The sequence below is a fragment of the Centropristis striata genome, chromosome 16 (assembly GCF_030273125.1).
Source record: "Centropristis striata isolate RG_2023a ecotype Rhode Island chromosome 16, C.striata_1.0, whole genome shotgun sequence".
Classification (NCBI taxonomy): Eukaryota; Metazoa; Chordata; class Actinopteri; order Perciformes; family Serranidae; genus Centropristis; species Centropristis striata.
Genome location: NC_081532.1, coordinates 16220798 through 16357052, shown reverse-complemented (window position 1 = coordinate 16357052; position 136255 = coordinate 16220798). Strand labels below are relative to the sequence as shown.

Genomic DNA, 136255 nt, shown 5'->3' with positions numbered 1-136255 from the left:
TGAAGAGGGCTTAAACATACATATTAAAAAAGTTTGAATGACAGTTAACTCCTTAGTTATGAGCAAATTGTGAATATCATAATGTAATTTGAGGACATTTTCTCCAAAACTGCATATTAAAGGGCCTTTAAAGTTTACATTGTCATTATCAGGGTCATCCTAAACAAGACTCCATTGAAATATTTTTAGTTTAACACTGAGATTTTTTCAATGTGTTACAGTGTCAAGATGACTTCTCCTGTATATAACAGCATTAATAGACGTGCATCAAATGCATTTGACTTCAGTGTTTCACTATGTACTGCTGTTGCGCAATGCTGCTCTGTCTTTTGGCAGTACTACATTTTTTGTCAAAAATTAGTGTGAGAGAGAGAGTTTAAAGTGTCAATAGCATGAGTCTTACATTTAAGTTGGGGTACCTGGCTACAAACAGCTGCCAGATCATGCCAATGACAACTGTGAGAATGAATCAAAGCTGTGAAGTTTTGGCCTGTAAACAAAGTGTTTCTTAAATTAGCAACCCTACCAGTAGCAGGAGAACAAAACCTCTTATCTAAATGATAGCTGTGGTTTGGTTAGCTTTAGGCAATAGAACTACTTGGTAAGGTTTGGGAAAAGATCATGGTTGGGATTGAGATAAGTATTTTTGTACAAACAACCTATGTAGTCATATAATATATGAAATATGGAAACAATCAAAAATCAGTGCAGCTTTAAGATTAATTTAATTAATTTAAACTAAAAAGTCGGCATTCAGGAGCTTTTCTACAATGGAGTTGACTTAAGGAAGTTAACTTGCTCAGCATGCAGTGGTCTTCGTCTTCATCAATAAAATAGAGACAGCGGATCTGCCTGTGTTGCTTGGGTGACTTCATATCCTATCATATTGATTTTTTGAGACAAATCTCTTGTCAGGGGCCATTTACATGAAAATCACTGAGTGCCTTTATTGAAACTGGCAGAGGGAGGGTTTGTGTTGCATCAGGTTGTTTGTGAAACGTGTTCATGTTGTCATAATGAAAGAGAGCGAGCGACTTCAGAATAAGCTCCGGCTAAGCCAATTAGCAAACGGAGGATGCAGTACGTCAAAGATTAACCAGCTTACCCGACAGTTCGGCTCTAAGTTCATAAAGCTGCAACAGTTTCCTCACACTACAGTTGCTGTTGCGTAGGGTTTTCTTGTGAGGAAGCTGTGGGAAGTCACAGCTAATATTGCTCCATATTACCAGCACTCTCCATAGCCCTGGGCAATGGAAACACTCTTCCAAAGTAGTGCAGTTGTTCCCTAATTTTAAAACAGACACAGCCACATACACCCAATTTAGAACCACAAAATTCACTGCACAAATACTGTAAAGTTATAATAGCAACTTGAGCCTACAAACGAGCTTGAAGAAAACAATGCAGAAATAAAAAGCCCATGAGAAATCTGTTATTCCCAAATCAAACTCCCAACTGTTTTATGCATCTTCTGTGCTTCTCTGTATCTTTCGACTGGGACAAATTTGTCAGTATTATAAAACAAAGTGTAGATTTTACACTCACTTTCACCCTAAGGACTATGAAATGATTTATGGTGAATCAACAGCAACATTTCTTGCCATGTGTCAACAAGTAAACTGAAAAAAAGTCCTCAAGTAATACATTGCTTACTTTGTCTCACACAGACAACATCCCTGAGATGGCAGAAATGTCTAATATACAGCAAAAATATTGTTGCTGGTGAGTCACTGGATCAGCAATCCATCTTACATACTGTAAGAACAGCACGCTCATCAAATCCTCAACAGATCAAACCTCTGAGGTCCTGAGCAGAAAAGTCCTGGGAACAATCCTCTGAAGAACATGAGCAAACAAAATGCAGCTCAAGAGAAGAGACTCAGACTGCACTAAAGAATGATGTCCGTGTTATTTCAATGGGAGATTGTTTATACAAGTTACATTTAGCAAGCAAGCTGCAGACCCAGAGCTCTCTGCACTGCTCCCCACCCCTCCTCTTTCATGCACATAGAGGGGGCGCTTGGAACAGGCAAAGATTGGCCTATTTTATTTCATAGGCTATTTTTATTTAAGATATTTCTTTAATCTAAATGTGCACTTTATGGAGCTTTGATTTACAAAAAAAGAGGTACTCCTGTTGTTATACAGTATTTATGTTCACTTAGATAAACGGTTTTAATAAAACTACTTGTGACATGTCATATTTGGCTTTGGCTTTGACTGAACATTTGCTCTCACTTTGCGATAAAAATATTGGGATATATATCTATATATATATATATGATATTCAGCCTAAATATATCGGGATATGACTTTTGGTCCATATCGCCAAGCCCTAGTTACATTCATTCATTCATTCATTCTTTCATTCATTATCCTTAACTTCTTATCATCCGAACTCGGGTTACAAGTAACATCATCCAATTAAATTCATCTGTTGTTTCCTGTTTGGGTGTGTGTTTCTACTCTGCTCATTCTACTCACTGGTTTACAGCCTTTCGCCACAAATAGTTATTGCCTTATGAAGAAAGTGCATATGTTAGGAAAGCAGTTTCTAGCAGTTCCGTTTTAGACCCCTAAGGGTATTATGTGGAATTTTTTAGAAAATCCTTTTTATTAATGACAACAGTAAATGTTAAGGGAACTGCTTCCTGGACTTACAAAACACTAATTGGCATCACGCTGACAGGCAAGCTAAGTTGAATTTTTGATCCCAAAAACCAAAAAAGGTCCCTCCATGAATCTATTGGCCTGCCAGTGTAGACCAAACTGGCTTAACTAGATAAAACTTTGGTTGTGGGCGTTCGTCATTTGTTGTTGTTAGCGGGCTCCATTTCTAAGATAATATTTAGCTAGTGTTGCACACTGTTGATCTGATGGGATGGTTTTGGCGGGAAAAGTCCTGTGTCTCTTGAGTCCTTTATAGAATACTAGAGATATTCAGGGAAGGTCCCAGTTTTTAATTTACACCAAGCTGTTCACACACCAGCAATGCAAAAATTAATAAATACATGTAATGTGATCCACAAACTGCATACAGTGCTAATCCTGTTGATATGGTGAATGGTAAATGGGGTGCACTTATATAGCGCTTTTATCCAATGCCCTTTACACTACAGACTGCGCTGATTCACAATATCACACACACATTCATGCTGGTGGCCGAGGCTACCAGGGCACACTGGTGCCACCTGCCACCACTGGGAATTCATTCACACACAGATGAACGCAGCATCGGTGGACTTTTGGGGTTCAGTATCTTGCTCAAGGATACTTTGACATGTAGGCTGCCATGGTCAGGGATCAAACCACCAACCTTCCAATCAATATGTAACCACTCTACCAATGGAGCCACAGCCGTTATTCCAATCTCTAGTTTCAGTAAATACAATCAATCACTTATTGCCTCATTTGCTTTAGTTGATATAGCTAACATGTTAGCAATCAGTTGCGTCTTTTTACACATTTAGCAGACACAGAGAAAAAATAGCATTAAATTAGAGTCATGCTTTTATCCAACTGACAATTCCAATATTCACTCTCCGTTTAACTCTGTCAAAGTCTTCATTAGCTCCTGTCTAGCTGCTAATCACATCACCAAGTTCACAAACTTTTTGCTAACATTGTCTGTCTGCCTTTCAGTGCTGAGCAGTTAATGTACAGTGGGTTTACTAGCTTCTTAACTAAAAACAGCAGTTTGTAACTGGAAATGCTGCAGATGAGAGTGGTCATAAATAGTAAATCTGCAGGGAGCAAATCCAAAACAATTAGCTAAAAGTTGCTAAAATGCACCGTAGAGCTGAGGGGAATATAAGAGCAACCCTTTTACATTAAACATAGTAATTTCATCTTTTGTTAATATAAAAATATTACTGAGAGCAGCTTTAATTATAACTTTCATAAATAATAAAGACCAACAGTGCATTGACTGGCAGCCTCCTCGATACCTTTTACTGTGACACTGAAAACTTGCGGTTTGATTTACAGCCCACAACTGGAACAGTTTCACTTTGAAAGTAATGTATTGCTCTATTCCAGATACAATGTCTCATAGCAGACATTAGCTCAAATGGTCCGAAGACATATTGGCTATTATCGCCTCATATCCTGTTTCTCGCTCTCCAAAACAAACAACCATGCCGGGGAAGAGGAGGAGGGGAGTGGAGCTGAAAAATCTCTGACAGGAAGCAACAGGGTTCGTGGAAATAATGTTTCAGGAAAACCGTGCACTGTTTTTCATTTCTAAACAACATATGTGATCGACCATATTGGATTTAGCGCAACTGGTTGACAAAGGCAGCAGAGGACAAACGACATGGCAGGCGTTTTGAAGATTTGAAAGATACTGTCAGAAATGTCAGCATGAAGAGCTTCTCTGTTGCTGTAATTTCAACACATAATATTTCCACAGCTGAACACCTCCTGCGCTGCCTACTCTGTACTTGGCTCCGGCTCAGGTCTCGACAAGGCTTCATACACACCACACACATTGAGAATAGCAAGCGTGTGAGTCGGCCTGTTTTCGATCTGCCGGCCAGAAAACCGGGCTTAACCAGGATATGTGAAATCCACTTGGGCCTGCAGTCGATCTGTCTACAGCTTGTCACAGGAGCTGATGCATGGAGCTCCGTGCCGGGGCTGAGCGCTGGAGCCACACACACTACACCACTCCTGCCAAGATAACGTCTGTACAAGAAAAGGCACCGTCTTTTTAACAGATTATCATGTATATTTTTTTTTACAGCTTTTCTAAGAATTTGTGCCTTATGATTAAGATTTCTCCTATTTTATTTTCTATCACTTAATTAACTTCAAGCTTGGTGAAGTCACTCAGTGATCTTTTCACAGAGAGAGAGCCTGCTGTGTATATCCAATTAAAGAGCTTAAGGAGCTCTGATATCTTTGGTATTTAAGGGAGCATGCTTTGATAATGGTAGTTTTAAGATGATGATTCGGAGACAAACAACCTGAATTTGCTAAATAAATAGACTGAATGTCAATTGATACATCATTAAAGTCTCTAAATAGCTGCCAAATAGTCTTAAGGGCTTAGGGAAGCTAAAAAATCGTGAGTCACATTGGGGCTGCTGCCTAAAACTGCTGTAAGAGGAATGAGAGAAATTATTTAAATCTATTGCAATGGTTTTGGGGGGATTTGGAAAAAAACAACTTGAAGACACCACTTTGGGCACTGAGAAATTGATGATTAACTGATTGAAAGAATATGTGTCATCTTATTCAATAATTAAAATAGTTGCTTTTGTATGTATGTGCAATTTCATTTGTTTTTATTTAGTGATATTATTGGCACAGCAAACTCCATGATAATGTTGCAACATCTATCCTTATCAATAGCACAATAACACAAACAAACTAATAGATTGAGGCATCAGTTGACCAGCAAACCCCCTTGGATACTGCTAGATAGGGCTGGGTGATGTATCGATATAAAAAATATATCCATATATTTTTAAATGTGATATGGAATGAGACCATATCGCATATATTGTTAAGTTAAAAAACATATTTTTATATAAATGCTGATCTTACTAGGGTTTCACATATTTAATTCTTTTGTGTTGTTCGTTATTCTTTTATCATTTAAATATATTTATTTCAGAAAAACATTGGCGTATTTTATTTCATGAGCTATTTTTATTTAAGTTTTTTTTATTTAAATGTGCACTTTTTGGAGCTTTGATTTTTTTTAAAAAGGTACTTCTGTTGTTATACAGTATTTATGTTCACTTAAATAAACGGTTTCAATAAAACTACTTGTGACATGTCATATTTGGCTTTGACTTTGACTGAACATTTGCCCTCACTTTGCGATAAAAATATCGGGATATATATCATATATCAATATTCAGCCTAAATATATCGGGATATAACTTTTGGTCCATATCTCCCAGCCCTACTGCTAGGTAAAATTACTTTTTTTGTGAAAGGAGTCTGGTGGCTTTGAAGAGAGCTGCAGACAGGGGATGCAGCAAAACGTAAAACAAATCAATATCAGTTTAAGTGTACGCTATATATTTAGAATATTTTCACTGTTTTATCTTGACGTCAGACAACCTTCTTAACTGAATCGATTATGTTGCTCTCTTCAGAACAACCAGACTCCACTGACAAAAACAGTAATTTAACCTCACAGAACACAGCAGTAGCAGGTCTATTGCTACTGAATTTGGTTAGTTTGTTTGGGTTTTTGTGTGACTTTTGGATCCAAACTAGCATGGTGACAACAGCAGTATAGTGCTTGGCTTTTGTGCCATTTTTCCAAATTTAACACGGCTAATGTTGACTCAGCTAGTAGCATCAGTCACATTATTCACATCTTTACTAATTATCTTACTGAGGTATCTTATGTCATTGCTTTTTACGAAGGCTGAGTGGGCATTTCCATTAAAAAAAATCATAATTACTTGCAAAAACTGATTCATGCAGACACAATAAAACATCATAACATCTGAACTCATTCTTTGCTCTGAAATGTCAGACAGAAACCAATTGTTCTCGTCATTTTGTCACCTCGTGATGTTCGTCCAACCTCACATCACAAGTACAGACCGAACCACAGCCTCCCACTGGTGTGGACGGCTCAGCCTCTGGATGCTGCAGGTGTCAGTCAGACCAACAGCTGCTGCATAAATCTGAGCGGAGCCGACAAGCTCCGGTGAAATATCGCTGACAGGGGCAGCTATAATCACGGCCTTTCAGGAAATGGCGCTTCGCTGACTAATGCAGTGGGAAGTTGGGGTCAGTGGGCGGGGTAGAAGCAGCTTCTAATGCATGCATCGAAGGTGTGGCTGTCTGATGAACCGGAGGAGGTACGGTGGTTGTGAGACTGCTGAGATGAGACAGGGTAACGTTTAGTGATGCAGGGGTAAAAATATGCTTCTTATGGTGAATTTATGGTTATAAGATCCCCGATTAGTTTCTTTTTTTCATGTGTTCTTTCCTGATATGTAGAAAACAAGACTCAATCATAGCAAAAAGTAAATTATGATAAGATAAAGTTAAAAGACAAGGATCAGTTTGTTTCAAATAGAGCCCAATCGATTTTTTATAAAACTAAGACTGATTTTAGAGAGGAAAAAATAACCAATTATCAATACGGCAGCCAATATAGTTAATTTATGGGTTTAATTTGGATTGTGAACTGCTATGACTCTATAAAAGGTACTCAGAAGGCTGCTTTTTTAAAAACAAATTATTTCATCAAAGAATATTTACCATTTTTATACATTATTGTTCATCATAACCTAACCAAACTGAAGAATATATAAAATAAAAATAAATATCTAAATAAACACAAGTACTGTATGTTAGTATTAGTTAATGATTATTTAAATAAAGAATACATTAAAAAATAAATACCTGGCACCATTTTTAAATCCCTTTTAGCATAATTTTTTTTGTATTATATGATTTGTAAAAAAAAAGTTTTTATAGCAGAAAATAGTGGAAAACATATATGTGAATAAGTTAGATGCTGATATGTCCGGTATTGGCCAATGTCATGCTCTAGTTGTTAATAACGAAAATCTTTATCACTGAGAGTAGGGCTGGGCGATATGGACCAAAAGTCATATCCCGATATATTTAGGCTGAATATCGATATACGATATATATCCCGATATTTTTATCGCAACATTCATTCAAAGTCAAAGCCCAAAATGACATGTCACAAGTAGTTCTATTGAATTGAACATAATATACTGTATAACAACAGGAGCACCTTTTTAAAAAAAAATCCAAACTCCATTAATTGCACATTCAAATAAAAAAATATCTTAAATAAAAGCTGCAGCTTGTCTGGAGCAAGGATCACAGTGAAAATTTGAACAATATCGATATATGCAATATGTTCTAATTCCATATCACATTTAAAATTATATTGATATATCGATATATCGCCCAGCCCTAATTGAGAATAATATTTTTTTTTCAACAATAAAGCGTTATAAGCAACACTGTCCACTTCCAGATTCCTCCATGTGACTGTAAGCCCTGGATCACTTGTGCGTTAATAACAAAAAAAGTGTTAAACAGGCTGTTCTCATTCACTGTTCATAGTTTCACCTATGCAAAGTAAAGTATAAAACCCTGGAATTGTGAGCCGTGAGCCAGGGCATGCAGGTCCTGATAAGAGGAAGTCAGATGACGCAGCTACAAAGTCTGCGTAGGAGGTTGGGGTGGATGGATGGGTCACAAACACAGGATTTTAACCCAGGAGACTACTGTTTGTGTTGTTGCATAACAAATATACTTATCTTAACCCAATTCATGACCCTTTCCTAAACCTAACCAAGTACTTTTGTTGCCTAAACAGGTTCTGCACTGCAGAGGTTTGAGCTGGCACAGTGATGGCTCATCTTGCTGCAGAAAACGCACAAAAAGTAGTGCATAACTTTTCTCATCATATCATGAGGATAGGATTAATTTAACCATCACAAAACCACATAAAACACAACATAAATACACTAAACTCCCTCTTAGTTTCTCCCCAACAATTTGGATTATTCTGCTACTGAACAATTTGTTTCACAAGTGTGTTAAGCAAAGCCCAGAGGCCTTCTGTTGGTGGTTGGTCTAGTTGCCTAGTTTACAGCAGGAACTGATAGATCACACCACTGCTCTGGTTTCTGCACTCAGCTGTCCTGTATTCTTCGTGGCCTACTATTTTTCCTCCTTGTCCAAAGACTAGTACAGACCTTACAACTATACAGTTTTGCCGCATCCTACTGGCCCAATGGTTAAAAAGTAAACTGTGATTATAGCTTTCCACTTTTGATTCTGGCTGGGAACTTTGTTGTTTAATTTTTAATTTCTCTTTTTCACCCCCTCATGTCTTGTCACCTATTCATTTCCCACTCATTAATAAAGGCGTATAACACATCCATAAAAAAAAGTTTTACAGGTTTCACTGTGAAATATATCATATGATTCTACATTAAAATACTAATAAAATACTGCAGAGTGAATTCAACATTTGAAACCCTGTCATATAGGAGGTTTACCTGCGACTTTAAAAACTACAAAATGTATGAATAGGACCATTCTATCTAACGTTGTGAAACGATCACAGCTTTAAAACGTCATGTCATCATGAAATTGTTGCAGTTTTAGACTTTCCTACTCCGCCCTATAGCAGCTGTAGTAATTATGAATGGCGGCGATGCGGAGTATAAATGATGCAAGTTGCACACAGGACAGGTGGTGATGGGCAAAACAGGCGTCAGACTTTCACCCAGTAGAACAGCGTTTGTGTCCCATGTAAAAAAAACAAAAGTAAACAATGTGATTTAAACATCAGTGAAGCTCCGTGCCTCACGTTTTGTGCATCACGTTTTTATGTAACTAAGTCACTTCCATTAGTCACATAGCCCTTGTAACTACTTCATTTCTGGTATTTATGTACACTAATCTACTGTTTAAACTGTCTTTTATGACACCTTACTGGAAGTTTTCTTGCCCTAAACCTAGATCAGTGTTCACTTTTGTTCCACTCTGCTCTGCTCTGCTCTGTACTGCGAAATGCTCATATGGGTTGTTATGGGTGGTACTGACAAACGGCCTATTCTGTCATTTAGGTTGGAGATCTTGTTGTTTTAAATATTAAACATGGTTAACAGTGTGAAACAGAACTACATGGTTATGTTTAGGAAAAGATACCATGTTTACGTACTAAGTAATAGCACTCAATAGTTACTTAGGTAAGTTTAAGTTTTACACGAGACATGAACAGCGTCTTATGCTCCTTCAGCTGACAGTGTCCTTTGCTCTCGTCAGAATGACTACAGCCACTAGAGATCGCCAGCTTAAAACAAGCATAACTATGGGGCGTAATAAAGTGCTTGCACAGATGACCTATACAATGTTTTTTTAGGTTCGGATGGTCTGATAATCACTCAATGTAGAACAGAACAGTTAAAGAACTCACATTCATTGATTCATTGAAACATCCCAAAAATGTGTGGGCTAAACATCACATAAAGTTTCTTCCATTCAAATAACATACGATATAATATTCCCCGTCACTGCATGATATTTTTTCAGCTTCATATTCTGAGTGAAAGGGGGGAAAAAGGATTTAAATCTCTATTATTACAAAACAGGTCATTCATCATTGAGCAATGTGATGTCCTCTTTCCAGTGACATTTAAAGTACTGTATTCCACAGCTGCGAGCATTATGATATTTAAACTGATTAAATACACACCAAAGCTGCTTACAACCTGCAAAGTTATATAAGCAGAGAAAGGTGTAAAGGCACATATCTGTTCACTGTGCAGCTCAGAAACAGATACCCAGGTGATATACACAGGAGGTTTTTGGTAATAAAGCAACTGTAAGCTAAATTTAGTATTTTGGATATTCCAAAGCATACTGTCCTGGGCTAAAACTTGGCACGGTGTCACAGTCAAAGTCTTTACAGTTGCACCCATTGAATAAAACCTCAAACCCTGTCTGTGTGAGGTTTTTCATTTTCTTAGCCCAAGTTGTAAAGTACCAACATGCATCGAGGCGACAAAACCACCAGCCGACTTCGACGAGAACCAAATGACAGCCAGAGTTATGTTTAATTTACAGCAGAGACACAAGCAGCGAATACACACACTAACATTACACTGTTTCAGTTTAAATAAACCGTCTGCAGCTGAAACACCGGAGCTGTCCTTTCAGCACCACGGTTAGAAACACCGCCGCTACAAGATGCATGTGTCTCTTCTACTCTCACACACAGCAGAGAGGAGGGAAAAAAATCACCGCTTCAAACAAATAAAAACTACTTTCACTGATTCCAGCCAACGCAAGCACCATTCTCCTGAGATTATTTTCACTTTTTACTTCAAAGAATTCAGCTATGACATGTATTATTTCCAGCTGAAGTTAATTACGAGGAGAGGAGGGACGTTATTGGCCTACTTACCATCAATCGCCATGATGTTCTGTTTGGGCTTCCACCAAAGCGGACGGTGAAGAAGGGGGAGCGGCCCACTGCAAGGCTGGAGCAGGGGGGGGGATTACAGGGTGGTACGGTCCATGACACACACTGTCTGAAACAAGCGCTGAACAAACATTGACGTGAACTGCTCATTCTGCAAACAGTGTGAAGAAGATCTTTGTCATTTGTATCTGTTTTCTGGCAAGATGTCTGCACATTCATTTCCCAGAATATTTTATTTGATGTCTCTCTTACATATATACATGTACTGTTTGGGTTCCTCTCCTATCCTACGAACATCAAAGATTATTTTTTCATTATCAACCTGATTGTTCTACTTGCAAATTACCATATACACAAATCCAAATTCTCTAATCTTTTTTAATTTTTGAGAAGGAGCTCAAACAGTAGCTACATTACAACAATCCAACGTTCAACAAACAGAAAAGCCATCAAAACCACTGAGCTATGCACTATGCACTTATAACATAGTTACGAACTAATTAATTATTATTTTGTATACTGTGACTCCCTGGCATTGTTTTTGTTTTGTATTAATGTTCTTTGTTTTTACTGTTTGTAATACCTGACTTTCAATAAAGTTAAAAAAAAAAAAAAGCTCTGAACAAATATCTGATCCATAATTTACAGCTGACAGAAAACATGTGATACATGACAGTCTGAACATGTGACTGGGTAAACAGATTACACAGCCATATCATCTAATACAGATTAATAATGTAGTTTAGCCAAAAAAGAAGTTTGTTTAGTTAAGCGTATTTTTAGTTATTGTTATATTATTAGTTAAGCGTAAGCATATATTTTTTAGTCTAGCTTTTAACTGAGTTTTATCCATCTGTCTATTAATTAATTATCTTTTATTGTTTTATTCTGGTTTTTAATAGATTTATTTATTTGTATATCTGTCAAATAATCTTACTGTATTTTAGTTTTTAGTGTAAATCTTTAATTCTATTTTATAATTATGATTATTATGATAATTATTATTGTATTTATTTGTTCAAATAAAGGCCGATTTATTTAAGCTAAAGCACACAATCTACAATAGAGTCCAATACTTAGGCTACTGTAATGTATATATACATATATATATATATATATATATATATATATATATATATATATATAGAGGTATTTCAACTGCTCAGTTGAAAATGTATATTTTATGCATTTTGTTTCTTGAGCATTGAGTATTTGATAGTTTCCTCCGAAGTAAAACCTTCAGTAAATCCTGAAATAAGTGTATATAAGTAGTAGTCTACTTGAAGAAGCATCTGTGTGACGCCGCAAAAACCTATAAATATATATATATATATATCATATTCATGACACTTGTGGGCACTTGGAAAAGTGATGTATGTATAAATTCCATTTTATTCCATTAAAAAAAGTTGAACAAGTTGAAGTTTTGTCATTTTAACTGTTATTCAGCAGAATCACTTCTAGCCATGATTGTGCTGATTCCATTGTCCAAGAGCAGGACTTATTATATATATTGTAGTGAAATACAAGGGGAAAAAATACAAAAACAGCAAAAAAAAACAACAACAACAAAAAACAACAACCTTGGTGTTCAAAGGGTTAAACTTACTGTTGCTATGCAGATACAAATACAATGTCGCTCAGCCAACAGTAAAACTAATTTAGGAAGGCTAAGCTATATCATTAAACTATTAGATGTTAATGGCTTGTTAGATGCTAATACATCTTTATAACATGGCTTAGTTTCGCGACCTTAATAAACTTTTGCGATACCTAGCCTACTACAGTAATAAACTCCTTTTTGCTTTGAGTTTAAAGAAAAATATCAAACTTAATGTAAAGCAAGAGCATGCTCAAAACACCAGCAATGGAGATAAGCTTTGCATTTCAGAAGCTTAATTTAGTGTATTTTTGCTTGAGGGAGATTTTCAGCTCTTCAGCAGTGGTTTTCTGCTTCAAGTGACTCAGTGCTGCTGTTTCACCCACTACCTCAGCTGTTAATCATCCCCTGATTGCTGATGGCCAGAAAAGAAACCCAGCAGGACTCTGATTCCTGAGAAGAGACCACTGCTTTGAAAATCCCCTGTAAGTGTTTGTGTCAGCCCCTCAGAACCAAAGAGCCTCTTCCTACACACTGAGCCACACAGGGAGAAACCCAACAGCACAGACCTTAACTGGAAGTTGCAGGAAGTCACTAGAACATCAGAATGTTCTCAATAATATGATGATATATCTGGGAATGGAAAAGCATGTGATGGTGATTTGATTGCCTGTAGTGTGAAATCTTAAAAGGTCAGGTATTAAATACAGAACTGTAATTAAATATTCATAAAGAAGGCATCCTACTAATGAGAAAATATGTTCAATATTCAAAGCGTTGTTTTCCATACCTGCTGAGATGTCCATATACAGGTGCATCTCAATAAATTAGAATAATATAAATTATTATTAAATAATAGAAATAATAGAAGTTATTTTTTTGTCAGTAATTCAATTCAAAAAGTGGAAATAACACATTATATAGATCCATTACACACAGAATGAAACATTTGATGTCTTAATTTATTGAATTACTTCTAATTATAATGATTATGGCTTACATTTAATGTAGACCTAAAATTAAAAAAAAAAAGTTATATTACAAAAGACCAATTTTAAAAAGTATGTTTAATATGAAAATGTTGGCCTCTGAAAAGTATGTCCATCTCTATGCACTCAATACTTGGTTGGGGCCATTTGACTTGAACTACTGGAAATTGACTTTTCCATCATATTCTAATGGATTAAGATGCACCTGTAGTAAAACACCAAGGAAGTTTGAGAAATTATTGAAATATGATTTGCATTTTGCATTAACGATGCAACACAAACACAACTTGTAACCTGCATGTTACCCTGTAATTACTTCATTGCCTTCAGTACCCTACCCTTTATTTATGCTAATTTGATTCCAAATCACTGTGCTGCTGCAATAACCCCATTTCCTGTTGAGGTTCATTAAACTCGGTAATCTCTATCAAAATTTTCTATCAATCTAATTGTAATTAGGCTAATCGCTATCTCTCCAAGTCAGTTAGAAAAATTGTGAAAAGTATGTCTCTGAAACATGCAGCTGTTGTATGATTTTCATAACAAACTAATGTTACAGAAGCATTGCAAACCCAATAATTTTAATTTCCCAGGCCTTTAAAAAATCTTTTATCCCCAATGCTACTGGCCTCCTCAACTCAACATAAGCGATGCACTTACTTTTAACTGCTCTTAATTGTTTTTTTTCTTTTCTTTTCTTATTCTATGTTTTAACTGGATTCTCAACTGCTGTATGTTTTTAATGAAATTCTGTATCTTTACGGTGAGCCGAAGGCAAATTTCCACCATGGTGGATAATAAAGATTTATTGTATTATATTGTATTGTATTCTGAGGTTCACTTTAAAATAAAGTTTGACTTGAATTTACACTCCCATGCCATCATCATGTTGCCCTGGATACATATAGCAACTGCTGAGCTCTACCTTCATTCCCTGTCAGAAACATGGGCATAAGTCACCCGATCAAAGCATTTTCATAACTCACTCTCTCTCTGTATTTCTAATTTTAGAATCCTCGTTTTTAGTCCAACACAGCTGTGTAGAACAGCGATTGGCCTGCTTTTCAAGCTCGAAACACATCGATAATGTCTGAAAAATGCTGCTAATCAGCTAGAATTTGACATGCAGTTTACACAGCATAATAAAGCAGTTCAATAGAAGAAAGCGATGGCTGATTAAAGTCTCACATGGCTCAAGGAGGGAAGAAGAAATCATTATGCTTTGACAGTATCCTGCAGAGTTTCCTTACCTTATTAGAGCAGGAAAATAACGTCTGATACTTGCACTTACTCACATCACCTAACACAAAGAATGGCTTATCCCTTATGGACAAATACAGAGTATCATGAATATTCAATAAAAACAATACATTAACACAATGTATGTCAATGAGTTGTAAACACTTCAGTCAAAGAGTAATTTCCCCCTCTCATATTAGTCAAATTAGTTTTGTTTTCCTTTCAGTTTGTACCTGGGAGATCATCTCAAGCCACCTAGGATCATCTTGCAAAAACGTGTTAGGGTCCCAGGTTGGGAGCCGCCCCCTTGGTGTCCTGGATGCAGCAGAAATGCCCTCTAGGATATCCCTATGGTAGGAAAACATGAAAATGTGCCCTGTAGGGTGCCCTTAAATGGAGAAAATAATGATACATTTTATATATGGGCCCCTTTCAAGTCACTCAACGTCACCTTACAAACACGGCAAAAAACATTTGATAAAAAGAGGAACAAAATCAGCTGCATAAAAACAAACAAATACATTAAAACAACAGAGCAGAAGTGAGAATGGCAAGGTCAAACAGGAAAAAATAATCTAAACAAGTGAGTTTTGAGTTATGATTTGAAGGTGGAGAGAGAGGTACTGTCACGGATGGTAAGTAGGAGAAAGTTACAGAGACGGGGGCTGCACGGCTAAAAGCTCTGGACCCCATTGAAGAGAGGCGGGCAGGAGGAGCAGTGAGAATGAAAATGTAATGAAGTGGCATTTGGGCTCCCTTTCAGTGGAGAAAACACAAAAAATGTGCCCTATAGGGTATCCCTCCAGTAGAGAAAACGTAATAATGTGCCCTGTAATGTACCCTTAAATGGAGAAAACATAACAAAGTGGACTCTGGGGTGCCCTTCCAGTGGAGAAAACATGATAATGTGGCCTGGAAGGTGCCCTTAAATGGAGAAAACACGATGAAGTGCCCTGTACGTTTGGCTTCATATGCAAACACGAGTTAGACCTCTTAACATGACCTTCTTTCTTTTAACCCCTGTCACAAAATGTAATGCACCAATTCAAACGGTAACAAAAGAGTTAAGTGAGCATATTAAATGAACACAATTTGAAACAAGTACAATGTCAGAAGTGTCCAAAACTCAACAAAATCAATTTAAATCTTGCATTTGATGTGCAAGACCTGCTCAGAGAGGACAAAAGTGTGTTTGTTCAGATGTGTTTTTAAAAATAATAATAGGGATTTTTTTGTTATCCAGATGTGGTGAACTAGTCCAGGATGGAATAGGTTGGCTCCCTAAGTTTGAAGATGTTTTTTTTGGAATTCACAAATACTAAAAAGTGGTAGGATTTGCTTTTTAAGGCAATTCAACAAAAACATGCACAATTAGAATACAGTGCATCAGAGGAAAAGAGCCTGCTGCTTGAATATTGTAAAACATGCACACGAACTAATACGTGCACGGACATGTCCATGTGCAGAGACATGCATGTGCTCTTTCCATCTCAATCTCTTTTCCATTCATTCCTGTTTACTTGGTCCTATTTTTAGCTGCAGCTCGGCTCAAATGCCCTCTGCTGGGCTCATCAAAGCGGCTCCTTCCTGTTGTCATAGAAATGGACTGGCACGTCCATTAGCTTCTCCGTCGGCAGGCTGTCGGAATCACACTCACCAGAGGAGGGAGCACAGCTGTGGGTCAGGTAGATCATATAAACCAGGAGGGGACGTAAATAATCATCATAATATAAATATCTCCAACAACATTGATTTCCTCTTCAGTCCTTTCAGTGTCTCCTGAATGGACTGTGAGGCAGTTGTGACACAGCCTGACATGAGAGCGTAACATTTACAGTACAATCATGTCCACTCCATGTTTGACCTTGTGGTGAATACTGATGGCGCTCCTGGGAATTACACACTTGGATCAGCCTGCTGCTGCTGCTATGGTGCTGCTGGGAAAATGAGTTATTCAGAGGAGCCTCACATTGTGACTGAATGCGAGGCGTTTCATAACAGCAATATTCTGACTTATATCACCTGTTTCATATTAAATGTATTCATGCACGGTAAGAGAGGGTGTTTATTGCTAAGCAACAAGCACCTCAGAATCATTTTAATGCTTTTAAAAATGCTGTAAATGTCAAATGAAGGCCATAATGTACTCAGGGCTGTTACACATACATCTTACTGGCACATCATTAGGAACACCCGGCTGGTAGCGGATTGGTATTCTTCCTGGCATAGATTCATCAAGCTGCTGGATTCCTCAGAGGTTTTTGGTCCATGTTGACATGACAGCATCACGCAGTTGCAGCAGATTTGTCAGCTGAACATCCATGATCCGAATCTCCAAAAAATGCTCTGTTAGATTGAGATCTGGTGACTGTGGAGGCCATTTGTCATGTTCGAGAAACCAGTTTGAGATGATTCGAGCTTTGGAACATGATGAATTGTGCTGCAGGAAGTAGCCATGGAAAAGGTCAGCAACAATACTCAACAAGGCTGTGACATTTAAACAATGCTCAATTGGTACTAAGGGACCCAAAGTGTGCAGAGAAAATATCCCCACACCATTACAGCAACAGCACCAGTCTGAACTGTTGATACATGGCAGGATGGATCCATACTTTCTGACCCTGTCATCTGAATGTTGCAGCATAAATCTAGACTCATCAGACCTGGAAACTTTTGTCCAATGTTGGAAAATTTGTGCCAACTGCAGCCTGAATTTCCTGTCCTGGACTTGCAGGACTCGCAACCGCTATAGCTCATCTGCTTCAAGGTGTAACGTTTTGTGCCTTCAGACATGCTCCTCTGGGGGTTGAAACAAGCAGTTATTTGAGTTACTGTTGCCTTCCTAGCAGCTCAAACCAGTCTGGCCATTGCCCTCTGCCATTAATATGGCATGTTCATAAGCAGAACTTCCTCTCACTGGATATTTTTCAGACCATCTCTTTAAATTCAGGAATGTACAAAGCTTCAGGGACACTTTCCCTTTCAACCTTTTTATCTGTTTCTTTAGCTCCTATATGTCAACAGGTTAGATTTGATACGGGTACTGAGTGAGTGATAATTGATTTTAAACTTGTCAATATTTTAAACATTCAGTGTATATCAGGCAGAAGGCTTGAGGAGACAAACCTCTCCAGTGCAGAATGATCCATCCAGCAGAAACACTGGAGGTCAGAAAGTTGTACTTTTCCCCCATAAACAAGCAAGGTGTTGGTGTATCCTGCAGAACTGTCCAACTTGTAAAATCTCGGGGGGAAAATACCAAATAATGCAAGACTTCATTCCTGAGCATTATACATTATAACTGCAATATAAAGATGTGATGCAAAGGCAGATAATGTATCTTTGTTTCGTTGTGATGGAGAGTGAAATAAATCACACAATGTAAAATATAATACAATAAAGTCTAAGACTTATTTCTATTGACTTCCTCAATGTAAAGATAAGTATGATGTAGTTTGACGCTTCAAAGACTTTTTTTTCCTTCTCTGATTAAACCAACTTTTTAAAAGGCAGAAATCTAGTTTTTTTAAGTTATATTCACCTTTTTTTCTTATAAGACCCAAACAGAATCTGCAAGGGTTGGACTCAGGTGGAAATCTGTTAATATTCTGAGTTTTACTAGCAGCATCTATATAAGTCTGTGGACAGAATGTAGAGGTGCCATGTGAAGACCATGTGGTGTGACTGAAAGCTCTGGAAGAAACCTAATAAGTGGACCTTAAGTTATACATTTAAACTGATGAGTATACCTATGCAAATAAACTAATGATCTTTTGTCAAATATGTTAAATACAGATCAGTCTATATTGTCACCACATAGATTTGGAGTGGTTTTGTTTTGATCTATTAATAATTTAGGTGCTTTTTAATAGACAATCCCGTATTATACAAGTGATAACAATGTTAGAAGACTTTTTCTTGCTCGTACTCTTTGTGAACCTGACAGCTTATGCAACTGTCTGAGAGATAAGAAGGCAAAGACTGTCAACAGGTTGTTAAAATCAACTCTTTCCACTGACGCAGGCAGAACAGCGAGGGGCTGTTTCCATAGTAATAACTTCCTACACATAACCGGAATGGACTGAACGACTAAATTTAATATGTTGATGGAAATGACAAGAAACTATCCAGCATTAAAGGTGTTTTTTTCCATCTAAAACATAATACTGTATTAGAAAACAACTCAAGGCTGCAAATATCCACACAACAAAACCTGGAAAAGACTCAAATGATCAATAACTTGGGTGTAGTGGAATATTAAAAAATGCCTCAGATTGTCTGTGCTGAGGTGCAATCAATTTCTGATTCAATAACTTGAACAAATATCTATTTAAAGCAGAAAAGGTTTTCTGCATTAGACTCTGAATGGCCAGTGAACAGTATAGTGAACTATGACTCCACCATGTGGGGAAACATAGTCATTGAATTATTCACATGTAAAAACTCAGTTATAAATGATGAAATCTGTTTGAAGGAACGTCATTGTATTTCTTTAATTTAAAAAGTTTAAAATTAAACTACATTATTTGAAGAAGCAACATGTCTTAATGATCAGCATTGCAAACTCCAGGAATGCATCTTCATCTTCATTCATCCTTCCACACATCATTCATGTCTAAAAAAAAAATATTCAAGTCTAAAAAGACTACAAAAAGATACACAAAGAGACACAACGACTCACAATGACTGTGAAAAGGGGCAACACAAGCGAAAAAGACAACAATGCAACTAAAAAGATAATACAAATGACTAAAAATAAACAGAAAACGACTACAAAGTGACCAAAACAACTACAAAGGGATGTAAAACAGCTGCAATGAGACTCAAAACGACTATAGAAACAACTAGATTGTGACTACAAAGAGACTCAAAACAACTTCAAAGAGACTCAAATTGACTACAAAAAGGCCAAAATAATAACAAATTGACTAAAACAACTACAAAGTGATGCAAAACAGCAGCAAAGAGACACTGAGACTCAAAGAGATGTGTAACGACCACAAATAGACGCAAAACAAGCAGGACTAAACAACTTATAAAGTCTGTGTATCTGCTCCTGTGTAGTAGAGCTGGTCTGTCTCATAATACACCCACGGCTATAGACCAACATTTACTGCTACACACCCATGCACGCACACATACATTACTTTAAGTCTGCAGTTTGTTTTTGAGGTTGGTCAGCTGCTGCGTGTCGATGCTGCTGCCACCACACACGATCACCAGCAGGGGGCCCAAGACACCCGGCAGCCGACCTGAAGAGAGTAACAAAAATGATCATCTTTTACCCTCATTAGAAAAAACGTTACTTTAGACCCAGAGTTTCTTTGCTTCAAAACATATTCTGCAAACATGGCTGCAGACTGGAAAGTCTTAGGGAATGCAAAGATAAGAAAATAACAAATTTATTGGGTGAGACATGTTCATGTGACGCTTGCTTAGTTGGACAGACTTTTTGTTGTGTGTAGGCTTTGTATTAGGTATTAGGGATGGGCGTTTGGAAGAAACCTGCCAACTCGATTATCTATAACGTTAACGATCAATTAATTTATTAATTGCTGCATGCATACATGCACAAAATAAAAGATATATGTACAGTACTATGCAAAAGCCTGTTTTTATAACGGATGCTTTTATTTTGAAAGGATGAAAAGAGACTTGATCCTGTCAATACTTAACTGAGATTATACTGTAAAGACAACGTCAAGGAGTTCAATGTTTTATGTTTTAGCCCTCGGAAAGGCATGACATTAGTTTTCACAGTACTCTTGCATATTAAAATGTGTTTTGTGTTTAAATAAGTTTTGGATATAATAAACCTAGCGCTAGCAATGTTTGATACAGTAAGCTAGTTTCTCTCAAATGAATACTCTTGTATTTCTCTGTGTTTTATAATTGTTATTGCAATTTACGGCTGCAGAACTGAGCGCTCGGCCATGTTTCAGTTCAGTGAGTACTGATGATACGCAGTCATAGATAAAATTAAAATAAACAGGTGATAATTGAATGTCGTTCCCTCTTTCTCACCCCACTTTCTTTTCTGTCCTATCAAATAAAGAAAAATTCCCCAAAAATAATCTTTAAGAAAACGTACCTTCCTCCTGTAATCTGCGTATGAGTCCACTGTAGACAGGTGCCAGCGCTGCTCCGCACGCCATCTCCACCAACACACGCTCCTCATCTACAGGAAACAAAAACAAAAGCCAACATGAAGCCAACTTCATTATGATAGCTGGGTTTAAAGTTTCTGCACGTTGAAGCAAACACACACACTCACCCAGGAATGTTTGGACAGCATGCAGAGCCTGCTGGTCCGTCACCAGTTCAGAAATGATTGTGAGCTCTCTGCATTGGCTGTATTCAAAAGCTTTCTTGCAGACCGTCTTTGCTCCAAGACATTTGGCCTCACTGTGGACGGACGGATGAGGAAGTCAGTTTGGTTGCATTCGAAAAAACGTAACCGTGGAAAAGACATCAACTCCTTTAACCTCTAACCTGGTGATGTCATCTAGGGTGACCAGCCTCCCCGCCTTAACTGCAGCGTTGAAACAGTCAGCCCCCACCGTCTCCATAGCGATGATTGGTACATCAGTCCAGCTGACGTCCTTCAGGCCCTGGATGACACCACAGAGGAGCCCGCCTCCACCCACAGCCACCAGCACAGCGCCAGGCTTCACACCGGGACCCAGAGAGGCTGCCACCTCTGACATCAGACTGGCGTGGCCCTGCCTGTGTGTATGTGTGTGAGTGTGTGTGTGAGGAGCGAGTTTGAATGTAAGTTTTGTGGTTCATCCATTGGCATTGTGTTGTGATAAACTTTATTCATGACGAATGTTTCTACCAGAGCAGGGGGTGATCAAATGGAGGAACATAGGTGAGTCCTTCGGTCTCTGCCAGTCTAAGAGCCTCTGCGTTGGCATCATCCCAAACCTAAGAAGAACACTTTACTAAATTTACTCTTCTAAACGTTTGTTTTTACTCTAAAGGCTGAACACAATTACTCCACGAAGATGCTGGCGCTCTTGGACGACTTTCAGTCTTTCAGAGGCTCAGGCTCAGTTTTAGGGCTAGAGTGAAAATACTGGTATCATACTCTACTTTCAAAGGGGACCCCTGACCTCTGACTTCAAGATAACTTCACGAAAATGGGTTTTAATGGTTACCCACCAGTCTCTGCTTTACATACATGCCCACTTCATGCTATACTTACTATACATACTTACTATACCTTATCCCATGCAGTTTGGGGCAGAGTAAATGCTTTTATCATGCAGTACATATATATTATTTTCGCCAACTGTATTTGAATATTTCTGCATACTGGGGTCCCTAAAGAGTCTATAAATACATAAATATGGATATGACTGGAAAGCTGATTTTCTTTCCATGTGTGATGATGTTAGTCCCCATAGTTTTTCAAATGTACAAAATGATCTGTTGTGACCTCTAGGGTAATCACAGCGTCTAGAAACTTTAAAGCCACAAACTAGAGACCTGGTGCATACGAGGAGGTATGGCTTTTGGTATTTGGACAAAAATAAGGTTTCTAAGCAGTTTCCAAAACAAAAGTAATCGCCTTTTGCAACACAATAGTTTCTTAATTTTTCCAAAATGTCAAAAAATGTTTGAAACCACGTCACAGCATGGGTTTTTTTCTATGGTGTTCCTCAAGGTCTTTGTGTCTTAATGTAGTGTGTAATGTTCTGTAGGCATACTGAATGGATTTTTGATCATTTTTGATCAACTCTCAAGTGGTCAAAAAAGGTTACATTTAGTTTCAAATCTGTCTAACTAACAGTATAAACCCAAAAACTGCTGCAACAACTTATGAGACGTAAGTGAGCATGGGAATACCCTTCATACAGTCATATAATATTGTTTTAAACCCCTATTATACGAATTGAATGGGGAAGAGGTTAAAGAACCATGCTCAAGTCAGAACAGATTAATCTCATACTTTACCTTGCCTATAATCTTGACACTAGCACCAAGATCCTGAAGTCTCTGAACGATCAGCTGAGGAGACGAGGAGGGAATTACGATGGTGGCAGGTACGCCCATTTTTCTGGCTACGTAGGCTGCAGCCATGCCTGCATTACCACCTAGACAAAAGTGATATTATGTTATTATATTAAAGTCACCAGTTGATACTATGGTCCATATTATCATGCCGTGTCACAGTAGAAATGTCACCTGAAGAGCAGACAACTCCTTTGGATTGAGTGGCGAGCTGCAGAAGGGAGTAATGAAATGTAAAAGGGCAAGTTGGGGTATTTTTTTTCTAATAACTTTTCTATGTCTGGCTGAACTCTTCATCACAATGTGTCAAGATTGGCCTTTAACTCAAATGACATGTCAGATGGAGGTGTAGAAAAAGCTTTTCCGGGTGGAGAGACAGTACCTGCTGGCAGAGGTGTCCGATGCCGCGGATCTTGAAGGAGCCAGTGGGCTGTGAGTTCTCCATCTTCAGGTACACCGTGGTTCCAACGTGTTTGGACATGCTGACGCTCTCCAGCAGCGGTGTGTTAAGGTGGAAATGCTTCGCCATGGTGCAGCCAATGTTACTAAAATGGTTAAGATGAGTGGAAAGTGGACCTTGAGTTAGGATTTTTTTGTTCAAAGTAGAGAATTAATTAGCCACCAATACTTAAATCTGTCTCTTTTCAGGTGGTTTGGAGATGAGCAAGAGTCAGGAAACATACTTTATCGTTACTACAGCTTTATATATATATATATATATATATATATATATATATATATATATATATATATATATATATATATATATATATATATATATGTACACACACACACACACACACATATAGTGGATAGTAATAGTAGTGGTGACACCTAATTAAAGTAATTCAAGTGAGGTACAGCTAAACAGTAACTCCTTATTGTTTAACCATTGTTATTACAGAGATATATTCTCAATGAATAACCAAAACCAAAACCAACAGAAATCCCTCACAGAATGAGGTCAGTCAGTGGACATCTGAAAGTGATCCAGCATTCCAGTGCATATACTACCATACAATTTAGTTAGCCAGAAAAGCATTAAGTATGTCCCAATAAATAGAATGTTAAATGCAGCATGTCAAACAGTACCAGGATCTACTACATCGACTCTACACTCACCGGCCACTTTATGAGGGTACACCTGTTTAACTTCTCATTAACGCAAATATCTAATCAGCCAATCACATAGCAACATCTTAATGCATTATGCCTTAATGCATTGTTTAATGATGATCAAGAATAAGATATATAAGATAGATATATAAGATATATAAGATAAGATGAATAAGATAACTGTTAGTGTTGAATTTAGGAGTTTACAGTGAGCATTTAACAGTGAGTAATATGCAATGTTTCAAATTATGTTTAAGCTTCCTGTAAGTTTGTTTTTTCCCAGACAGACTTGCAATAAAAAATGTGTTAAACAGTTAATTTGCATTTAATTTGAATGGATTAAAGGATGTCAGGCTGAATGGTCGGCCCCCACACATGTTCACCTCACCAAATTCGGACCTCTTTGCAAAAAGTTTGGACACCACTGCATTAAGGCATGTAGACATTGTAAATGTACCTACTGAATGGGGAATAAAGGTGATTTATGTGACTTTTAACGTGACATGGTTGTTGGTGGCTCCAAGCAGATAGCTTGGTAGCTAGAGGGCCAATGTCCAAGGCACCATGTCATGAGGGAGAAGTGTGTCCTAGTTGTATGTATAATGCTATGCAACAGTTCGTACTCATAAATAAAACAGAAAAAAATATGACACATTTCTGGTAAAATATACAGTCAATGGGTAAAACACATCTCCATTCATTCCAGATTGGTATTAAATTAGCAGCAGTCATATCACAAACAAACAAAACCATCTACTTCGATAAATAAAGTTAGATTTTTATTGGGCTTAGGGGTAATTAATCGGCTCAGTTGAAAATCGTCACCCTGTTAAAATAATTGCCTAACTCATTTTTGCAAGTTTTGCAGGAAACACAAAAAACTTCAAACTGTAACATATGCCATTTATTGATCATTTCACTCAAAAAGGGTGTAACAAAGGATGGCTATTGGCATAGTAATAACACTGTGTGTAAATTATGTAACTTAAGAGAAATAGGCAATTTTTTTAACATGCCTTTGTGACTTAAGCAAGATATGGTAACACTTTATTTTTCGAAGGTGTCTACATAAGAGTCACACAAGCCTGTCAGAAACATGACATGACAAGTATCATGAGCATTAATGTTACTTCAAAGTGTCATTAATGTTCATGACACATCCCATGTCATGTTTATGACACTTATGTAGACACCTTAGAGTAAAGTGTTACCAATATTAGTGTCAACAATAAAACACTGATAAACTAAACCGATAACTAAACAATCTCCCTCTAGCTCTTCTTTGCTGGGTTCTTATCTGATGCCTATGAATGTGGCAAATTGTCAAAGAAGTGATGATCTTAAAGGGGTAAAATCACATGATCTGATCAACTGAGGATGTAGGCGATTCTACCATGGGTGGCCGGCGTCATGAGGAGATGATTTAGGCAAAAAAAAACTATTTTGACAAAAAATGACTAGGCGATTATTTTAACAGTGTGACGATTTTGTTTGTTTTGCTTGAGCATTGAGTATTTGATAATTTCCTCCACGAAGTAAAACCTTCAGTAAATCCTGAAATAAAAAAATCTAGCTACTTGACTAGAGACGACTGTGTGACGCAGCAAATTTAGGTTACAAAGTTACGTACACAAAGTCACAATGTAAACCAAAAATGACGTAACGCCACTTTACTATACTAGTATTGGACGTCATTACGTAGCCCAATAGCGTTTTTCAAGGAATTAAACGTTGACTTACGTTTGGATAAAAAGTCCGGTTGAACGAGCCTCTGGCCCTTAAATGACAAGCTGGTAAAGTCTATCACATTTTCAGTGCACACTCTTATTTATATACAGTCTATTTGCACACTACATCATGCTATATGATGTAGCAGCTAGCACGCAGCAGAGACCATCAAAACAGCAAAACACTACCGGTTCCGGTGAAACTTCAAAAATAAATGTAGCGCCTGATTTACTTTTCAGCGAACTTAGTTTTTTTGTTTATCTCTTTCTACTTTTATCTTTACTACATTTATTTTTCTGCCGTTAAATTGTATCTTTTATTGATATTTTCATATTAATTATATTTATATATTATATTTAATTAGTTCAATTGTTTTTATTTTATTTTATTTTAAATGTTTTGTTTTATTGTTGTTTAAAATGCCATTCTGTGAAGCACATCGACATGGATTTTATGTATGAAAGGTGCTATACAAATACAGTTGTTATTATTATTATTAGTATAATAAATAAGTATTATCTAATATAATTTAAAAGTGTACATGGACTGATAGTTTGCCATGATTGTGGACACTGTTTGGGCTAAACTTCCTTGTTTTCTTGATTTAAAAAAAAGCTTTGCTGATCTATAAGTCAATCTTTAATAACCGTACAGCATAATGGCCTACAATATTGGCAGTGTAAGAATGTAAATAAATAAATATTTAAAAGAAAAAAGAAGAGAGGACAAAATGAGTTGAAAACGTAAAAATATATAAACCCTTGTTTCTGTGTCCCATTGCGCATTCCTACAATTTGCTGTTCTACAAACGGTCTATTCTTTTTGTATAACATTTTGCATTTTTGAGTTTTATAAGCATGAAAAGAACAAATGTTGCATAAACTCAGCTAATACTAATGGTAAAGTGTGATAATATTGGGAATTTAAATAGAGATATACTTACGTGTGAAGAGAACTTCTGTCTGTGCAGAGACCGAAGTGACCTGTGAACTTTCATCCCCCTCTAAAGTCCACAGTTTATTACCTAGTTTATTATAAGTCTGGAATGTGTGTCTGCTTGAGTGTAAGAGAGAGAGTGACTGTTTGTTTTTCTCTTCATTTTTATGTTTTCATCACACAATCACTGACAACCACAGCGCTGATTCTCTGCAGGGATTATAATTTATTTATTATTATTATACATTAGCTGTATAGTTACAGGTTGCATATACACAAAATAATGGTTTGCACTCCTCGCACCAATGTGCCACTCTCACACCAAACATCACTCAACTTATTGCCTCATATTTTACACAGCATGTTATTAAAGGAAGTGACTGTTTGTGTCACAACCTTTTCTGTACACTGGGTGGCAGCAGTGAGTGGCGCCGGCACTGACACATGAAGAAACAAGAGCAGTGTGTCTAATAATAACAACAATAGAAAAACAATTGTTTAAATAAAACGACAAACCAGGGGAATAATACATTCCATACAACTACTGAAATATGTAAATTTGAAAAAAAACAACAAAAACAAAAAAAAACTGTGGAAGTTCTTAATTCCCTCTCAGTAAATTCAGCCTCATATTAACACTAAAGCAGTTAGCCCATGGAATATGAATGCAATTATATTTTCAGCCTTCAAAAATGTGCCATTGAGCTTCTGGTAGATGGGAAATGCTGCTTTATTTATATTCATATTGTTCGTGTTAGAGCCTGGTATCAGTAGGAGGACCAGGTATTGAGTGTTAATGGCTAAAAACTGGCAGAAGTTTTATTGAAATATTAGAGGAAAATATTGCCTCTTTCTCATGTTGTAGCTGCTTTGGTTTCACAAAATCATTTATTTCACAAACACATTTCTCACATTACTGTTTTCCTTCTTTCCTCCTCTCTAACCAGCAGCGAGCATTTTGCAGTTGAACAAATGTTGAAATGACAGCATGCAGCAGTGCTGAGTCAACACAAATACAGACTAGTAAAAGACATCTGTAACTATTAACAGATGGGTGTTTTTTATTTTTTTTATTTTGTGAAATCAGAAAGGAAATATTCTTCTGATATCAGTTCAAACAAAAAAAGTGTTTTTTTTTTATTTTATTTTTTTTACCATGCTGTTATATTATATTGTCAACATCTGTTGCTTGTGTGGGTTGCTGTGGACCTCGGGCCACCATGCATCAAAAGCTTGCTGTATTCTGTTTCTTGTGGTTGCACTTCCAACTGCGAATAGCTGCTCCGTCTAGAACCTAACAAAACCTGGCTTCCTCTAACACACATTCAGAGTTACGCTATCTGCTCCCTCCTCTCACTTTCCTCTCTCCGACTTCACATTTCTCACACATACTTTCACCTGATCTAAATTTACTGCATTTTAAAAAATCTTCTCACCATACAGTGTGAAAGCGTTCTTTTCGTCAACATACTACGTTCATTGCTCTGCAGCTGATGATCTTGGCTTTATAAACCTCCATCTGGGTGTTTTTTAAAATTTTTATTAACACCATACAAAAATAAAGTGGCATTCAAAGATCAAGATTATTTGGATGAATGTCAGATAGAGCATCATAAATCCGAGCTTGTGTTTTCATGTTCTAAGCTGAAAAGCTGCATCCGAATTATAGATTTATTTTTTTTCTATTCAGCTTCTTTCATGCGGCTAAGTTTGTGTGAAGTTGCCAAGCTACTGTTACTCAAAACAAGTTTCAGGCAATTTCTTTTAACTGCAGCAACTATAATGATTCTACTATAAAGTGGCTCTGTGGTTCATCATATCCAAACAAACAGGAAAAAATAAGTTGCTCCATCAAAGTTGTGAGCTCAGTCTTTGTTTCTTTCTCTTCTACCTCCTTCCTTTGTTCTTTCTTTCTTGGCTAATGCTTCTGCCCACATGCTGCTGCTGCTGCCTCTTCTTCTCCCTGTGCATGCGCCCTCTGTAAGCGTGCACGTGGCTCCTTATCTGGGCTTTATGCCAGTGAGCGTTGTCTGGGTTTGATCCTTGGATACAGCTGGAGAGAGAGAAAGAGAGAGAGAGAGAGAGAGAGAGAGAGAGAGAGAGAGAGGTGGGGTCATTACATCATGTTAACATAGTTCTCAAGGTGCCTGAACATCATGAAGGCAGACTGTGAGACACTGTGTGGGGATAAATCTGCCATCTAAGAAGCTGTTTCCTCTGCTGAATCACTCAATTTGTTTTGGTCTTTAGTGTAAATTGAAACTTCACCTGCACCTGAAAGGTTGGAGCAGCAGAGGGACACTGTAACGGATATTAAAGTGATATAGTTCAGCTTTACTGGAACATTACTTAAACTAATGAGTGTTATAGAGTGTGTGTATACATGCTGTTCTCCCTGAGGCTACTAGGGCACAGACTCTGTCCAATAATGCATGATTCTCTAACCCTGTTAAAGCCAGTAATATTATTCTTGTTGCTTCACTTTTACAATTAAATAGATTTATATATTTGGTAAGCAATGCTATTTAACAATTCAGGATTGTGGTGTCTGCTACTAGTTCAAAGCTATGGCTCATAAATAATAATCATCCAGAGAGAAAATCTATTTATTTATTTTTAGGCCAAATTTGTATCCGTCCATCAAATTCACTGAAAATCCGTTCAGAAGTTGTTTTAGATATTTTTCTAACAGAATAAATAAACCTCAGAGACTCGGATGGTTATATATATATGTAATATTATATTATATTATTGATGCATTTATGTCAGCAGTGTTTTGATTTTGTCAAGATAGGGCTCATTTTAACTACTTAACTGAACTAACTACTTAAAAGCTTCATCTGAAAAGTAAGTAAGACTGGCAGCTAAATGTAGTGGAGTAAAAAGTCCAATATTTGCCTCAAAATGTAGTGGAGTAGAAGTATAAAGTTACATAAAATGGAAATAACCAAGTAAAGTACAAGTATCTCTTAAATGTACTTAGTTACATTCCACCACTGGTGCACATCACCTGTAGCTGTCCCCTAAACCCTTTTGCCAAATATCAATTGTCAGCTATTGATAAACACATTGATTGAAAGATGTGTATTATAATGTCTTGTGCTCTCTCACCCCCAGGAGGTTTCTGGGTACGTATCCCTCGCGGTCATTAAGCCGCGCCCACCACCACTCCGTCTCGGTGTCGTCACGCCGGCGCAGCACGGTGAGGGCGTCGCCCTCGCTGAAGGACAGCTCATCAGCTTGCTGGGCGGTGTAGTCCCACAGAGTGTAGACCAAGCCTTTGTTCATCACACCCAACTTCTCTTGGACACCTGGGAAAGAGGCAGAGTAGTCAAGACAAGTCAAATTTATTTCTATAGCGCATTTACACACGGCTGAGCTGTATCAAAATGTTGCACATAAAAGTTCATAAAGTGCAATAAAATACAGGATTGACAAGGGTGAAAGAAACAAAAAGGGTTAAAGGACATTACCTGCAAGAGTTCAAATAAATCAAAAGAAGAAGGGATCATTTTAAAGCCATTGAGGGATTACTAGGGGACACTATTCCCTAGCACTTGCTGGAGGAAAACTTTAATCGAAGGAAAGAGAAAAGAGGTGGGTTTTTCAGGGTTCGTACACTTTAGCAGTGGTCAAATTCAAGCATTTTCAAGGACTTTCAAGGTCAATTTTCAAGCTTTTCCAGTATCTTACACCTGTTGTAAATTGTTTTAGATGAGTACTTACATACTAAAAGGGGGAGATTTCACCTAACCATATCAGCAGCGATGGTATTACACTTTTAGGAGGAACGGTCTTCATTTCAGATAGGCTACTCATTATTTTTTACATTGAACATGTGATTATCTATAGTCTATAGATGGATATAGTCAGAATGCAAGAGAAATACAGTAAAAAATTCAAGCATTTACAAGCACTTTATCCAAAATCCAAGCACTTTTTAAACCTTGAAAATACAACAGTTAAATTCAAGCATTTTCAAGGATTTCAAGCACCCTTACGAACCCTGGTTTTTTAAGTGTGACTTAAAAACATTTAGGGACTGCGCACGGGTATGGAGGGGCCAATAAAGCCGCTTTGATTCGATTTGATGAGTGTTAAAAACAATTTAAATTGTGTTGCTTTCAGTAGAAAATATTTGTTATGTTTTGCTGAGTCATCATCTGCCTGCATCTACCTACCGTAGAGGAACTGTGAACACTGTGTATAGCCCTCCTCCATTTCTTCACATTTATCTGCCGCCGTTTCCACGTCGCTAATTGTTGTGGCGAAAATGGCGGCCCCCGACTCTACCAGCATCTTACAGAGGTGGACGCTGTTACAGGAAGCTGCACAGTGCAGAGGAGTCCTGAGAGAGAGACAACATTAAAACATGACTTATCAAAAATTCCTCTCCATTGAAGAAAGATGTTCCAGTGATGCAACAATCAAATAGGCCAAACACAATTAATGTCATATGGAAACTGGCATACATTAAGTAAACATGAACTCAGTCAAATGCATCAGTAATTAAATCAACTAAATTCTGAATGCAGATCCTCATTAGACTTGGTAATCTCTTCCTTCAATTCTGAGAAGGCAGCTGAGTCAAACGTGAAATCAGAAATGTAATTATCTCAGTCATTGTTGCCTCCGAGCTGAGCTCCAGTATCGCTGCCACAGAGTGTGTTCATTACCCAAACACCCTCCGGCCCCTCAGCAGCCACTGTTCTATTATTAGTCGGGACTATTACATGATTGGATGAGAGGCTGAAGGTACTGACCATCCGTCACTGTCAGCTGCGTTTACATTCACTCCAAAGTCCAGCAGGAACTTCACGATGTGGTGATGTCCGGCGCAGACGGCGTTATGAAGAGGAGTGATGCCTTCATCGTTAGGCATGCTGGGATTCTCCACCTTAAAGAGACATAATGAGAAAATAGACTGATTCTTTTATTGAGTCTCGGTCGCAAGACTACTTTGTTAAAGTCTTGCACTTGTCTTGGTCCTGTGTCTTGTTACACTCAGATTTTTTGGCTTGATTATTGCTCAAGTTGTTCTTGGCTGCTGATTCAGGATCAGTTGTTCAAAACATCGCCTGATTGGCTGATTAAGATTAGATATTACATTATTAGTCCCACAACGGGGACATTTTCAGTGTAACAGCAGCAAAAGTATAGCAAATATAGAAAGAAGCATCATAAAAATAGTATACAAGTAATATTAACAAGAAATTTAAAAACAATTTAAACAAGAATAAATATAAAATTAGGAACAATATATACAATATAGACGGACTCAAGAGTCAAAATTGCACCATTACGCACAGAAAAGTATTTATATTGCACACAGAATGATAATACACCTCAATTTAGTATTAAATGTACTGATATTGCACAGTTTGTGTACATTATTGTGCAGTTATTGTCCGTTTTGGTGTGTGTGGTGTGTTGTGAGCAGCAACCTTTGATAATCGCTCCTTCACACATTTTGGGTGAAGCAGTCTGTCGCTGACGGAGCTCTCCAACAAGCAACAGACTGCTTCATCCTTTCTACCAACATGATGTGTTAGATTAGTTTGATGGTAGAGATATTATTCCTGTCCATATTAACTCCTTGATCACTATATTAGCATTGGAAACACACTGTTGACTATTATGGTCAAGGGGCCGGATTCACAAAGCATTCTTAAGAAGAAAATGCTTCTTAAGTGCCACTTTTTTCTTAACTTTGCACTTAATTCGCACAAAATTTAAGAAGATTTGGTATTCATGAAAAAATTATTGTCTTTTCTTTAGTTTTTTTTCCTAAGACAGAACTTGAGAACAAATGAGATTCTTCAAAAAAAAAAAATTCTTAGATTTCTTCTCATATTTCTTCACTTCAAGAGAAGCCCTCAGCAGTCTTAAAACAGCTACAGTGAAAAGGAAAGTCTTGATTTGTATTTATTTGAACAAATTTATATGACATTTATTTGATTTCTTTAATATTTAGTTTAGCCCTAGACAATGTGTTAACAAATATTGTTCATTGAAGTTGGTCAGGGTAGTTTTTTTGTGAATGTATTACATAAAGCTTATTCTGGCAGTTTTCTGGTTATTCTGTTATTCTGGCCTGTTCCTATATTACACTACAATGTACACCCGTGATGTAAATCACAAAGGCAGTTGTTGTATACGACTTAATTAATGAGCTAGTGATCTTAAGTTAAAAATCTAAGAACGTCCTAAGTGAGAAAACTAAGAAGTACCTAAGACATTCGAAAATTCTTAAGGAAAAATAGTGAATATAATTTACGAACATTCTTAGGACATTGTTAGATTTTCTGACTTAAGATCACTCACCAGATAAAATAACTGTGGGCCTAGAGAGCCTATATTGTCTAATTAAGACATGATCAGGGTGTGTAAGAGGATCCATCCAGTCTCTCATAGGCCTTGGCCTGCTTAAATAATATGTTCATCGTGATTAATTAAGTAGTATCAATTACTACTACTAATCAGAACAACTGCCTCCATGATTTACAAAGAGTACATTGTAGTGTAATCTAGGAACAGGCCTACATGTCACACTTCAATTATATGTCAGCTACCAAAATAAGCTTTATGTGATACATTCACAAAAAAACTACCCTGACCAACTTCAATGAACAAAATTTGTTACCACATTGTCTTGAGCTAAACTAAATATAAAACAAATCAAATAATTGTCATACAAATGTGTTGAAATAAATACATTTCAAGACTAACCATTTCACTGTAGCTGTTTTAAGACTGATGAGGGCTTATCTTAAAGTTGTGAAGAAATTTGAAAAAAATCTTTGTTTTCAAGAATCTCATTTGTTCTCAAGTTCTATCTTAGGAAAGAAGGTTAAGAAAAAAAATAAAGAAAAGATAAGAATTTCTTCATGAATACCAAATACCATCTTCTTAAATTTTGTCTTAAGTGCAAAGTTAAGAAAAAAGTGGCACTTACGAAGCATTTTCTTCTTAAGAATGCTTTGTGAATCCAGCCCCTGGTCTCGGACTTTGCTTGGACTTAGTTGGGCTTGATTTCAGCCCTAGATAGAGTCACACTACCCACAAAGTTAATGGTTGTATCCCAAAATGTATCCGTAGGCTTTTGGTATCAGCCTTGACTCGACTATTTAGTTAAACCCCAGTGGAGAACACTCTGCTATAGAAGTATAAAGTGCATGAATTCACTGCAAAACTGGAGATAGTGCAACATTTTCTGAACAGCTTGGAAGAAGTTGAGTCTTACTGCCTCGGGGTATGATAATGTCAAACTGAGCTTTTTTTTCTGGATGTGAAGCATCTGCATGTTTCCTGGAGAGTATCAGCAAGAGTTTGCAGTTTAGAGAGTCAGTAAGCAGTTTGGTCCAGTCTCCAAGTGAAACATGTCAGGGAGAGACGGGGGTTTGCCTTTTTTTTGCCTTAAGATGTGAGGCTTTGTTCTCTGTGATACAGTGTATCCTCAACAATAACTTTCCACACCTGACAACTGGGACCACCTCTCCCCTGACAGAGCTGCTGAGGATCAAAGATATTATACTTAATAAGCGCTGTCATGAAGGTATTAGGAAGCTTTAAAATGTTCCAGTTATCTGTTGAGGCAATCTGTGTGTGGGTGCATAGTAATTGTTGCCATGTTCAAATATTCCTCTATTGCATAAGAAGTGTTTTTTTTTTTATTCAACACAGAAATGTACCAAAAGCACATCATTCAAATCAAATTGTGGAAGCATTAGAACAAAAACATGTCCGACAATATTCAGCTCTAGTCTTCCATAACTGACCAACTGCTGCATTATCTTTCTGATACTGTTCAGCCAGGGTTTATGTACAAAGACAGAGCACTGAAAATGGCCGAGCTAAAGTAGGGCTTATGGCAGAAGCTGAGTCAACCTTAATCTCTATGAACAGATTTCTGTATATGAAGGCAGAATAAGTAGGCAACAGGATGAGATGTTTGTATCTGAAGCTTTCAGGTTTCCATTTGTAGTCTTTGTAGTCTGAGTATTGACCAATCACGTTTGGGAGGGGTTTTGGTTGCATGCAGGTAGACAGTGCGGGTGGCGAGTGAAAAAGATCACATTGGCTGAAATGTGATATCGGAGCCCATTTGTTATCATCTGATGGCGCTTTAGCTACTTAATTTGCTTTTTTAAAATGTATCTGCATTTGAGAGATATTGTCACTCCATTCTAGCCTCTCAAGCTGCTAACCAGACTTGACCAGAAACAAATAGCCTACATAAAATAATCACACGGTGAAGCCTTTTTGTATACTCCATACACACACTCCACAAAGGACCAGCAAGTAAAACCAAAAGAGGTAAACTTGGCTGTAATACAGTTCAGCTGCTGGTTTTTCAACATTATGATGGCTTTAAATGCCCTTTGTTGATTGTTTTTACCATATTTTACATTAATTTCCACTGAGTTTATGTTTTGGTTTTGGTTTGTTTGTTTGTCTGTTGTCAGCAGGATTACCATTAAAACTACTGGCCCGATTTTCAGTAAATTCATTGGAAGGGTGTAGCAGGTGCCAGGGAAGAATCCAGTACATTTGTAGTGGATCTGAATCAGGGGGCAGTTACACAAATTATTTTTTTACTTTCATTAGCATTGCTTGATAAGGTATGGCTCTGCTGGTCTTTTTTTATTCATACAACTTTTATTACATTTTAGCTTCTGTTTTAGCTATTTCTATTTTTTTTCTCTCTTTGATTTTAAGGTTTTGGTAAAATTATCTTTAAATGTCTTCTTTTAATGTGTTTTTTTTTTTCCTTTGTCGTGATGCTTTTGATGCATTTTTTAAAGCACTTTGAATTGCCTTGTTGCTGAAATGTGCTCTTTAAATGAACTCGCCTTGTCTTGAGCTCTCTGAGTGCCCTTCTAGTTACATTTGTGTTACACTCAATGTGTCCCTGATGAGAGTGAATCTCTCCTTGAATTACTTCTCCATAAGTTTCTCCATTGGATTTCTAGAGGGGGGTTTTCTTCCATTTGACTCACTCACAGTTTGTGAGCATTACAAATTTGAAACATGAGAATCTATTATAACACAAATACTGTAACAACAACATAATCTGTTGTTACCTCATATATAATCCTCTGCACCAGATCGAACTCTCCCTCTAACGATGCGTCCAGCAGCAGAGCCAGAGGGTTGAACTTCACTCTCAGACCGTGGCCCGTTCGCTCCGACGACGGCTTCTTCAGGTTGGTTCGCTTCACCTTCAGCACACAAGGAGAGAAAGTGTTGACGATGCAGAACATGAATTGCTAAGTAAGTACTTACTGCTTAATCTGGCACATTAGCTTCCACAGAGAACAATTATTGTGTTTGGGTAATCAGTAACTTATTACAAAGCACAACAAAGCAAAACACTTGCTAAGAAAAACAGTTGCGGTTTTAATCGAATTTAGGGCATATGGAGAGGCCAAATTAGCAAACAGAGCTCTTGTTTTAATGTGCATAGAGCTATATAATTAAAATCTATGCCCACCTTAGGCAGTGAAGGCGGGGCAGGAGGTGATGGAGAAGGGGAGGCGTGGCCCACAGAGTTCTGTGCAGGACTAGATCCTCTCTGGTTGTTGTTGTTCTGGTCCTCCGGTCTATCAGGTACAGGCGATGGGCTGCTCTGAGTCGGTAGAGACACGTTACTTGTACTTTCTGCTTTTGCTGTTGTCTCTTTGGGTTTTTCTATCGCAACAGAAGGAGGGGACAATCGGCGGGAGCCCGAGTTCAGGTTTTGAACTTCTCCCTCCACAGCTGCCATAGCGACGTGCTTGTCACCAGGTTCTACGTTCCCATTCGCTGAATGGATGTTGTCCATTTCACCCAAAATACAGTCCGGCTGATAAAAGGTATTGCCTGGAATTAAAAGGGAGAAAAGCAGATTTTAGCATCATCAAACCTTTAAGAGCATAACTGATGATGCCTAAACTGTCCCGAGGCAAGATCATATCACATATATTGTACCTGAGCCTCCCTCCATGCCTCCCGCCAACGTGTTGAACCTGCACACAACAGATATCTGTTTCAATTTCTGTTTCATAAACGTTATTGTTTTTATGGTGACGTTCAGTATTCAGCATAGCACAGACCTCTGGTACAGTAGTTTTTGGATGTTTGGCCCCTGTGGGCCCTCAGGCTCGGTGATTGAGCTGCGTTTCTTCAGGGGTCGTGGAGCGTTGCTGAGGCGACGACGGAGAACCTCCAGGTCAGCATCACTTTGGTAACGTAGCTGGGAGTGGGCTGTTAATCAGAATCAGAAATACTTTATTGATCCCCAGGGGCAAACTGATTTTGTTACACTTGCTGCTGAATATGAAAAAGAGATAGAAATAAGTAGGTATGTCAATAAAATAAAGATAAAAAAAAGTGTGCAAAACTAAATCTACAAAAACAATATAAAATATAAATGGAACAAGTCAATAGAGATATGTACAAATAAACATTTTAATATGAAAATATTAGTAGGGAGAGATGGGATTCTGTAATGTTACGACTACATGTCTTCTTTTGTTTTTTATTAAAAATGATTAATTTCCACCAAACTGATTTGGCACATAAGATAAGTTTGTCCACTTTAGTACAAAAAAATCTGTTTTATAAGGAAGTGATCACAAGGAAAATTAGGCCATTAACATTTATCACCATATTTATACTCTACAAATCAGCACGCTGATTTATTGATTTATTCATTGGTACCTACCAACTGGGGTGAGCTTAGTTGGACTGAGGGGACGGGGGATGTTGTCCACAGTGGGTGGTGGGAGGACCTGCCCATCACTGCTCTCTCCTCCTGCTTTCCCTCCTTCTTTATCTGTAGCATCCTCCCCTCCTGCTCTTACTCCTCCTCCTCCGTGGAGAAAAGGGACAGGAGACGGAGAGGTGGAGGACGTGGGGAGGATGGGTTTACCATAGACTGTGGAGAGACAGGAATGGGACAGATAGTGCTTAAATTGATTTTTCAGCTTGTATCAATATTAAACATCAATATGTGGCAGACTCTGTGAAAGCAAATGGATCTGGTGTTTAATTACCTGCTTTGACAGTTGTCCTGTTACTGAGCGATCCATAGTTTTTAGCCTGAGGCTGCTGGAGGTACATGCTGTAGATGGAGCTGCTGTTCATGGTGGCGGGACCCTTCCTGGGGGACTGGGGCCTGGAAGGGTGGTCCGGGACGTAGGGACGTACAGCCACCGCTGGAGGGGGATCTGTTCGCTCTGTTTGTGGGGACAAGGGAGATGGTTGCGACATGGAGCCTGACAGCAGAGAACGAAAAGAAAGAAAAGCAGGAAAAATATACAGTTAGCACCTAACTTCAGAGTTCATCACTCTGTTTTCCTAAAATAGAGAGCTGTGATATATTTTGTGAGAAATAACTGCTTAAATAAAATCACCAATAAAGGTCAGGTGAGTAAATAGTAGCCCCCGCTATGGTGTAACAGGTATTATATGTAACATTTCTGAATTTATACATCTAAAAACAACACCTATGTTAGTTAAGTTGTGTACTTACATTATTCAAACTGTATCCAACAATTTTCCAACCCAGAGAAATTAGTATTTTTATTCAAGGTAACAGTCTGTTTAATTTGTTGAACCTGGTCATCTGCCAGTATCTGACATAAGTTGACTTATATCCAATTTTAAGCTGCATTTTATCGTAACCTTTTTAGATCTTCATTTTTAAGTGGAAGAAGAATTTTAATCATCAGACATCTGGATCTTAAGTTATCTGAAAAACAAGCTGAGCAAACGTTAGCAGCAGATCGGCTAGCAGCCGCTCCAACAATGTGCCAAACAGCATTGGAGAAACACTGATTTTGTTTCTATCTGTTTAAATCACCTAGTCTGTTTGTTTTGGAGAGGAGGAAAACAGTGTGGATAATTTGGCTCCTGGTAAAAACCTCCAGAATGTCTGATCTTAAGTTATCAGAGAAACAAATGGGAAAAAAGTTAGCAGCAGATTGGCTCTAAGCCCTACCACATACTAGCTGAACAGCATCAGAAAAACACAGTTTTTTTTTTACATGAATCTGCTTTAATCAGTTTTTCAACTGGTTTAAATATCTGAGTCTGTTTGTTTCAGAGAGGAGATAATGTGGATAATTCAGCACTGCAGGATTCCTAACTGGGAGAAAACTGATAGAAATTAAGACACTGCTTTGTCTTTTGTAATTGTTTTGATTGAGAGACCCCGAGCAGCAGAAAATTACACATTATACCTTTAAGTTACTCTTTCAATTTACCTTGGCCTGAATTTGGGGGGACAGAGATCCGTTGCTGTATTTGTTGTGAAGAGGAAGATGATGAAGAGGAGGATGAGGTGGCATTTGCAGCAGTGGATCGCGGCCAGCCCAGTGTACCAGGGGCAGAACGGGGCAGGGAGCTGGTGGCACAGTGGTGCCCAGCGGCCTGGTGGGTGGCACTGGGGTAGGTACCATAACCAGAGGGAAGCTGGTGGAAGGCAGAGGCATTGAAATGAAGATCATTTTTAAAAAGGTTTTTCTAAAGCTTGACTGCATAACCTAATTTCTCTGTTAAAAACCTGCATTGCTATTTTTGAAATAGATATTTCTTGAGTTGAAAAGTTCACACAATCATTTACTGCACTGGGCTTCAAAGTGGGAGCTAGGGCACCTTAAATGGCCTCAAGGAGACTCTTGAGGAACATTTGAATGTGTCAATATCACTTGGTAGAAATATTAATGATCATAAAAGTGAGATTGACTAATAACAACTGTACGGTACCTGTTCTGGACTGTTGGTCCTCCTGTCTGACACGCTCTTACTGAGGCTCGGCCATGATGCTTCATTAGCTGAACAGAGAGAGAGTTGAGAAGGGGCCAAAGGTTAAAACGAGAAAGACAATCAAGGAAAAGAAGAGGCACAGGGGAGGAAAATGACAAAACACCATGGATGTTACAGAGGTTAAAGTAGGTGAAAGGTGAGAAAGAGTTAGACAGCAGGAGGCGTGCTGATATGAAGGAAAATCAGATGAGAAGTAGTTTGAAGGGATCTGGATGCTAAAAAAGTAGTATGAGTATTTTACACAATGCCATTTACAGTATCTCCATTGACACAATGCAAATACACAACAAAGGACTAAAATAAAAGCATATTATTATCCATGAATATAGTTTATTCCAAGAATAACATGAAGCTCCATTATCTAGTACTACATACTAATCATGCAATATTTGAAACAGACTCAGAGTTATTTTTAATGCTGTCTTTCAATTGTTTTACCTCAACAGAGAAAATACTGTAATGTAACAAGACAAGTGCTGAATAGCCTAACAACCACTCTGCATGTTTAAATTGGTGGTTACACTGCAAACATGTGTTTTGCATTCTGTAAGTAGTACAGAAACGGGACTTAAGTATCTCTGAACATGAGCCTGGTGGCAAAATTTATGGGTGGAGTAGCTGCTGTCATAGAAACGCCTGTATCTTATAATAAAAAAGACAAACAAACATTCAAAGTACCGGCAATTGGAGTCATAAAATGTACTTTTGGGTGCTGTTCTGTTATTCTGACCACAAGAGTTGTTGGTTAACGTGCGGGTGAAACTCAGTAAAACACACTGAGTGCCTTCCAAAACCCCAAATCACAGAAAGCTGCAGCCTTGGAGGTTTTAAAACTGACTTGGCTGACTGTGCTAAAATGCTAAGCTCTTAGAAAATGATCCTGCTAGCTATGGAAAGTAGCAGTTTAACCCGGCCTCTTTTCTCCACAGAGGTGGTGTTACATAACTTATTGGCAGAGTTCAATGTAACACTAAGGCCACTGTACCGGTCAGTCACTAACTCTTGATCCACAGTTGCCTATTAACTAGTGACATTGGTGGAGGTCAGTGGCCTAGCTTAATGCTTTACAGTTACACTGCAGTTAAACCACACAAAACTTCTATATGAACTAAAAACTGTCTGAAAGCAAACAGCCTTGGGAATCTGGTTAGTTTTAATAAAGAACAATAATAATACCATGGTAGGGTGCTGGCAGGCTTTTTTAAAGACTGTTACTGATACCGTTACAGAACAGAGATTTTATTTTTCAATATTTCTACACTCTGGTGCATTATTATTATTTATTTACTATTGTGCAATATGTACATTTCAACCTTGTGCAATTATGTTCAGTACATCTTTTATATCTGCCCACATCATGTGTATATAATTGTATTTTATTTTTTATTCCTGATATTACTCTATACTTTTATTTTCTCCCCCTTGGTTGCTGTAATGGTGGAATTTCTCCATTGGGAACTAAAAAAGGTTTATCTTTTCTTATCTTATTATTGTTCTGAAGCTTTTGGCAGCCTACATGCTTAATAAATCTGTGTATGAGCATGTTTAAAAAATAGACTTATAGTCTATAGCCACGCTATCAGCTCTGTGAGGCTGTATCATAGACTCTATAAAGATGGTTGGTGTGGCAGCTCCCCCAAAAGTGAAGCCAAAACATCTGTATCATCCCCTGGTGGCTGGCTGCAGTGTAGCTCATAGGCCCCGCCCCATCCATGTTACCAGACAGCCAAACTAAAATAATTAAAGTTAAATAATTTTTTCTCAAAGATGAGTACTGTCGAATAGGTTGTTGTTATTATACTGCGTATGCATGTATATTTTTCTGATAAGTTTGGTTTTAAGTTAAGTAACTGATTCAATAAGAAGCGGGTGTGGTGTCATGATTGACAGCTGTGATAGACTCATGATTTGTCAGCTGTGTGTATGGGTAGGGCCTTGTTGATATGGCTCCACAACCCAACAACTACTGTGTAGATTCTGGCTCCAAATGGCGTCACCAGCGCAAGATGGCAGTACACGTATCTGGATTATTTGGCTTCATTTTGTACAGACATGTCATGCACCTTTATATACAGTCTACTGGCTAATCTTACAGCAGTGCTTTGAGCTAGATGTCAGCATGCTAATATACTCCAATGTAAACGTGGTAATGTTGAAGAAGTAATGTTTAACATGTTCAACATCTCAGGTGAGCGTGTTTGCCTGCTAACATTGGCTAGTTAGTGCAGAAAACAAAGTACAGCTGAAGCCAATGGGAATGTCAGTAGTTTTGCAAGGAAAACAAAGTACTGACAGAATTAAAACGCTGTCCTGATGATGACAATGCAATCCTGAGAGCAATCCTGTAAGCCTGGCCAAGAACTATTGATAAAGTCCATTGTGTGAGATTAAAATTCCACTACCTGTCACAGTTGGCTAAAATTCAGCATCCATTGTCAAAGTATTCTATTCAAAGCTGTTACCTAACCATTTGGCCTAGCTCTCAGTGGTACAGCCACGTCACAGTCCTGGCACATACCAGACTTATACTGATTAACTATTGAGCCTGGGAGTCCTGCAGTCGGTAAGCTGTGCTGTTCAACCTGCTGACTGCTGCTGTGACCTGTAACCTGCTGACCTCAGGAAGAAAACGGTCACGACAGGAAACACAGCTCCGTGCGAGGTGGAAACTTGGCGATCTGCCTTAGAGCCCAGATTAGAAGCAGTCAGTCAGTGTTGTAGAGGAAAGACAGTACAGTTTACAGCACTGGCTCCTTTACAGTGTGCTGAAGACAAAGGGGGACTCAGGTCATCACTATTACAGAATTCTCCTATCAGCACCACAAAGTTTACAAATTAACAAGACTAGACTCCAGAAGGTCAGCCAAGAAATAATCCATCACATACCCCCATAATATGGTACATTTTTACTCTTCAATTTGTGTACAGATTAAACAAATGAGATACAACACGTTAATTAGTGACTGTTAGCGCTGCAGATGGATGGATATTGTTACCTTTGGACTGAGCCAGGCTTGCTATTAGCGCCCGTTTCTAGTTTTTATGCTAATCAGCTGCTGGCTGTAGTTTAACATTTAGCATAGGGGCATGAGATGAATATCAATTTAATTTGGGGAAGAAGGCAAATAAGTACATTTCAACAAATATTTAAAGATTGATCATTACTACATCCAAGGCAATCTGTTTCACTTTTTTTCTAAATAAATAAAATAAGCATGTGTTTTGTTTTCTTTCAAATTGATTATAACCTGGCTCCTGGGCCTGTTACCACTTTCTAGCAAATATAAATTTAAGTCCTTGGAATATGAATTTTCAATGAACAAAAAAGCTGTTCACTTGTTTTTTAATGCTAATGGGAATGCATGGAATTCCTTGCTGTGATTTATGTTTGCTCCAAGAACACTGTAAACTGCTAAACTAGCATTTATTCAGTACAATAGATATGCAGCACTAACATTTGTTAGAGAGTCTAAATCTCTCTGATGACAGCAACAACAGCTGCCGTGATCCCCCCACCCCCCTTACCTAAAATCTCTCGTTATCTGACTCACACAGACACACACTCTCACACACCCACATACACAGATTGAATGTGTACCTCAGACTTCCTTTCATTCATTTGTTGTCATTTTGTTAGACTGTTGACAGGATTTACAACTAATGTTTTCCCCATTACATAAGCTGGGACAATAAATAGAACTGTGGCATTTGCTTTGGCATTCAAGAGCACAATGGGATTTGTATCAGTGCTGGTTCAAGCCACTTCACTTATTCCCAGTAGTTAAACTAAATGAGAAGAATAGCTTTGCAGCCTGCAGCCTGGGTGTACTGATATATTACTATAAACAAGTGTCTGACTGGGAATGAGAGTGGGCTGCTACAACATGGGCAGTGGTTAATGAGGCAAGGCTTGGTTGTGTTAGGATTAGGCTGATGTTATCTAGATGGATGTTGACATTAATAAATTAAGCTAGAGTGATTATTAACTAGAGTCACTAATGTGTTAAAGAACCAGTTCCAGACTTTGGGAAACACTTGTTCACTTTCATGCTGAGAGGAGATAAAAAGATTGCTACCGCCAAGTTTTGGTCCAGAGAGAACTGGATACATTGTTGGAGGCGAAGCCCTGTTCACTCCTATGAGAGTTCCTCAGTGGCACATGACGCCCAAAAAGTAATTAACTTTCAGGACATATTGATTTTGATTACTCCTATTTAAGTGTTTGTATTGGTAAGTACTTTAAAGAAATGATCCACTGATTTACAGATAAAATCTCTCTGGGTCCAATGGCATCTCGTGATGCACCCAGAAGCTGTAATTCCAAGGTTTGGCCACTATGTCAACTTGGCGCTTCTGCAGCTTCTGAAACTGCCCATTCTACAGAGATGACCAATTCATCTGACATCATGATATGAAACAGTTGAAAAACATCTGATCTAATGACCACCATGTGGAGACTAACAATTAGCCAATCAGCACCATGATGCACTATTACTTGAGTAAAAAACAACACCAACGACGAAATTTTACGTTGATGGCATGTCTTCTCAATATTGCTCAATATCGTAGTTTGTTTTTACTTTGTTCCACTGCTCTTAAAACCTCAGCAAAACTGATACGTTGACATGGCTTCACATCAGTGTCCACTTTAAATGAGGTTAGATTTAGGTGGATATGTTAGTCTCGAGTGGTTGGTTAGGAAATTTTGAATCCTGCTCCCCAAATATATCAGTTAGAGAGGAGGCAATGTCAGTTCTGTCTGGTAACAAGCAATTAGCTGCAGATAAAGATTTGAAACAAGGGGAAACAGCTACATCCTCACACTAGGTAGGAGGATGTGTGAATGAATAATTGAACATGAGTCTCAGTCCAGACTGTGGTTTGCCCTCAGTTTATTTTCTTTCGCTGTCCTTCCGAACCCTGAGCAGCTGCTGGCTCTCAGATGTCGTGTCTGTGTCCTTATACACAGGAACTTTAACATTTCGAGGTCATTTTCTGTAGCTGATTCAATTATGTTCTCCTAACCATCTGTTCAGTATAGTTAAACAAAACACAGTCACAGTCCAAGGCTCTATCTAAAAACGTGTCTGTTATGGCTCAAAGCTAGACTGTATATAAGGAGGTGAATGTCCACCATGACGTCACCCATTGATTTTAAAGTCTTGGGTTTGGTACTTTGGCCATTGCCATAGTTTTTTGGAGCCAGAGGTGATCATTTTTGGACAATATTGTGGATCTGTTGTGGCGCCACCACAGGGTAGCGATTTTCCAATCGAAAGGTAGCTCCACCCTAATGCATACCGTGCTTTATCATCTATTTTACTATAAATGGGAAGCTAATTTACAAAATTAACATCATGCTGAATTGAGGAAGATTAGAAACTAACGATTGAGAACATAAAATCATTAGGAAAATGTTTACTGAGGTAATAAATCAAGTAAGAAGAAGAGTCATATTCTCATAGATTTCAATACCATTTGACTTCCAATTCATGTGTGTTTTGTCTCTCTTGTTGCAAAAGAATTACACTAAAACTACGAGTTTAGGGAGGTGAAGAGAGAGTCTGTTATGGGAACAAAGCATGAAGGGAATGCCTATTAACATTATATCAATATTTCATTTTTATATTTTCATGGTTGTCTATACTGGCGACACCCTAAAACATACTTGTGTTGGGACCATGCAGGAAACACCAACAGACTGTCTCCACCATAAGGTGCAGATGAAGGAGTGAGGAAGCAGGTGCTGCTAATCTATCACCAAAGAAGCTAGTAGTGAGTAAGTTTCCCGACAGCCTTCTAGGGACTCACTGTTGTTACTGTCCCCCCCCTTAGGGGACCGAGGTCCCTCCCACGTCTCAGTGGGCTCTGACAGGACGATGTCTAAATCTGACACTTTCCATTGGCTGGGAGGCTTCCTGATGCCACTCCTCTCCTCCTCTGCACGGCCACACCCAACATGAAGGACAGTAACAAGACCAAGCACGACAGCAACAACCATCGATACAACACAGACATCATCACGATGACATCATGATGGTGTCAGAAAACAGGAACAGGAACCAGCACCACAACATCAACAAGTGACAAACAGTAACCACCAATAACATTAACACATCACAGTTAAAGATAACAACAACAACAGATAAGGGAAGAGGAAAAAAAGGAAAAGGCAAGAGACAGGAAAAGGAAATAGACAGCAAATTAGAGCCCAGATAGAGATACAAGATAAGAGATAAAAGAAACTGATCCGAGCGTCTTAAAACAATCAAACAAAAAGGCCGATTATTCCGCCAACCTGAGAGTGAGCGGATGTGGCTGAGCGGGGTGGGTTTCGATGGTGGATCAGCTGGCAGAGGGTACCCCGCTTCCTGTCTCCCCTCTGCTGGAACCTGGATGTAGGGACAGACAGCTGCGACTCGCCCTGAAACTCCCCCTGCTGCGTGGGAAGAGGTCTGAGGCGAGGACAGGCCTCCTCCGTTCATACGACTCAACTGAAAAGATGCAAAGATAGACAGACAGAATTACACCTACAGTAACTGTCAACCAAACATAAATCATGAGAGATGATAGATGTGTTTCCATTAGCTGATTAGTTGTGAAGACTTTAGGTGAGTATGTACTTCGGCTCTCTTCTTATGCAGTCGCTCTCTCAGGTCTCCAATGCGTTGATCCATCACCGTCACCTGGGCGTTCCTCTTGTTCAGCAGCTCCTTGTTCTGGGCCAACTTGTTGCTCTGCTCCAGGTTATGACGGTTACGAGCCTGAAACATGCAGCATAAGATGTCTTATACAATCAATTATGTGTAAACAAGTTCTGACCAAAAGATCCTGAATATATTATTTTGCATTTATGCTTTCTAATGCAAGGAGAAGGAGATTATGTGATGGTATAATTCACCTGCAGCTCCTGGTAGAGTTTCCTCAGCTCCAGGGCTGCAGGACCAGACAGCGGTGATCCTTTCTGGCCTGTGGGTGGCCCCTGGGAGCCAGTGTGTGCCCCCTGATCTGGTGCAACAGAGTGTAGCTGAAGGCGTCCTCTCCTCAAGTCCTCCAGCTGCTGGGTCAACTGGTAAAATGGTCCAAAGAGAAGTTAACAACTCACCACGCTCAAACTCAGCTTTGCTTGATTTTGACTGTTTTTATGAAACTCCACATCAGAGACAAACATGCGTCTATATTACCTGGTCGACTCTGACCACAGCTGACTGCAGCTCTGCCTGCTTCTCCTGAAACAGGCTGCTGACATGGTCGATCTCTGCAGCTGCACAAGGACGACACAAAATTATTTCATAAATATTTCAAATAAAATGAGATCACTGCTATTAACTATAGAGGACAGAAGCTGCCAAAATAATAAATTAAATGACTCACTAGATAAATTAATATATGTAGTTGAATGTAACAGAATTAATTAAAAAAATAAATGTTGGCACTAATTTATTGCTACATTTGTTTCTTCTTTGTTTGATTGCATTTTATTAATTCCCATATTTATTTACTTTGCTATTAAATTTCCCCTTTCATTTTAGTAAAATTTGAAATTTCCCTTCACTATAAATGAAATAGGAAAATAATTACGTAAAGGAATTAATACAAAAATAAATGAATAAAGAGGTATGTATGCCTGATTTTATTAATTAATCAGTGCCTACATTAGTGCCAATATTATTTTTGGTACATTACATGGAATAGTAATTGATCTATCGAGCCATTTATTTATTTGTTTTTGAGTTTGGCTGTTTCCATCCTCCATAATTGTCTTTGGTTACTAATTAAGCCTCCTAAATTGCATGTTACATGCATCTACAGCAATATGAGAGAGATAAGAGTCAAAGACATTTGTTCTTTATGACACATTTTAATTCATTAGCTAGACACAGTGACCATGACATTTGAGTTCAAATGGTCACAATTAAACTGAATATATTCTCAGAGGCATTTTTGCCCAGGCTTCCTTTATACAATTCACTATTTTAATATTTATAAATTATCATGGACTACAGCGCCTGTAATCTCTTCAGTGTGTTGAGGCTTACAGAGGTTTCCGTTGATCAGTTTGCTGTAGTCGACTTGTCCTCTCATGGCTCGGATCTTCTTCAGCTTGGCCTCCTGAGTCTCCACTCGCTCCTTCAGCCGCTGCAGCTTCTCAGCTTCAGACTAAACAAGACAGAAGAACAGACACACACTTAAATATTCTGTTGTATTTTCAACTCTTTAAATGTGACAAAAATAAATAATTATGTTTCTGTCACTTGAGTTTAATAGACTACATTCACAGAACACTAGTGATTATAATGTAGACATTATATAATGGTGCTTCGACCAATCAGAGTTTAGTTTTAGGTTAGCCTGCAAAAAGGGTATACAGTCATGGAAAAATTGATTAGACCACCCTTGTTTTCTTCAATTTCTTGTTCATTTTAATGCCTGGTACAACTAAAGGTACATTTGTTTGGACAGATATAATGAGACGACAAAACTAGCTCATAAGAGTTTAATTTAAGAGCTGATATCTAGCCATTTTCCATGGTTTTCTTGTTAATGATTTTGGTGATTATCAAGAAAACCATGGAAGATGGCTAGATATGGCTAGATATCAGCTTAAATGTATATTGTGTAAGATAGAGGGTTTCAATCTTTTTTATGTTCTGGCACCTCATAGATCATTTTTTTAAAGACTGATAGAAGACAGACAGACAGACAGACAGACAGACAGACAGACATATGGGACCCACCTGTGTCTGTCCCTGGTTAGATCTGCCTCCCTGGTGAAGATACCTCAGTCTCTGCTCCTGGAAGAAAAAAAACTGTGAGGACATGCTGAGCCCAGTGATGGAACAGAGTTTGTTTGTATAACTATCTTTTAACTCAAAGTGGACAAGGCCTTGTTCCTCCTTCTTCTCTTGTCCTCTGAGGCAAACAGTGTATTTTGGGTTCTGATGGAGTCTGATAAGAACACAAACATTTCCTGTTTAAGTTAAGACCGTTTTGATTATTTCATGTGGGCAAAATTTGTGGGGGGTTTTATGTCCTTGTATTTGCTGTCTGATTCTTTCACACTCTTTATTGTGTTCCAGGAGCTTGACATTCATCAAGTTCGTATTAAGTCACTCTCACTACTTGAAAACTAAACTCTTACACTTTGTGTGTCTTTTTTTTTCATGAGTCACTTTTTTATTATTTTGGCATTTTTCTGTCTGTGGTTGTTTTGCCTTTTTTGGTTGTCATTTCAAATCTCTTTTTGTAGTCATTTGGTCTCTTTGTAGTCACTTTGAGTCTTTCTGTAATTGTTCTGTATCTCTTTGTAGTCACTTTTAGGTTGTTTCTATAGTAATTCTGAGTCTCTTTGCAGCTGTTTTACATCTTTTTGTAGTTATTTTGTGTGACTTTGTCATTATTTGGGCCTTTTTGTTGGATATCTCTGTCCATGGGTGTTTTGCCTCTTTTTGTTGTCATTTCAAATATCTCTTTGTAGTTGTTTTGTGTCTCTTTGTAGTCCTATTGTGTCTACTTGTAGTCCCTCTATGTAGTGCTATAGTCAGTTTTGTTGTAGTTGTTTTGTGTCTCCTTGAGGTCATTTTTTGTTTTTTTCCATAGTCACATATAGTCTCTTTGCAACTGTTTTACATCTCTTTGTAGTTGTTTTGTGTGACTTTGTTATTATTTTGGCCTTTTTGTTGGATTTCTTTGTCTGTGGCTGTTTTGCCTTTTTTTCCGTAATTTCAAATATCACTTTGTAGTCATATTGTGTCTCTCTGTAGTTCCTTTCTATGTTGTTGTAGTCAGTTTTAGTCTCATTGTAGTTGTTCTGTGTTTCTTTGTAGTTCTTTTTTTGTTTCCATAGTCACATTGAGTCTCGTTGCACCTGTTTTGCATCTGTTTGTAGTTATTTTGGTCACTTTGTAGTCAGTTTGTGTTTCATTGTGGTCATTCTGAGTTTATTCCCTATTGGTACGTAACTTTGAGTGACATTTTTAAGGTGAAGGCACTGAAAATGTCATACTCCAAGCACCATGATCCGCTCCCTCTCCCTGCCACCTTTTCACTACGTCATGTAGAATTTAAAATATATTTATTTTTGATTTTCATTTATTTTGCATGCATATATCTTTACACACGTTATAATGCAAATTAGCCTAGAGAGGGGGAACAGACAGAAAGAGAGATAGGGAGGCCTGTCATGTGTGATGCTGACAGAGGCAGTTTGCACCTCCCTCTGTATCGTGCTGGCACGTAGTACAGCTGACCTGTGTGTCTCTCTCAACACACACACAAGCACACACACTGAGAGGAAGAGGGAAGTGGAATGTTGGCAAGAAGCCTCCCATCATTCACTGGAAACACACACGTTCACACACACACTCTAATAACCCATTACATAACGGTAGCTTGTTTTATTACATGGGCAGCGCAGGAGTAAAAGTGCATGTGGTAGGTGTACCAGCAGCACAGTAGCTGTGCTTTCTTCCTGGAAGTCGTGGATCAATTATACGAATGTTACGAGGATGGAAAGTGCCTCTGCATGGCAGTGGGAGACCTTTCCATTCAGTAAGACAAGGAAATACTTGAACACTTACACACTGGAAGGAAACACTTAAAAGCTGTCATTATGAAGGGGAATTGCTGCTTTTAAAAATGCTGAATATCAGTGTAATGGTGCCAAATAAAAAAAACATCAGTACCACAGTTGGCCTTGAAGAACCCAAATTGGCAAAATTAAAGTTTGGGGTTGAAAATACCCCAGTACCCCGTACTTTATTCACTTTAGACTAAGTACACACTTCATCAAACGAATGGAAATACTTTAACAGATTAAAAGAATCTGATTTTTTTTTTTTTTTTGGCTCGCCCTTCTGTGTCTTTCCTGGAGTACAACTCTGCTTCAACTTCCCAGCAGCTCCCCAGTGACCTCATTTCCTGTCAACTCAAAGGTCACTTCCTAGTGTGGGAATGACAATGATCTGTGTCTCACACACACACAAACACACACAATGTTGTCACACTCAAAAACCTGGAGCTGAATAGTTTCAAAATGGCTGAAAATGACTTCTTCTTTCCTGCCTGTCCTTAAACCCTGACCTGGATCACATGTCCTGTTTCCAAGGAAGACGTATGAGCCTTGATCCTCACACACACACACACGCACACACACACACACACACACACACACACACACGCGCATTCCTTCAAGGCCGTAGCTCCCGGGGCCTCAAAGCCGACCTTTTCAGACAGACTCTAATGTAGATAACCTTACACTAACTGACAGGCGATCCATCCAACAGCTCTAGTGTTGGTATTGGTTTGTGTGTGTGTGTGTGTGTGTGTGTGTGTGTGTGTGTGTGTGTGTGTATGTGTGTGCACAAGCTACCTTGGCGACCAACATCTGTTGCTGAGCTTCAATTTGTTGCTGTTGTCTCGTGGCCATTTCCTGGAGCTCCGAGAGGGTCAGCTCCACTCGAGGAACCTACACACACAAACGTCACATATATAAATACAGAATGTCCATAGAAAACGTTTGTGTTTCCCCCCCGTGTGTTAATGTTTTCATCCATTGTTACTGCCTGAAAGCTGAAAACCCAAACAGTGACAGGAAATAAATGGTAGACCACAGCTGCAAACACATATCACCTCACACTTTAGGTCATAGAGCACCTTCAGTGAGCTACAGAAATGTTATTAGACCAGCAGCTGGTGACCTTGGCAGAGTGACAGAATTATAGTATTGGTTCAGGGGGAAAATCAGCAGAATCCTATCTGCTCTGGTCATTTCAGTGCTGTAACACAGGCGTCAACATCAGCTAGAAAAAATCTAATCACACTGATCAGTTGTCCTGTATTTTTTGCTGTCAGAGGAGTGTTTTATCAAAGCGGGCAGGCACACACCAGAACACACTGTCATGTAGCTGTTTTTGTGGATGTTCTTGAGAACAAACATTTTTGTACTCAGAAATGTATGTGTGTGTAAGGGGGGCAGGGTTTGGGTGGGGTGGGATGAGGGGGGTAGAAATGCCTTTAGCAGACAACAGCGGAAGGTTTCTGCCCAGTCACATCCTGCTATTGTGTATGTTCAATCATGGACACACACAAACACACACACTGCACCTGGTCTGTAACGGTCATTTTCAGTGTGGAGTGAAAAATGGTTAAATCTGTGTTAATACCCAATCCATCAGTTAATGTTAAAGCTTCTAAATTGTATTTCATTGAATAAGTTAAGTGTCTGTTTCCACATGTTGTCCAACAGAAAAACAAGTTTTGAGTTTTTTATACCTGTGACTAACTTGGGCTTCATAAAAGAAGTGGACGTAGCCATTGTGACACCACCAATTGGTTTATTGACTCCCATTTGGAAGCAATGAGTTTGGCATTTTGACTTTTTTGGAGCCAAAAGTGACCATATTTAAGAACCTGGGGACACTATAGACATCCACCTATAATGGCGGCCTTACTGCACCTTTAATAATTCAAGATAAACCAAAGACATGGTTATTTAATTGCACACTGCACCATGAAAACCCATTGTTGGGCCACTATCCTGATTGGGAGGCCACAGTGGTAGCAACTTGTCAATCATAAGGTAGCCGCCACTGAAAGTATATCCTGCTTTATGAGCTTTATTATGTACTCTAAATGGGACCATACTTTACAAGTTGAACATCGTGGCGTACCGCACCATTTTCACCATTTCCTTTTGCAACCAGTGGAGTCACCCCCTGCTGGCCATTAAAAGGAATACAGAATAATTCTTCAGACCTGGTGGCTACACCCACTTCTTTTTATACAGGGACCTCATACAACACCATAAAGCATGTTGTACAGTTTAACAACATCAACATACTGCAGTTCTGTACTGCATCAAATAAAGCTCTAATAGAGTAGAATACAGTACAATAGTGGAATCAGTTCTTGCCTGACAATGCAGTTTTGATCATCAGCAAAACTCTGACTCAGTATGTTGAAACATTATCAGTGCAGCCTTTTGCATAATGCATTAATTCAGTACATTACAGGGATACTTTAACAACACCATAAAATGTAAGTTCTACCTGGAATTAAAACAAACTGCTGCAACAACAAAAAGGCCTCAAACAGGTGCACAGCTTCATTTACGTCTCAATCCAACTGATTAATGAACGGCACCCAGAGTGTAAGTGTCTGTCATTTTATGAGCCATTATGAGACTAATGATTAGGGTTTTTGTGAATGTTTCATATGAGGGTCACACAGAATACAACATGTTGTCAAGATAATGTCACTGTCTTCCTGTATATAATAAAAATATGCTTTCACCATTATGATGAACGCAGGATAAAAATGTCCATTACCTGTATAAACATAAACGTATAAATGTATAAACATTAGGAACAGCTTTAAAAATGCTGTAATCCAATACAACATAACCACTGCAGTGCAGTCAGAACAAACAAAACAGTGAAGTCAACACACACACAACTAAAGTAGAAGTGTCAATAAACACATTTGGAGGTAGGGCTAGAGTCAGTGGTGTAGTGGAGGGTATACGCAAGTATACGGGATTACAAGTTTCTACAGTATACCCACCAAAAAGCCATTGGAATATATAGGAAAGTACACCCACTTCCTCCTCAGTAACCCACCCATCTTTTTAGTAGTACAGTGGCCTCATCAACTACCAATACAACACTGGTGTTACACTGGAGTTTAGATATAATGTAGTTGAACGTAAGAAACAGGAAGGGGCCTAGAATCAAGAAACTAGAGAAATTAGTAGGATCAATGGGTTGGTTCATTTCAGTGCCAGAGCAAATTTTTAGGACTGATGCCGATAGCAACATTAGAAAGTAAAAAATGCTGATCTATATATCAGTCAATATAGTACATAGCTACATGTAACATTACACCTACACTCCTATTCCTGTTATATGTATAAGCGGAATGGGATCAGTTGTTTGTTTAGTTTGCTGTTCTATGTTCCAAAATGCAAATGTCACATTTCTTGACGCCGGCTGTATTTTGCTTGAAAACCAGATTTAGAAATAATGTTACAGTTCCACCAAATTACTCACTTTCAGTTCGTTGTATTTGTACAAAAGGTGAAACTGTCCTAATGTTTTGGGGGGGTTGACTTGTAAAATATCATCAAAATCTTGATAAATTTGGTTACTTACTTCAGCTGGTGGTACTGAGCATTGCTCTGAAACATCAGCTGAAAATGGAAGCTGGAGATATTTATAGAGGCCTGTAGTTATTGAGATTTAAGGGGTCTAGACCTCAAGGTTTAAGGGCTCGAACAACATCACATGGATTTCTTTCAAAACTCAATTTCTGCCAGTGACGAGAGAGAAATGGTCCCAAAGCGGTTGGAGGCTTCAGTCAATTTTGTTAAATGTTGAAAAAAGTCTTCACATATCTCAGCGGAGTCTTTACTGCCATGACTCAGGGAGGAGCTGATGAAAAACTCCATTACCCTGAACCGAGCCCAGAGGGTTATGGCAATTCTTAGATATGAAATCAGTGAAAGAAATTAAACCCATCGGCCATTTAGCAACTTGGGGAGTGAAGCTCCAACTCTGGCAACATTATGCTAAATATCACTATCAGTGATTAATTACACTGATAGCCACGCTGTGCTTGAGACAGCACCCCTCCCTTCCAGCTGACTTATCTCATTCTTAAAAACATAATGCAGACACAGTATTCTAACATAATGCAGACTACATCATGTTTTAGACTATGACATTATGCACATTATACAGGTTTTCCAGTCAGTGGTGCCACATGTCATTATCTTCCTGCTGACCTGTGTGATTCTGCACGTTCTCAATTTTCATGTGCGTTATGAAGACTCTGCAGATACAAACGGATCTCCTGCTAATGCACTCTGGTTTCACCTTAAAGGAGAGCAGGCAGTGCCAGTATTCAAACATCACCGTTATCAGTGATGCAGTTGATGCAGTGGTTCATAGATAGACAGAGCTACGTGAACTTTTCCTTGAACATCTATCATCATACATCTAATTTCTTTTATTCACTGATGATTTGTGAATGTATTTGTATGGAAGCAAATAAAGGCCACAATAGTTCTTATAAGCCGCTTAGTCAGCAATTGTGTTCCCATTCGACTAAACTGCGTTCTCAATTACATTTTGAGAGAAACATTGAACTGTCACCAGGGGATTGCTTTTCATGTCCCATGTGATACAAGAAGTCAACACTGACTTATTTTAACTTACGTATACATACATTGCATATTAGTGGTGTAACGGAACCATGGATTAAGACACATTGTAGTGGGTTTATACCTTAATTGGTAGTCTCTGCAATGTAAAGTCACAGTAGAAATATGCATTTTTTGGCTATTTCTTGTAACAGTTAATAAAATACAATTTATAGTATTTGTTGTTTTTACACTATTTAACATTTTTATACACAAAATGTAATTATATTGTAGGGACCCTATCATTATCCTAATGATTATTTCACAGATAAACCTTGTAACCTCCACCCCCCTTTACCTGCTGATCCAAAAATGTATCTGACCCAAGACTTAAAACTGTGATACAATACAACCGTGACTTTTGTGATCTACTGCACCCCAATTACTGTAAATACATACTGAAACTTACCTAATGTACACTAACTGAAGTAACCTAACAAACATACTTATTTGAAACCAAACCATGATCTTTTCCTAAACCTAACCAAGTAGTTTTGTTTAATTTCACAACGTTAACCCAAACAGCAACCATAATCTTGGAGAAAGTAAGTTCCCCTTAAAATTCCCCTTGAATGCAGTTCAGTTTACTTGCTTTTTAGAAGATAGGGATGGCTAAATATGAAAATTAACCATTAACTGCTGAAATTTTAAGAGGATAACATTGAGATGTACTACTTTGAACATCATCTTGGTGAATTTATGTGATCTGAAGAGATTCCTGCCTTCTCTTGAATACTATGGGACTAGATGGCACTTTTGTCACGCTCAAGTGCCCAAAAAATACATTTGAAAAACTCAACAACAATATTTCTTTCCAGAAAGGCAGACATCTCTGTGGCGGATAACTCCAACACTCAGCAACTCACACCAAAACAATATTGATTAATAAATAGCACTACATGTAAAAGAAAAAATATGTATTATTGATTTTGTGGGTGAACTGTGTCATTAAATGACTACATTTCACATCTACGTATTCAGTTGCTTTCTTTAAATATTTATGGCCCTTTTATTTCCATACAATTGCATAAAATGTATGAGCAAGGTAAGTAAACAGATATTCTTGGAGCTTTTTTAAAACTACTTTTTACAGGTAGCATGAAAAAGCTTCATCATCAAGCTAAAACCCGAAAGCTTTTAACATTTTAAAATACGTAGATACAATATGCAACACTATTCACATTGTAAACACCCCTAAAAACACAAAGAGGTGCTTGATTACAAGCCTTAATCTGAAATATTGTCATTGCTGTGGACTAAAGCTCACTTGTCAGTCAAAACAGTGTGGTCAGAAGTGTGATATTTGTGATAAGTTATTCTGAGGGAAACTGCTATGTCTTCTTAATCGCTCTAATGATGACATGCATCCTTCAGCTACAGAAAAGTTAACAATTACCCTGACACTTAACACCGTGTCATGCATCCTGCCGCTCACTGTTAACACACCGCACGACATGGTGCAGACGTCGCTGCTGTGAGCGCCCCGGCTGACATTAACATGCAGTTTCTATCATCTCCCCGCTGTGCTGTATTTACCTGCAGGCTGTCCCATGTGATCCTGCAGGAGCGGACTTTAATTTTGCTGCATTGTCCTTCAACAGTAAATTCCTGCACCAGATCCACCTCATTCCACTCCATCCTCACAGCCTCTCAGAAGAGAAACAGCAGACCTTTGGAGGAAAACGTTGCCAGAGGCTTTGACAGAGAAAGGCTTGGAGGGAGGGGGGGAACAAGAGCGATCCTTATCACAACTTTCCCTCTCGTCCACCCGGTGATGTGCTGTGATTTACGACACTCTCTCCCTCTCTCTCTCTCTCTCTCCCTCTCTCGCTCGGCCCACGCTCCGTCCCTCCACCCCCCCACCTCTCTCTCTGTCTCTCTCTGTCATGCAAACTCTCTCCAGCATTGGTGTGTTCTCATATGACGTATAAAATGTGACACTGCATTCAGTTACTACAGCAAACAAACATGTAAATGGATAAAGCTGTGCAAAAACAGAGGGAAAGTCACCCCATCCTTCTGTCTCCTCCATCCTTTCATCATATCACTGTCTCTGTGTCACCTCCACCCCTCTTTCTTTCACACCTACTCCATCCTTCTTAATCCCCATCTCTTTCTATATCTGCATTCATTCATCTCTCTTTCTTTCGGTCCTTGTCCTCCATCTGCAGCTGGCTTTTTGCTGCAGCGACATCCCCTTCTCTCTCTCTCTCTCCCCACTCACACCTCCCTCTTTCTTTCTCCCACTTTCTCTCAGAAGGGAAATCACTGCACCACAGCCTGATGATGGGGCACTAGCTGCTCTCAATCAACCTCTGCCTCCTGCTCCAGATGTGTGTTATTATGAGGAAGATGATGATGGCGATAGATTAACGGCCGTGGCAGCGTGCACGGCGATCTCTTGGGCTTTGGTTCCCCGTGTCCAGCTACACACAAACACACACACACACACACGTGGGTAAGACATGTATTTGAGCACACACTTGAATAACAGCTGACTTCTGCTGCGTCATATTGTCCTCCTCTTTTTCTCTGTCTCGCTTTCTGCAACATACACACACACACACACACACACACACACACACACACACACAGTGACATGTGACTTAACTGCTGCGTCACACATTTTTTCTTTCAGTCTGTGAAACAGACACACATCTGTCTAACTCAGAAAAACACACACACACACACACACACACACACACACACACACACACACACACACACACACACACAAACCAACACACACACACATCCAGTAATGAAAGCAGACTGGAATTTTTGCCAGAGCTGCTGTTCTGGGTCCAGGCATCTGTGGGTGTGAGTGGGCTTTTGTGTGTGTTAGTTGCAAACAATGGACTATTAAAAGTGATTTATTATGTTTTAGAATTAAATAAAACAAATTAAATTTTGAAATTGTGTTGGAACTAGATTACATTTTTCATCGATATATAGCAGTTTTAAAGCTTGTCGCGAATATGTTTGAACTATTCAAGTTTTCAAGTTCCCTTCAGAATAAGACTCTTATAAGCATTCACACCAGCAAAGTATATTAAAATTCATTAAAACTAATAAAACCCCAGCCTTCGAAGGGATCTTGGGAAATTTGGAAGCTCTTTTATGGGAAAAACAATCACATTCAATTTGATGAGGCATGACTTTGCACATTTCATATTCACAATTCAAACGCATGGGTGTGTTACAGTCAGAATTCCTATTTATCCAAAGTTACTTATAACTTTTCATCTCTTAACAACAGGATGTAAGCCTATAATTAATCTTACGGTACAAAATCTGGACGTGCATTATATGGACAGTATAATGCCCAAATTGTACTTCTTTTTATTTTATCTGGCAGATAAGAATGAGTCTGGGCGCCTTGTGATAATAAAAATGTTTACCAGGGCAAATAAAACATGAGCTCAGCAGATTTGTCTGATTTCCAGGCTAGCCTATGACATTTAATCAAGAACGACTGACCAAGTAGCCTAAATTATCACAACCTCAGATCAAGATTCTGATATTGTCTTGCCTGTTTCTCATCTCAGAAACACATTTTAGTGCACTGTTTACCTGTAATTTGAGAGCCACAGTTATATTCAGCCCCAGATCAGGGAGGCTCTGAGGAGCCAAATTCCTTCCAAGAACCATGGGGCATCTAATAATGGCCATACATTTGTTGTCTGGACGCAGGCATAGTTGTGACTAATGTGCATGTGTGCAAAATATCATCATATCCCAAATCAGACTTTAAAAAAAAACCCTGAATATGTTTATAAACACAAAGGACAAAGAGAGTCCTCTCCAATGTAAACCTAATAACTGGGCTACTTTTATGGCACCTGAGGCTGATAACACTGGTGGAATTGCTGAAAGGCTTTTTTGTTGCAAATTCTCAGTGTGGCATGAACAAAACAAGGGACACAGAAAGGTCTCTTCACTGTGTTTTGTATCTTGGTGGGACTGATGCCATATATTTAGCATGTAGAGACTTAGTGTGAGAACTTGCTTAGGATGAACAATATACAGGAAAAAGTGAATTTTGGTCTAAAAAGTCCTATTTAGTGCTTTTAATTAATTTGTGTTCTATATTGGTTTCAGCAGATTGTAAAGTCTTTTTTAACACATTTGTTGTTGTTCAACAGACCTGAAAAAAGTCATGTGCTTACAGGTAATCATTTAAATAGCCACCACAACCATCTCATGTTGCAGCTGTTCACTGCTCTTTGTGGCCGTTTCACATACGTTGATATTATAATCTGAAGCACATGGGGATATTTGACCTTCTCAGTGAGTGAGTATTACGTTTCCCAACAGTGTGTATGTTCTCAGAGTTATGCACATATATACCAAGCACACACACACACACACACACACACACACACACACACACACACAGACATGTTGTTCTGATCATACGTCCCTCCAGTAATGAAACCCATCCCCTTCCCATCTGCTGTACGCACCCAGTAAAAATATTCCTCCTGAGCTACAATAACAGCCCTCAGACATTCCTGCAGGCCGGGCCGAACCGAAGAGGAAGAGTCTGTTATCAGAACCGCTCAGGTAACTAATGTTCACACAGCAGGGTGGTCTGCTGGTTACAGAGATCATCTTGTAACTGAAAGGTCACATGTTTGAACCGCACCAACGACAGCTTGTCCATCAACGTGTTCCCCTGCAGTGTCCTTGGGCAAAGCAGGGAAGACTCTTAGCTCAATTTCAGAACAAAAACAGACGACCTGCTGGCCACTTTCACCCAAACAGGGACTTTTCGCATCTGAAAAATATCTGCATATGAATGGAGAATCTGTAGGCTATAAGGGCAATATTTTTTAGCCTAGGCTTCCTGTTTTCTGGTTCTGTCTGTTCTGGCTTGTACTTCATTTGTAGACCAAATACTGACCAATCACATCCTGGAATGTGTTGGCTGAAATGAAATCTCACAAACCATCAGCTCTTGCCTGACGACAATTTAGGTTCAATTATTTGCCTCTATGTGAAGATAAATCTAAATGTCGTCTGGGCCTAGAACACCAACAAAAACATGTGTGAATCAATGAGTATGATGGTAATACCGTAAAAATGTACACAGAAGAAGAAGTCTTGGCCTGGATGTCCTGGCTACACCAAAACTCCATAAATATCCGCAATTACCCCCAGTGGCTAAGTCATTATTAGATCAATAGCCAACGGGTTCAGAGATTGGAACTTTCCTACAACTCAAGCATGCCTGTAAATGTCCTGGATTTATGAATAATATACATGTTATTTATAGCTGTCAAACCATTATCACAGATTAAGCAAAGTGAACTTTGGTTACATCTAGTGATTCAAGTCTGCCGACGTCCCTGAACCCAGACTATCACATAACCTACCGAGGCCTTTCTAGTGACGACATCCAGTGAAAATATTCATCTTAATCTACATCAACATACACCCTGACATGTGTGTTTTGTCAAGAGCACACAAACACACACATACACAAAGACACACCTGACTTCTTAATAAATCCCTCAGCAGTTCATTCACACACAGCTGGATGGGTAGAGTTACACACACTTGGATCAACAGACTTGACTTGAGTGTGTGCGTGCATGTGTGTGCTAACTCAAAATGTGTGACAGTCCCTGTGCTCGTTGTGAGGTCAGGGGCGAGGTCTGTACGGCGCTGTCTTGGGGAGGGGAAGGAGGGAGTGTTGGGATAGGACTGCTGTGTGACTGAGCCAGCCCACACACACCAGAGACAAACACAGCTCCTCTTCAGTTTTTCCAGAACATCAGCGGTAGCCAGAAGGTGTTATGTAAAATTCTTCCATAATATTACAATAAACATTTCCAGTTATCAAAAAACTGCATGCCACCAATTAGCAGATAGAATCATAACCTAAACTAACAGCTCTGTGAGAGTTTCCTTTGGATCAGGGGTCTCAAACTCGCGGCCTACGGGCCAATTGTGGCCCTCGTGGCGATATTTTGCAGCCCCCAGCTTGATATGACAGTTTAATGTGGGGTTTATATGAATGGCACTTTACCGTGTTGTGTGTGGAAGGTCCCTTTAATTACTTTTTTTGGTAATTTTGTGTCTTTTTTTGGTAATTTTGTTTCTTTTTTTAGTCATTTTGTGTCTTTTTTTGGTCATTTTGATACTGCCTCCAGCGGCCCCCAGGTGATTTGAGTTTGAGACCCCTGCTTTGGACGTTAGCAAAATGCTAATGCCACCATGCTTGCAGTAGGCCTTTTTGGACTGGCAGATCTTTTTCATAGATCCAAGAGCTTAGTTTAAGAAACAAGAAACAAGGAACGATTGTAGTTATCAGAAACGTGTTTTGAAGAACTCTTTTGGTTCATGTTTTCAGAGGAGGTACTCTGCCAGCTGAAGAGGAACCATGTATGTTGATTGGTTGAACACAGCCATTCCAGAACAAGCAACTGCCAAATTTGAAAAAAGCTTTGTACAGGTACAGACAACACAAACTACAGCTCTTAATGAAAATAAAATAAAGAAAACACAGACAGATGGACTGACAGTTAAGTCTAAACTTTACTAAACATATATGCAACAAATGCATGAAAAACAACCTGATTTTTTTACGTACCACATCGATCAGAAACCTGGAAGACCACCCCTAACATCATACATCATACACTCATTCACTAATCACTGTCTGGGGATCTACTGGCCAAACACAATAAACAACAGCAACCTGTGGGAACGCACCAAACAAGAAACAATACAAGTACCGATGAAAAAGCGGAAGTGAAGCACAGAACAGAAGTTTAAGAAGAAAAGACTCATCTTTGGCAACAGCTGAAGAAGATGGCCCAAAACAGACAAGGGTGGAAACTGTTCAGCTGTGTAAAGAGTAAGTTTACTGAGTATATATGTGACGAATGCATGAAAAACTACATGATTTTTACTCATTAACTGACGGCCTGCTTTCGTCACTTCTTGTTGTGTGATTGCAAACAGAAAACTGCTCTTCAAAGTACATAATTGTCTTTTTGTGCTCCATAGTATGACCATACTGACATTTAATTAAACCTAAAGATGGTGTAGAGATGAAATCTTAAGAATTAAGAATAGGGCCCATGAACACCTGTGTAGAAATCTGTCAATATATTTCACTCTGAACCTAAATAGTGGATACCAGCTTTGGGTTTGGCTGTGACTTCTTTTCTGAGTAAAAACAATGACATCAACATAGTCTGGTTTCCAGTTTAAAGACAGGAGAGTCATTAAAGTCATATTAAAAAGACATTATGCTGCAGTGAGTAATGACATTAGTATGGAGAATGATGAATAACAAAACTGCTGTACACTAAAACAATCTTATTCTCTCTCTAACACATAACTGTCAGCACTGTCATGTTTACATCACTCTGTGGGAGGAAACAGCATCTGCTTTGCTTTGTGTGTGTGTGTGTGTGTGTGTGTGTGTGTGTATGTGTGTGTGTGTGTGTGTGTGTGTGTGTGTGTGTGTGTGTGTGAGAGAGAGAGAGAGAGAGAGAGATTTTGGATATGATCATATGGAGCCAAGAGTCACACCCTGACTTGGAGTCATGCATCCACATCCCTAAAAAACACACACTCACATAGACAAAATAACAGTCAAGTCCAAACACAAAGTGCCAAAAGTAGCCACACCTTGCCTGCACATAGCGTCCACTTTAAACCACACTGACCTAAACACACACTGGGCTCTGATTGTGTGACACTGACACACACATAGAAACACATTGCCAGCAGTCCCGCCCTGACACATAGACAAACTCTTCCAATGTGTGTGTGTGTAGTTTGGATCGTGAACAAAGTCAGAGAACTTCTTTCAAAAACTTAAAAGGAAAAGAAAGTAAAGCACACTTTAACAAAGGAAAACACATTTCAAAGTCACCTCTACATTCACTCCTATTTCCAGCGTTTCAACTGTTCTATTATGTATGACAAGCTGATGTGAGAAGAAGGCAAAAGAGTGTAAGGTGGGTAGAAAGTGTAAAGCAAACACGCACACTTTGTTGAGCACACACACACACACACACACACACATATGAATGCACCCACAGAAATGAAATACATTTCCAGAACTCACCCCCACGCTCCTTTCTTGTCTCAAAATCTTTGTTTTTGCTTTAAACCAAAAGGTAGAGGACGAAGAAACACAGATACCTCAAGACGACTGCGAAGGAGTGCAAGAGGTGAGAGGAAGAGGAGAGGGAGGAGGAGCTGTGTGGCTAGCTAACAATCCTCTTAGCCTGGTTATGTCATGGGACCAAGCTAATCCTACCTTCACTGACTGACCCACACATACACAGTGGCTGACTAACCAGCAGACTGACCAACACAGATACACGCACGCAAACATGGTCAGTGACTGGCTAACCGAGGCCCAGCCAACTTGTACAAAGCAGTCTAGTCTGGGGTTAAATACAACAACAAGCAAGGTTGAAAATAGCTGTTAGTGATGAATAAAAAGCTGGGAGAATGAGGTCAGATGCTCTTCTTGCTCTGTGACTCATTATTTTGGAGGGAAGATAACAAGATAAAGCAAGCTAGCATAACAAAACAAGGTTAGCTAACGGTTATTAGTCAGGCTAGCGACAAAAGGCTAATTCCTAGTTTATCTCTTTTCTCTCTGTCTGTGAATATATCGTGTGTGTGTGTGTGTGTGTGTGTGTGTGTGTGTGTGTGTGCGTGCGTGTGTGTGTGTGTGTGTGTGTGTTCACATGGTTCTTACTGGTAGAAAACTATAATCACCACTGTCACTAATCCGTGGGCTAATCCACTAGACTACACACAGACAAATACATACCCACATGACGTGCAGTACATTGTACTGTAAATATGTGATTTACTCAGACACGCATTCAATTATTTGTTATGTTTGATTTGTATTACTTACATTAAACGAGCCAAGTTTAAACGGGAAATGTTATGCTAATTCTCAGGTTCACACTGGTATTTTGGGTTTCTATTAGAACATGTTTAGCCTATGTGTTTTACTGTGGCAAAAACATATTATTTTGTGTCTGTCTGTAAATAACTAAATTCACCTTCTGTCTGAAACGCACTGTTTTAGCATGTGTTTCTTTAAGTCCCCCTCCAGAAAAAGCGAAGTCTGATCTGATTGTTGAGCATTTTCGGGTCTTCCGGAACTGCCCTCCCTGCATCTCTGCACCATCATTGCAGCCTGGGAATGATTCCATTTCTCCATGGATTGAGCTTTTTGATACTTTCACAATATTTATAAAGAATTTCAACTTGCTTCATAATCAAAAAAGATATGGAAATCTATCTTTTTTGAATATGGGGACTTCATGAATACATAAAATCGTTCGGTAGCAGACTGGACAGAATTTTTATTAATCACTAGCATTGAACACCATCATTATGTGTTGTAGTGTAGATATCTTTATATTTATACACATTGCACAATAGATCCTGGATGTTGACATTGAGCTAATGAAAGATGCATAACACGGCCTGTCCTGCACCCTCAGCCCAGCCAAGTCTAGCTCCAGTCTCTGTGTGTGTGTGTGTGTGTGTGTGTGTGTGTGCGTCTCCACCTACCCTGTCATTAGCACTCTCTGTTGCTTCTGTGGTCCAGCTCTGCTCCAAAGGCTGCAGACTTCCTGCATATAAATTAAAAATGAAAGGAAAATCTTATCTGAGCTTTGGCCTGTATTAACCATTCAACTGTGTGTAAATTACGTCAAAGATAAATGAACAGGCAACATCAGCATTAATTCACTTTCCATCGCACTGCATATAAATGACAGACTAACTTTTTCCATCAAAATGTTTATGTATTGTGAATAATACACCTCTTACATTTTTTTTTTTACATTATATGAATATATTATAATATTTTTCATATCAGTCATGTTCCTGTCTCAGTATTCAACAATGTTTGCTGCTGTTAACGTGTTATTGTGTTTATGTGTCCTTGTTAGCATCGTCCTTATTTACATTCAGCCCTCCTTATTCCTGCTAAGGATGCAGAGGATGTTGTTGGCAACTTGCCTTCTATAAGTGCACTGAACCACAGAGGACAAAGTGTTGCAATAAGACTGACTCTGCGCAGGCTATAAATATATACATGGCCATTTGCTTCCAACACTAAAAACTCTAAATATATTTCTATTGGATAAATATAAAACACATTAAACTATGAGATAAAAAAAGGGGAATGTTCCTCTTTCTATCGACACCTGGCTCCACCTTTATCTTTGTGTATAATCTATAAATAGCATCATTCCTTTTAATTCTACTAAAACCAGACAGGCTCAATCTGGGCTAATCCCAGCCAGCTCCCAGTTTCACCCCCAGTCAATAGAGCAGTCAATGCAGTGCTTAACATTCAGTTGAGCTGATGAATTCGTATCTTACATCAACAGAGAACTTACAGCAGTATTTGCATTCAATTGAGCAGTTATTTTATTACTGTAGAACAGAGAGGCTAGCACACTTTAGATCAGCAAAAGTAGCATGTTAATAATCATTATTATCATCATTATAATCATTATTTATGTAAACAGGGGGCCTAGATTATCGACTGTAGAAAAGAAGTTGATGTAGTCACGGTGACGTCAGCCAGTGGTTTGCAAGCCTCAAGTTTGGTATTTTGGCTGTAGCAATCTTGGTATTTACCGTCACCCTCTGGAGTTTTAAGAGCCCATATTTGAATAAGAAGTTGGAGCTAAATTATTATCTTAAACTTAAGCCAAATAGCGAGCTTGGTTAGCAAATTGGAGTGTCAAAAAGGAGTGTCTTCTAATACAACTGTCCAAAATGTTCCTGTTAACCTTCATAAACTGAAAGGCAGGGGCATGTCTACTGAGTGCAATGCCACATTTCATGTAGTGCCACCTTTGTTAGGGCACAGAACACTGCACAAGAGTCTAAAATTGTGCCCAATGTTTTCTAAGCCAATTTTTCAATGCTGTATTTATCACTCATAGAATAAAAAAAATCCTGGTATTGCCCCTGGTGAACAGGTCAGATTTTAAGGTGAATAAATGTAAATGCTCCATGGTAGCACCCTTATTTATTGTCTATTTTCCTCTTAATTGGAACCATAATTTACAAAATGAACATCTTGCTGTATTGAATAAGACTGAAAATAAGTGATTGACATCATAAAAAAAATTAGAAAAATGATTACTGAGATAATAACTCAAGAGAGAAGTAGGGTCATTTTTCCAAAAACTATAAAATCTAAACTGATAAAATCTTAACTGATTTCTTTTTGCAACCAGATGAGTCGCCCCCTGCTGGCCTTTAGAAAGAATGCAGTTTTAAGGCACTGGCTTCACTTCTCAGGCCCGGATGTTGCTGCTTTGCTTGGATTTACTAATGACTGATTAATTACCTCTGTTCCATCACAATACGTTTCACTCTCCATCATAGGGCTGATTATCTGGGAGGAGAGCAGTTTGTGCTTCTAAGAGGAAGGTAGCGTCCTCGTGTGGGAGGTGCAATCTCACCACAGGCACCTTCAATAAGCCACAGAGGGCAGATTGTGTTAAATTAGCCTGGGAGAAGGTAGTACATTAGGGATGTGTTGCTCAGGTCCTTTGGGAGCAATTGGCTGGTTTAAGAAGTTGTTTTATGATAATAGGTGAAGAGCCAAACACAAGTTGGCAGCAGACTGCAGGGACAGTTTTGGCATCAGCTGGTCATTGACCATTGTGTGTGTTGGATGACAATCTTTTATAATAAAAACACATCTGTATGGCAGTCTGGTGCTGGAAACAGAGGGGCCAGAGGAAAAGCTGTCTTTTCGCTTCACAGCAGCAGTCAGATGAACTGCTGCTCTTTTTATCTTACCCTAGATCTCACCATGCTGCTCCTAAACCTATTACAGATTTGCTGGCACACAAACTGTGACTTGGTGGAAAGGGACAGGAATAGAAACTATTGCTGAAACATGTTAATTGTCGACAGGATGTTGGATAAGAATGAAAACTGGTGCAGCATAAATGTTTTCAATAAAGGTTTAGACACAGATACTAAAGCTCAGATATTATAATAAACAGTCAAAACACACACACATGGGAAAACCTTAATGGTTTCTACGACTCAGCCAAAAAAAATCTGGCTAAAACAGTGTTAGGATTAACTTATTATTCAGAAAACACAGTTCATAAGCATATGACAATGATGAGATTCTAATGAATGGTAATTATGTGTTTAATGAATGGAGGGGAAATAGGAAAGCACCAGCAGGTGGTGAGGTTGTTCTGTCCCTGCAGGGAGCAGACAAAAACACACCAGTGCTACAGCACAGGGACACTATTACAGCAGCAGCCTGCTGTTGTATTATGCTTTAGGCACCAGCATGTACTAACATTACACAACTGTTCATTCATTCTTTTTCTGCTGAACAAGTTTAACAGAGAACAGAAAACCATTCATCACTGCTTTTTTTGTTTTGCATAAATTAATGATTCTGAATCAATTACGAAGTGGTATATATATATATATATATATATATATATGCAGAAATATCACATGATATTCTGACAACACAGCAGTTTAAATCACTCTCCCCTTTAGAGAACTTACATTTAATTAACTATATATATATATATATATATATATATATATAGTTAATTAATATAATTAATATATATATAATATAATTAATATATATATATATATATATATAGTTAATTAAATGTAAGTTCTCTAAAGGGGAGAGTGATTTAAACTGCTGTGTTGTCAGAATATCATGTGATATTTCTGCAGCAGACCAAAATATTTGTCCGTCCTCATCTCTGTCCCCCCTCCCCTTCATGTTTACTCTGCTCATGTTATGTAACACTAATCATCTTATCTGGCTAATTAGTGACCGAGCCCCTGACCTCACCTCTAAACCTCACACACACCACTGGCTACCAGTGTTTGTGTGATTTCTATGTGTGACTCTCAATACTGGAAACAGATAACCCATTTGAAGGTTGTTCTTGCTATTATTCTCATATATTTGATTTTTTTTTGTAGATTGGACGTGAATATGTGTTTGTTTTGCTGTACCTTGTGTCCAGGAGGGGCAGTGTCTGAGGTAGAAGCTGACCTCCGGCCTCCTGGATCCCCACTGCTGGAGGAGATCCAACAATAACACCTCCTGTGGGAGAACGCGCTCTGAGGAGAGACAGAAAACATGGGAAAACATCAACAACAACGTTGTGATTTATCCAGATAAGCCACGAAGAGATGATTCATCAATTAGATCTGTTATTATTACTGAAATAGCTGTCCTGTTTAACAGCAGTAAATAGGACATATTTCTACCATCTCATGCAGGCTAAAATGAAAAAATCTAAAACAATCTTTATTTTGACCTCTTTTTAAAGGCTTTGATTTTATATTTCTATGATTCTCCTCTGTTTCTGTTTTTACTAACTCAATCCAATCAACAGTGTAGTTCCCAGTGTTCCACATATACGCTGAATTTTGTGAAGATGCTTGTAAAATGATGCACAAAAAACAGGATCTTTCCATGTGAGGGAACGATGCACCCGTAAAAAACATGGAGTCTTTGGTTTGAATGTTTCACTCAGTGTAAGCATCTTAAACAGCAGCTTTAAAAGGGATAGTTTGGTTTTGTTTGACGGGGGGTAATATGAGGTTCAGTGGATGGAATTCTGCACGCCTCCAGTTTGGAGAAGCAGGCAGGAGTACCAACATGGAAAGTACTGCTGTTAACCAGTGCAGTAGCCTTTAAAAAGGTGGTTCAAATTGGTTCAAATATTGAAAGAATAAAATGAAAATCAGTTTAAGTGTAAGCTATATTTAGAATATTTTCACCACTTCACCTTGCTCTCAGACAGCCCTGTTTTACTTTATGCAGGAGGAACTGAAGCTGTGATTTATGTTACATTACATTACATTACATGTCATTTAGCAGACGCTTTTGTCCAAAGCGACTTACAATAAGTGCATTCAACCTGATGGTACTAGACATAGACCATAGGAATCGAGTAAGTCAATAACTTTAAGAGCTAACTGTCATTGCTAAGGAGTGCTATATGTTAAAGAAGAAAAGAAGAGAAAAGAATAAGAACTTTTTTTTTTTTTTTTTTTTTTAATATATGTATCTGTTAGGTGACCATGACTTAACCAGGTATTGTTGGAAGAGATAGGTCTTCAGCCTGCGGCGGAAGATGTACAGGCTGTCTGAGGTCCTGATGTCGGTGGGGAGCTCGTTCCACCATTTGGGAGCCAAGACAGAGAAAAGTCTGGAAGTGCTTTTGAGGCGAATTGACCCACGCAGGGTGGGAGTCGCCAGCTGTTTGGCTGACGCAGAGCGTAGAGGACGGGCAGGGGTGTAGAGTTTGACAAGGTCCTGGATGTAAGTAGGACCTGAACCGTTAGCAGCAGAGTACGCCAGAGCTAGAGTCTTGAAGCGTATCCGCGCAGCCACAGGTAGCCAGTGCAGGGAGCGGAGGAGGGGTGTTGTGTGTGAAAATTTGGGAAGATTGAAGACCAATCGAGCAGCTGCATTCTGGATGAGTTGTAGAGGTCGGATGGCTTTGGCAGGCAGACCTGCCATGAGGGAGTTGCAGTAGTCCAGGCGTGAGATGACCAGTGCCTGAACAAGGACCTGAGCTGCCTTCTGGGTGAGAAACGTGTATTGAAATGGCACCAGACTCTTTGGACAAAAACATGTTTTTATTGGTATTTCACCTTTTAGAACAGTTTTTAGTCTTCCGCAGCCTCAATCGGTTAGTTTGTTTGTGTTTTTGTGTGACTTTGGTGAATCTGCTTAAAAGCCCAAATTGTCTTCAACACTGCAAATCTTAAAACTATTAATTATTCTTAAAAGGTTAATCCATGACCCAAATGTAAACAAAGGGTTCATCGACCCATCTAAACTAGACCGGAGACTCTTCATCTTTCTCAAATGGTTGAAAATCTGTCTTGAATTTTTAATATTCTCTATCTGTAGCTCAAAATGATAAATAATATCTTAAAATGTTTGCACATTTATATGGTTGAAGTAGAAAATCTCGAAAGCCATTTTATTCTTATGTTTTTAAAAAAAACCCTCTGGCAATATTCTCACTGCAAAACACATCAATCCATAGCTAACAATAAACACACATGTAGACAATAGCTCAGCGCCCACACACACACACACATACACACCAGTTGTGGCCTTGAGGCATGGCCTCTGGTCAGACAGCAACACAATTTATACCACCATTTATTTTGTGCTGCCTCACAGCGTCATCCTTTAAGAAACAGTGGAGTAGCCATTTATAGCCTGTCTGACCGCTCATTCACACCACAGTGCTACACAAACACACTGTAACTTCAGCAGCTATGATTGAATGAATGTAGGACACACTTTAATAGACACAGTAGCTCTCAGTGTCTGCATGTGATGGACTGGTCTATTCACGTTTACAATGGCATGCTGTATACAGGACGCACTTAATGCTGTATTGATGTTTCACGAGGTGGAGACGTGATATAGGTCTGACTTTGTTTATAATCAGCTTCAAAGCAAACGATCTAGGCCAGAGTCACGCTGGGATTATCCTGTCATATAATTCCAGATTACAATCATGTAAATACTGTAATGCTCAAAAAGACTGTTAGAGGGTGTCAATAGTAATTATATTAGTAATGGTGATGAATTATATTTGTGTGCAGGACTGGCTACTTTGAAAACAGCACAAAAACAATCATTATCATCATCATCATCATCATCATCATCATCATCATACTGTGTTAAGAACTTCAGTAGATTCATGCTTCTCTATATGATGTATATAAAATAAAATTAGAAATGTGTGGATGTATTATGAAAAAAGTAACCATAAAAAATAACATCCAACACCGTGTGTTATGGTGATAATTTAGAAAATTTTTCATTGAAATGAATGTTAAGTCACAATCTATCTGCGAATGAGGTAACACAATAGTGAACGAGCCTATGGCCCACTGATGAAAGTCCTCGCATTAATGCAGAATTAATATGGCAGCAACTCAATGCATTTAGGCATGGTGAAGACGAGCTGCTGAAGTTCAAAGCGAGTGTCAGAATGTCAAAGAAAGGTGACTTAAGTGACTATGAATGTGGCGTGGTTGTTGGTACCAGACGGGCTGGTCTGAGAATTTCACAAACTGCTGATCTAACAACCATCTCTAGGGTTTACAGAGACTGGTTCGAAAAAGAAAAAAAATATCCATTGAGAGGTCAGAGGAGAATGGTCAGACTGGTTGGAGATGATAGAAAGGCAACAGCTACTCAAATCCACTCGTTACAACCAAGGTATACAGAAGAACAACTCTGAACGCATAACACGTCCAACCTTGAAGCAGATGGGCTACAGCAGCAGAAGATCACACCGGCCACTTTATTTGGTAAACCTTTCTGGCTGATAAAAAGACCGGTGAGTGTAGATTTTCAATAGTTCATCATCTGCATAGATGAACACTTTCTGATGACGTTATTTTACCTTTCCCTATAGAGCGTTGGCAGCTACATGTCGAAGTATCCTTGAGCAAAATACTGAACCCCAAATTGCTCCCGATGCTGCGTTCATTGGTGTGTGAATGAATTCCCAATGGTGGCAGGTGGTACCAGTGTGCCCTGGTAGCCTTGGCCACCAGTATGAATGTGTGTGTGAATGAGCGTAGTGTGTAGTGTAAAGAGCTTTGGATAAAAGCGCTATATAAGTGCACCCCATTTACCATCTAATCTTATATATATGTAGATGGATTGATGGATGGACTTACCATGCCCATTCCACACTTCAGCCAGGTGACACTCCCCCTCGCCGGCTTCTTTGCAGTATTCGACCACATCCACCACTCTGGTTGCCGGAGTGACTGGGACCTCAGTTAGCATCTGCTGGGTGTCATTGAGGTAAACCGTCAGGATCACCTGTAACCACAGAAAGAAACATATTAGATGTCATAACATGTCTAAACATTTACTGACTTCTGATTGGGATAACATAAGACTAACTAATTAACTGGTTAAATAACAATTGGCATATGATAAATTACTTAGTCCTGTTCCTTACCAGACCAGGGCTGGGCGATATATCGATATAAAAGATATATTTTTAAAAGTAATATGGAATGAGACCATATCAATATAGTTCATTTTTCTTTCTTTCTTTATATATAAATACTGCCCTTACTAGGGTTTGTCATATTTAGTTATTTTGTAATGTTTGTTATTCTTTTCCTACATAAATATATTTATTTCAGAAAAAGGTTGGCTTATTTTATTTCATAGGCTGTTTTTATTTAAGATATTTTTATTTATTTAAATGTGCACTTTATGGAGCTTTGATTTTTTTTTAAAAAGGTACTCCTGTTGTTATACTGTATTTATATTTTACTTAGTAAACATTTTTAATAAAACTACTTGTGACAGGTCATATTTGACTTTGACTGAATATTTGCTCTCACTTTGCCATAAAAATATCGCGATATATCGCGATATATCTCGTATATCGATATTCAGCCTAAATATATCGGCATATGACTTTTGGTCCATATCGCCCAGCCCTGGTTCAGACTACCTGATTTTCAAAGTGATCAGATCGTTTTTGTTGTGAAAGGTAGTCTTGAAATTGTGGGTGTCACACTGCATGATAAGATACATTACCGTATTAACAAACAGTGTGAATGCAGAGTATCTCAAATTGACATAGACAATCAGAGACATCCCATTTACACACAGGAGGTTAAAGGCAACTTGGCCTGCAGAACAGGAAGAGCTGCAGATGTGATTTTTAATTGAATCAAGACAATATGTTTTATCTTCAAGATAGGATACAACGCGTTAATGTGAGGTGATAAGAAGGCCATCAAATTCCCAGGGGAGGGAAAAGACGATGTTCAACAGCCACTGATTACAGCAGCATGCAACAAGATACAGCCATTCATCTGACCAAACAACACATTGATCACCGCTTTAATTACCTATCAATAACTGCCTGTATGCACACAGACACACACACAATTCCCTGTGGGCTTAGGACAAAAGCTTTCCCTCTAAATGTAATAAAATCAAATTTTGATTGTTTTTTTCTTTCCATTTTTACTCTTTAGATAGCTTAGTTGAGACTAATACAGTAAAGTATAGTGAGATATTTAATTATTATTACTATCAAGTTTTTTACTCATTTTATTATATCTGAAAAAGCAGTGTATGACTTCAGTATCAGCTGGGTAGTAATGATCCCCTTGGAAATCATTTTGTTATCAAATCCTCCAAATGCTGCAGCCAAAAGATTAAAAATAGCAATCAGAAAAGGACATCCTGTGTTATCGCCTGTGATGTCATTGCCAATGTCACTGGTGATGTCATGTCAGATAGTCAGTCAGCAGTTGAAATATAAATTTAGGGTAATCTGGGATAGGAACACACAGGCACACTGAGGCACACACTGATACAGATACACTTTTAATCTCTGTTGCCTTTTCTCTCCATTTCTCTCTCTCTTTCTCACACACTCACACACTATATTGTCCACATACAAAGGCAGGCACATACACATAAAATATATACTGTGCACTAAGCCACAGTATGCTACACACCTGTCCCAGATCATGTGAAGTAATCTCTCGGTTGCATGCAGACGGACTGAGCAGGGACACATTCTCTAAAGCTTGGATTAGACACACACATATAAAAAACACACGCATGCAAACCCTGCAGACACAGCAGGGGTTTTACTGGTCCACAAATCATTCAAACTAGGCTAATCGTGGCCTCACAATGGTCGCTATGTTTCTGTTTTACATGGTAGAAAACAGCATTGGTTACACTGAAGGGCTGTCAGCAGAGATCAGAGGCTGTTCTCTATAATCAAATCATTCAGTGATTTTCTCATTTCAGGCAGATATCAACAAGATACTCACAGTTCAAGAAAATACACTATCCAGAATAGCTATTATGAATGCAGCACACGCTCTCATTTGGCAAGCATTCAGAGTTAAACCACATTTTTCTTTATATTTGGTGAAATCAAAGAGGTCCAGGAGTTGTAGTAGGTCAAGGTAGTGTCAGTTCAATTATAATGAATAACTGAGTAAATGTGGAACGGTTAGGGAGGTAAAGAAACTATGTTCTGTTTCTTCTCTTGGAGAAAAAGCAGCACAAAAGTAACATTCTTCATTCAGAATGTCCTAACCTGTAAATGTCTCGATATGTTGTTTGTATGAGCAGCTCGTTACGAGCCATATCTACGTTTATTCTAAGTGACTTCTAATGACCATAGTAATTATGACAGGAGGAAGTGATGTAGTATAAAGAGCGATAAAAGTAAGGAGGTAAGAAGTGGGTGTGGATGGACGGATCAAACAAGCACAATACTTTAATCCAGGTGACCGATGTGAAACTTAAGTTTTACAGGTATGCATCTAAAAAATTTTGAATATCATGAAAAAGTTCAATATTTTTTGTCAGTCATTTCAGAAAGTGAAACTCATACATTATATAGATTCATTACTCGTAGAGTGAAATATTTCAAGACGGTTTTTCTTGTAATTTTGATGATTCTGGCTTAGAGATAATGGAAACCCAAAACTCAGTGTCTCAGAAAATTAGAATATTGTGAAAAAGTTAAATACTGGAGTCCACAGTCAGTGGTGATTTGGGGCCATGTCCTCTGCTGGTGTTGGTCCACTGTGTTTTCTGAAGTCCACAGTCAGCACAGCCATCTACCAGGACATTTTAGAGCTCTTCATGCTTCCACAAGCTCTTTGGAGATGCTGATTTCATTTTCCAGCAGGACTTGGCACCTGCTCACACGGCAAACGTACCAAAAGCTGGTTCAATGGCCATGGTGTTACTGGGCTGGACTGGCCAGCAAACTCTGCTGACCTGAACCCCATAGGAGTCTATGGGCTGTTGTCAAGAGGAAGGTGAGAGACACCAGATGACCTGAAGGCTGCTGTCAAAGCAACAAATTATGTAATATTCTAATTTTCTGAGACACTGACTTTTGTGTTTTCATTATCTGTAAGCCATATTCAGTACAATTACTAGAAATACAGGCTTGAAATATTTCACTCTATGTGTACTATATAAATACAAGTTTCACTTTCTGAAATAATTGACAAAAAATATTGAACTTTTTCACGATATTCTAATTTTTTGAGATGTACCTGTAAGTAAAGTGATTTTAACTTCAAAGGTAAGTTTACTTGCTTAATGTACTCAATTTGCATCACATTCATAACAAAATGAACTCGCATTACACATATGGAACATAGGTTACTACACGGTCGCCCATAAAGTTGGAATAATTTTGTTTTCAGACACAATCAATTATACACTTATTTCAACTCAAACCAAGACCTTTTCTAAACCTTAGTTTATCCTATCCTAGTTTTGGTGCCTAAACTGAATCAAACTGCGACTGTCTCGCAACACTCACCACTTGTTTAGAGCTGCGACTGTTCAAATTTAAATGTCAAGTTCATGAATGTTAGTGACCAATTGTATAGTATAAAAATATTCTCCCAAATGAGACCTTGAAACTACTAAGAACTAAATGGGCTCAAACAACACTACCTCTACTGTGGTTTTATTCTCTGAAACAGAACTATGATCAGACTCGAGATCACTGAACTGGACTCTGATTTTTTTTATACCCATTGGACTGTATTCACACAATGTTTTACCCAAAGCACTTGACATTTTACTCACATTACTCTCATACACACACACTCTAACATCAATAGTGGCAGTGCGACCATGCAAGACACTGACCCCATTATTTGTTAGCATTCTGGGGTTCAGTAAAGTAACTTGCTCGAGGACATTTCAACATGTGAACAGGAGGAGCCGGGGACAGAAGCCAGTTTCTAGTTTTCACCCTGCGGTTTACCTTTTTCTGTTGTAAATGTGTGTGTGATGTCTACAATTAACTGCTTTTTAGTATCCTGAGTGAATTATTGCAATAATATTTCCTAGTGTTAGCAATCATTAAAGGTGTTCAGCACAAATTACTTCTTTTAATTCAAACTACAGATGCTGACAAGTTGATAGATAATACTGTGCACCTGTACTGAGAAGGAAACGCGATCTATTCACAATTAATCCGATTTGATCATTGTGAAATTTTCTTGTGTTAATTAACCATGTACATAGGCCTATTTCACAGCAGACATCTGGTCATACAAAAGATAGTAAACATCTTATCAGGTGTCCCACTACATCATGAGTGTGTGACAGCGAGCACAATAGCAGACTGACACCGAAGCAGCTAAATGAAATTCCTCCTAATTCATTTTAGGAACCTAATCTGCTGTTTACACCCACTGTGGACTTTCAATATGGCCACTACAGTGTAGATTACAATACTGTACATGACCAACCAACAACCCTCTATAGATAGATCAGACTATATGTAGGTCACCAGCAGGCCAGCTTCATCAGAGCACCAAAACTTATATAGCAGTTAGACGAGTCCACCATTACCAGCACACAGGTTTTCCATTTTGTCTGTAGAACTAAAAATATTAAGACTTCCTGGGTCCATATCTATGCATTAGAGGTTGACCGATATATCGGCTGGACGATATATCGGGCCGATATTCGCGTTTTTTTTACGGAATCGGCCGATACGTGCGTGCATTCGCCGATCAGTTAGCCAATTTCACAGAGCTAACACCAGGCAAGGCTTGGCGCAACATCTGCCATTCGCTGGTGAGCATGGGGGCTGATACCGTAAAAAAAGAAAAACACATCAAATATGTGGACTCATCTGAGGCGCCAACACCTCGAGGCCTAGAACAACATACACATTGTTTGCTATCCAACTGTTAATATGTTTTGTTTGTTTTGTTAATAAATTTTTCTTTTTTTATTTAAATTGTTTTTTGTGTAACATTTGTTATCACTGTGCCATTTTTATCATGTGAATGAAAGGAGAAAAGGCAACATCGGCTTCAAGAATTGGCCCAAAAAAATCGGCAGCACATATCGGGGATCGGTTAAGATTTATGTCAAATAATGGTATCGGCATCGGCCTTAAATAACCCGTATCAGTCGACCACTACTATGCATGCATAATGGTGCCTAAAGGTATAATATGTAAGTTTTCTTCATTAAAAAGTCTAAAACATTGAGACCTATGTTATATATAGTTGCTATGTGCTTTTTCGTTATATATTATATAGTTTAAGCCACATATTTACAATGCATTTTTTTTTTAGATCCTGGTCATTTTTAACTATATCTGAACCAGATGCAAGATTTTCATCATCAGACGTCTGGATCTTAAGTTATCAAAGAAACAAACTGAGCAACATTAGCAGCAGCTTGGCTCGCAGCCCCATTGGGACGCGCTGTATTCCCCAAAGAGCATCGGAGAATCACTTAATTAAACATTAAACTGCCCTTTCAGGTTTCTAATCACCTGGTCTAGTTGTATTGGAGAGGAGACGACCTCCGTGTATATTCCTACTCTTGAACGATGAACATTTAAGTAATCCTTTACAGGAGATAATGACTTCAATGATGGCAATAACAGAGAAGAAAAACATGATCCCATGCCACATTTTAAGACCAAATTCTGTCTTTAGTCCCCATAGCGGCAGAAAATTACATATTGTCTGTTTAAGAAAACATCACAAAATATCGTATCATAGCAATCGAAGAATGTTTGTGAATTATGAAATTAAGTCACAAATGCATTCTAGTTCTGAACATTGTACATTTTAACATCATGAAGTCACAATTCTGTCGATCAGTGAACAGGACAAACACACACACACAGTGGCAGATTGAGCTGTGGTTTCCTAAATTGCCCCTGGTGCCGAATGGACTGACTCTGGCTATTTTAGGCATTAGAAAGTGAGAAAGAGATAGTCAGACTGTCAGAAAGAGAGTGACACTCTATGCAGAGAAGAGTGACTAACTGCCTAGTCTTCCCCATTAGTGTGTCTGCTGGAAAAAACAACACATCAATGCTTATTTTATTAGATACTCCAGGGCACTTCAATATAGTGTGTCTATTTTATGGGTGGTGGCAGGATGACATGCATCCTCCAAACTGTCACCCCAGTAAACTCCTGCAAAATCTCTGCTTTCCGAACACACAGCGCCACTATGTTAAAAAAGTAATGACAAAACAAAACCCGCACTAATGCAAGTACCAGTCTTTATCCTTATCCATGAGTCAAAACAAAGTGAAGCTACCGTGTCTCTCACTCACCGATGGTTTGGTTTTCCTGCTTCTGATCTTCTTCTTCTTCTGTTTTCTGCATTGACTCAGTTTAAGGTTTTTAGAAACAAACACCAGTCGCTCCAGCAGCAGCCCAAAGAATCGCTTCATTGGAAAGCCATTAACCAAAAGCACACACTGCCGTGTGTATGCAAGTGCGTGTGCATGTGTGTGTTAGGTATTTAAATCATTAGTGGTGTCAGAGAGAGAAAGGGGTGTCTTCAATGTGCGAATGTCAGTGTGTGTGTGTGTGTGTGTGTGTGCAGAAGAGTAGGAAATACAAATATAAGAGTGTGTGTCAGTGGGGGAGGAGGGGAGAGAGGGAGTCGGCTTTCAGAAAATATGAGGAGAGGGAGAGGAGGAGAGGACGATGGGAGATAAAGAGAATTTAGACACTTTTCATGCCTGTTTGGGGGAGTAGACCGTGATATTGAGCTGATATTGTTTTTATTAGAAATCCGGCATGGTCCAGGAACTGGGTCCACCTCTGATATGATGGAGGTGCGTCTGCTTTTATTGTTAGAATTTCAGAAGTGTGACATAAAAATCATTAGAGTCCAGGGTGAGGATTTTACTCATCAGCCTCGAATGTAATCCTAAAGAGGAATCATGGACCTGCAGCAGTTTCCTTGTCAATACAAAGGTGTAGAAAGTCTGTGGAAAAGTTAGGTTTCTCATGATGAGGTCTTGATCCTCATAACTCTGCAGATATATAAAGATATAATATAAAATCATTAAACGTTAGTGTCTAAAAATCGCTAGACCTATGTTAGATATTTTGTTGTGTACTTCGATTATCCCAAATGTTTCCAGCTGTGTTCAAACCCAGAAAAAATCTGATATGTAATGTTTGCTTGTCTATAGTGTCACGTAACCTTCACCCCCTCTAGTTGCTCTAACTTCTGGGGAAATACAGGAACCACAGGTGATAAATAAGAGAGTATTTGATCATACAATGTCAGAGAATTATACTATAACAGTGATAAAGCATGTTTCTGGACTACATTAATCCATTGGAGATTTTAATTTTTGGTATTTCTGAGATACTATGACTTGTTATAAGTTGCTCAAGCCAGCAAACCAAATAATGCATTTGATGACATTACAACGTTCCAACAACGTTTAATGTGCTCATAAAGTTATTTTCAGGATGACTGTTTTGACCATGGATAAGCTACGGTAGCTGTATGGGTAGTCAACTTATCTAATGGTAAGTAGGGCTGGGCGATATATCGATATAAAAAAATATATCGATATATTTGTAAATGTGATATGGAATTAGACCATATCACATATATCAATAAAGTTCAATTTTCTTTTCTTTCTTTAAATGCTTCCCTAACTAGGGTTTGTCTAGTTTGTTTAGTTCTTTTGTAATATTTGTTATTCTTTTCTCATTTAAATATATTTATTTCAGAAAAAGATTGGCCTATTTCATTTCATAGGCTATTTTCTTTTAAGATTTTTTTTCAATTTCAATTTTTCACTTTATGGAGCTTTGTTTTTTTTTAAAGGGACTCCTGTTGTTATACAGTATCTATGTTCACTTCAATACACAGTTTTAATAAAACTACTTGTGACATGTCATATTTGGCTTTGACTTTGACTGAACATTTGCTCTCACTTTGTGATAAAAATATCTGGAAATATATCGCATATCGATATTCAGCCTAAATACATCAGGATATGACTTTTGGTCCATATTGCCCAGCCCTAATGGTAAGTAAGCAAGTTAAAGTTATGTATTCAAACGTTACTTGCAAATATTTCATGAGAATGAAATAACATAATGTTAATAACACTGTATATTGCATTAACTCGTCCTTTAACATAATTTCTGCATGTTTTTCATTGGCATCGACTGTTGTTAAACAATGAATACTCCAAACTCGCGTCACCATATCATCATGGTCCGTCTTTTGTTATAGTTTTGACCCCTTGCGAGAGAAATTATATACTCTGCATTTAAGTCATTCGATTGTTCAAGAATTTTCTAACTAACTTTTTTAACTTTTTATTGTGATGAACCAATGAAAATTCTTGTCAAAGTAGATTAATGTTACACCTTAAATAAGGGTTAAAAACTCATTCAGTAGGTGTCTTTCACACACTCTGTGTTCTTGTTCATACTTATATGTAGTGAGCATATTTGCAGCTGCAAAGGCAGCAACTATTGTCTGACCTAATGTGAATTACCAAATCAATTTAGAGAAATGTTTCCGCACAAATGTTCCATAAACCTTTCTTGCCTGGCACCAAACATCAGCATATTCAATTTACAGAATAATGTACAATATTTGATACATATCATCACATACTGTATGTAGCTTATCATACAACTAACTTCTTGGTTAGTTCCATCATGTGACAACTGATTTGTCAAGTCTTAAAAAAGTCTTAGACGTTCCGATGCCAACATTTTTTTTTTTAGCTCTGAGTCCAGCAGAGTTGGAGCCAGCCAGGTCACCTAGGGTCAACAGTGTCACCTTCACTTACAAAGTAATTAATGACACTGCACTAAAACATTTAAAGATACTTTGTTCAATTGCTATTTATAAAGTCATGATTTCCTTTTGATTAAAGAAGTTAATAGTATATGTTTCATGGACAATTACTTATATGACCACCAGCCCTGAGTGAAGAAATGTTCTTAAAAATATGCATAAAAACCTTACTTATTTCTTAATATTCTAAATATCCACACAAATATTAACAATAATACTATATTAAAAATATATCTGCACATTGGTGTGTGTTGGACGTCTACTGTGGTGTGGAGTGAAGCTGTCCAGAAGCAGCCGTGGTCATGCTGGAGGGGAGAGATTAGAGAGGCCACACTGATATACTGCAGCATGACTGCACTGTTACACACACACACACACACACACACACACACACACACATACAGAAAGGACACAGAAGGTATATTGGCAGAGGAGCTGTCTCTCCCTCTCTCACACACACACACACACACACACACAGGGTCACATGTTTGGTGCATGTGCGCATTGAGCCTTCTATTGCATCTATTGGAATTGACAGAAAATCAGTAGACAGTGCAGAGAAAACGAGATATACAAGCAGACGACATGTTGTGTCACTAGTATGATTTACTACGCCCTGTATACTTACTAAATAAATTCACCAATAAGAAACAATGTCCTAATCTCTCTTTTTCTTCCTGTTTTACCCTCTCCTCTTCTCTAGCCTCTTGACCTCTTTGCCGCTCCTCCTCACACACACACGAAAATAAATCTTCAGACACAGATTAGTTGTCGTGTGGATCTGACTGATATTTATGTCCCACAATCCTTTGAAATCGCTGCCAGGAGATGCAGTACTACGTCTTGGTTAGTCTCTCTTCTGTTCCAGCAATCACTAGCTCTGGTTTGGCCAAAACAAACCCTTCATACATCCCCCTTGTGAGTTGTATTTTGTTTCTGATTACTTTAAATTACGTCTCTTTCATGGCAAGGTAAAACACTGTTTATTTCAATAGAGTCTGGTGTATTTGGTAAATGCAATATAGCTGCTTTTTCTAGGGAAATTAAACAGATTTTCCTATCTGTGTATGGATCCTTTATTTAATTCACTGTTACAATCATTAAAAGCAAATTCAGCATGTGTCTAGATTCAGGGGTCAATTGAAAATGAATAATTGATCATTCCAATCAAAACAGTAATTTGAGTTTATTATATATATATACATGCATATTTATTCTTATGGCACTCAGAGGAAATAAAGATGTGCTGCTTTCTAACAACAGAGAGAGTGCATGTGTGTGTGTTTCATAAACAAAGAATAAACAAAATGTTCTTCCAAGTTCTTTAAAGGGACAGTACTGTACTTCCACCCACTACAGACAATACAACCACATACACATACTGTAACAGAGATAGTCTAACACACACACACACACACACACACACACAAACTTCAAACAGAAGTCAATGCCGGAATAAATAAAAATGTATAATTTGTATAGTTAATACCAAATACAACACTTTTGAAACATTTGTTGATTTTTGTACAGTAACATAAGGTCAGCTGACCACAGTGAATGTGAGTCACACTAATAGGAGTGAAACAGTCACATGGGCCTGACGCCATGCTCAGCTGTCACTAGCTGCCCACTGAAAGGACAACTGTACAGAGAGCTGAAGTCACACAAAAAGTTCTGTTACAGAAGCAAGAAAACCTCATTCACAAGCCTGACATTTGTCACTAAAAGCGTAACCTCTGAAACAGAGCCTTTCTCAACAACATGTTGTGTGATTCAACACATAAGTATTCAAATGCCATGTTTTATTAAATAATTCTGTTTTTAGCCACCTTTAACAAACTCTATTTCCCATAAATCCTGGTCCATGGCGTGCTGAAGTCACAGCCACAGACTATATAAAAGAAGTGGATGTAGCCACTGTGACGTCACCCATTGGTTTATGTGTTACCGTTTAAAAGCCTTGCCATTTTGGCTGTTGCCATTTTTTTTTTTTTGGAGCCGAGGAGGAGACAGTGGATCTGACTGAAAACCCGAGGACAACATGCACGCTGCCCAGGGGTTCCCAACCAAGGGTCCGGGGGCTTCAGCGGTCACAGAAGTTGAATTTGTCAGGTCCGATAGGGGCTATTAGCGCATCACAATCTCTCTTCCTGTAGTCAGTACATCAAACACCATGTCTGAGAAATGCAAAACTGTCAATGACCTATCAATAGCAAAAAAATAGAGTGGCTTGTCTTGTCTTAGACACAAGTAAGGGGGGCTACAAGGAAAAAATGTTGGGAACTACTGCCCTAAAGCATACCCTGCTTCAACCTGGTCTCACAGGAATCCGTGAAATAGCCACAGATTTGCTTAACTCAAAATCCGTGGAATAGCCGCGGAATCACTCAAATTTCCGTGAAACTGACACGGATTTTGCTACAATGCAAGTTAATGCCAGTCATATCCCGTGGCTATTCCAACATACAAAGTGATTATGTACATTCACTGAGTGAATATTTAGAAAATAAAACATATATTTCTCACTAGAAATGTGATCAAAATTCATTTTTATGCAGAAACTAAGTCAAAATATTGATTTTTTTCACTAAAAATGAGAGAACTGTCCGCCATGTTTTTTGTTCTGACCGCTGGGACCTTGAAAGTCACGTGACTTGGAACAAACCAATAGGAAAAAATATCCATGGAATAGCCACGGGATATGACTGTCATTAACTTGCACTGTAGCGAAATCCTTGTCAGTTTCACGGAAACTTGAGTGATTCCGTGGCTATTCCAAGGATTTTGAGTTAAGCGAATCCGTGGCTATTTCACGGATTCCTGTGAGACCAGGTTCCCTGCTTTATCGTCTATCTTACTCTAAATAGGACCATCATATACTAAATGAACTAAATGAGCTGTGGTGCCGAATACTTGAACTAGCAATTGAGACCATAAACCCATTATGAGGATGTTTATGGCAGTAATAAATCAAATGAGAAATAGGGTCATTTTATCATAGACTTCTATACATCAACTTCAAGATTCTCCTCCTCACCTTCAATGCCCTCCACCATCTGGCTCCCCCTTACCTGTCTGACCTCCTCATCCCCCACCGCCCCACCCGTGCCCTCCGATCCTCCTCCACTCTCCACTGACAGTACCAGCTTCTAAACTCAAATCCTTTGGCGACAGAGCCTTCTCCCGAACTGCACCCCGACTCTGGAACTCTCTTCCCCAAACTGTCCGCGACTCACCTTCACTCTCCACATTCAAGTCCCGTTTGAAAACCTACCTCTTCTCCCAAGCTTTTGACCTCCCCTACCCGTAACCAGTTTCTTGTCTTGCTCCCCACCACCCTGCTCGTTTTTTGTTGTCCCCCCCCTGTATGTATACTTGTAAGCGTCTTTGGGTTATTGAAAAGCACTACATAAATTCAATGAATTATTATTATTATTATTATTATTATACAATCTGATTTCTTTTTGCAACCAGTGGAGATTCAGAAGCTACATCCATTATTTTAAACAGTCTATGGTTAAAAGTCAACATAACAATCCATGAGTTGATGAGGGTGTCATGGTCATATCATCTCTGTGATAATAATATTAAATGAATACTGGAAATTGTTTTTAGAAAGCAGAAATTACAGCTAAAATACTGAGAGTAGAAAATGACTTTAGAGGATAGTGTTGGTTATTTTATCTTTCATGGGAGCTGTAGTTTGTGCATGCTAACTAACTTAAACTTTGTTAAAGTGACAAAGATTTAATCTAGCGACTCCTGTAGTTGACGCTGGTTTGCCTTACAATCTGGTGAGTAAAATTCCAGGGACACGCTTCATGTTTTTCATAAAGACTAATGAGTAAAAATGCTGAATGAGAAATTGTATTGAGTTGGTGGAACAAAGGGGAGCCAGGATGTGAAGTCATGATTCTCCGCTCTATGAAAAATGCTTTAAAGCAACACTAATCAAGTCTTTGAATTAGCTGAACTTGTGTTATTTATGTGACTGTGAATTATGTAATACCTCTGATTGGATATTGTCCAGGCTGCTGTAGTTTTTTTGCTGGTGCTAGTACATCATTTTAAATGATGATGGACTCTGTTGGGATCTGGCGTGAGGCATGCCTACACCTGCTGTGCCAACCATTCAGGGAGAGATTTCCACCTGGGAGTGAAATGGTTTTCAGTCTGTGCCATCTGTCAGACTGTTGCTGTGCCTGCCCAGTAGCGTGTTTCTTCTCCAAATCCAGTCCATCTCTACTTTCAAAATCTTGGGCTACACCTGAGCTCTTAAATCAAATCAGGAAGAGTATTTAAGAGCAGCTGGTGGAAGCCCACATAGTCTTAATTTAATTTCTGTGACAACATCAATCACACAGCAGCCTGCTCACTGGTTAATGATGCATCATGGGAGGGTAGAGCAGCTAATGTGGGAGTGGAGGAAACCGGTGCCATTAAAATACCACACATGAACAGATCCTTTTTTAGTCAGTGCATCAAGCAAAATTAGTGAAGTATTACACGCTGAGGAGAAAATAGCTCTGCCATACTGTCCTTCCAGTGAAGCAGCTTCAAATAACACCTGCTAATAAACCGGAGGGATTTACAAGCTTAAATATGGAGTCAGATATGTAGTAGCACTCATTGAAGACAGACTATTGCATTACAATTGCACTTTAGGAACCGGCCTGCCACTTTAACTAAGACTAACATCTGAATGAATGATCGGGGAATGAGCTTTAATCACATTCTGGAGCAAATGTGTTTCTTAAATCAACAGAATTACAAACAAATTTATACTTGTGGTGTGAATTCTGGCAGCAGAATCACAATGACAAAACAGGTTTCAAGCTCATAAGTAAAGCTTATGAATGAAAAAACAATCAAGAGTGAAGAGAAAGGAATCCCAAACTAACTTCCCTGCAGGCAGTGTGTGTGTGTGTGTGTGTGTGTGTGTGTGTGTGTGTGTGAAGCACAGTGGAACACAGTGACAGCTGGAGGTGATTTGCGTTTCAGACACCCCAGCTCCCATTGCCCACACCCAAACACACACTCACACATACACAGAGATCAGTCAGTGCCGTCTCTATAGGAACTGCATGTGACCGGTGAAGCACGAGCTTCCAGCTCATTGAGAAAGAAACAATCCTGAAGAAGTGTACAGTACCTCCTACTGTGTCTCTGAGTCCTTTACGTTCACGGAAGTTTTCTACAGAACAGAACAACCTTGTAGAAATACCACTGCTATCTCAGTCAGTAACAAAAAGTGCCAACTCATCCAAAAGAAATCAATACTTAGGTTATCAATTATTAAAACCGTTTTATGTTCAGGATTCAACACTGAAAAGAAACTCTTTCAAAAATCTTTTTTTTTCGACATAGGTGTAATCCTTTGGAAATAAGGGTTTCTCCCTGAAAAGCTATGAGGCCTAGTGGTGATTATCTTTTGATGGAGGCTGGTGCAGCAGCAGACTGATGGCCGCATTAAGGTTGAGCCATATAGTTTCTGTGATAACAGAATCAGAGACAGTATCATGGAGTATTAGTTTCTGAAATGGGGCTAGCCAGCGAAGGTTTCAAGGTAACGCTATGGTGTGATAGTTGTAAGTGGGATGCAGAAGAAAACTGATCTCAGACCTGTTGTTTCTCATAGTGTGTTAACATTTTAACCAACTGACCTCAGTGGAGAGCTCGCCAAGCATTATAACTATGTATGGCATGAAGGGTTGAGCACTGAGAACCAGTTACAAAGTCAGATTCTAAAGGAATCCTAGGCCCTGTTTACAATTTGTTGTAAAATGTGTCTTGGGCGATCGGATCACAAGTGGACAGATGAGAAACATCGCTGTCTACACCTGTATGTATCATACATCTTCAGCTGATTACTTATGTCCAGATTTTGTTACTACCTACGGCACCTCCGCTAGAAGGTGAAATTGCCCCGTGCAAATTTATTACATCGGATAACAACAACAACTGGAGTCGCTAATTGCTATGAGTCGAGTCAAGTATGAGTCGTGAAGTTTTCTTTGGACTGAATCTTCCACTCAAATCAAGATTAGGTTTCACTTGCTCTTTCTGGCCTGGAAGAAGAATAAGAGTTGCAAGCACACAAGTTGGCTTTGTGCTACAAGAACGCATCTCATTCAGCTGGGGCAAGCGCTAAATGGACTGCACGTCCAGGTAGATAGAAGATACAGATCATCATTCATACACACATTTATAGACCGGTGGCCGAGGCTACAAGGTGCCATCTGTGCATCAGTAACTAACTTATTCACACTCATTCATTTACAGATGACGCAGCATCAGGAAGTCAGTATCTTGCTCAAGGACAATAAACACGTAGATCACCAGCCTTCCGATCACTGGGTGGCCACTCTACCATCTGAGCCACTGCCAGAGTTCAATATTGACTAGCATTTGCACATAGCATAGTGTACTTTTATAATGACAATAAAAATATATGAATGCATGAACTTCCTTCATGGGAAATAAAAGTGGTGGTAGTAACGTTGCCAGCTCTCTACCCAGGAAAATATGTGTTGGCTGCTCAACATTTCACATTTCATCATGCTCTGTTTTGCATTTGCTGTATCAAATATGTGAGCTGCCCCGTGTTTACAGAATTCAGGGCAAAGCTGAGGGAAGAGTTGTCTGGAAAGTGCTTTAGGAGTCAATAGTTTTCCCGGCAGCCTCAATAATTAAATAGACTTGTTGATAGCAGCTTTAGGCAAATACTTCACAAGGGGAGCCAGGACTGAAAATCACAAAGCTGTGAACACTATTGGTGGACAATAGTAGAAGCTAAAACTCCCTGTACTTTGGAAAAAAGGATGAAAATAAGTTCTGAACCAGGAAGAACATTCAGGGTGAGGTCAAAGGTCAAGGTAGAAGTGTTCTCTGTCTTTGTCTCTGCAGTAAACACATCTCTATATCTTCAGTGTATTGTCCAAAGCTGACAGCAGTCCAAACCAGCCACAAAGCAGTGTAGTGTTGTAAGTGTGTGTGAAAGAGAGAGGGAGCGATGAAGACAGAGGAAGATTGATAGAAGGAAAGTATGAAAGGAGGAATACAGATTTTGCTGTTGGTTTGAAGAAAGAAAGTCTTTTTAAGACTTTTTTACAACACATTTTCAGCCTTATTCTCTACTACTGTGCATACTTTATACATTGTGTATTTAATTAAAATCCAACTACTGTTTTCTACTCACCAGAAAGTCTGACATAAGTCTTTCAAACTATTTGAAGGTTTTTTAAACTACATGCATTAATTCCAATTCAGTACTTGGGCTGAAAAGTAGTGCATGCTATAGGTTTATATTGTATATGCGACTGCATCCCTCTAAAACTAAATATGAAAATATTTATTTATTCTTTATTTCAATACTGTCAAGACAGAAAGAAGAAAAGTAGGACTTCTGATTGACACCTTCAAAATAAAAGCCTCATGGACAAAGATGATTCTTTCATGTTTGACTAAAGAAGAATAAGTGAAAATCACAAATGTATATTCATTGCCAGAAACAGCAAGAATATGGATAATGTGTATATGTACGGTAATGATAGCCAATGTTATAAAACAAAACATACTTTTTACCAGACAACTTCACAGGATGTCGAGCAGAAGTAAGGACATTTCATTTAAAACCGTAGCACAGATTTTTGTCATTGCTTCCAATTTCAGAAGCACCTTTAACAGCCGGAAAAATAGAAAATGTTATTTTTAACTTACAGATTATTCATTTTGATTATTTTCTTTTTAATATTTAATAACTGAATAATTGTTCACCTCTGCAAACACTACGCTCCACCCATTGTCTTTTTAAAAAAGTAGCATTGAAGTATTTTTGATTTTAAAAAAAAAGCTCAAAACACAATCTCCAATATTTTCTACACCCTCCATGTTTAAATTGGCATTTTGAAAGAAGCTCGCACAACTTCCGGTTTAGGTCTTTTTAATTCTTGGCAAATTGATAAATATTGCTCAGACACTGAATATCAGGCATTTAAGGGCTGTTAAAACGTTTGTTTTCCTAAAATAATTTAATAAATTTCGCTTTAAAGCTTTGAGTCTTGACGACATTTTGCAAGAAATAAAAAATAAAATCACTCTTTCGTAAAGTTTCACACGCCGTGTTTTCCTGTCCATCATTTTCACTATTGCTGACGTGAAAACACGCAAAATATGACAAAATATACTATAAAAGTGGTTCTCTTTTGTATTGTAGCACATCCCTTAAAAGCGTGTTTATGATTAATATTTCAAAGTTTAAAATTTCACTAGGTAAAAATGTCGTTAAGCTCCACGTCCGGTTGATGACTTGATAAACCTTCACAGCTGGAGCTATCTTTGAAGTCTTTGGCAGTGAAAATGTTGCATGTTTGCCAAGAAGCTACATTTTCTACGGAGCATATTTTGTTTGTTTTTATAAATTTAATCAATGAAAACTCACCGGCAACATTCCTGCTGGTCAGTCCTCCGTCTTGTCCCGTTAGAAAATAACTTTCTCCTCTTTAATCCCCTCTTCTCTGCCCTCCACTCTTCTTTTGTGGAGCTTTTTTGTTCTTTCCCTCTGGTTTCAGGTAGTTTTCCGTACATCCAATTTCTTCTTTTCTCTCCGGACAGTTATCCAGATGCTCAGAAAACTCCAGCTCCTATCCACTTTCCTCTTTCAATCCCTCCCTCTTCCTTCCTCTCTCTTTCTCACACACACTAGAGTTCCTTTGCTGTTTTACACCGGGAGAGGAAATGCAACTGGATGTGAGAAAGCTGAAAAGATCAGTTGTGCTTTCATAAGCAGAATTTCACTGGTTTCACTTGGTCAATCAGCAGGCGGTCCTCCGGTTTGGTCTGCAGGGTGAACTGGGTCACCGTCCCGATCATCCCTCCCATCTGCCTCCGGTCCCCTCCTCCTCCTCGTCCTTCTCCTCCTCCTCCACACGATAAATAGCCTCCAGGTTCAGTAAATAAAATGTGAAGCAAAACTAGTTGGTAGAACAATCGCCAATATAAAAATCAATACTGTTTTCCAGAGATTTGAACTCATGTTATTTTGAGTAAGAGCGCCCTCTGCCGGCGGTGTGAGCAGCAACAATAATTTCCTCCAGTGACCATGAAACCATCTGCACATTACTTCTTCATGAGGTGAAGACATAAAAATCGTCACACTGTTAAAATAATAAATAATAATAAACTCATTTTTTTAAAGTTTTGCAGGAAACACAAAAAAACTTAACATAACACTGTGTTTAAATTATGTAACTTAAGAGAAATAAATGACTTAGGCAATTTTTGAACATGCCTTTGTGACTTAAGCAAGAAATGGTTTATTTTGAAGGTGTCTACATAAGAGTCACACAAGCCTGTCAGAAACATGACATGACAAGTATCATGAGTGTTAATGTTACTTCAAAGTGTCATTAATGTTCATGACACATCCCATGACATGTTTATGACACACTCATGTCACTCTTATGTAGACATCTTCAAAATAAAGTGTAACCATATCTTGCTTAAGTCACAAAGGCATGTTCAAAAAATTGCCTAAGTCACATTTTATTGTATTCCGCTTAAGTCACACACTTGACATAGGCCATTATCTTAAAGGGGTAAAATCACATGATCTAATCAACTGAGGATATAGGTGATTTTTTATTTAAAAAAACCCAATTTTGACAAAAAATGACTTGGTGATTGGCGATTATTTCAACAGTGTGACTAAACGAAGCAACGTCGAGCCTTGCCATCAGCTTCCCTCTAAAGTTCTGGCTTGAAACTCCATACCAGATTTTTTTGATGATATTTGGCCAAGTAAAACAGGAGATAATGTCAAATAGATTTAGTATAAAAATATAGAACTAGATATTATCCTCATTTTACCTGTTATGTTATATTTGTAACCTGTGTTCATATTTGCAACATGTACATTTCTGTGTGTGAAACATAATTTTCAAGATCAGATTTTATGTTTTCCTTTCTTTCTTTTGGGTTTAAAATTTTGATCAAGTAAGTCAAAGTTAAAACTGAATTATCAGGACATATAGGTGAGGTTGCGCTGAAAAAACTGATAACTGACCAACATGACATGAAAAAGATTTTTTAACAGATTTTTTTAATGGACATAATAGCCCAAGATTTCAGAGGGTTAATGTATATTCACCCAAATATTATACTCAAGTACATATTTAAGTATTTGTATTTTACCTGAAAATTTTCTGTTTCATGCCACTTTAAATTTTTTGGTATTTGTGACAGAATTCCAGAATATCTTCACAAACCAAACAGTCATTTGTTTAATGGAGAAAATAATCAGCAGATTCATCCATAATGAAAATAATCTTCAGTAAATAATTCAAAATAAGCTCCACTTCAGCTAACTACGACAGTTAAATCCTGCATTTACATTAATGTATGTAATAATATAATCATATATAATAGTAGGGGAACATTTTACTGCACAATGAGTACTTTTACCTTTTTTCCCCTTATCATTCCTTCATACTTTTATTGAAGTAATATTTCAATGCAGGACTTTTACTTCTAATAGTATTTTTAGAGTGTGGTGTTAGTACTTTAACTTGAAGTAAAGGATCTAAATACCTCCTCCACCATTGTACAATTAACATGGCAACTTTTGTTTATATGTAACCTACTGGATTACAAAACGAATCTTATCTAAATGTGAACCTTATACTAAAAAGTCGACACAGTTGCAAAAATATTTTTTCTCTTTGAACCCATTTAAATATTTTCACAGTTGTACTGTGTGTACAACCTGCTGTTTCTTTGGTCATAACATTTTGTTGCTGCTTTTAAAAAAATCAAAGGCCATATTTTTACATATTTTTAAAACAAAATGTAATCAAGTAATCCTTCACAATATAACTATAATCTGAATGCGTAATCCTGTTTCAAGTAATCTGTTACAACCCAACCTTGATTATATGTCGAAAAAGTATATTTAATACAATCCTATGGGTACTTTGAGGTTTCCATAACACACAACACTTCAATGATTTTCTACCCTAGATTCTTGTTTTTTTTCTTTACATCACTCCATCTGAAATTAATAATCTTTTATTATTACATTAAAGAAAAAGACACCAGTGTTTTTGACTCCACAGAACATTTCAACCCACACACACACACACACACACACACACACTAACATAGCTTTATCGAGCTTAGAGATGTTCAGCTGTCATATATTCAGCAGATTATCACAGAGCCGTCCCCTGCTGCCAAGGACGCCGTGTGTTCTGACTGATCAAGTGACACAGTATGAACCATAATAATAATATGGAACATTACATTACAGAGCTATAGTCTCCTTCCTGATGTCTTTTAAGTACTTGAAGAAACACTGTACTGTACTGTACTTATAATTGTGGTCCTAAAGCGCCCAACCTCGTGAACAGAAATGCATTCACAGTCCAATACCAATGAAAAACCTTTTAAACATTGAGAAAGTATTCTTTTTACATTGTAACCTAAGTGGAAATTACTTAATTATAAAGTTCACTACATGGAAGGACGTCACCGCTCCCTACTGTCCACAGGAGCAACCAACATTCAACTTAACATGGAAACATTTGAACTTGTCCTCTCGACACGGCCCAGCAGGACTGAATATTTTGTGTTACTCTCTATCAGAATATGCAGATGTCAGAGTAAAGTTTGTTTAATTCATTTACAGTTTGTAATGTGTGATGTTAACTGTACACAAAAGCATTTTACAGACATACAAGTGGCTTTTTGCATTTAAACGAGTGCTTAGAGTTGTTGTTCCTAATTTGAATTGACCAGGAAGCCTCTTATTTGTTAAAAAAAAAAATAGTTTTACAGAAAATCTCTTTCTTGTTGGTGTGTGTTGTCTGCATAAGCAGTATAATGTATGTTAGACTGTTTATCACTGCACAACACTCTAAATTGTAACTATGTAAAATGTTGCTCTAAATATTAAAACAAGCAAATAAAAGGAATAAAATATTGTACTTTCCTTCGACTATGAAGTCTACCTAATTGATTAATTTCAGTTCAATACTCTAATGTTGTCTTGAAAACCTGCTCCAGGTCGTAATGTGAGATTCAGTCAGCTGTCTCTTTGTGTGAACAGGATTGTGAAAGAAGGCCCTAATGAAAAGGCAACATTGTCAAACATCTCTTCTTCAGATATTGAAGAATGGAGTCTCAAACACAAGTTGTGGACAGTTATTGTATTGACGCACTGTGGCTCTTTTGTTCAAGGTTAGTTCATGTGCGTGTGTGCTGTAAGGTCAGTCAATAAAGCCAATCAACCTTGAATTGGCTCCATGTGATGCTGTCACTCCAGCATTACCAGAGCCAGAGGCAATCTCTCACTGACACACACACACACACACACACACACACACACATATATACACACACTGGGTTCACTGAGGTCAGGTCAGGCTCTGCTTCATGTTGCAGCTACAGCCCTATATGCAGTCCAACCATTGTGACCTGAACTGCTGGAGAAGCAGCCCGGCAGATTGTCAAACTTAAATTGAAAATATATATGTTAATAATGTGCTTTTGGAAATACATTCACTGATTAAGGCTGGAGGATATGCCTAAAATATTCGATCCAGATAGAAGTACGATTTTGGATATTTCGTATCGTGATAATACACACACACACGCGCAATAAAGCATGTTTTCTGGTAATTCAATAAATAAATAGTCTATATGAAGTAACATGGTGAAGACTATTTTTGTATACTCCATACTAGCAAAACAGTACATCTACTGTTGCTGTTCTAACCATTGGTGGAATGTAACTAAGTACATTTACTCTATTTTAAGTACTCCACTTAATTGCAATTTGGAGGTATGTGTACTTTACTTGAGTATTTCATTTTTGATGTAACTTTATACTTCACTCCACTACATTTTGAGGCAAATATTGTACTTTTTACTTCACTACATTTAGCTGGCAGCTTGAGCTACCTTTCAGGTCAAGATTTAACATGAAAAAAAGATCAAATAAATTAATCAAACAATCTGAGTGGGGCGCTGATACTTTGTACTTTTATGGATTTACTGATTATTAGGGTCCATGTTACTGCACCTTTTGTTGCCAACCTCTGATCAGAGACTTTATGTAGACTGACTGATATGTATTCAGTGTGAAACTGATCTGTCCTACACTAGTTGTCTTTAAGCGGCTCTTAATCTGAAATTATTTGGGGAATTTGATAATATATATATATATGCAAATACTTGAAAAGGGAATATAGAATTATGACAACTCATTTTCTTCTAAACTCACAACACAGACACACCATCTAACTAGAATCAGGATGATTTTCAAAATAGTTTCAGCAACAAGCAAGGGTTACATTACTAAACACTTTAATTTTTCAACAAGACTACTAGATTTTTTTTTCTAGCAGACAGACATTTCACAAAGAAACACTGAGAAATCAATAAATAAATAACAAGTACAAATAGGTAAAGGAGTACAGGCAAAGAAAATCAAACTTATAGAAAAATAATAACAACACAAAGACTGACATCATCTTACAAACAGCTGACCAGACAGCGAAGTAGGTACAGAGCCGGAGATAGACAAGAACTATGGCCACTAAGATTGCAGTGGCAGCCATGCTGGCTCAACAGTCCTGTTTGTTGTTGTAAAAGGAATACAGAAAGTAATCAGGAGATTGTCCCATTAGTAGATTTAACTGGTCACTGTTGAAAAACCAGGGGCACCAAAATTAGTTTTAAAGATTTACTCTTACTTTGTTAAATGCTTATTTCTTTACCATCTAAAATAGTCGTGCTCATGTGTTTGCATAGAGCCTACTATTGATCAGCTACATTCTGGACTCAGCCAAATACCACAAATATAATTTATGCTAAATTGTTAGCTGGAAGACTCACATTCTGTATGCTGCCACTCCATCACACACCATGTTGCACTACATTGTGTATGTTAAAGTGGAGGTATAGAGCATGGAATACAAAGGACATATTGATGATTTTAGCATGTTCTTTACACTTGACAGCTAACAGGACAATCTACAAAAACCTTAAAGTGTTAATTTATGAATACATTCACCAATTGACCTGTTGCCTTGTTGACATTGTGGACAGTGTCAAACATTTACAGCCAACACAAGTTTGTTCAAGAGAAATAGACTGTGCGCATATGACTCTGACATGGGACATACAGTAGGTAGGTAGCTTGTATTGTTTAATACAGCATACGTTACATTTACAAATCAAATTTCTTAAATATTGTATGCTTTCTAATGTATTTGAGTTGTTTATTGTCTGCACCACATTCTGGCTGCAGGAGATCGATTTGGTCAGTGGTCAGTGAGGAAGTATTGGAATAAACAAATCAGTGTGAAGCACTGTGTGGATTGATGTGCAACAAACCAGCAAGCCTCTGAAAGCACATACTGCCAACTATTTATTCAGCATTTGTAGTGTTGGAGGTTAGAACAAAATATCAAGCTGCGGACCAGTTTCACATCACAAGAATTAATCAAGTGTCTAAGATACTGCTGACACAGAATTTCCCATAATGTTTGATCCCAATGTCAAAGTAAATTTAAATCAGAAGTCTGTTAACATTAGCATTTGTTGTCGCAGCATCTGTAACAGTGAATTAAAATAGTCACCTTTGAAATGAATGTTTTGCTTGATTTCACAGTGCCGCTGACAGTATTCAAGGGATTTTTGCTACACATTTAAAAAGGTGAGATCACACACACCATAGAGGAGAACTAAAAACTTAACACCTGCATCTTTTTAGGTCCTTTTTTCATGTAAAGCCAGAAGTCATCTGGATGTCTTTTTAGCAGATTTGCAGGAATTTGACACAAAGTCATCTAATTTTTGGGAAATATATGAATTTCTTTGAATATATTTCATGGACTTAAATGTCACCAAAAACATTTACTTAAACATGTCGACTTTCCATTAAACATCACAATTTGAAAGTCTCCTATGAAGCTGCAGTGAAGATTATTGGGTTGTAGATTCCTACTGTATACAGCAGCTCTGTCCGTTGGCATCTTTGGTGCGCAGACACAGTTTAGGTTTGTAGCTTTCCAAGTACAGCAGCTGCTTGGAGTTGAACGCTCCGCGACGCTTCCTGAAAACATGAAAGAGACATTATGCTAAAAACAGGAAACAAGACTGCTACAAACAATGGCAGATGTTGAGCAATTACAGGGTCGGTACCTAATTTGGTACATGAAAAGACAGAACAGTTGTTAGAACAATCTACAAATGGTGAACAGTATAATCATAGTTTTGTACTCACAGCCTGATGAAGTGCACAGCATCTTCATATTCCATCCCACACTCAATTAGAGCCAGGGCCACCAACACAGGAGCTCTGAGGATTAACAGCAAATTGATAAAACGTGCAAACATCTGCTTGGGCAACAGTCCCAGTGTTTTCCCTGGACTGGCTGCTTTAGGGAGGCAGACTGGCTACAGGGAGGCCTGATACTTTGCAACACACTACTACAACTGACATCATGGTGTTTTTATTCAATTGTCAAGCAGATTTTAAGAGAACTCAAATGTTGCTAAATGGATAAGGAGTACATGTTTCCATCAACTGGTTTGGATCAAATAAACTAGGAAACACAATGCATAGTTTCCTCAGGAGTTGGCAGCATGGACTTCACACAGCTGTAATACTGGATACGGCTTGTGAGATTAGAAGTTCCACTTTGCATAGTGAAAGCGAGGCTTATAGGGAACCAATCTAAACGCTGATGGTGTCATTATTCTATAACCATTACATTGTGCAGTCAACATTCACAAAATTGACATGACATTCATAACAATACATTAAAGAAAAAGTCTATTGCCACCTCAATCTTAGCAAAGCACTCTTATGTAATAACTCGACATATCGAGAGCGTTCTTACCGTCCTAATCCAGCAACACAGTGAACAGCCACACAGCTGCCAGGCTCCTCTCTAAACTTTGCCTGCAGCAGGTTCAACCAATCATCAACCACCTGTTCTGGGGGGGCGGAACCATCGTCAAATGGCCAATCCTGGAAAGGGATAAAGTTGTTATTTGACCATCAGTTTGTTGCAGCACAATTGTAAACATGATATAATATATTTTTATGTTCACAGTTCTTTCACAGCTTTAAGAGGTTTCTGTAAAATCACTTCCTGGATCCTTAATGTTCCCGGATCTGGAAAACTGTTTTCTATTTTCCACCCTCTATAATTCAAACTGCTTCTGGAGACATTTGGTTATCTTGTATATCCCTGCTTGACTGAGCAGAAGATGATGTAAAAATAAATTGGCTGAATCTGGTGTGTATATATGTCACTTACCAGGACTTGTATACCTTCTTGTTCCACTGGAGCCTTGTCATATGTAGCAGCACACACTCTCACCAGGGTGTTCACTCCATATGCCTTCAGATCCTGCACATCAATACACACGTTTTAACAAGCATGGCACTGCTGCTTCCTCTATGACTAAAAGAAAAATGAATGAAGGATATGAATTAAATATTAAAGATGTGTGCTACCTCTATAAACCTTCCCAGTTGTGCATTGGTGGGGTTGTGCGTAATGAGGAATCTCAGGCAGTCATAAGATATCTCAACTGGAGCCGGTCGGTTCATTTTTTAGACCCTCAAAGGTTGATCAATACAGGAAAAAAAAGATCAGAAAATGTCTGTGCTTTGAATAAAAGGGTAACAGACGAGGTCTTAAAGGAAGTGAAAATGTTCTGATTGTTTCAAATTTTAAAAAGAAAACGTTTTTACTAAAACAAAAATTGCTTAAGAACCAAAATTGTAAAAACACTTAGCAATTAATTTTACTAACTACTGCATCCGTATGATTTATGGGCAAAAACTGTAATTATAATGTTCCTTTAGAGCCAAAAATGAGTCTGAATAAAAAAAAACAATAAGACAAGAAAAAAATCCCGGGATAGTAATAAGGAGGAAAAAAATCTAAACGTTTCTTGGCAATGAAGAAAAAACTAAAATTGGCTTGATAAAAAAATAATTAAACTAGCAGATTGGGATAAAAAAAACTGGAGAGGACACTCAAAGTCCCACAAAACAAATTAAGACAGAAAAAAGATCTGTCCTTTCTTCCTTTCAAGTCTGCTAGCCCATTCAGAGAAGAATTCTATGAATAAGAGTTGAAGAAAGAAAAACGCAGGAAAGGAGAGCTGCAAGGAAACTCCTGGGATAAAATCAAAGCCTCTCCTTCTCCCCAGGACAGGTGACAGGCTGAAAGTTGGCTTCTCTTCATATGGGTTGAACAGGATGGCAGTAAGGACCTACGAGGACATGGAGACGGTCATTAAGGTGGTCGTCCGTATTGGCTTTTAGGGGGGCTGCGCTCCTTTAATACCATGCACTTGTTCCTGTCTTTTTATAGGCAAACACTGGGTTACATGAATGTCTAGCTTCATATATGGACATATACTTAACCATCTAAATCCCAAAACTGGCTGGCAGGTTTGAAAAGCACATTATCTATTTTTTTTAAAGCCAAAATTCCAGCATTATCATAGACAAAGACTGTAAAAACAGGCATTATCCTTGGACTTTTTTCAACTTTCCACTGGTCCTGGACATGAATGGATCATGTGCGAAGGATGCTTCCCTCAGTTAAAGTAGCCAAATTTAAGCTTAAATTTATCATAATTAATTAGAATCCAAAAAGTCTCAATGTCTAATTTAAAATGTTTTATTATGTCTAAAATAAATAATTTGTGCTAACCGGATTCTGTAAAAAAAAAAAACCCATTACATTCTGTGCTGCTCAGTGCAAGTGGGAAGCCATGAATGACTCAGCTGAGACCAACAGTCATGTGACATATTCTGAGGTTGTAAGGCTTATAAAAATGTAAATAACATTAATGGCCATTTGAAATAAAGGTGTTATATATATATGTGTGTGTATTCTTTCATTTTCTGTAAAATAAATTATGTCAGAAATTCAACTGGCAATTCTTTCTTTTTTTATGATTTATAACAGTGTTACACAGACATTTTTGAGTTCTCCCTACTTCTAGCATGACTGTGCTGTTTCCATAGAGGTACATGATTTGTATATTGCAGTGAAAAACAAGGTTACAGTGAGTCAAATGTGCCAAGAGCAAAAACACCCAAAACATTCTAGGGGTTTGGCTGGTTCATCACTGACTCAGCGTGCAGCCATTCTCTACTGCCAATGGACTGTAACATGGTAAAAATTGAAGGCAAGTTTTTCAACTTAACTTGAATAAAATACGTCGCCAGCCTTAGTACTACACACCTGTGCACGTCAATGGCAGTGTTTGCGCCAAGCTGATGCCTCCTGTTCACTTGTCCACAATAAGCAGCAGGTGCTGGGCTTGGCAAAACTCCCCTCCGAGCCTCGCAAACGCCATACATGTGCAGCCTGGAGAAAACAGAATAACGAATTTTGATGTGTAGCTACTGTTAGCACAGTATTAAGAAAGATTGGACTGTGTTGCAGTAAAATACTCACTGTGATGAGAGCTGAGGAGATAGTTCATTGAGCGCACACAGGAAAATGTGACGGCTCCGGGATGTAGACACACCATTGATGATGATGCTGCTTTTCTGGGTCCTGGCTGACAACGGCCCGCTAGCGTGTTGCTAACCTGCAGCATATATACGTTTTTTAAGTGTTATTATTGCTTTTCGTTGCCTGACATTACCTGAATTACGTGTGTATAACATGTTGAAACATCAACCTCCCTTTTTCAAAAGCGACCAACATATTAGCTGTTGCTGTCCCGTGTACATAACGGTTTACTCACGAGGAGAATTATCCACCAACCAACAAATACAATGCAGATTACGTGACATGAAATCTTCTAGCGTTACCTGTTTTCAAGGAGTTTGGAGTGACATTTTCCCAACGAAAGTAACGCAATGTTTAACAGCTGATATGTCCAGTTAGCTCAACTGTATCAATACACACAGACAGGATTTCACACCTGCGAGTTACTGACCTTAATTAACTAACAGTTAACGGTACAGTTACGGTACGGCATTCAAACGTGCTTGAAGCTAACTAGCTATAGTTAATATATGAATGCCTGTAACGTTAAAGCAAAGCCGTTATCTGAAACGTATGTGAATGTAAACGTTAACGTCTAACGGTAAATTCCAGCCAGCTAACATAGCTAGCTTAACGTGGCTGGTTTTCAAAGGCAAATGCATTACTGTACAAACCACAAAGGTTAAAACAAAATGGTTTAGAAACAACCTCACTAGACTTATCAGCAACGCCATCTGTCATTAGAAGCCCTGCTGCCAGCCAGGTCGTGTAAAACCAGGTCAACAACCATGTTCCCAGAATAAACAGAAAGCTAACACTTCCAGGCTAAAGCGTTCACCGGTTTTCAATAACAGCCAAATGACAGCGGATACAGCAGTCTCGTTAACACAGCTAACATCAGTTACACAAGAGAAGAAGCTGCTATGTCGACGTCTGACACACACGGTTAAGAGAGCTACTTACAAAACGCAGTAGTTTCGCGAAAAATCCAGACGCTTCTAATGATAAAGAAGAGTCTGCAAAGGAGACATGTTGAACAGAGCTGTCGAGTTAGCCGCAATACACAGCGTCACTTCCGGTCAGAAGGTTTCAAAAATAAAACTGAATAAAGCAAACGTTATTTTGAAAAATCATGACCAAAATTGTCAACCACTTGATGTTTAAGGTTTAGAAATGGGGTGAGAAGTACAAACATATTAATTCCTACCCTTTTTCCATGAGTTATCAATTATTTTTTAACCAGCTTCCTTATTGATCTTAATCTTTTTACTAATTACTTTTACTAAAATAGTTATGTATATCAGTAATTAATTTCTGTGTTTTAATATGACAGATATAAAATATCCTCAAAAATATAAATTCATTATCAATCAAAAACACAAATCATTACTTATATATTTATCTTCATCATGTTGACAAGTTATAAGCTTGAGAATGTTATTTTATATATAATATACAATATGATGATTATACATTATTCCTTTACACATACAATCAAATTATCACGCATATATACATGCATAGTTTTAATTTGTAAGTACATTTCCGGTATAATTCAGCCTGTCTCCAGCTCTTCTGACGAATTAAATAAAAAAAATCACTGTACCGCTTGAAACAAATATTCAGTCGAAGTCTTACTTCACAGTTTGTTCCTTTATTATTATTATTTTTTTTTTTTTACAGAAATGCTATTTCATGCTTTTGCAGCATGTTATTAATATTTATTGAATATACTGTATAATATAAGATTGCAAACAGGCAAACTGTAACTGTCAAGCTGATGTTGAAGTCGTTGCTGCCATCTATTGTTTGCACAAAGCAAAGACAAGCCCAAAACATAAATTGTTGAATCATGAATTTCAGAAAGAAAAACACAAAACTATTTATGTTGTTGTTGTTGTTGCTTGGGTAGCATCTTCCAGTAAAGCCTCGTGTGTGATTTACAGAGAGGTGCTTGACCTCTAACTTTACTGCTGGCAAGACAGCCTAAGATTGTATGTTTTTTTTGTAAGGCTACGATTTCCAATAGACTTTTCTCAAATGTTCTTATTTGTTACAAATTATTTTATATCATAATTTTATTTTACTACAATACAGCTACATATTCAGAGCTTATGAACACTTTTATACATTGTCTTTGCACTTTGCATAATTTTGCATTCATTGTTACTTGCAATCGTGACGAAGTTTGATCCAAAGTCTGGTGGTGGAGCCACAGTAATAAGTCCTTTTAATACACCTGCCTGACTCAATTCCAAGTAAATACCAGATGTCAATCATGATGTCAAACCCCCTATTTAAGGCATCAAATAACTAATTAAAATCAAACTTATCAGAAAAACACTTGAGCATACGTAAGTGTGATAAGAACTACCTTAAATGAAAGAAACAATATTTTGAAGAACATGAATTTTAAGAGTATTTGGATTTTGTTAGTCTGGCCCATGCCCTATTCAGTAATATAGAGTGGTCGGGCTTTACGACCTATACTGGAGCCAGCAACCAGGGGGCAATTGAGATGTTTTGACTTCGCTTTTTTTGTCCATTGTCCATGTCGTCCATTTTTATACACAATCTATGGCATGTCTGTACAAAAACAACTGGATATACTGGTGGAGGGACCTCATTCATTCTTATGAAAGTTACTCAGTGTCACAAGAAGCCAAAATGTTTGACATCTATGGGCCTAAAGAGCAAGAGCACTCGTGTTTCCTTTAACCGCACCCAAACTTACAGACGTCTTTTTTAATGCAAGTCTATGAGGAAAAGTCTTTCTTAGGTCCAATGGCATCATGTGACGAACCTGGAAGTTGTAATTCCACTATTTGGCCACATTAGGTGTGTTTCCACCTAGTACTTTTTGGAAAGCGGCTGAGTGTTTTGGCTACGGCCACTAGTTAGTTTCACTCGGCCTCTGTTCCCATAGAGATACTTTTGTAGCAGCTAACCAACAGAGTTCGAATGTGACAACAGAACGCGGCAAGCAGTGTTGCCAACTTAGCGACTTGCCTATTCAGACCCCTCTAGCAATTCTACTTCAAAAAAGCAACTAGCAACAAATCTAGTGACTTTTTCTGGTGTTATTGGAGACTTGTTCATACCCTTCTTAATGAGTAGCCCAGTCCCCCCGCAGTAGTCTCTCCCAGAACAGGAGATGTTAACACCTTAGCGTCCAGTATGCAAATGAAGCATGCAAGCGCACAATCACCGCCTCAACCGTATCCAATCAGCATTGACTAGTTAGTAGCGGCTCAGAAAGTACCGACCTGAGGTAGGTACTTTCTGAGCCGCTACCTGAGCAGCTTACTGGTGAAGTTGGGCGGATGCTCTCTCCCAAGCCACATCCAAAGCGGCTCACTAGAGGGAAAAGTACCTAATGGAAATGCGCCTAATGTCAAATTGGCCTCAAAGCCAAGCACTGTGCCTGGGGGCTTCATTAATGGTTGCAGTTTGTATACAGTAAATTCAAAGTTGGCCCTGCCTACCTGGCTCAATGACATCTAATTAGCCAGTTTAGCATCTAATAAGCTAGTTTAGATCTGACACAAACACCACCACACACTTCTAGTGGGTCATAAGAGATAAAGTGATGATTAAGAGAAATTCATTTATTGTGAATCTATACTTTGATTTATTTTTAGGTAAATCCTACTCATTGCGTCTCTAATACATACTGAACAGTTTCAGTAACGTGTTACTGAAACTGTTCAGTATAGACTTTATTTATTTAACTCTGTTAGTCTGTAACCATGTGAAAAAAACAAATTCCTCACTGTAAAAAAACACATTTGCATTGCTTCCTACAGGCCTCCAGGGTAACACCACAAAGGGTGTGGCATCTCTCTGTCTTTCTTACTCTCTTTTTCCTATACACACGCATGAACACAAGCACTGATGTTTAGTCACCCTGCTCTATGAAGCGTGTGTGTCTGTTTCTTTACCTATTTATAAGGTGTAAAGTTACATGGCTCATAGGGAGTGGAGTCTTCCTGTATCCTACAAACTGACAAGACAGAGCATGTTGAGTTGCTCCGTGTGTGTGTATGTATGTGTGTGTGTTTGATGACGTAGCAGCTGCTGAATCTGGTTTGGCAGGATTTCTGAGGGAAGGGCGAGTGAGCAGAGACAGACACAGAGAGAAAAAGCAGCGGAATACTTTAAACTAGTTTTCACTTTACTTTATTTAACTTTTCTGTTCTTCTCCTGCTGGTGTCGACACACTGGGTTTTGTTTGAACCGGGTTTCAGCACTTGGTAAGTTTTTCATTTCATTAATCTTGTGTCACATGGTTAAAGCCAGGACTAAACGGTAAACAAAGACTGTAACAAGCTCTGTTTAAATTGAACACAGGCCGAGTTACAGTGATGTTCTTCTCATTATTTACCCTAAAACAAAACGATACAAGTTGGTATTTCTGCCAACAAAATGTGGAAAACCAAAGACACAATGGGAGCAACCTTTCCTTTTGCTATGACTAAGACAGTTTAAGATGTTGAGCAATCAGTAAAGAGAAAATGTGGTTTTATAAACCGTAAATTCAGCACTGGGGCTGAGGCGTTGTGGAATGTAGCCCTCTTCAAAGTTTCCACACACGCACGGATGTATATACAGCAATTAATGGTACATCACAGGCTTTCCTGCAATTAAAATAGTTTCCTCTGTTTAATTTGTCACTATATCCCGTCGAACAAACAATAGAGGTCATTTTCAATTGGCCTTGCACATATTCAACACCAACACTTGATATTTTTATACAGTCACGGCCTGTCTGGTCAATGTCAGAGCCTCTTAGCTTCTTTTATTTTGCCTATATGACTAAACTAAGTTAATCCAGAGTTCAAAGTGTTAACACCAAAAAGTTCTCAGTGCTGAGCCACTCCTGTAGTGTGGAATCTAAATATTTTACTCGTTTCTAAACATTGCATTGATCCGATCTTGAAACCATCCAGGAGAAAGAATGATGTTAAAAGTCCCATATGCCTTTATTTATGGAGACTTCATGATTATTGTGCGGAAAGGAATGAAGAAAATATTATGAAGATCTGTTAGCATAGAAAAAAAAAGTAAAAGTAAGGGATAATGTACAGCAAGCAGGTCATTATTGGAAAATTATATTAATAATATATTGCAGGACGACTTGAAGGTCTCTATTTAACAATAATGACCAGCTTGCTGTACATTATCCTGCTTATTATACAACTACTTAGTAAATCAATCTATATTTGACATAATGACTTTAAAAAGTGACAAAGTTGGTCCATAGCAAGTCTATGACTCATAGCAGCTGTCTGCTTTTCCGAAAAAAAGAGACCATAGGATACTGAAATTGACCAATCAGAAACAAGTAATCAACAGAGCCATGTAATACACTTTTAAAGTTGAAGTTTAAGCCCAGTATTTCATATCTGACTACAGCAAACAGGAACAAACACTCACCAGGTATTTTTATACGGTAAACCTGCTTTACTGGTTGTAATCGCAAATTTCTAATCAGCCAATCACATGGCAGCAACTCTATGCATTTAAGCACGGAGACATGGTGAGGCATGCTGAAGTTCAAAGCGAGCATCAGAATGAGGAAGAAAGGTGATTTAAGTATCTTTGAATATGGCTGTTGGTCTGAGTATTTCACAAACTGCTGATCTACTGGAGATTTTCATGCACAACCATCTCTAAGGTTTACAGAGAATGGTGAGAAAAAGAGAAAGTTAGATTGTATAAATTATATGTTGATTGTAATTCAATGATTGTAAATATTGCTTTCTTTTATTGTTATTAGTTTTTCTTTTCTTTTAAATATAATAATTTATTGTAAATATTGCTTTCCTTATCTTGTTATCTTTTTTTCTGATGCTTGCTTTGGCAATATATACATTGTTACGTCATGCCAATAAAGCCAATTGAATTTAATTTAATTGAATTGAGAAAATATCCAGTAAGCAGCAGTTCTCTGATGGAGGAGAACGGCCAGACAGGTTGAAGATGATAGAAAAGCAACAGTAACCAAGGTATGCAGAAGACCATCTCTGAACACACAACATGTCCAACCTTGTAGCAGATGGGCTACAGCAGTAGAAGACCACACCAGCCACTTTATTAGGTACACCTGGTTTGCTAATAAAGTGGCTGGTGAGTGTAAATGCGGTGAAATACTGAATTAGTTACGTGCTTTTAGGGAATAAATAACTGTTATTATGTTTTACCAAATGGACTAAATGTGTATATTATATAATGGACAAAGAAGAAGAGTCTGTATAAAGCCAGCCCTGTGTATCTTTGGAAACAGTCACAGTTCAATAGAAAACTGAGCACTGAAAGTGTACATTGGATTTTGTTTGCAAGGACAAAGACATATTTGTTAAACACACATTAGCCAGTATCCAGGTAACATAACCTCAGAAACCAAACGTGTGCCAGGAGGTTTATGATTGAAGTTTATTTATACTGGACTAATGACACCAGGCTGTTTCATTCATGAACCTTATTACCTTTGCGCACACGCCATTGTTCCCACTGTGTTCATTCAGCAGCAGTGACAAAAACAGCAGCTGATGGTTACTGTTAACACACACACAGCAGCTGGGTGGACAGAATTAACAGCAGCCAGGATGGAGTAAAGCTGGAAAAAGACTGTTTGAGCCAGATGTAGCTTCAATTGTGGTGGAATTAAAGTTTTGTTGACTCTATTGGCACATGTAGCACTTCAAAACAACATATGCCACATTTGTGTCCCAATGCAGAATGAAAAACATCATACACTTAAAAATACTATTATGGTTATATGTCGGCAGGCAGTGACAATAAAGGCTATGCATGTGTTATGCGACACCATTATGAGGACAGTTTTAGTATCAATTACTCCTGTCATTACCTTACATGACTGACACAAGCATTTGACAACTTTCTCAGAAATTCTATGTGCATAATCCTAACTGGTTTGTTTGCTGGTCATGAAGCTGTTAGTTCATGTTCATAAGTAATAATTTTTGCATTTGCAATGTAATTTTCAGTCAGTATAAGTCTTTTGTTGCAGTAAATGTGTATGTTTCTTCTGGAAATGTAATCTTTTATAGTCTATGGTTTGAAGAAATGGTAAAATGATGCATGTACAAACCTAATTCGAAAAAAGCTGGAACGCTATGTAAAGCTTAAATAATAAACAGAAGACGTCAATAATAGTGTGTCTATTTACAAAATCGTAAAATTTACCAGTTTGAAAATAAATCATAATGTCTTTTTACAGTTTTCAATTGAATATATGCCACAAAGGATTAAAAAGAATATTATAATAATGTCCTATTAATTTAGGAAACGTTCCTGTGTTCTATAAATCAGGGTATGAATGATATAGACAAACCCCTCTGTAAAAAACTTCAGAATATAGTTAGGAATAAAACTGGTAAGTTTGGTTATATGTATGTGTAGCTGAAGTTGAGATTTATGGCTCAGTGCATGAGAAAAAACTCATTTTGAGGAAACGGCCTTTCAAGATTTAAAACATTCTTATTAGAAATGACGATTTGAAGACACAATTTTGAATCTGATTTATAGCAACAGCAATATAGAACACGTAAAACACATAATGTTGTGCAGCAGAGTAGGAGCTTTCTAACGATGCTTGTGAAGAAGAGGTTTAGACTTAGTTTGCGATACTACATGATGCAATAGAACGTTAACTTTTAGTGAATTTAGGAGAAATCTACAGGCGCAAATGCATCAAATACAGTAAAATATACACCTTAATGTTTGGTTTGGATGTTTTCTTTCCACTTTTCTCAAAGAAGACATGTTATGGGAGAAAAATAGCCTAAAACCTGTCGGTGACTTAAAATAAAAAACGAGGCTTCATTTAAAAGATAGCACCACATTTTTATGCATCTGTACAATCAAATGAAACAGAAAACCAGCTAACAAAGACATTCATTTTCCTGCCTGAGTCTAACATGGCTTTATCTTCTCTGGCCTGTGTTCCTCTTGTTACGGCTACTGACGCATGAACTTTCATTAGCGAGGGTCCTGATAACATTCATAATCCAATTTATGAAGCATTAAAAAAAGTCAGCAGGCATTCAAGTCAATTTGCTGTTTGCAACAGTAGAGTGAAGAAACACCTGAGGACACGAGATAAACTCTGTTTCTAAATGTCACCACCCTCTCCTGGCAGATATGAACAATTTCATTCAAGCCCATGCAAGCTCAATAAGTCAGACACGCGGGTTTCGGGTGCAGCTGAGTTTGACTCAAGTATTTATGTAACCAGCCTGCACCATTGAGATACATGTGACTAATCCTTAACCTTAGCAAGTCTAAATTTGCCCTCATGATTGTAAGGCCAATAAGAAGCATTTTTTAGGTTGATATCATCAGTAATTCAAGTATGATCTGTCTCTATAGTGATGTGGAAACATGAGCCTCTTGTCTTTGCTCCTCTTCATTCCAGGGTGCACTTGAGTCTATCAGCCGGGCCAGTGCAGCAGCAGTGATGAACTGGTCGGGGCTAGAGAGTCTGCTAAGTGGAGTGAATAAATACTCCACAGCGTTCGGGAGGATCTGGTTGTCCATGGTGTTTGTGTTCCGGGTCATGGTGTTTGTGGTGGCGGCGCAGAGGGTTTGGGGCGACGAGAGCAAAGACTTTGTGTGCAATACTCGACAGGTAAGATTTTTTTTTAAAGGTTTTTTAAAGGACTGTTTATGAGTGTGACAAGATCTGCTTGCTTTATCAAGATTATACGGTATCTGTTTACTTGTGACTCAACCAGTAAAACCGGAATGTTTGCTGGCTGTGGAGGGAGCTTTATAACGTGAGATTGGTCTCCCCTCAAAAAGACCCATAGATGGTTTATACAGGCAGCAACATACGATCCATATTTACATTTTAGATTGTCCTCCCTTTAGCGGCCATAGTAATTATGAATGACGGCGAGGCATAAGCCCCTTTCATAGTGCGGCCCCTCAAATGTCCCACTATATTGCCAGATAGATCTGTGCCGGCTTTTTGCCTTAGATTAGATTAGATTAGATTCAACTTTATTGTCATTGAACAGAGTACAAGTACTAGGACAACGAAATGTAGTTTAGCATCTAACCAGAAGTGCAGAGTAGTAAAGTGCAGGGTATTTACATATGAACACAGAGTATAAATATAGTGCAGGTATGTATTGAATATGCTATAGGATATATACAGTTATAGAAATATATACAGTAGAGATATGTACAGTAAGCAGCAGTGCAGGTAGATGAATGGATGGTAATAAATAAGGTCATGGTCATAAATAGTCAAAAATATTCATTAATGTGGGCAGATACAGGACAGTAGGTGGGTCACCTCTGTGTAGTGTTCAAGAGGGTGACAGCTGAGGGGAAAAAACTGTTCCTGAACCTGCTGGTTCTGGAGCGCAGGGAGCTGTAGCGCCTCCTGGAGGGGAGGAGGGTAAACAGTTTGTGTCCAGGGTGGGAGCTGTCCTTGGCAATGCTGCGTGCCCTCCGCAGACACCGCTTGGTGTGGACAGCTTCGATGGTGGGGAGTGGTGAACCGGTGATGCGCTGGGCAGTTTTTACCACCCTCTGCAGCGCCTTCCGGTCTGCGACGGAGCAGTTACCATACCAGACTGTGATGCAGCTGGTAAGGATGCTCTCAATGGTGCAGTGGTAAAAGTTCACCAGGATTTGAGGAGACAGATGGGCTTTCTTAATTTTCCTCAAAAAGAAGAGCCGCTGGTGAGCCTTCTTTATGAGGACGGAGGTGTTCAGAGCCCAGGAAAGATCATCGGAGAGGTGGACCCCCAGGAACTTGAAGCTGGAGACACGCTCGACCTCAGCTCCGTAGATCTGGATGGGAGTGTGTGTGCCTCTGTTGGTTCTCCTGAAGTCCACGATGATCTCCTTGGTCTTTTTGGTGTTTATGGCCAGGTTGTTGTTAGTGCACCAGGTCGCCAGGTGCTTGACCTCTTCCCTGTAGACTGTCTCATCGTTGTTGGTGATGAGACCGATCACAGTTGTGTCATCTGCGAACTTGGTGATGATGTTGGAGCCATGCACTGGTTTACAGTCGTGGGTGAAGAGGGAGTAGAGGAGAGGGCTCAGCACACAGCCCTGTGGGACACCAGTGTTCAGGGTGAGTGTGGAGGAGGTGTGGTTGTCTAACCTGACAGACTGAGGTCTGTTGGTCAGAAAGTCCAGAATCCAGTTGCAGAGAGAGGAGCTAATGCCGAGGTTGCACAGCTTGGTGATGAGACTGGAGGGGATGATGGTGTTGAATGCTGAACTAAAGTCAATGAACAGCATTCTCACATAGGTGTTTTTATTGTCCAGGTGGGAGAGGGCGGAGTGAAGTGCAATGGAGACGGCGTCATCAGTACTCCTATTCTGGCGGTAGGCGAACTGGAAAGGGTCCAGGGTGGGTGGTACAGCGTTCATAGTGCAGTCCGGCGTCACGAAACAAGGTGGGAGGAAAGTGGGAGGAGACGATAGTGACGTGCGACAGAGCAGCAGTGCTGCACAGTAGCATAGTGCTAATAGCTACACAGTTAGCTCTGTAGCAGTACAGTGTGTATGTGCTGCAGCAGCATGTGTTCACTTAATGACCTCCGTTTACAACAAGCACCGGAAACTCTGTGCATGATTATCGAAGCTGGTTTGTTTACAATCAGTGGCGGACACCATGTGTACAGTTAGCATGCGGCTTTGTTTGCAATTAGCGGCGGACACTGTGCACAGTTAGCGACGGCGGCCACAGTGAGCCTTACCAGGATATTTTTTTGCCCTAAACCTAGATCAGTGGTAGCCTAAATTCAATTAAATTGCAGCCTTTTTCTTTTACAACTGCGAACCTTATGTGTATGTGTAATGATGTGTGTGCTGTTTTTAGAGCGCAAAACTCTTATATGGGTCATTATGGGTGGTAATAACAAATTACCTATCTGTCATTTTAATTGGAGATCTTGTTTTCTGGAGTCTAAAAAAATTCCCCCTAATGAGGCCATCAGCATTATCTTGGATTGGGTTTGACAAAGATTTTTTAACACAGAACCTGAGGTATGAACTTTGTGGTTGTAGTGTTTGAAAGATAAGGGATTTTACCAGGCAGGGACAGTCTAAAAAAAAGCAATTGTGTGTCCAAACAAATTACATCCCCATACAACAAAACTGCATCCTGAGTTACAGTTTGAGGAAAACACATCGAGTTACAGTATGTATGTATGTAGGTAAACTTACATACTGTATAAATAAGTCAAGTCTATGCCGACTTTTGGTTTCACACAGGACACAAACAGTGTTTTTTCTGGGTGTAAGTCCAGATTGATTCAGAACAAATTTGTGATACATCAGACGCAAAATGCACTTTTGTTGTTTGGGAGGCTGAACAAAAAACATTATTGATTTGGACTACTAGAGACTGAAGTTGTCAAAGATACTTAATACTTTTTCAATACCACTTTTAAAATGATATGGTTTCCATTACTAATGCAATTGATAGTATCAAAAAAAACGAACAGATCTGATATTAAGTTTTGAACCAATCATTCACAAACGAAACAACTGGAAATAAAATCAACTGTATACAAATAAATGATCCTATGTTGTGTACCTAAGACTTTTTCATCTTTTTTTTTAGGTATTGAGAATCGCTTTGTTTTGTTGTTGTTTTTTTACAGTAGTAGTGAATCAAAGTTTAGATTCTGGTATTGTAACAACCTTACTAGAAGTTAAAAGTATAACGCTCTGTTGCTTCCATTTTTCTTATTTTTTAATATATCTCTTTTGAGTCACCAAATTTGTAAACCTTCAACACCCCACATCTGGAAATGAAACCTTATTAAAGAAATTTGCTTACTCTTTAGGACTTGCAAAACCAGTGTGATTACAGGATTGCTAAACCTTTTATTAATACATTTTCTTTTAGTTTGTGGCTTGTAATCTGAATTTTAATAAATCAACTGCAAAATGCTGACTTTATATTTGAGTGTAAGTCTATCGGGAAAGTTCTGCTGTTGGAATTCTGTTAAGATGTATGTGTAGTTCACAGATCTCCTCAAATGGCTGCAGGTTTAGATGTATTGTAGCTTTTTACCAGTTTAAAAAGGCATACTAACATTTATCACATCCTCTAGATGACATTTCATTTTGGCAGCACCAGTGTTATTGTTTTGCATTCATCATTTCCTGGCAGTTGCATTAGCCCTGGTATGAAATAAAAGCATTGCCTCTTTGAAACTCCCAGGTGCCTTGTTCTTTATCTCTGGCACAAAGACGACAACTTATGCAATCACTCATTTAACCCATCGGAGACGTTACAGCCATTATAGAAAAAGTATTTTAAATGTTTTTTTTCTTTGTTTCCAGCCTGGCTGCACCAACATCTGCTATGACCACATCTTCCCCATCTCCCACATCCGTCTGTGGGCGCTGCAGCTGATTTTTGTCACCTGTCCGTCTCTGATGGTGATGGCTCACGTTAAATACCGCGAAGGGAAGGACCAGAAGTACGTGGAGCTGCACCAAGGCTCTCACCTGTACGCCAACCCTGGGAAGAAGAGAGGGGGGCTGTGGTGGACCTATCTGCTAAGTTTGGTCTTCAAAGCTGGATTCGACATGTCGTTTCTTTACATTCTCTACCGGATATACCACGGATATGACCTGCCCAGGTAAAGCTCGTAAAAATAATATGATAATGGGAGCCAGCCGGATGGATTAGCTATTACATTTCTATTCTCCTCTACTCTTTTCTTTAGGTTATCCAAGTGTTCTCTGGACCCGTGCCCCAACACTGTGGACTGCTTCATCAGTCGTCCGACAGAGAAAAAGATCTTCATGTTGTTCATGGTTGTGTCCAGCGCACTGTGCATCTTCATGTGTATCTGCGAGATGGTTTATCTCATCGGCAAGCGCATCGCCAAATTTTTTAGGGTCCGCCAAGACAACCAGAGGCTCCTGTTCGCTGAGCAGCACGAGCTCACCAACATGGCCCCGCCCAGGTCCCAGTGTCACAGGAGGGACCCCACGCTGTCAGACAGCCAGCTGAGCTTAAACAAGAGGGAGAAGATCAGAGAAGGTGGTATGACTACCACCTTGTAGGACTATACAAGTCGGTTTGTTTCTTACGGGTGGCAGCACAACAGGACCAAAAGATATCGAGTTATAAACTAAAGGACTGATAAATCCTGTTATTCTGGGACGCAGCTGAACATGAAATATTCATGACTTTCCGTTGAAAGGATCTCCAACACTGGCTGGAATACTGCTAAAGAAGAGGACTGCGAGTATTTCTATGTCTGGATATGACATTTCTATTTTTTAACCATATATTTGATCTACTCAGGCTGTTCCTCTAAATCATACGACCACATAGGTTCCTACCCTCAACCCACAGGTTTCCTGAGTAAGTGCAGGCAGGAGATCAACCCCTAGCAGTTTAAACACATCATTAACTTTGTGAAACTATCTTAAGGTAAGAAAGTACATGATTAGGCATGGAGAAAGAGTATGATAAATAGACGTAACTACCAGAAGTGTGTGTAGATATGTACATGGTGTAAAGACAAAGCAACAAGCTCTCCAACCTAAATGTCAGAACCAGTCCTTTGTTAATACCACCTATAACGACCCAAGTGAACAATTCAGGGTACAGAGCGGAGCAAAAGCTCTAAAAATATCGCACATGTCATTATGCATACATGTGCTCGGTTATAATTCCATTGAATTTAGGCTACAAAACCGCTGATCTAAGATTAGGCTAAAAAAACCTGGTAAGGCATTATGAAAAACAGTAAATACATGCACATAAATGCCGGAGGTGAAGTAGTGAAAGGATGACATGACTTCTGGAAGTGACATAGTTACGCAAGTGCAAGTATGTTATTCACAAAACGTGAGGCATAGAAGTTCAGTGATGTTTAAATCACATCGTTTACTTTGGTTTTTATTATTTTAACCATCCAACACCCCTCCCAACCTCCCCGAATGCGAGTTCTGTACTGTACTCTGTTCTATGCTCCGCCTCGCTGTCATTTACAAACGACCTATGGGGTTGTTTTTCAGCGGAGACCAGTTATGCACGAAAGATGCTGGTTTCCTGGGTCAAAGTCCATCGTGCTCCCTTCCACCATCCCTCCTGCCTTTTTTACATTACAATCGCCTTGGCATCCTTCATAATTACTATTACCACTATGTTGTAACTACAAATCTACATATGGGGAGTTTCAAGCTGCTGTACAAATGACACATAGGGTTTATTTTTTGTTATTCCTCCGAAAAGTAATGCACTGAATTTCTTGACTATTTCTTAAAATTATGCTTGTTCAAAATGCATACAGTGCATGAATACATTAACAGTGGATGGGAGGGGAGATGGAGAGCACAAATCCAGGATTATGATCCAGAAGACCAATGTTTGTGTCCTTTTGGAAACTTATTCTCTTATGTTCTACATTATAACTTGTTTCATTAATTCTATATGGAAGTTGTTTTAAGTCTAACCCTGTTGTTTTGTGGTTGTTTTTTCCTAAGCTTAACCAAGTAGTTTGGGGCTAAACTCAAGTAGTTCTGTATCACAAAGTTACCAACATGTTTAAAACAGCAACTGTTATTTCATCATATGAAAATCATATGAACATCACCTGTTCATGAGAATATGTTGATGGATCACTACACAAACATCCAGGAGATTTTAGAGCACAAATCTGATGTTGTGTTTCAGGTCATTGTTGATAGATTGTTGATCATGAATCAAAAGTAATATATCGCTTATGTCATGTCATATGTAATTCCTTGGTGTAAGTATTGTAAATTGCAGCACTTGATATCTTCCACATTGTTAATATCTTATTAATTATGTGACTGAGAAAACAGATCGCCTTTGGTGCTCTACGTGTTCATACTTCTTCTGCTAAAGGGACCAAAATGCCGCTGGGAATTTGATGAGCTGATGAGTCAACTGGATTGTTATAATGTGGTCCAATTGTTTCGTTTAAGATGTGTTTTTATTGACCATATAATGAAATATTTAATTGCTTACAAAAATAAAAATGCTGATTAAAATTCAGATCTAGATTGTCTCCTGTTTTATGATATACTGTGTGGTTGAATGGTTGTTCTTCATTCTGTATATTTGGATTGTTTTTTTCGATGTTTAATGAAACATAGACAACATTTTATTTTGAAAATACAAAATGACTCTACTCCATAGTATATAAATTACATTAGATATTTTTTCAGGCCTGTTAGGCTACTCAAAACTTCTTGATATGAGAGATTTTTTCCAAAGTCATTCTTTTAATTTAGGCTCACAATAACAGCTCACAAAGAAATAGTATTATGCATTTCCCAAATCCTTAGAGGCCTTTTAGTGTTCCAGTTTCTGAGTTTTGTGTCTCTGATGTTCCTAGACATCACATGGCTAAAAGGAAAAAATATAACTTGGGCAAAACTTGAAAAAAGTGTGTCCTTGACTGTTCAAAGATCTACAGTTACCTTAATATTTGTCAAGCAAAAATTATTAAGTTTTGCCACCTTGAATAGTACCAGAACTATTTATAACTGTCTTTCTTTGCAGAAAACTCCACTCTGTTTTCCCCACAGACATGCAGGGTTTGTATATAAAGTATGATGCTGCACCTAATATCAAACTCATTAAAGAAAGGGAGAACTTCATTAAAAAAATCTAATCTAACAGCAGCATAGGTTATATTTAATATAGTTTGTTGAGTTTGTTGAGTATCACTTTCCATATTTCAGAAATTACACAGACTTTTTTGATTTGTCACTGTAGAAATGTTACCTTTCTGAAGCAACTAAAGGGAATTCAGCCATTATTGGTTTTATGATTTACACCTTTACTTTTCCATGAAGCTTATTGTGCAAAGAATTCATTTATTTTGTTGGTTATAGGCAGTATTTTTATTACACATCAATTTAAAATTGGGCTGGAAATTGATTAATGTTACCACAAGGTGCCAGCATTGTCCAAGTTAAATAAACCAGCGTCAATTCACCTCCATATATTTTAACGTTTTTTTCCTAAAGTTTTAAATGTTACAAGGGGACAGATAGTAGACCTAGAGAAGAAGGAAGAGAAGCTGCTAAACACTTATCGGTTAATCATCAACGTAAGAGCGACCAAACCTACCTGTGCAGGCCTGTAGTGTATCAAATCCCGGTGTTGGAGTTTATCAATGGCTTCCAACCAGCTGCTCATTTGGATGGCGCAGGTACCCCAACCACATGGACAAGACACAACGACCTACGTTGTTGCCTTCAAGTGCCTCTTGAAAACCACAAAATATGGCTTTTTATCCATTTGGCAGCATTTTAATCCTGACATATAGCAGTTTACACCTTACCAGCGCCCAAAAATGGCATTTCAGACATTCTAATAATTGTAGCTCTACAATTTGAGCGTTAGATTCACTCATTTAATTAGTCTAATTTATTGAGTAACGACTACGAGTAATGCTTTAGCAATAATAACGTTCTATTTTTTAAATGAAAACATCCGACGAGGATGGGATTCGAACCCACGCGTGCAGAGCACAATGGATTAGCAGTCCATCGCCTTAACCACTCGGCCACCTCGTCTGATCACTTCTTCTTATTCGCTTGTGATATCTGCAAACACACGAAACGTTCTAGTCATTATTACGTATATTTTATTTTAGGCTCTGCTTATAATGTCGTTCAAGTTGCTGCTTTTACCTTAATGTGTTGCAAAGACACCCGGATGCCCGATTTTACTTAAACACCTCATTATCAGTTCATTGTGCCCTGCTAGAGACACTGGAAAAGAGAAACGTTAGCTAACTTCGGCAAACACGAACCATGTGTGAATTAGTTGATAACGTGTTTACTCTAAACCGAAAGCAACAGGGTGCAGAGTCACATACAATACACATTTCTGTCCACAACAGGGAGCCAGAGACCAAACAAATAAAATAAAAAGAGCTATTTTAAGCATCTGATAATGAATCGATTTAAGTGGGTCTTACTTTAGCATCTGGTGACCACATGTTCATGATATAATTATGTAAGGATTGCTTATTATGACACTCTTACCCTGCTATATGTTTGCAGCTGTGTCCACACAATCCATTATTTGATTTAAAGGTTTATTTGTCACATAAATAAAATAATATGAGTAAATTGAGATTAGTGTGATCATTATGAAGAACAAAAAATAACCTAAATAATTAGTTTTAAAGATGAATACGCAAATGTGTTGTTGCTTTATTACTGCTGTGCTTCAAATCACACTTTTTATTTTTTACAATTAGTTCATACTATTACTGCTTCATCGGAACAGTGTGCCTTGAACTCTGACCTTCTTGCTCATATACCAGCATAAAAAAATTGTTTTAGGTAAGAATGACCAGAAAAGCATGCTGGCTTTCATAATGTAAATTGACAGGATGCAACAGCTCATCCTCATATTTTAGCCAACTGCTTTTTTTCTGGCATACTAAGTATTATGTCAATGTTAATTGGAAAACTCCTTATATGTAAAACAAGCAAGAATCAAGTATGACTCAGGCAAATGAACCTGATGTTAATGTTTACTGTAGTTTAGCATCACTCACTGCACATACCATGTAATATTTCCTAATCTGATTAAATCTAAATCATGGTTGATTTGAATGATTTCTTATCTGAAAGTTAATAAGCATCACAAGTATGTACTCTTTAATCCAGTGTTTATTATACAACTGATTATTTGTGTGTATGAACGATGTAATAACTGGCCCATCCTCATTGAGAATAAATAGTAATGAAATAGTAATACTATGAGTTCAGTGTGTGTTGTGGTGTGAATCACAAGGCGAAACACAGACAGAGGGGATCGAACATTTATTTACCCTTATTAAAAGTTACAATAAAACCATTAACATCTTCAAACGATAGCAAAATAAAGAGAACCAAAAATATTGGCCAAAACATATTTACAGAGACAGTTTGCAGATAAAAAGCTCACATTTTGTACACAATCCCAACCCCTGCGTCATAAACTCTGAAATGTGAACACTGCAATACTCAAGAAGCTTGAATGTGGTTTTAGCCAGAAAAAGAATCAAAATGCACAAACAAAGACATTGCTCTTTTTCCACCTCCCCTCCTCGATTTTCACTTTTCTATACATGACAAAATACTTGAAATTTGGGGGTAAAACAAAGGAATGTAGAATTCTAAAAATTAATAAGATCTTTTGAGAGGTTTATGTGTCCATATAACAGTCATTTCGAGTGAAGGAGATGTCTGCCCCGCTCCGCAACGGTGACAATTTTTAGATCCCAAAAAAGATGAGAAAGAAAAATAAAATGTTATAGGGCTGCCACGCTGTTAAAAAGGATGCTTCTCCATGAATTGGGAAAATAAGTCAGTATTCCTGATTCGCTCCACATCCAATCCATTACCTTCGCCACACGCCTGTCCCTGTGTGTACCAAGAGGGGGCGACACACGCCGACACTTTCATCATGAGAGGGCCCGGTGAGATTCCGTCTGTCGAAGAACTAATAAAAGGCAGTGAACTGGTGGTTGAATCAGCAAACGTGATATATCCTTTGTCTTCTTTTCTAGTTTTGTTTATAACTTTAAGAACGTGGCACAAGTCTCTCATATATATATTTATATACTTTAATCTTGGAAAATCAGTTCAGGTGCCGTGGTGGGGGCGCAGTCACTCTGCCTTGGCCTCGCCCTCAGAGGCTGCAGGTGTCGTGTCCGGGGTGGGGGCGGCGGCCTCCTCAGCGGGGGCAGCCTCTGTGGGTGGGGCCTCCTCCGCCGCCTTGGTCTCTCCCTCGGGTGCGGCCTCGGCAGCAGGGGCAGCGGCGGCCTCCGCCGCCTCCTCCTCTTTGGCCTCGGCGGCCGGCGTCTCCTCTTTGGTTTCCTTGGCTGCGTGGCCGTTCTCCTCGGGCTTGTCCTCAGTTGTAGGGGAGGTGGCTTCCTCCTTGCCCTCCTCGCTGCCCTTCTTGTTCTTTTTCAGCGAGATGCCCTTGAACTTGAAGGAGTTCTTCAGGGAGAACTTCTTCTTCTTCTTGCCCTCCTTGGCGGCCTCGCCTTCTGCCTTGGCGGCCTCGCCCTCGGCTGCGGGAGCGGGCTCGATGGCATCCCCTGTGCCGTTTTCGCCCTCCTTGGCTGGTTCGGCTGTTCCATTTCCATCAGCAGCAGCCACTTCCCCGTCGGGCTTGGCTGAAACATCACCATTGGTTTTGACATGGCCGTTCTCCTGCAGAGAAGAGGACTCATTAATCAAGGATTAAAATAATCAAACTGGGTCAAAATAAACACATTGCCTCTAGAAATGGAAAATCACTCATGGATAAACTTTAGATGAAATGTGTACAACATTCCAAATAAATCTAAAGAGATCTGGCATATGACAGATTAGCATTAGCCCATTTACTCCAACAGTTAATCCATGTTATACTTGAGGAAAGCTGCTTGCCCTGACAGTGGTTCAGGCGAGGGTGGGGGGATTCAACAGCTGTTTGCATGACACTAAGCAGACACATGGGGGCAGTAGTGCTCCATCTAAACGTCAACACAGCCAGCAAGTTAGGGAACAAAGGAATCCCCATGAAACCTGCTTTCTGCTCTCATCCGAGAGCTGCAGCTCACATCTACCACAGCTCAGTGTGGCCAGAATACAGCCAGCAGTCATGACACAGACAAAGGCAGTGTCAGCACAGGAGTCATATTCAATTAATCGACTGCACCCATAATGAGGGAAGAGGAGTCTATAAGTCAGTCAAGTTCATCATAAATCCATCTTCTGATTTAGGATCAGACTCAAACAACTTCCCCAACTAATCGGTCGGTCATGTAAGCATATTTTATAACGTCTGCGTTTAACGGAGTCGAACTATATGAAATAAATGTTCAATATTGAAGGCATCGGGGATTTGAACCCGCGCCCGTCCGCGCTTTGTCTGCCACTCCGCAAAATGCGCCTCCAGCAGAGCGCATTTGCATCCGTTGCACCGTTTGATTCTCGTCTTTTGTTCGACGTGAGAGCGACTACAGCCAACTCATGACAGAGAACACGGTCCAAACACACATTTCGACCCGTATCTGTTGTTTTTGTATGTAATTTGCGGGTAAATTGCCCCCCTGGGAGCAGCGGGCTGAATTAACAAAGAAAGGCTGGTCTGGTGCGCGCTGAGCGGGGACGAGCATGGCCACTCGACGGCTGCTCTGCTGGAGGTCCGCTGGATTTAAACAACCTGTTATAATTTCATTCAAACTGCGCTACAGAATAGTTTTGATGACTGAATCTGCTCTTGATGAGTGAGTGAGAGCAACAGCTAGTCTCCCATCGCAGCCCCCTCTTTGCCCCACCGTGGCACCCATGCTGCCAGTGGGCGTTGGGTGCCATGTGGCTCCCCGCTGATGCTCGGCATGTCAGGCCTACTTTACTCACCTGGCCGTTGGCTTTGGCTGCAGCAGGGTCGGCAGCGGCTTTCCCCTCCACAGCTACTCCACCCTTGGATGCCTGGGATCCCATTTTTTTCCTTTAGGTGTTCTGAACAAAAAAGAAAATCGAAAAAGAAAAACCTCGAGGAGTTTTTGAGATTTAAAAATCCAGATCTAGGATGGGTAAGATCTTGCCAAAGAGGTGAAAAATCCGACCGGATCTCCTTCTCCCGAGCTGGGTTTGGATATGAGAAGATCCCACTTTAGTGAGTGCGGACCCCACGGCGGCTGAGCTCAAATTAAAGGATGTCGGTGATGAGGCTGTGAGTATTTCAACCGCGCCTCAAAATCGACCGGAGTCTCCTCCCATGGGCGTGGCAGCCGGGCTTTGTCCAATGTGCAGTCGGGGGACGGGCCTCCTTCACCCCCTGCCTGTCACTGCAACAGTCTGCTGCTCAACTGGATGCTCAGCAAGACTTTTTCCACTGTTTCACATATCTGGAAGATTTTGGGGCATTTTGAACTTTTAAAACTTTGTTCATTTACTTGCTCAGCACTTGTTGCAAGAAACTAAGATTGTATTTTAATCTGAGAAATAATCATAATCATGACGTGAAGTATAAAATATGTTGATGCCATAATGAACAAACAATGTCATAAATATTATAAATTATGCTATAAATGCAGTGGTGAAGACATCATGAACACCATAGAGGAATTTTATCATCAGATCAGTGGCTCCAAACTTAATGGTCGGGACCCCAAAGGAGAAATAAAAGTGTTTTTGCAATGAAAATGTAATGAAATGAGTTTTCCCCCAAATAGACTGGGAATGGAAAATTACTTTTAAGATTAAGTACTTATATTCAACATATAGACTATCTACACTGATGATAAGGAGTTATGAAGTCAAAACTATGAGCAATAACACTGAAATCACAACAAACAACCAAACTAAAGGTACTTTGACGGTGAATTGTGTCCAGAGAATATCAGTAAACGGAGTCCTGTGTAACATGTTGAACTATCTTACAAAGAATTTCTTATTGCTTAAAATACATGAACCTCCCAGCTGCAGAAAAATGTAATTATTGTTGGCACTGCTTGGTGTTTTTTTGGTATAAAGTGTTAAAAAGATGTGGTGATTATTCTAATTTTATGATTTCCAGACTCTACTCACTGGTCAATGCATTCTTATCAAATTCAAAAGCAATAGAACCACTTGAATAAGTTTAGGGTTGAAAAAATAATACACTATTATTACATAAACAATAATAACAGGGTTAAAGTTTGGGGTTTGTTTGATACATCCAACTCTCATGTGTCCATTTCATGAGCGTCTAATGTTGCCATGCATTGGAGTTAATGGAGCGCCTGGTGCGTCTCATACATACGTCAAAGGGAGCCTTGTGCATTGGTACCACGAGGGCAGAGAGCCGTGTCAAAGTGTCAGTATCTGAGGAGCTGCATTGTTTCCTCGCACGTACACTTTGTATGAAGATAACATCAACCGCTTTTGAAGGTTTAACATTCTCAATCGCAGTTTCAATGACCTCCTTTTGCCAAAAAAACCCTCAGATGATCATGCTGTTCAGATCTTTTTGTACAGAAAACACTAGTTGAATTAGTGCTCAAGAATTCATTAATGGCCTCTGCCGTATTTTGAGTGACAGGCCCGGCTTTCCAAGAGTAAACTCGTTACATAACACACAGGCAGCTCTGCACTCTGGAGACCTTGCGATGGCACTGGGGCTGCTTTGTCACCGACACAGACAGGGAGACAGTGAATCAGCCTGTCAGCCAGTAATGAGGTCTCTTGGCCAGACGAGTGGATCCCACGATCGCAGCAATGACACTGCATTTTTTGGGGAGCCCAGAGCTGATGGGTTCCTCTTGTGATCCAGCGGGGTCAGGGGTCATATGTTTTAAGCTGAGTTATGAAAGCTAGTGGACTTCTGGCCAGTCATTAGACAGGGTCATACATGCGTTTATATATGCCAGCTGCTTCGTTTTCAAGCCGTTACTCTTAATTGTGGCAACCTTAACCAAATTATCCTTTCTTTCCCATAAAAAGACCCTCATTTATCCCACGGATGAACCCATGTTAACAAAATGGCGCTCTGTCCTCTTGTCATCTTTATGGGACTTCATTAAGTTGAATTTATGATTTCCTCTTATTAATGTCCCGTATTCTTCTGAGGAGTCCCTTTATAGTTCCATATGTCGCTCTCTCTCTCCTCGCCTTCATATCTTTGTTTCCAGCGATGGCACACAGAACGACCCCCTCCACACATACACCCACTCTCACAAACATGTCACAACCGTGGTATGCGAGGCATGCATCCGCCACCCAGAGAATGATCTCCATCCATTCAGCGGGCTGAGCTTCCCACAGTGGAATACACCCTCAGGGGTTCACAATATGCTCCCCACACCCCCGCATAACCAACCACCACCGCTCCATACATTCTCACAAACTGAGTCAAGAAGGAGAACAACATGTTTAAAAGATGTATTTAACCCCTCCCGCCCCTCATCGCACCATCCAGTACACGCATAGCTCAATCATGGCTTAGGAATTCCTCATCGCTCTCTGATGTGGGACGTCTGAAACGGGTCCTAGTACTGAGGAGGTCTATACATTAAGGTTGTCCGATTTCAAAGGGATGTTTCTGGTTTGATCAGCACAAGAAAGAGATGTTTTCACAGCAGGGCATCTAAGGCCCTATAGAGAGACTTGGTTAACCTCAGGTTTGTCACTCAGACACTTTAAGCCAGAGTGATATCTTTATAGATGCGGGACATGTTAGGTTTTCTCCATTTTGACTTCGTATTTCTTACACTAAAACATCTTAAAATAAAATCTAATATATATGTTTCTTAAAAAAACTGAACCAGAACAAAAAAAACACAATAAAATCTTTCTTAAAGGAAAAAAACTGAGAGATGCATTGCTGAGAAAGACAAATATAGACTTTCCTTCTAGTTTGAACTATGACTGTCATTGTGAGTAGGCCTACTTCAATTTGTTGAAGACCTTCATTCTTTGTGATTGTTGTAAACAACAAAACATAAACAGCAAACTGCTTACTGATACTTCTGTAACATCAGTTGCTCATTTTGTGTGTTTCTCTATCAGCAATTCAGTGTTGACAGTAAACTAGAGGCAGCTGGACCATAGACCCAGCAGTGCTGCTGACCATCATCTCATTTTCTGTTACCAGACTAGCATGAAAACATGATGGAATTAGCATGATAGCTAGCTAACTAGCCAGCCAATAAACAACTACATGCTTTTTCCACAAAATCTTGTGGGAAGTGTAAGAAAGGGCACTGCTATTGCTAGATGAGTGACAATTTTGTTCAGCTCATTTTCTGTAACCAGTGCAGTATAAAAGTATGGTGGAATTAGCAAGCTAATGAGCTTCCCAGCTGCTAAAGTAAAATTTAACAATTTAATGCTTCATTCACAGCATAGCAAAGCACATATCTCCAAGACTTTTGCTCATTTTTGTAACCTGTGTAGCATGAAAGCATGGTGGAATTAGCAAGCTAGCCAGCTAACTAACTAATCAGCTGCTGTTGAAATGGCCGTTTTGGAGCAGTTTTGGTTGTGGAACAGCCTAGCTGTATGACACAAGCCTTATAACTTGCTCAAATAAGATATTTTAAGATGGTAGAAATTATATTCAGCTTCAAAAGAGCTGCAAGTTCGACTGGAAGTCGGGAATTGTTGTTGTTAACAAGATTATATTGCTAGTTGCATTGATGTAAACTGGTAGACTTTAGGAATGTTGCACACTGACACACTTTTCTCTCATCTCGTCACACATCTTTGATCTGAACCAGGGTTTACACAGCCATGCTAGCCGATTCCTGTCTTTATTATAAGCTAAGCTAAGCTAACCAATTTCTGGCTCCAGCTACATATTTAGGCTAGCATACAGGCATGAGAGTGGTATGAATTTTCTCGTTTAACTTTGATCAAGGAGGTGAATACAAGTATTTAAACATTTTCTACATTAGTGCAGATACAAACGTAATTGTAAACTTATTTAATTAGCACACACACTTGTAGTACACTTGTTGCGATGATGACCAGGCCTGTATCCTTGAGAGAAATTAGATTGTGGCTGTAAGACCTTCTCCGTCCTCGCCTGCGTACTTATTTCTGTCACGTTTAACATGGTGCTTCTTCTCCTCTTCACACACTTTTCCATCTCCGAGCTAGTCAATGCTCCTGTTTGTGCACTTGCCCATTTTTCATGCCCTGACACAGGATGAGCTCTCAAATCCCGCTAAAAGCCTCCATTGTCTCTCTCTCGGTGAGCCAACTGATGAGCATCACAAGTAGAAAGAGAGAGAGAGGGGAAAAGAGAGATGAGGACTGGAGCGGGGGAGAAGAATCAGAAACATGTCTCTGGGGTTCCTTTTGCTTCAGGGAGGAGAAAAGTTATCTTTACGACAGTCACCTTGAACACATTACTTGAGCATATCAGCGTGATGAATATGTCATTTCCCAGGGTTCCTCTGTTCATCAGCTATTCATGCATACACAATCACAAAAACTAGAGTGCAGGCTGTTTCCTGTGTGTTTCCTATGTGAGACATTGAATTTGTTGCACTTCTGCACAGCTAATGGCCCATATACCCCATGCAATGTCATCCTGTGCACAGTCATATAATAACTTTTATAATATCACAAAATGTGAGGAAATTATGGGATTGGAAGGGATTATATATATATATATATATATATATATATATATATATGTATATATAACTACAACACAGCTTCAAAACATTTCACTTCAATGTAACATATCGGCTCAAAAGTGGGATCCAAGCAAAGATGTAAATTAGAGTTTACGTGTCTGATTTAGTCTGGTGCAAACAGAGCATTTGCATTGCCAAGCACCTAATTACAAGGAGAATCAGGTGCACAGCCCTCTTCAATGCCATGAATAGGGGTGCGTAGACTTAAAAGAAAGCCCTTTGTAATGCTAATTAATTCGATCAACTGGCTTATTGACTGCAAAAAGGCCCTCGCCAGCAGGCAACCACAAAGCTGCACATGGCAGCCATCTTGGCCGGGTGCTTGTGCAGATGAATCTGTCTGTCGGGCTCTGGCAGGGGCTGTCCGAGGAGAAAGAGGAGGAGGAAGGGATAGTAAGTAAGTGGATGTCCGATGCTCAGCCGAGCTTGTGTGTTTGACTCACCTCATTGATAAAACAGTTGTTCGTATCAACCTCTAAAAACCAACAGTAATCATGTTGATGTGTGTAGATTTCCCTCCTCCCCCTCCTCTTTCTGCCTCTCTGTGCCTAAGGTGGCAGACATGACGAGACACACCCCTCCCTACATTTTTTTTCGTGCGTGCAGACATGCCACAGAGCTGGTTACCATGGAAACTACTGCTTCCATCGACGTCTCCGGTCTGATATTACCGGGGGTTCGGTGGGAATCCAGTCAAGAGGATATGGCTTTGGCGTTGTTTTTGTTCGCCTTATCATCCCTGGCTTATTTATTTAAGATGACTTTGACTCCCACAATTTATGCGGCCGAGACTCTGAACCTCTGTGACCGCAGGGAAATGAAGCGTGGTTTCCTTTTAACCTTTACCCTCGCCATTTCCCCGTCAAACACAATTATTTTTCTCTTCCCCATCAAAAATTCTTTACTCAGTTTTTCCCCTCTCCCCATGGCATCAAGTCTTGGCCCGTTATCTGCAAAATTCACCCAGTGGTGCTTTGTTTCCATCTGCCGTGATAACATGTGGGCCCAGGTAAGAATGCAGCGAGGGATAAAACAGATGGCGAGACAAGCGAAAGGACAGGGTGAGGGGTTAAGAAGCACAGAGAGAGTGAAGCAGAGGCAGAAGATAGAGGCATGTGTGCGTGTGTGTGCATGTGTCAGACGGGGCGTACAGTAGTAAGGCAGCTCATCTTCACTGCCAACGGCACTGCGGCGTTACTAGGTCAGTGTGCCATCATCTCATTCATCATTATCACAGCCTGCTCTTCCTCCTCCGCTCTCCCTCTTCATCCCTCCCACGCTTTCTTCCAGTCGCTCTCGTCTTCCCACAGTGGAAGAAACGGCGAGCTTTGGAGACAGAAGGGAACCCAAACACACTCGAGACATTCAGTGTTGCTGAAACATAATTTATGAGTAAAAACGACATCTGTCCTCTTGGTTGTTTTTGTAAAGATCACCGTCTGCTATGACAATCCTGAGTATTAGGAAGGAAGCTAAATCCTCTTCCTTTCATCAGTAAACAACACAATTGTGCATCTCAGATGAGATCAATAACACTCATATATATAGTTGCTGCTGTATAAGTATGTAAGTAAAATAAAGGTTAAAAAAGGGAGCTATACAAATATACAACAACAATATAAAATACGAATCAAGTCTCAAGTAAATAGAGATATGTACAAATAGAAATATGGAAATATAGAAACACATTTGAAATAAATAGAGATATGTACAAATATGTATATATGTACCAACAGAGTCAGTGACGAATTTAATTTTTGCACAGGATTTCTATAGAAAGTCCCTATTGCACAGCTTAATTATTATAAATAAAGGTAGGAGTTATCAAGGAAGAAAAGCTAGTTAGGTTAGCTCTTTCAAAGCTAACAAAATGAGCGTACCATGACCTTTAAAGGGGAACACCACATAAATGAAGAATTCCTGTAAGTTCCTTTCTCACTAAGGAAGAAACGAGAAGTAAGTCTCAAACTTGTATAGTCATCAAGTATAAAGTTTGGAGCTGCTCATAGACAGGGAATGGGAGACGGAAATTACCTTTTTTCAATTGTACTGATATCAGTTTCGTGTCTATAACAATTCACAATTTGTTGTCTACAGAGAAGTTACACACTCGATACTTGATGACATCACAATTCTCCGTCCACACAAGCATTTTAGAACCATATCAGATTCATCTTTGTTCATATTAACGCGGCTGAAAACCCATCACATGATCATTCACGTACAGTGGGCTTGTGTGTGTTGGTGTAAACAGGAAGCACACTGTCTGGTGTCACTCTCCTGTTGAAAGTCCAGAGAATACTACAGAGGAAATGGTGAAAAGTACGACCGGAGACTTCTTAGCCTGGATAAACAAAAAGGTGGAACTGATACAGAAAGTAAGATGTGAGTATAGGGCAGAAAAAGCAGAAATTATAGATTGGGAGTCATTGCAAAGCAAATACAGCAACATATTAGAGCAGTATTCTCCGAAGAAGCCTTGGCAATAGGAAAGAAGTACACAAGAAGGATGAATTATCATTATCATTGTTTCCAAAAACCTCCCCTTCAGAGTAAAATGCAAGTTTTCAAAATAAAACTGGAGTTTTCAAAATAAAACTCCAAAAGTCTCCATTTTAGAGGATCAGAAACAACTCGAAAGGACTCTACAAAGGAAGCAAATGTTGTGCTTAAAGACTGAAAGCACCTCTGAATGACCTGTCAATATCAAAAAGTGATTTATTAGATACATGTCTGTCAAAAAGAGTCCCATAGACACACAGAAATCAATTACCCATGGTGAATTCAGTTTAATGATCAGTTTAATTAAAATACGAGCACAGACAGCATGGCACACTTCGGACCAATAAAACATAATGGGCTATGTTTCACGACAGCTTTGCATTCCTGCATATTAGAGGCGGGCCGGAGTGATATCAGGCTGCACAGATAGCTCCCCTGCTGCTCAGTAATAGCTGGCAGCAGAAGTGTGTTTGTTTGGTATACACAAAGACATATATACGACAACAACCACTTGCGTGCAGCTACATGCAAATACACTTACACCCCACCATCCACACACACACACACACACACACACACACACACACACACACACACACAGAGTCATTAGCTCAGTTCTGGGTTGTCTGCTAACTAGGGCTTTTTTTTGGTCAATCTGTGAGATCATCACTCTCTCTGAGCCCCCATCAGTCCTTTCCTTTCGCCCGGCTCCTCAAACCCCCACTGCTCCTCCTCCTCTACCATCTTCATTGTGATGCAGATTTAAGGATCGGATGGGGGATGGGAGCAGGGGGGGAGGGGTGAAGGAGAGAAGAGAGAGGCTGTGGTTGGTGTTAAGTATGACCTGGCAGCCCTGCTGTGCCTCAGCGGGCGGTCCGGCGTGGGCTGGGGGGAGGGGAGCCCGAGAGAGGGAGAGACACAGTGAAAAGAGAGAGCTTTGGGGGGTTATCCCCCCCAGCCTGTATACATGACTCAGACATCAGATATCAACATCTCAACCTCTTGAAATAAAAGATGGCAGACGCGCCACTCGTATCTTCATTCAACATAATCTCATCCAGGAGTGGAACAGAGGAGAATAGGATGTTCGATGGTGTCCTGTCTAGACATAATGAGCTTAATGTCACTGAGGTCATGTTGTTGTTCCCACTGTCATACACTAATACCATGTCACACTAACTGGAAAATTAATCATAATTTGCAAAATGTATCAATGGGTGTATTTATCTGAGTGGAGGCAGTAAAGCCATCAGTGAAACATTACTAATGTGCCCACACAGTCTGTTCAGCTGTTGTGTTGTGTGAGGGGTTGTGGTAAGTTTGGGTTTTTCTGCAAGTATGTCACGGTGTAATCACAGTGTGTGTGTGTGTGTGTGTGTGTCTGTGTGTGTGTGCATTTGGGGTCTGTCTCGTTCTTATGTCTGCAGCTTAAACTATGGACACGCTCACAACAGCTGTCGAAGAAATCAAACCTTACGGAGTGCCTGCCATCCCATGTAAAGCAGTGCTGCCAGATCTCGTCAGAGAAACAAAGAAGCAGATCTATGGAAACAAGCTCAAAGGAAGCAGCTTTACAAAATACACAAATACTGCAACTTGGATCATATATTTAGTATATGCAGTAATTACTATAATTTAACACTTTTCTTTTTTACTCTAAAGAAGCTGAAACATAACCAACTGGCCAACAAACAATGAATGAAAATGAAAGTTAAGAGGTTGTATGTAACAAACTGTATTAGTAATTATATCAGTGAAGGTAAAACAGATTTCTTTTTGGCCTTTTAAACAATCATATCAAATATGACATATCCTCAGCCACTGACTGACAGCTCAGGTAGTGTAGAGGAAAACAAACTTGTCAGTGAACGCTGCTGCATTTCTTTTATCTGTGCTGACATGTTGAATAAGATCAGCCTGATGTGAAGATATTTCTCACTTAACAGAATCTAAATACTCTTTTGAATTGCCCCAGACTTTAGTTTGAATCCAGTCTGTTTGTCCCACTCTTTGTTGATGTTTTTTTGTATTTCAGCTAGCTCACACAACATGACTTAAACCCTGGTCTTCTCCTTCGTCCATCATTTGAAGATTCATTTGAATCAGCAACTGTGTGTGAGGGCTGATACCACCTTATGTTAGCCAGATTCAATCTCTTACAACTTCTTAGCTATAGGTATGTTTCCACTATAGTCAAATACCCGGAATGAGGCTGGTCTCCCTCGCCGAAATGCCGCTAATTTGAATGTGAGCTGCTCCTAGCGGCCGTTTGACCGGCTGTTTTTTGGCCCTGTCGAAGAGCAGGGACATCTTTCTCCCCTGAAATGGCCTGGTTGCTGATTGGATAGAATGCTAAGCGGGATGTGACGTAGTACTCGACGCCACAACAACATGCTCCACTTTTAAAAGCCGGCGAAATAGTGAGTAGTCACAACAATAATAATACTCTCGTCCATAATGATCGCCACCATGTGCATGAACACAGCGACAAGAAACACAGTAAGCTCTGCTCCTTCCATCTTGGCGTCTCCTTCCTTATCGTTTACCTTTGGTGCATCTCCCGTGTTAAATCCAACCATGCGACAATTGAAAAACCATACGTCACCTCCTGAGTCTCGTAAATCCCTCTGGGGCCTTATTTTGTAATGGAGACACGCTGAGTGAACGGCCATTTGAGAGGGCGTGGCCTGAGACTTTCCCAGTGGCCACTTTTTACCCTAATGGAAACGCGCCTTATGTCACATACACCAATCAACCCAATCTACATAATAAAACATTTGCATTTTAATGTTAACTTTCTGAGGACAAAAGATATGTTGCAACCCAATCTCCAGCTTAAATTATTTTTCAATACTGATTACATTTTAAAGTGTTCATGTCTCATTAAATGTCATATAAAATGGCCATTATCAGGACTTGGCATTATCTTCGACTTGACATGACTTGTGACTTGGAGCAAATTACTTATATATAGAGCAAGCCCAAAATACGCAAATACACTTTGGTTTCAAAGCCCCCCAAAAAACACAACATGACTACCAGAATTCATAAGATAATACCAAAAAACAAGCCCCAAATCACTTGTTACAAGCGAACTGAGCAACTCTGACCCCAATTCTTCTACCCTACACACACACACACACACACACACACACACACACACACACAGAATGGAGGGCAGAGATGGTAGAGAGCAGTCGATACTCGGCCATTGTGTTTTAATGAGCCATGTGTGGGATGGATTCATTGACTCTGGAGCTCTTTTTGTGCTGGAAAAAAGGCAGCCAGCTCACTTCTGTTGTTGACTCCTCATCCCCCATTTGATTACACTGAACTGCACTCCGAACAAGTAACAACAAAGTAGTGCACAGTTACACGTCTGCTTCAATTAGGGGAAGAGCACTGCCAATGTGTTCACACAGACATTTATTATAATAACATTTGTTGCTTTAATTCCCTGGCTCTGCTCTGCAGGGATCTGACTGCAGGTTACAGAAACAGAGTCAGTGGCACATAAGGAAACTGGATGTTCGCCAAAAGGATGCAGGTCCTCCTGCCAAGGGATGGCCTTCACACTCAACTCAACTCAGTAGGTTTTTTTTGTGTAATTCACTCAGCTTTGGCGTGATTCATTATTCGGTTGTCATTTTGCTCCAGTTTTCCAGTTTCTCCATCTGCCATTGCAGCTGTGTTGTCATGGAGCATCATTGCAGTGTGTTGCGCTTGTTTTGCGACTGACCTATTTATAACCCACCCCTTCAATCTCTTGCCCCCAATTCCCTCCCTCGTCCTCCTCCACTTTATCAAAACACGTTACGTAAAAACAGCTCCCTTTGAACTGGCACTGGGTTGTCACTGTGGTATGAACATTTTTGTGAGTTATTAAATAATTCAGAAGACGGGTTGAGGTTTGGACTCTGGGTTATTTCAATTTCACTCTTGAGAGATATTCTTAGCTCAAACGTGTCCTCGCCGAGACAGGTAACTTCAGTGTCATATTTATTTGAAATATTCATCATCATCATGAAACGGCTCGAGCATTTTCATCTTCCATAATGTGATATATGTCTGAGTGAAATGCACCCATCTACATTGTCACATCATGAGATCAGAAGACACCAGAGGTGCAAAAAAAGTCATTGTTTTGCAAGTCACACGAAAGTCTCGAGTCCTTCCACTCAAGTCTCAATTTCCAAAGAAATCATAATGTGCTCTTAATGCAATTTTAATAACAGAGTAATAATATCTTAAATTTACAAATATCATAACGTGTTTTTGCACATTTTTCCAAAACTACATCTGGGGAATTAAGTGTTGACTTGCTATGAATGAATACTGTTAATGTTTGTTCTTTTAAGTAATTGATTTGTGGTTTAAATAACATTTTTCAATTTTGGGCTTGGAAGCATTTTGAAGTCAAAAGGCCAACGCCATTTTTTGATCCTCTAGCTGTTCTATTATTTCCCTTAACTACATTGTCATTATATCCACTTTACTGATTATTATTTCACAAAAATCTAATTGTAAAAAATATTTTGTGGAAGCACCAATAGTCAACAATACAATATCATCGTAATATCGATCCCATGGTATTTGGTAAAAAAAATAATATCAAGTTGCAAGGTTTTTTTGATGTTGTAAAGTTGGGTCTAAAGACTCAATTCAGCCATTTTCAACATTATTATTATTATTATTGGGCAGCTATCATTATCATTAGCTTTAGAAGTAGATATATTGTCTTTGAACTGTATTCAATTGAATAAAGATTGCAAAGCATTTGCAAATCATTGCATTCTGTTTTTATTTAGTTTTCACAGCACCTTTTTTTGCACCACTAACACTGACCTCCAGCCAGCCTTCACTACTTTATCACATTGTCAGTAACATTACACTTACCAAGACTGCTGGCAATCCAGCTTACTTTGTCACTCATTGAGCCAGCAGTATTTCCCTCCCTCTTATCAGCGCTTTAATTGATCTAGAAACTGGCCGGCTGTGTTTGCATTGCAGCACTGACCTCATCTCCACTGGTGTGTTGAGACAGCGAGCATTGACCAACCTGCCCAGTTGAGTCTGCGTTAAACCCCCTACTAGCCCAAGTCTGCTTAGCTCGTAAAAAGCTGACTACGACGTGACAGCGATTGCAAGTGATTGATCAAGGTTTGATTGGTTGAAACAGGGGATAGAGGGGGAGGTGGAGGGAGGTAAAGATGTAGGATATCGGGGGGAGTTATTTACGTTTGTGTCTCATCAGGAAATGGGTGCAGTCAAGTTGCCCCGAGATTTACTGTTACTGCCCATATTATGCTCTCGTACATTCACTCCCTGTCAGAGGCTGAGATACCGCCCTGACAGAAAGATACATTAAAAACAAAACGGGATGAATATATCTCCTACTGACAGGTACAATATGAAAGACACCTGCTCCAACGAGGGAAGAAAAAGCCATTTGTCAGTTCCAAAGGGAGACGCTTCCTTTGTGTGTCTTCCCCTCAGGGCTTACTAACAAGGTTATCATGGGTCAGTGATGAGCTGGGACTGGAGATCAATTGTAGCAGCAAACCCTCTGTATTTGTTCACAATGGAGCCCCTTGGTAAAGGACGGGGGGACAGCAGGCATGGTATTGGGGTCAAGGGCATCAGTTGGCGCAGGTCCCAGGAGGTCGTGCGCCGTATGATGAGGTAGGCCTGGTGGACCTCCGTAATATCCTCAAATACCCAACATGTAAGCCGATCAGGCACCATTCAGGACCGTGTGGGAGATAATCTGCTTGAATCAAATGACAATGGTTTTGATATATATATGAGGCCACCGTTTGATGAGATTGTCAGTTCTTTATTGATGTCATTCAGGATTTAAGCCTATGGATGTGTAACAGTACCTGTGTCACAGGGAGATGACCAGAAGGATGTGGTGCATGCACAACAGGAGCAATTTGATCACTGTCCATTGTGGCCTGATTTCTGTCGCCTGGCTGGTGCAGAGTGCCCTCGGGGATAGTGTTGGGTTCATTATGGTAAGCAAAGACTGTTGAACTGTCAAGGCTATTTGGTGTCCTGATTTATCCCTGCAGCGTATGATGGATGTAGATGTGGCTGGTTATGGGGCAGCTCCTTTTTCATATGCTTAAGAAGTTTCCCAAAAGGGGCTAATTCCTGAAACATTCCAGGGTGTCCGATTCTCTCCCCAAATCTAAAAGTACGGAGATAACCAAAACCATCATACCGTTACATTCCTATGGAGCCCTGGGGGACAGAAAAAAGAACAAAAAAATGGATGAAAATGCATTCTCTTGGGAAATATTTACCGCAGTAATGTTTGCCACTGGATGCAAAACCAGGGCTGGTTACCAACTGAATTTTTAAAATAGTGCTATAGACTATATTGTTTCACATTATACTGTGACAACTTAGCCCATATTGTTATAACTTACGTTGTAATGGGGAAACGGTGTGGGGAGAATGGAAAAATCGGGGAAAATGGCTAATTTACATGTTTTGATTAAGTTCTACTTTATGCTTTGCTTGACACATGGAGACATTCTGCTCTGAGGCATTGGGTATTTTAAAAATTTTATTCATTGTCCACACACCGTCATTCACACGGTATTTGGAGTTCTGGAGCGGCAAAAAGTTTCTTGGAAGAAAGCGAAAGTTTTGTATGAGAACGGGCAAGTCTTTTGGGAGAACGCAAGAGTTTTGCAAGATTTCAAATATTTCTTGGGAGAAAGCGAAAGTTTCTTGAGAGAATGCATACTTGTCAAAAGAATGCAAAGGTTTCTCAGAAGAATACAAAACCTTTGCAAGAGAATAGAAACATTTCCTGGGAAACATTGTGGGAAAGCAAAATTTTCTTGGGGAATGCAAAAGTTTTGTGGGAGAATGCGTTTTTAGGAGAACGCAAAGTTTTATGTGAGAGTGCAAACAGTTTTTGGGAGATCGGAAACTTTTGCCAAAGAATACAAAAGTCTGTTGGGAGAATGCACAAGTTTAGTAAAATAATTCAACGGTTTTCTCAGGAGAACGCAACAGTTTTGCCAAGAAATATAAAAGTTTATCTGCGGAACGCAAAAGTAGTTGTCCTTTTTTCCTTTCCCCATGTCTCCTTAGATGCACTGTATATGTCAGCTGTGGGAGAGTAAAAAATGAAATTTATAGTTCACAGGATTGCCAGAATCTTTTACCTTAGGCTGACAAGATTTCATATGTGCAGGTAATAAACCTGGCATTTAAAGTGCTGTCTGGTTTTACGCTCTCTGCGGAACATTCAGAGGATTCTTTAAGGGAGATTTATAGTGGTGTCATGTGAAAGTTGCCCGGGTGGAAGCAAGTTGTCCCTCCTAATGGGCCGAGTGACCCCAGTCTTTTCAAGGTCAGGGTGATCCGAAGTAATTAATGGTCGGGCGATTTGACCGGCGTTATCTCGGCTCCTGCGCTATCATCAAACACCTCAAACCTTTAAAGGGTCCTGCTCGGCTCCGACTTAACACAACAATCCACTGCACACTGATGTGTGTGTCGCTCACACATCCCTGCAATCGCACAGACACACTCAAGGTTGTCCAAGGACACAGTATTTAGCTTGATCGATGAGCATGTCACATGTGTGTGTGTTCCCAAAGTGCTGTGTCACAGGATAACAAGAGGTTGTTTCAGGGCAGTAATGGCTTGGCTATAGGCAGGAATAAAGCTTAATGAGCTGGATGCCTCTGTATTACAGCTGAACATAAACACAACATGGAGAAGCAGCAGGCTTCACTGTTGGGTGTGTTTCTAATGACCCAACCTATAGACCCATCTCTGTCTTCTCTTGTCCAACCACAGACTGAATCACCTTATAAGGGCTGAAAGAGTTTGGAGCCTCAAGTAGTTTGGCAGCAAGTGTCTGTTGGGTCTGATGTATAGCCTTGTTATTCCAAATAGAGAAGAGGGAAACGGCTGATTATTGATATCTGCTAAGTGTCCAGATGACTAATGTTGCTGTCCAGCCAAGCAGCTGTTCACCAAGCTTTTGGCAGGTGGAGGAAATCAATAGCAAGACACACCTTTCAGATGAGGATAACGGATGAGAGTCGGGCACTGTAATGGAAAGATACCCATCTTTCGCTCTGCCCTGGGCCTCTCTAGCAATTGCACAGACAGCGAAGACAGTAATGACATAGCGGTGATGAAAGCCAGTCGGAGAGTTGTAGGATTTCAAACGGACTGCATGTTTGACCGCCGGTGTCTGTAATGCTGTTGAGGTTTGCAAACAGACGCAGAGGCTTTCCATGTTCCCTTAATCAATTCACTGTCAGAGGAGCCATTATCGTTCTCAATATGGGATCAGCGCGGGTAAAAACCAAAACATTTGCACGGAAATGTATAAAAGCTGATTTTGTGAAGGCTTGCAGACCCCTGCATGAATGCCCTGCAGGGGAAGAAATATTCTGACAGACCTTGTTTCAGCAGATTTCCATCTTTGATAATCTATGTTTGACCAATGAATTCCTTTGTTCCAACTGATGTCAAAGCAGGGCACAGCTCATTATTACAATACATGTACATATATAGCTCCATCTGCTGTATTGTCAGAAAATACACATTGGAGTCCAGTAACTGCACACAAGTTTCTTAAAAAATGATTGTGTTACAATGATATGTATAAGTAATGGTTAGGTTTAGGCATAAGAACCACTATTAGGTTAGGGTTAAGATTACTTCCTCGGTCTATTGGGTCTTTGGACCAAAGGGATGTTGGAACAATGGCATGGCACCGTCATAGCTTCAGTACGCCTGATCAATTTTGACACCCACTTCACTACCAAACCAAATAAACCACCTCAACAACCAAATAAAGGACAATACAGCCTGAAATAAACCAGTAGCTCAGATATGAGGGATAATGTTGCTGATGTTAACTACAGAAAACAGAAACTAATCAGACCACAAATATGATGCTAACGCTAACTGTTGTGGCTAGCCCCATAGTCACTGGCAAAAAAAATTAAAATAATAATAGCTACTTATTCATATTTTCATTCATTTTGCAAAAGAAAAATGTTTTTCACGAGCCACAACTTTGTTTCCCTGGTAAAACCTAAGGGTTCGACTAATTCCTGGAACAACCAATCCTATCCCATAAGGTTGTCATGCAATAAAAACCTTGTTCACTACTCCAGTAAATAGGACAAACGTTATATACGACTTGAAAAGATTTGTAGTCCGTTCAGTTCATAGAACCATTTGGTTCAGGTATTAGCCAGTAAGCAAACATTATGCTAGCAAGATTCAAAGTCAGTAACAAACAGTAAATATAATGTGACAGTGTGTTAAACAATGGGACTAGCAAGATATTCAGCCATGTCTTTGTCCCCAAATCAATTTCAATATCTGTCTGGACAGGATTCCTGGTGTACATACAGTAGTGTTTAAAATAATAGCAGTCTAATGTGACCAACCAGATTAATCCAGGTTTTTAGTATATTTTTTGTTGCTACATGGCAAACAAGGTACCAGTAGGTGCAGTAGATTCTCAGACAACAAGACCCAGCGTTCATGATATGCACGCTCTTAAGGCTGTGCAATTGGGCAATTAGTTGAAAGGAAAGGAATTAATGTAAATGAATTGTGGAATGTTGTTAAAGAATCTTGAAGTGGAATAACAGCTGAAAGGTGCCACAAGTTGGTTGACTCCATGCCACACAGATGTGAAGCAGTTATAAAAAAAACTGTGGTCATACAACTAAATATTAGTTTAGTGATTCACAG

The 136255-nt window shown here is 39.0% G+C and overlaps 5 protein-coding genes and 1 non-coding gene across 8 annotated transcripts; 1 reads left to right on the top strand and 5 right to left on the bottom strand.

Annotated features, from left to right (window-relative positions):
* Window positions 1-19756: 19756 nt before the first annotated feature.
* On the bottom strand, window positions 19757-25841 carry sdsl (serine dehydratase-like). Its single transcript, XM_059353413.1, has 9 exons — window positions 25655-25841; window positions 23181-23343; window positions 22973-23009; window positions 22742-22881; window positions 21621-21709; window positions 21275-21508; window positions 21057-21187; window positions 20874-20960; window positions 19757-20034 (listed from the first exon to the last, which is right to left on the bottom strand). Exons 2-9 carry the CDS (start codon window positions 23325-23327, stop codon window positions 19931-19933), a joined length of 969 nt encoding a protein of 322 aa, XP_059209396.1. The 5' UTR covers window positions 23328-23343; window positions 25655-25841; the 3' UTR covers window positions 19757-19930.
* A 2171-nt stretch (window positions 25842-28012) lies between these two features.
* LOC131988344 (apoptosis-stimulating of p53 protein 1-like) lies at window positions 28013-89141 on the bottom strand. Of its 2 annotated transcripts, none has more exons than XM_059353463.1 (23): window positions 88736-89141; window positions 71337-71484; window positions 67623-67730; window positions 64155-64216; window positions 50760-50855; window positions 48127-48183; window positions 47428-47548; window positions 46573-46652; window positions 46290-46457; window positions 46012-46152; window positions 45687-45882; window positions 39329-39396; window positions 38827-39034; window positions 37615-37836; window positions 37284-37496; window positions 36673-36823; window positions 36548-36585; window positions 36072-36439; window positions 35662-35799; window positions 31342-31475; window positions 30760-30926; window positions 29690-29889; window positions 28013-28631 (listed from the first exon to the last, which is right to left on the bottom strand). In XM_059353463.1, exons 1-23 carry the CDS (start codon window positions 88742-88744, stop codon window positions 28590-28592), a joined length of 3135 nt encoding a protein of 1044 aa, XP_059209446.1. In that variant the 5' UTR covers window positions 88745-89141; the 3' UTR covers window positions 28013-28589. The 2 variants fall into 2 exon arrangements, with proteins under 2 accessions (XP_059209446.1, XP_059209447.1); XM_059353464.1 differs by having other exon boundaries at window positions 37615-37797.
* Window positions 89142-93640: 4499 nt separating this feature from the next.
* On the bottom strand, window positions 93641-99923 carry LOC131988312 (protein tyrosine phosphatase type IVA 2-like). 2 transcript variants are annotated; one of them, XM_059353426.1, is made up of 8 exons: window positions 99792-99923; window positions 98790-98925; window positions 98574-98699; window positions 96824-97590; window positions 96624-96716; window positions 96201-96331; window positions 95582-95656; window positions 93641-95410 (listed from the first exon to the last, which is right to left on the bottom strand). In XM_059353426.1, the coding sequence occupies exons 4-8, from the start codon at window positions 96917-96919 to the stop codon at window positions 95299-95301; spliced, it is 507 nt and encodes a 168-aa protein (XP_059209409.1). In that variant the 5' UTR covers window positions 96920-97590; window positions 98574-98699; window positions 98790-98925; window positions 99792-99923; the 3' UTR covers window positions 93641-95298. The 2 variants fall into 2 exon arrangements, with proteins under 2 accessions (XP_059209409.1, XP_059209410.1); XM_059353427.1 differs by lacking the exon at window positions 99792-99923 and adding an exon at window positions 99152-99417.
* A 6870-nt stretch (window positions 99924-106793) lies between these two features.
* Window positions 106794-113921, top strand: LOC131988763 (gap junction beta-4 protein-like). Its single transcript, XM_059353998.1, has 4 exons — window positions 106794-107154; window positions 107269-107481; window positions 111171-111472; window positions 111560-113921. The coding sequence occupies exons 1-4, from the start codon at window positions 107149-107151 to the stop codon at window positions 111900-111902; spliced, it is 864 nt and encodes a 287-aa protein (XP_059209981.1). The 5' UTR covers window positions 106794-107148; the 3' UTR covers window positions 111903-113921.
* A 1397-nt stretch (window positions 113922-115318) lies between these two features.
* trnas-gcu (transfer RNA serine (anticodon GCU)) lies at window positions 115319-115400 on the bottom strand. Its single transcript has one exon. It is a non-coding gene; the product is annotated as a tRNA-Ser (tRNA).
* A 1248-nt stretch (window positions 115401-116648) lies between these two features.
* marcksl1a (MARCKS-like 1a) lies at window positions 116649-119532 on the bottom strand. Its single transcript, XM_059354045.1, has 2 exons — window positions 119235-119532; window positions 116649-118040 (listed from the first exon to the last, which is right to left on the bottom strand). Exons 1-2 carry the CDS (start codon window positions 119316-119318, stop codon window positions 117492-117494), a joined length of 633 nt encoding a protein of 210 aa, XP_059210028.1. The 5' UTR covers window positions 119319-119532; the 3' UTR covers window positions 116649-117491.
* Window positions 119533-136255: the final 16723 nt, after the last annotated feature.

Bases quoted from the DNA above. Each gene is read 5' to 3' on its own strand.
- sdsl (XM_059353413.1), bottom strand. From the start codon at position 23,327: ATGGCGAAGCATTTCCACCTTAACACACCGCTGCTGGAGAGCGTCAGC. The intron at 22,882-22,972 runs GTGACATTTCTA...ACTTTTGTCTAG, and splicing joins AGGAGTTGTCTGCTCTTCAG to GTGGTAATGCAGGCATGGCT. The intron at 21,710-22,741 runs GTAAAGTATGAG...TGTTCTTCTTAG, and splicing joins GTGTCAAGATTATAGGCAAG to GTTTGGGATGATGCCAACGC.
- LOC131988344 (XM_059353463.1), bottom strand. The intron at 48,184-50,759 runs GTAGCTTGTGCA...TTTTTCTTCCAG, and splicing joins AACAGATGTTGGTCGCCAAG to GAGCAGAGACTGAGGTATCT. The intron at 29,890-30,759 runs GTAGGTAGATGC...CCTCTTTCCCAG, and splicing joins GTGTTCACAGTTCCTCTACG to GTGTCCAAGAGAAGTTGGGT.
- LOC131988312 (XM_059353426.1), bottom strand. From the start codon at position 96,919: ATGAACCGACCGGCTCCAGTTGAGATATCTTATGACTGCCTGAGATTC. The intron at 96,332-96,623 runs GTAAGTGACATA...ATCCCTTTCCAG, and splicing joins AAGAAGGTATACAAGTCCTG to GATTGGCCATTTGACGATGG. The intron at 95,411-95,581 runs GTGAGTACAAAA...TCATGTTTTCAG, and splicing joins GCTGTGCACTTCATCAGGCT to GAAGCGTCGCGGAGCGTTCA.
- LOC131988763 (XM_059353998.1), top strand. The intron at 107,482-111,170 runs GTAAGATTTTTT...CTTTGTTTCCAG, and splicing joins TTGTGTGCAATACTCGACAG to CCTGGCTGCACCAACATCTG. The intron at 111,473-111,559 runs GTAAAGCTCGTA...TCTTTTCTTTAG, and splicing joins CACGGATATGACCTGCCCAG to GTTATCCAAGTGTTCTCTGG.
- marcksl1a (XM_059354045.1), bottom strand. From the start codon at position 119,318: ATGGGATCCCAGGCATCCAAGGGTGGAGTAGCTGTGGAGGGGAAAGCC. The intron at 118,041-119,234 runs GTGAGTAAAGTA...TCTTCTCTGCAG, and splicing joins CAGCCAAAGCCAACGGCCAG to GAGAACGGCCATGTCAAAAC.